The sequence below is a fragment of the Pelodiscus sinensis genome, chromosome 9, assembly GCF_049634645.1.
Source record: "Pelodiscus sinensis isolate JC-2024 chromosome 9, ASM4963464v1, whole genome shotgun sequence".
Taxonomy (NCBI): domain Eukaryota; kingdom Metazoa; phylum Chordata; order Testudines; family Trionychidae; genus Pelodiscus; species Pelodiscus sinensis.
In genome coordinates, this window is record NC_134719.1 from 53,497,910 (window position 1) to 53,642,088 (window position 144,179).

A 144,179-nucleotide genomic window follows, 5' to 3' on the forward strand; every position below is an offset into this window, starting at 1 on the left:
TAGATTTATGCACTGTTTAATATATTCAAAAAAGAATTCAGCGTTACTTCCCTTATACTAATACACCATGCTATTTCGTGTTATAGACTTATGAAACAGCCAATGATCCCTTGAGTGAAAAAGTCCTCTCTTTGGCCAGGTTTCTAGCTATTGTCAATTGGAATAGCCGTATTGATTTCAGTCGAGCCAAGCCGATTTACCGTATTTTCCGGCGTATAAGACGACTTTTTATACTAAAAAATATCCCCCAAAAATCGGGGGTCGTCTTATACGCCAGGTATAAACATACTGTAGCTTCGGCTACATACAGAACGTCCCTATGCTGATACTGTATGTACCGCGCTGAGCCAATCCCGGCAAGTGGTGTATTCTATTAATGCATACAAAGCCTGCTCGGATTGGCAAAGGTTGTAATAGCCCGCCTCTCTGACTCAGCCTATCCGAGCAGGCTTTGTATGCATTAATAGAATACACCGCTTGCCGGGATTGGCTCAGCGTGGTACATACAGTATCAGCACAGGGACGTTCTGTATGTAGCTGAAGCTACAGTATTTTGAAGGATTTTAAGTACCAATAAGTCAAAACCATTTTAATTAAAATTATTTAAATCAAATCTGATGTTATTAAATTGTGTTGCCTCGGAAGGGGGGCTAGTCTTATACGGCGAGTATAGGCCAAAACCTATGTTTTAACTAGAAAATTAGGGGGTCGTCTTATACTCCCAGACGGAAAATACGGTAAATCATCTGAGGATCTTACTTATTCTATCCATATGGCATCTTTCTTATTGTAGTTTAAGGATATGACAATCAAATATAGCCTTTTCCTGAAGGATGAATATCCCATCTCCAAGATCGCTTGTTAACTTTTTTTCACCTTGATTCAGTTTCACTCAGAAACTTTTCTCTGGACTGTGCTTTTATTTTGCAATTTGATTTTCCTTTCAATGGGACCACTTTTAAACTTGCATTGTTGGATTTTCTATTTTGTATTTCTGACTCCTTCTTAAACCTTCCTACACATATTGCTTATGTATTTTATTTTGTTTACGGGCAGGAACAAGATGAACAGGATAAAAACACCTTTTATTTTACAAAAAGAAGAAGAACAACAATAACAAAGGTCCAGACTCTGGGATAAATTGATGTCACTCTGTTGATACAGGCTTGCTGAGAATTGGACTCAGTATTTTCAGGTCATTCAACCTGTTCCCTCCACATGATGTAAAAGCATAAGGAAATATCCTCTCATTGGTCTCTTATAAAAATTGGTCTCTTAGAAATATCCTCTCATTGGTCTCTTAGAAAAAATTTCAACTAAACGCCCAATAGTACACATATTAGTGGATCATAAGAATACAGAGACCATAACACCTTTAGCATTTTCTCTCATCTGTAACTACTCCAAGATGTTCCAGTTACTGCTCTCTAGGAGTTACAAAGAAATATTTATGCTGTATAAAATGAAGGCTGGAGGAAATAATAGATTTACTAAGGAACAAAAATATTATACATTGAAAGAAACAGGAACCGTAATACATGTTAAAAGTAAGTTGATAACACTATATTGGTGAACATCTATGTAAATTATTTTTAAAAAAGGTTTAAAAGTCTACAGATGTCAATAAATCTCTAGTCTGCAACAACATAACCAAGTAGTTTAATATGTATGTATGAAATGATTTCAAAGTTTTCATTGTGGTGCTTAGAGCACTTTCTATTATTTTGGCTATATAACTCCCTATATCAATTATATCTATAACAAGAGACAAAATTGTGTTTACCAATTTATTCTTCCACATAAAGTGTAATGGCTGCATAAGCAAATTAAGCCATGAAAAAACAGAACAATGCGAAACTTCATAACAAAAAGTTACACAAATTGGTTATAGAAAAAGGGGGCCCCAATCCAGCAAGCACTTGTGCAAGTTCTTACTGTTAAGCATGTCTGTAGTCTTATTGAATGTAGTCAGATTAGGTGATTGAGTAACAAAATGGCAAATTAATTTTAATGTTTATAAATGCAAAGTAATGCACACTAAAAAAATAATCCCAACTATGCTTACAATATGATGGGGACTATTTTAGCTATAACCACCAAAAGAGAGAGATCTTGGAGTCATTTTGGATAATTCTCTGAAAATAGCCACTCAATGTTAGGAAGCTTCAGGAGGTAGCTGAGTTAGTCTATACAGAAAAAAACCAACAAATGGTCTGGTAGCACTTTATAGACTAACAAAACATGTAGACGGTATCATCTGAAGAACTGAGCTGTACCCATGAAAGCTCATGATACTATCTACATGTTTTGTTTGTCTTTAAAGTGCTACCAGATCAGAATGTTAGGAATCACTGAAAAGGGATAGAGACTAAGAGAATATTTTATTGCATCTATATAAATCCATGGTACACCCACATTTTGAATACTGCATACAGATGTGGCCACCTCATCTCATAAAAGATATATTGGCATTAGTAGAGGTTTAGAAAAGGGCAACAAAAATGATTAAGTGTTTGGAACGGGTGCCATATGAAGAGAGATTAAAAAGACTAGGACTTTTCATGTTAGAAAAGAGGAGACTAAGGAGGGATATGATAGAGGTCTATAAAATCATGACAGGTATGAAGAAAGTGAGTAAGGAAAAGTTATTTCCTTGTCCCATAACTTAAGAACTAGGGGTCACCAAATAAAATTAATAGGTAGCAGGTTTAAAACAAAGAAAAGAAAGTTTATTTTTTACACAGTCCACAGTCAACTTGTGGAACTCCTTGCCAAGAAAGACCAAGACTTTATCAGGGTTCAAAAATGAACTGGATAAATTCATGGTGGTTAGGTCCATCAATTGCTGTTAACCAGGATAGGCAAGGATGGTGTCTCTGGCCTGTTTGTTAGAGGCTGGAAATTGATGCCAAGAGAGGAGTCACTTAATGACTCCCTGTTCTTTTCACTCTCTCTGGGATGTCTGGCATTGGCCACTATTGGAAGACAGGATACTGAACTAGATGGACATTTGGTCTGACCCATTATGGTGGTTCTTATGTTCATACTTAAATTTAAACCTTTGTAGGATTGGCCCCAAGGTGGATCATAACCACTATCAAATGAGCTCTCCAGCTTTATGATTTTTTTTTTAAATGAGATTTCCAATAATGTCTAATGCTTTAGGCTTTCATTCCGTGTGGTCCAATGGCTCAATTGCTAGAGTGGGAGGAACAAAGAGATGGGGCTTTCATAACAAGGCCTCATTCTGAACTTTGCTTCTCTGCAGAGGCAGAGACCGGTTGTGTGATGTAAGTACAAGCTACAAGGAAAAGGTGCAAACTGGACCAGATTGCTGTCTGCTCAAAATACAATATTAGTTCTACAACATGTTCATAAGTGAATGGAAGTATTTTTTTTGAGAAGAGGGTGGTTCTTCAAAAGAAAATAAAGGACTAAGCTAACATCCAATACCCCATCTTCATAGAATAAAGTATCATGCATCCTTCTGCATCTTTAGAAGGTGAGTGACCCTTCACTCCAGTTGATCAAAAAATTTGAGGGAGAACTCATGCTGAGATAATTTGGGGTTCTGCCTGAAAAAGAAGAAATTTTCATGTTACAGTCCATAGCTCACCAAAGATTTCATATCTATTATATAACATGGTGCACCCTGGTCTCTCTCTCTCTCTCACACACACACACACACACACACACACAGTATAGTAAAAAAGGATGGCGATATAAAAATAGCAGTTCCAGGCTTAATAACATGTAAGAGATGATAAATAAGGTGGGATAAAATTACATTTTCCATGGCCAGAGAGGAGGACATTTCAGCAATTAACATGCCAATAATGAGGGCCTACCTACGTGTTTTAGCATCATGGATAAAGGTGAAAGTTAGAATTGTTTGTATTTCAGTGAAAGGTGAGATCAAAGTAGAAAAATTCTGGACCCACCTCTCCTTATTGTTCAATAGGGCATTATATTTTACAATAAATTTTGTGAGGATTAATGGTGATGGGATAATGGGGAATACATACAAAAGTATTTTCTTTATCCTGGGAGCAGATTCACCAGAAGAGGTAGTTGTCATGCCATTCGCGTAGTTTGTCTCAGCCTTCAACTAAATGAACCACCTTATCTGGGTGACAGGGTATTTCATTCTCCTTGCCACTTCCATATTCAACCTTTCTGATGATACTGCCAGCAAGGATTCTAACTATAATGATGGCATATTTGACAGAGACTGTTAGAAACCTGTGCACTTGGAACTATACCGAGACAACTAATTCAGGGCAAAACAGGACACTGAATAAAAATTTAAAGCTGTTCGCTTCAGCCTACAATTATTATGATACATCTAATTTATAAATCATCAGTGAAGTGTAATATGTTATATATTTCAGGATTATCATTTTTGTTTTACACTTTTGCTTGTAAATTTATTTTTTGTATAGATTCATAACTGTTAGTGTGTGGAAAAAATCATCATTCTAATTAGAAAAAATATACTGATGTCTTAGTTCATCCTCCAACAAATCAATATTTAATTAATAAATGTGTGAAAATCCAAATACTTATTAAATTCTATGTGAGTAAAGTGGCAATAGCATTCTTCACTAATACTGTTATTCATGCTAGCCAAGGAGGGGGACCAAGGGGCAGTTGCTCCAGGACCTTGCAATTCCAAAGGCCCTTGGACTCCTGGCCACTGCCACCACCACCGCTAATGCAGGAGCAGTGCTGGCCAGGAGCCTCATTCCTCTTAAATAGCCAGTGAAGTGCCACGTGCCAGGTGACTCATAGGATTGCCTGGGACAGTGTGCTGTGGGCAGCTCTGAGGGCTGGCTGCCCCAGTCTTGTACTTTCTGCCATAGGCCCCACCTGTTCCGGGAGTATGGAGCCATCCACCCAACCCCTATCCTACCCAGGGACAGGGGCAGCCCTAGACTAGCTGCCAGCAACTGGCACCCTAGGCAAACCATGTAATCGGCGCCCTCACCTCCAAACTCCTCAATGATATTGCGCCACCATTTGGCACCCCATTTAGCTTAGCACCTTAAGCAACCACCTAGTTCACTTATATGGATGGGTCGCCCCTGCCCAGGGACCTGGCAAGTCTGACGCCCCCCACCCCCACCCCCACCCCACCCCGCCGGAAATATAGTATGTAGGTAAAAGTGTATAACCTGCCCCGATAATATTGGCAATCAGCCAACTCGCCCTCCAACAGTTCTTCAGTTTAAAATATATCCAGCACCATTAGTTTTGTATTGCACTTACAGTAAAATGTTGTAAGGATCTTAGTCTATGTGAGTCTCTGAAACAAGCATGTGATAGTGCCACCTCGGACACTCAGCTCCTTTGGTTCCTTACCATGTGCCAGTTCCCTTGCAGAGTATCAGTGGAGCTTATCTTCAGTTACTGCACAAGTCCACCTTCTCCAGCTCACAATGTCTGTAGCAATACTGAAACTGTTCTTTTCTAAGGTGGATCTGAAGAGTATTTTACTGTTCTTTTGTGCAAATGAAGGATGTGTGGTATGTAAGGAAATAGAGGGAGACACCAACAATAATTGCCCTAATTAGGTCTAATGATGGAAAAATGAAAAATAAAGGACCTAAAGCACAGAGGCATGTATCCTACATTAAGAACAAACTACAAGATAAGGAGATGGAGGATGGTTGTACAAGCTACAACCAACAGGACAATCAACGACTATAAAAAATTGGCAGGAGCAAGGAAGCTTTCTGGGGACATTTTGCAACAACAGAGGAACATAGGTAGGTGTCTGTCAGTAGCCGGGCTCCCTCTTCATGTTCAGTCTTCCTGGCCTGGTCTAGCAAACTAGTAACCATATGGCACCAGTTCGAGAGAAAGAGAAAGAGAGAGGAGTGTGTATGCATGCATGTTTGTGTGTAGCAGAACCTTTAAGGATGTATATGTGTGTGTTTGTGTCCATGTATATGGAGGTATGTATGTGATTTCTTGATATCTTTTACCATGTTAAATAAACATGGCGTGTTGCTTTGACCCCTGAAAAAGATCTTATGAGTTTTTTATAAGCATAACAGAGGAAGCATGAAGCAGGAGCCAGGAGGAAATCAACAACCAGGCTGTGATTCTCTGAGTTACAGTCTGGTTCTTGGCTGCTCCTCAGACAGTCCAACTAATACTGTTCCAATCTCAGAATTTGTGGCAAAGCCACTGGGAACACTGGTAATTTAGGTGTGTCTGATCATTTCTGTTGAAAGACATAAAACGTATTACAAGAACACTCTAATAAAGAAACTCAAAGTGCTTTAAAACATGAATAAAATCACACAACGCTCATTTTATACATGTTAACTGAGGCACACTGTGATTTATGTTACCCAAGACTGTACAACAAATCACTTTGGCTGAGGTGCATGTAATCCTATAATCTTGCTTTTTAGGCTCCATTTCAAATGACACATTTTAGATACTTAATTCCATCTCTACACAGCACAGTATTGGACTTCAACAGGAATAAAGCCCAGTTCCATAAGGGGACTTAGGCATTATGTCACTGCACATTTCTGCTAAGTTTTATGTGTCTCCAAAATCACACAAACAACATTAGGCTCACAATGGTGAGAGATAGGCCCTTTTGAATTCTATCCAGAAAAAGCTGACTGTGTTAACCAATGAGAGATACTAATGAAGGGTTGGGTGCCTAAATCCAGGCTACAGGGAGGTGTGCAGCTCTGCCTGTGATCCATGATCTGGAGAAAGATAGGCTTTTGGTCACCTGATCACATACTGACCTTTAGAGCCATTCTAATTCTTTCACTGGCTCGATGAATATTTGAATTAATATTTGAGTATAGAGACAGCTTCAATAAGAGAGACTGAGGGAGCTTCACAGGAGACTGCCCATAGCTTAGTAGTCACCAGAGAGCTGGCAAATGCTGTTTCTGACTCACTGAGGGGGTTCAGGGGGATCTCCCACACCTTCTATGAGTACCCAATGCACTATTCTGAGGCAGCTGTGCTGATGCTCAGGCAATAGATGGATGTCTATAGTAAGGCTGCAGTGCGCATGCCCAGACACCAAGGCAGCAATTGGGAGGGAGTTTTGTGGACCACAAACATGGGATTTGAATGCCTACACACCTCTGGTGGATCACCCCCTCAGCTTTTTGCTGAGCAGGGAAATACTGAACAATTGAGGTGTAAGTCCTGTGGTTTAACCACTGGACAGCTCTCCCTTCCCATAAAGAGTGTAAAGGTGAGATGTGGGTAAAACTACAGTAATAAGTTAAAATAACTGATTCAAAATCAATTTTATATCAATATCAAACCAACATAAATTGGAAACCTTACATCTGTCATTTCTGCCTGGCTTGTGAATGACTATAATGGAAAAAGGATATTTCCTGGCTACCAGTGGGGATGATTTTATCCCTTTTTCCCTCAGGGTATTCCATTCTTGTAATACAATACTATAAAATCTTACACTGATACAGTATGTTATTATGCTTGGCATAACACTGGATCCTATTCTCTCCAAAGCAGCACAATGGTTATGTTTAATTTTGCCTTGGTAATAATGAAAACATTATTCTTTTTACAATAATTCCAGCAATGTTGATTAAAGATATTAATACACTTCAAAAGGGTAAATCTAATTTCCCATTTGGAAAGCTGAGAGAAATTCCATTGTAATAAAGCTATTAGCAGACAGCGCTTGGCAGTGTGCAATAAGGCATTTGTACTGACCCTTGAGCACGTGGAGTCATTGGTCAGGCTGAACTTGGAAATACACACTGGTGGTGGCTAAATCATTTTTGGGAAAAGTAGTCTCTGATCCTAGGCTGTGTCTCTGAAGGTTCTACAGTGACGTTAACCCAGTTGGGGTATGTCTACATTGAAATTAAACACTTGTGGCTGGCTTGTGTCAGCTGACTTTGGCTTGTGGGGCTCTGGCTGCAGGGCTGTAAAACTGTAATAGAGATGTTCAGGACTGGGTTGGCATCTGAGTTCTGGGCCAATAAAAGGGGAGGGTCATGGAGCTAAAGCTCCTTCCCAAGTCAAAACTTCTACACTATAATTTTACAGCCCACAGACCAAGCCAACTGACATAGGCCCACTGTAGGTGTTTAACTGTGAGGTAGATGTACCCTTGGTGATGATGATAGATAAGGGCTACAAATACAGAGGAGGTGTTGGATTTGCTATCCCCTAACTAGTTAAAAATCTTGAAGAACTGAGAGGTCAAAACAGGAACACAAAAATTAGATAGAGGCTAGGAATGTGCATGAGAGACTCCATTGGGAGCTCCTTATCTTGTCTTGGGGTTTATGTTAAAAAAGGTCAGGTAAATATATCAGTTTGTAATTAAATCCAGCGTCACTATTCAAAGTGAACACCGTCTTCTTCCAGCTTGACTGGTTGCATTCCCTTGAAAACCGAACCAATGGGTTACCACTGATCAGGGCTGGATTAACACAGAAGCTGTAGGGGCTGCAGCACAGGGCCCTGGGCTAAAGTTGATCCTGGAATCTCTGTCAGTTGATCACGATCTCAGGGATGCTAAAAGTCCAGCAGTGTAGAAAGGCTCCTGGTAGGCTGGCAGCAGAACCTTGGACTCTGATTCCATAGCTTTTTAGTCCAGTTCTTATAGGAATTTTTTCCTATGCCAGTCTATGAAAATTGCTGCATCATGCTGATGTCTTCAGGGTGGCTGCCAGGTGCTCATCAGTGATCTCATCGGGTGGACCTCCAGTACTTGGTTTTCTTCACTTGACACCTTTTGGTTGCACTGGCACCTTCTTCAGCCCTTTGTTGCTGTATTCTCAGGTTGGCACCTCTCAGAACCATTCATTCATCGTCCAAGAACTCTCTCATACATTCATACAGTATTTTGTATAATAATAGAAGTTGTAGTTACAAAAGTTTCTGGGTGGTATTGCTTAAAACATTCTCTGAGTGCTGAGTAAAGTTACAATGTTTTAAAGAGAACAAGCGTCAATTATGTAACAATGCCCTTAGTCAATTACAGGGCTTGGCTCCCATAGCAGAGTTAGTGGCTTGACAATGCATTGTTACAATGTATCTCTGCAATGTCAATTTCAAGCAGCCCCTTGCACAAGCTTGAGCATGCCCTGGGACACAGACGGGGGGGGGGGGGGGGGGGGGGCTGTTTCTGGCTACATAGGATTATATTCTTAACAGTTCTAAGTTACATTATATTCTAAAGGGGCAATAATAATAATAAATTTAAACATTTAACAATCTTAACAAATAATAATAATAAGAAGAATTAATAATAAATCTAAACACTATAAGTTGTGGGGAACAAATTATGGGGAGTCACTTCCATTTGGGGGAATCATTTTCAATACATTAATATGTTATCCCTACATGCTGTTAAAGCATGAGAAACTTCGAGAAAAGATCAAATTCCCATATGTCCCAGAAACCTGAACCATTTGCAAATTCTTTTCTCAAATTCAGAGTGAATGTCCAATGAGCACTTCTTTTTTAACTGGACTTTCAAAAGACAGTTATGAGGCATCTGAGGCAGACATGTTGAGGTTATAGAGCAGTTTTTAGTTGTGTCAACAGAGACCTAGAGTCCCCGATACTTACAGCCCACTCTATTAGCCTAATTTAGCACGGACACTTTAACTGACAAAGGCTTTTTTCCCCCTTTCCCTCTCCATCTCCCATCTTTTTCTGCTATTTGTACCTTTGGACCCTTCCTCCCTTCATCTGAAGAATTATAGAATCGCAGAACTGGATGGGAACTCCAGTTCAATCATCGAGTCCAGTCCCTTGCCCACTTCTTTTATTTAATGTCCACCCATCTGTCTGTCTGTTTGTTCAAGAAGTAGGTTGTGCCCACAAAAGCTCATGACACTATCTACATTTTTTGTTAGTCCTTTATTAGTTAGGACCATTCACTATTTTTTTTAAAGTTTTTTCGGTTGCAGATTAACATGGTGACCCCCTAAGTCTTTTCATTCATCTGGCTAAGTCAGGGAGGAAATGCCCATCAAATGCTCTTCTCTCCAGTACCATGACAGAGTAGTAAATAATTTCCTTAATGGGCTCACAGCCAGGGTTATGATGTAGCTGCAAATGTTTCATCACAATCAATATAAAAAAAACGATTGATTGGCTACTAAATGGTTACTGAATGGTTACCACTTCAGTTACATTAGTGAATTAAAAATTAGTTGCTTTATTTGTATAAACTCACAGGAGTTCAAGGGCAGAATCTAAGGTGCTGTCATATAGGGGGGAAAAATCCAAGCACAGACTCTGGAACCCATTCTCTTTGTCTGACAGGAGAAAGTGAGTCTTCACAATCAAAACTGCTTTCCTTACTCCTGGACTGAGTATTTGCTTTGCTCCTCAATGCCAAGAGGAAAGCCATTTATCCCACAAGACTGACTAGATGAAATCAGTACAATAAACCAGTGAGACTCAGAATCAGCTGATAGGTGTCAATAACCACGCATAGCTGATAAAATGATAATACTTGGTCAGTCATTTTGCTGTGAGAATCTGCTATATATTTGAGAGAGTTTGTCTGTGTGTCCATCCATCTGTCTGTCTGTTTGTTTGTTCAAGAACTCCTCCAAAACATTAAGAGTTAGGACCACCAAATTTAGTATGCAGCTTCATCTCATCATAATTTACGGGTCTGGTTGTGCCAGGAAAATGAGATGAGCCTGGAATGGGATTGCTTCTTGTAAAACCACAGAGAACAGAGATAGAATCATCAGGCAGATGAAAGGGGCACCCCCCCATACAGGATTGCCTGAGCCCCGAGCCTTCCACTCTAGGCACCCATTGTGGGGGAGGGGAGGGAGAAGAGGGAAGGGGTGGAGAGGGCTGACACTCCTGCTGCCCTGCTTTGTACAGGAATATTGCTGTCTGTTCACCTTCAGCAGGGAGTGAGAGGAAATTACAGACTGCTGCATCCCTCACTCTGCCTAGGGCCTGACAAATCTGGACCCGCCCCCCAACCAGGGGACATTCACCCCACCACTAGCTCTGCCCACTGGAGCTACAGCAGTCATGGAGAGGTGCTTCTCACCTGGCCCAAGCTGCTGTGGTGAGAAAGGGCTGGTGTTGTCCTCTCTCCTTGGGGCAGCCTGTACACAGAACCCCTCATCCCAACCCCAGAAAAATGATTTGAATGAAGAATATACATTTTCATGTTGTTTTCCAAAACACAAAAATTAATTGAGTTAAGGACCTGAGCAATATTAAGTAAATCTAGTAATATATGTAGGAAATGAAAAAAAATTAATTCACATTGCTGTAGCTCTTTCAGGAAGTGTTGATTGCTAATTTGATTTCTGGACCACTTAGGACTGGGTATCACTGAACTAATCTGCTGGCTGGATGGAGGGGGAATGATAAGGAATTTTAAAATACTACAGATCACCTGTTTTATGGCCATAATCCAATGCTATATAATACATAAGGGTAATAATAAATAAATTATTATTAATAATACATAGTCATTAATAACAAAATACAGGACAAGTATGATTTACATTTGAGCTGTTTTTCCCCCAAAAAATTGTGTCCAAATTTATATAGAGAAGTGGATTGCATATGACAACATGATGTCTTGAAATGTGGTTTCCCAGTGCACATCATTTCCCTTCTTTGCTTGATGTCCTTTTCTGTTCTACCCATTATAAAATGATCCAGGCTAATGTGAGATGATCTGGACATATGCTAGCTTTATTTGGGTAATGTAATGTCTGAGCCCATTGCAGCCCATTGCACAGTTTGAATAGCAACTCTGGTGAACTGGGAAAGGGCTCAGATTAACTTGGTGCAGGTAAAGTAGTATGTGCTGTCATACAAAAGTGGTGGTCCTAGAGACAGGGCACAGGGTCAACTGCTCATATTAACTTCTGGAAGAGGCACAAGGAACTTGCACAAAAAGGGGATTTTGCGCAGAAAGGAAACATCCACACTACTTGTTTTTGTGCAAAAACCCCTCGCACAAAACTAGCTCAAATAGATTATGCAAATGAAGCATGACAAAATGCTAATTAGCACTTCATTTGCATATTCTCTGCCTTTGCTGGCAGTGTAGACAAAGGAGATGACTACCTACTCCTGTTAATGATTCTGTATTTTATCGATTTTAATGCAAACAGAGTTAAATTGTTGCTAAGAATCTCACCTTTCTCCTTCAGTTATGTACTAAAGGCAGCTGAATTCCTAGTCCCAACTCCCTATTTATCTATTTACATGTGATTTGTATAATTATTGTGTCTGGAATACTGGATAGGAGTTTAAGGATTCTTACCAAACTGTTGGATTTGAACTTCTGAGAGCCTCTGAGCTTAGGGTAAGCATTGTATGCTCTGCTTGAGTGAAAGTACCAGCAGCCCACAGATAAAAGATAAGGGAATTTACAGTAGCTCAAGCAATATAAAACTAGTGTATTTAGAAAGATGGCCTCTGTTCATGTGCTTTTAGAATGATCTTACTATCAAATTCTCTGAGTATAAATTTAAAACTAAGATATTGAAGAGTAGATTTCCAGATCTACTTTGTAGTCAGTGTAGAAACTAGATTTACAGCATGAACCAATGTCTACGTATACTTTCTACTCATTTGTTGTGCATTCACTAGCCTAACCGCTCCACAAAAGGGAAAAAATGAGAAATTTTGAGGGTCACTGGCCACAGCAAATCTTCACACAGCTCAATGCAACATTACTTAGTTGTATTTCTTATGACTATAGCGAGAAGATCTTTCTTTCTTAAAGACAATAAAAAGCTCATCTGAGGGAGCAAACGTGCAAAGCTCTGCTCTGGGAGCCAATCTGGCTGATATTAGAGCTGCCTTGCCTCCATACTATGTGTAGATGAAAAAAATTCTGACTATGTGGAGTAGGTTTACATTTTTAAATTTTATTTTGGGTACTTCCTTACACTGAAGGAAGCTTTTACTGGAGAGCTATCTTTGACAGTCAAATGTCACTTTGACTCTCTCACTCTCTTTTCTCTATTCAGAAACTAAACATATTAGATGGATAATTGGTGCTTTCAACAGATTTATTTAAACTGCAATTTTGCTTTCTAATGCTGGTCTAAATGGCAGCACGATCGGTTCTCTAGTGAAACTATGCATTGTGCTTTGACTGTCATTCTAAGCTACTCTCAACCTATTACAGAGAGGCAAATTTGTGCTGACACAATTCCCACAGTGTTATGCTTACTCCAGTCCACTGCAGATCTTGTGTTCTTCATACTCCGATTCATTCCAAGATTGGTGAATGGAGTTGTGAATTATTGTGGATCTACTGCAATGGGTATAGATCGAACAGTTTTAATCAGTGGAGGTTCTGGCTGACAAAATTCAAAAGAAAGTGGTGGAAACAAGGAGGGACCACAAAGGTTAAATCTGAGAAATGTTTGCCTGAAAATGTTGGAAACCACTATGCTACCAAACAAGGAGAACTACTCATTTAGTACTTTTCCCTCTAATATGTTTAACTCACCACCATAGCGGGGGTCCATCGTCTGTCCCCGGAATCAGTCCATTCTGCCCACACAGGCCTCCGCTCACGTGGCGTTTCCCCTCTGGAATCCTCCGATCACATCGTTCTCTTCGCCACACTGCCCTCCAGCAGTGCTCAAGTCACTCGCTCTGAGCCCCCCTTACAGGGGTTTGGTGTCTCTCCAGCAGGCCTTGCCGCAGGCCTAGCAGGCTGGCCCGCTAGCCGTCCGAGCGCCCTGGCCCAGCCTGGCTCTCTAGCCCTGCCCTAGCTCCAGAGAGCGTCCTGCTACCTCGGCAGCCAGGCTCACACTGCCCTGGCTGAAGCAGCCCTTCCCCTTTATAGCTCCCAGCTGGGCCTTAATTGGCCAACGCCGCCCAGCTGGGCTGAACTGCCCGGGCCTGCTCCAGGCTGGGGTTTGGCCCTTAAAGGGCCAGTACAGGGCAGCTGCCCTGCTACAGGTATAGTGAAAGTTAAGTGGATTATTTTGCTATCTGTAATTGTATAGTTTATTTTGCTTTGACTCAGCTCTCAAAATTGATAAAGATCCTTAAAAATGTGTCCTTTCTCTGTAGTGTGAACACATTCTGATTTCCTTTTTCTGTCTATTCCTGTTTCCATTCTGTCTTAGGATGTGTCTAGACTACATCCCTTTTTCAGTAAAGGGATGTAAATTAGGCATGTCAATATTGCAAATGAAGCTGAGATTTGAATTTCCCATGCTTCATTTGCATAATGGCAGCCGCCGCTTTTTTTCAAAATGGGGCTTTTTTGAAAACCCTCCGGCAGGTTAGATGGGGATCTTTTGAAAATAAAACCCTTTTTCGAAAGATCCTGTACTCCTCAAAAATAAGCTTTACAGGATTTTTCTAAAAAGGGTTTATTTTCAAAAGATCCCTGTCTAAGTGCTGTTTTTTTTCCGAAAAAGCCTCATTTCGAAAAAAAGCGGCGGCTGCCATTATGCAAATGAAGCACAGGAAATTCAAAACCTGGCTTCATTTGCAATATCGACGTGCCTGATTTACGTCCCTTCAAACCGAAAAAGGGATGTAGTCTAGAGACACCCTTAGAGATGTGGCATTTCTTGGTCACTGCAGATGAGAATATAAGGAACTTATTTCTGGTAATATTCTACATTTTTTATAAAACTGTTGTAATTATATTTCTTAATATGAACATTTGTGGAAATGTTTGGGAAGGGGTTCTTTGGTTGAAGTCTGAATGGTAATTTCACTTTTTACTGTATGTGGTGGAACTAGTTAGTGGCAAGAATAATGAAAGGGATGGGAAATATAAACTACCACTGAGCTTGAAATAAGAGATTTGTTTTCATTTGCTCTTGGGATTTTTTTGACTAAAGCTTGCAGTCCATTTTAGGCAAGATCTCTCTATGGGATCAAGGCTGCCTATAGCATCTTGGAACAACTTCACAACACCAAAGAGACAGATGGAACAACATTTGTTTTATTATATTATTATAAATACTACAGTATCAAGGAGGAAAAAAAAGTTCTGTCTGTGTGATATTCCAGTGCATTACAATACAAAATTAATTGAACACAAAGTTACAGTACATATCTATAGTGACTCCACTTAAATTAAATTAAAATAAAATTCTGGAAATATTAATAGCAATATCCATTTTAAATATTTGGAATAAACCTGGAACTGAGAATAACTTTAACATTGAAATGAATTATGACTGCTGTATTATACCAATAAAAATTAATAAATTACACTGATTTTTATATGGAGACATTTGAAGTTGAGTGCTTAGCACCTCTATCAATCATTCTTGCATATATAGATATATGTGTGTGTCTATGTACATGTACACATAGATGTACATAAATATACGTGTATTAAACACACAAAACTATCTTAATAGAAAATGTAAGTTGCAAAGTCAAACATTCAGAAGTTAAGAAATGCCTTAACTGCATTTCCATATTTTCACATAGAATCAAAGAATCACAGAACACTAGAATTGGAAGGGACCTCAAGAGGTCTTCGAGTCCAGTCCCCTGCCTTCATGGCAGGACCAAGCACTGTCTAGATCAGTGTTTCCCAAATGGTGTTCTGGGAAACCCCAGGGTTCCAAGAAGTGAAAATAAGGGTTCCGCGAGAAAATTCCATTAAAATAACATGTTGTTATTTAAAAAATAATAATTAATATTAAGCATTTATGAATTTTATTGAAAACAATTTTCATTTGTGTTGATCTCATGACCTTGTTTAGCATTTGTTTATTATTATCCTTGCTTATTTGTGGCCTACTTTTTCAGCTCCATGTATAAGACTGCTATTGGGGTTCCACAAAATTCTTTTGAGTTTAAAAGGGTTCCGTGGCCAAATAAAATTGGTAAACACTAGTCTAGATCATCCCTGACTGGTGTCTGTCTAACCAGCTCTTAAATATTTCCAGTGATGGAGATTCTACAACCCTACCAGTGGTTAACCACTCTGACAGGTAGGAATATCCAACCTAACCTCACCCAGCTGCAATTTAAGCCCATTGCTTCTTGTTCTATCCTCAGAGGCCAAGGAGAACAATTTTTCTCCCTCCTCGTCATACCCTTTTAGATAATTGAAAACTTTTATCATGTCCCCTTTCTTCTAAACTAAACAAGCCCAATTCTTTCAGTCTTCCCCCATAGGTCATGTTTTCTAGACCTTTAATCATGTTTGTTGTTCTTCTCTGGACCTTCTCCAATTTCTCTACATCTTTCTTAAAATGTGGTGCCCAGAACTGGACACAATACTCCAATTGAGGCTTAATCAGTGCAGAGTAGAGCAAAAGAATGACTTCTCGTGTCTTGCTCACAACACTCCTGTTCATGCAGCACAGAATCATGTTTGCATTTTTGGCAACAGTGTCACACATGTTTGGGTCTATTTAAAATTTCATTTTAAATCCAAACTTTCTAATAGTTGTTGGCTGTGTCTACACTGCACCCCTTTTCCAGAAAAGGGATGCATATTAGACACTTTGGAATAGCAAAATCCACGGAGGATTTAAATATCCCCCGCGGTATTTGCATTAACATGGCTGCCGCTTTTTTCCAGCTTTTTTCCGACCAGGTGACAGCTCATGCCAGAGCCCTGTGTTTTAACTGAACACTGACAACTGTGTATCTGGTGACCAGTCTGGCTCACCTGAATGATTAGTATGGTTCAAATAGATGTTATGTTTATAAGAATTGGCCCGTTAATTTCTGCAAAGAGATGAAGCTTGAAGTTCCATAGTCCTGACTCTGCATTCAAATTGACATAGACAGAAACCTAGTGGGATTCAAGCACTTTCATGCGAATCAGGTGCAAGATCCAAGCATACCAAATCTTCAGTTCAATAGTTATGGAGAGTAGGGAATCATAATTTTAAAATTATTTTAAAATATTTTTAGTACAAATTTGCACTTTTTATATACAGAAGAGCTGCTCAGTGTTCCTTTCTCCCTTTGAGTATCGTATTACTTACTGCAATATTTACCAAAATCATGTGTTTGTGTTCACACTTTCTTTAAATGATGAGTTTATATTTACTTCTAGTGTTTGAGTCTTTAATGCTCATGTTTTCAAGATTTGCTTTGCAAAACCATGAGACCAGAAACTTACCAACTTGTTTTATTTCAAAAAGAGAGCTGAGATTTCCACATCCAGGAGTTGGGGACTGAATAAAAATAAAAAATATTGTACAACTGGCAATATTATTGTAATGTAATCTATATTGTACCATATATATATATATATATATATATATATAAATTATGATACAATTCTAAAACATTTTCATTATAATTAGGAAAGAGAGATTATCTTAGCTATTTCCTATAGCACTTTCTTATTATTAGGAGTTATTTTCCTGTTAGAAAAATAAATGCTAATAGAATTTTTAAAATATAGTCTTACAATTACCTTCAAAGATTTCCTTTCTAGGAGAAACAGAAGGTATAGACAGTCAGATCACTTTCTTAACAGAAGCTTTCCTCTTTAAGTGCTGAAAATAGGTCTCTCTACTGAGGGACTGTTAACAGCGGGAAGAAGAGATAGAAGAACCTAAGCTCTTAAGTGCACTTTCTGTACTTTGTTTGTTTGAAGCTGTCAGGCTGGTCACAACTACAGTTACTTCTTATTACTGAAGAAGAAAAATGTTGGTTTGAAGGTTGTTTTGTTTTTTGTTTTTTGTTTTTTTAAAATATCAGGGCTGAAAACTTCCACACCTCTAGATATTGGACAAATTGTAGTGTTTCTTATATAAGCTATTTGTTATAGGGCAATTAATTCCATTTCTTATGTGGGCTTTCTTCTACAAAGCCGTATCATTGCTTTAAAGGCTTTTAGGCTTCTTGTTTTTTTGTTGTTTAATAACAAAGGGTTCTTTTTCTGATAGTTGAGTTATGAGTCAGTTGCTCTTCCTATTTTAAACCCCTGTTTTGGGGAAATTACAGTTTTGCAATAAACTATCCTCCCTGCTCCACTGCCCAAGCCCCTTTTTATTCCAGTCTATACAATATTTTTGTGCTATAAAACTCAGCCTCCATTTCTAAGTTTGTATTAAGTGCAATATATTTGGTGTGTGCATTAAGGAGGAATGAAAAACAGAGATAATGGGGATTCTGTTAGCATGATACATAACACTATATACTTTAATCACAATCTTCTAACTGCTACTTTTGGAATTGCTGGTAAAGTAAGAGTAAGCCAGAAGAGGGAAAAGAGCAGCTGAATACAATTTATAATGGATTTTGATAGGCTTATTTGGGATGGAGCAACAGGAGCTCTTACTTCACCTGTTTCAATTCTGCTAGTGTAACACCAACAGGCGGAATCGAATGTGGGACCTCTGTAGCTTAGTTCATGAGTCCCTATTGCAAGAGCTAAAAGGATCTGTAATTAGACGCTGCCTTTGCCTCTCGCCTCCATACAGAGATAAGGATAGAATGCTGACTCTGGCAGAGACCTTGGGATAAGGAGCATCTGGGTGGAACTAAATAACTGTTAGCCATTGGTGTTTGTAATGGGAAGGAGACATTGTTATTGTTATTATATTTATAGACAGTATATAAACTGCTTCATAATTGTTTGTATTCGAAGATCTGCCTCGGGGGGGGGGGGGGGGGGGAAGGTTCCCCCCGCCCGAACCAGTTTTTCCCTTGCTGCAGCTCGTAATAAAACTGCCTCTGGCTACTTGTTGCTTAAACACAACGCAGAGTGAAGGCTTGTTTTCTTCCCCACTGTCATAAAAGTTTTGTCTGAGTTGAGGCGTGCTTTTTGCACACAATCAACACTTACGTGCTGTATATTAGGGAGTGCTTAATTTATCTCCTGCCAGAAAGGCTATTGGCAGTTTTATGGGTAAAGATTGTATGTGACATCTGCCAGTCACTTTAACAGCTTATAGTATTTTCATGCCAATTTATGACAAGAAATAAAGATATTTTAGGGCAAAGGATATCCAGGCTGGAAGAATATGGTTACCTCAAATACAAGTAGCTAGGTTTTCAGTACAGCTCTTCAGAAAAAGACAATGTCCTCAAGCAGCCTGGAGAAAAGGCTAAAAGTTCAACTGGTGGTAACATTAAGTTATGCTGTTCTCAGTTTCCTGTGCAGATCTAGTTACAGCTTAACCAATAAATCACTGGGAAGTGGCACTTTTTGAATATAGAGCACATGCAAATATTTCTATAAGATTGGAACAGCTGGAGTTAAAACAGGGCTATCAAATCTTATGCCTAGGCAAGGTAGGAATAAATCCATAGATAAGGATGTATCAGGTATTCAACAGCTGATCCAACTTTAACTAGAACTCCAAATCATAATGCTATCTGATAGCTAACAAATACTCTTTAATCACATTGGTGTGCATGACTAGGTAGGTTTAGACCTGTGTAGAATATACAGTGTTTCCATTAAAACATATAGAAAACTCTTTAAGCTATGTCAGCTACAGGAAAAACAAACACAAATTGAAAAAGAGCTGTCAAGTTATTTGTTGTAGAAGATTGTGCTCTACGAGCACCACCCTAAAAAGAATGATAATCACAATATAGATCATCAATCACATTATAATTTCTGCAGAATAGAACACTGAGGCCTAGTCTACACTAGGACTTTACATCAAATTGAGCCAGCTATGGTAGATTTTCTAAGCAATGGATCTATACGACCAAGCATGTCGCCTTGACCTTAAAGGCCACAGAAGTCGATTTCTGTATTCCTGCTTTTCACGAGGAGTAATGGTATTCCCGACCTTAAATGGTTGAATTTAGGACCATGTAGCATAGTGTAGACTCAGCATTGGCCAAAAGTCAATGCTATTGGCCTCTAGGAGCCCTCCCACACTTTTCTGCTGTAACTGCTTTGGTCAGCACTTGTGCCTCTACTACTTTCCTGGTGAGCTCAAAAAGCCATGGGGAAATCACAATGGCATTTTCCATGTTGCATGTCTTGTGAGTCCAGTCCAAGTGAGCAGCACGCCATGGCACACATGGAGATGACTTCCAACAATCCCACAAACATGTGACCATTTCAAGTACTTCTCATCCCATGGGTGCCAGTCCCCAGAGGCACAGAAGGGGTCCATCATGGACAGTCCAGGTGATCTTGGACCTCACTGAGGAATGAGGAGATTAGTTCATCCTCAAAGAGCTCTGAGCCACCAAGAGGAATGCTGAAATATATGGCAAGATTGCAAGCTGCCTGGTGGCTAATGGATATTCCAGGTATGCCCATCAGTGCCATGTCAAGATCAAAGAACTCAGGAAGTCCTATCATAAGACAAATGAGGCAAGCAGATGCTCTAGCACAGCACCTCATATGTGCTGCTGCTATGACCAGCTGGGTATTCTGGGGGCAGGAGGGTGGCCAGCTCCCCCAGCATGGTTGTGGAGGCCAGTCATGACAGCCTGGTGGCAGAGGGGAGAATCAGGAGGAGGAGGAGGAGAGTAGCCAGCTGCTGATCCCCAAGAGCCAGGAGCATGTCATGACACTGGAGCCATGTCCCATCCAGCACCAACCCTGGGGAGGACATTCCAGTCAGTTCACAAACTTTTTCTAATTACAACCAGGTTCCGACAATGGGCTGTAAGGTGCGGCTGCTCTCTCTACCTATACACTGCAGGGGACCAAGGAACAGCCTGTTCATGCACCTGCAAATAGAGTGGGAATCATGCCCACTCAGCTCCATAAAGCTCTCACATAAGAATTCTTTAATGCTTCTCACAAGGTTCTTGGGGATGCCAGCCTCATGCCATCCTCTGTGGTAGGACACCTTCATATGCTAAGCACCAGTAAGTGGTCTGGCATCATTGAACCACAAAGCAGGACAGCATAAGGCCCAGGTTATGGTCACATTCAGTCAGCATATGCTCCCAATCACTTGGTGTGATGCAGAGAAGACCGATATATCACCTAGCCACCTGCAGGAATGAAGAGAGGAACCTATCAGCACTCTCACTGGCAGGCCATGTCTGCCAGACACAGCAGGAAGCTGCCCTCTCCTGCCCCCCCTCCCACTTGCAGACATTTGGCCTTGCAATGAATGCATCTCCTTTGTCTTTACAGAGGCCTTTGGTATATGCTTAGAGATTAGGATTAGGCTTCACACCATGTTATGTCTGCCCTTGTAACTTTTCTTTGCAGCTGAGACAGCAGCCAGATTGGTGCATCCTCCCTCTCCTACAGCATCTGCCTGCCTGGCACAGATCCATAGGCAAAAGTGGACAAGGGAAGAGATGTTCTGGAAAACAGACAGACTGCATGCACTCCTCATGGAGGAGCTGTGGCCAAGTGCCTTAACCAGATAAGTGAGCACCAGGAGAGATGAGCCACCAGGGAGCAGCAGGCCAGAGAGGTGGAAACCATGGACGCCTGGAGATGTGAGCCACAGTTGATTCTTCCTCACAGTGTCGACGCAGACCTTCCACTTCTCAAAATTGAATGGTAAGAAATCAATGTTATTAGATTCGATCTTACCACATAGTGTAGACATGCCCTCAGAAACAGAAGCAATGTGTCAACCATCAGCTGGTATGATGAATGGGAAGGTCTAAGAACATGGAGTCAAAGGGAGTTCTATTATTCACCCACAAGCCAATGGAGATCCAAAGAACAGTTAATGCTATCTGAGGTGGTGTTAAATTTCCTTGATGCTGGGGGATCTCCACAGGAAGCCTCGGAAAGGACAGTATCTAACTACCACACTGTACTATTAGGAAGCTGTAGGGGAAACCATGATGCCTCATGCCAATGAGGTGGCACAGGATCTCAGCATGGATGACCCTGAGTCTTCTGTTGATTGCAGTGATTTTGCAGAACTTGGCAATGGCCTTATGGTTCCAGCACTGGTCTCCGACACAAAAGATCTACATTTATTCCTGCTCTAGGCTGCCTGTTGAGCTTAGGCCAATCATTTATTTTTTTTGTGCTTTAGATCCACATGTGTAAAGTGGCGATAATGCTACCTTGGTTCACAGGGGTACTGTGAGATTAAATTAATGCATGCTTATGACAGGCTGAATTAATACAATGGAGAAACAATTCTGAAAAAGCCATAAGAAATAAACTCCATTTTCACTCTAAAAAATAAAATGATCTCAAGATGTATTCCTTAGCAGTTATGCTCATTTGCATTGATCTTGTGTTAGACTGTGCCATGGAAGAAATGGGAATTTGTAGCAACAATAATTTATTTAAAAAGTAAAACAAAGCATGTTTTGAACAATCCCTGATGGTAAAAACAAAACAAGTTTAACATAGTGCTTTATTGGTCTTTGATTGTTTCTGTAAATTCAGTGTGACAGTAAAAATAAAATATTGATATGCAAAACCTCACATTAAAATATTTTCGTTAGGTCCTTGATCTTGAAATAGAATTCATATTTGATCAAGGAGTAAATGAAAGCTGTCAAGTAGTTTTGGTTGAACGGAGTTCTTGTTTTATTATTTTTTATTATTTGGAACACCCTATTAACAGCAAGAAGCATAAAATAGCTTAAAATAATATTGATTTGTGTCTTTTTTCCACTTGGAAAGCATTCTTCCCCAACTGCATTTCTAATGAAATTGAAATCAATAACTTTCTGTTTACTTCTTTGTGTGGGCACCAGCTTTCAGCCTTGTGACTGACTATGAACCCAATAAGATATGTTGTAGCTATAATGAAAAATATTGAAAATGCCCAAGCTATACCAAGCATACAATAGTGTAATCGTCTCCCTTCATGCACATCTCCTCCCTGACTCCCGAGAAAACATAACTTGGTGTAAATTGGTGTGTCTGTGACATATTTTTCCATCAGAACTGTAACATTCCTTGAGTGTTAAGAGATAACAGAAAAGTGTGAACCTTCAGCAAAATCAGATAAAAATAAAGGGAACTCATAATAAAACCAAAATTCAATAGGAATATAGATCTAATTATTTATTTTAGAATTTGATCGTAGATCTACCACCAAGGAAGAAAGTAACATGCTTTCTATATATTTGGGTACACCCATATCTCCCTGCTTATTCTGTGTGATTTTCAGGTTATATATTCCATAATTCTTGTTTATCAAAACAAGTTAAAATCAGTTGTGATATTTTGCCATCAAGTACCACTATTTTATTTGAACTGAGAATGTTAGGTATATTGAAATTGACATTTTGAACCAGCCTTGAGGAAAAATGACAACTATATGAGAAGAAATGTTTGAAATTAACAAAAAAAAATGTAACCATCCCAAAAAGAACATACGTGATAAAGAGTTAATTCCACTTTAGAAAAAATAAACTTTTATTTGTAGATTATTATTTTATATTAATACTGGCTTTTTAATGGAGACTGGCTTTTTAATGGAGACTACCTTTTCCAAAACCAGAATGTCCCCTGAATAGATTATTCTGCGTATGTAACAGGATACTTCACATATTTTGACTCAAATTTCTTGATTAATTGTTTTCTGGGAGTTTTACCCAAGGTCAGACCTATACCCACAGTGGCCTTTTACTATCTGAGGGTATGTCTACACTACAATGTTAGTTCGAACTAACAGATGTTAGTTCGAACTAACATTCATAGGCGCTACATTAGCGCGCCGCTAGTTCGAATTTAAATCGAACTAGCGGAGCGCTTAGTTCGAACTAGGAAAACCTCATTTTACGAGGATTAAGCCTAGTTCGAATTAAGGGGTGTGTAGCCCCTTAATTCGAACTAGTGGGAGGCTAGCCCTCCCCAGGTTTCCCTGGTGGCCACTCTGGCCAACACCAGGGAAACTCGTCTGCCCCCCTCCCGGCCCCGGACCCCTTAAAGGGGCACGGGCTGGCTACGGTGCCCGTGCCAGGTGCAAGCCTGCCAGCACCCAGCCAGCAGACCCTGCACCTGACACGGCACAGAGCCACCCACCCGATGTCCCCCAGCCCACCCCCTCTTCCCGGGACCAGGCTGGCGGCTCCCGGGAGCTTGCCTGGGACCGCAAGAGGCGGGCACCTTCCCGGGCTAGTGCAGACATCGTGGACCTCGTCCACGATCTCCGCACTAGGCACAGGAAAGTGGCCGGCTAGGGCAGGAGAGCTGCCAGTCTGGCCACCCAGGAGCAGGTGTGCATGAAAATCAAGGGGGTCCACTGAGAACCCCGACCATGAGCCCTGAGCTTACAATGGCCGTACTGGGTCAGACCAAAGGTCCATCTAGCCCAGTAGCCTGTCTGCCGACAGTGGCCAACACTAGGGACCCTGGAGGAGATGGACCGAAGACAGTGACCAAGCCATTTGTCTCGTGCCATCCCTCTCCAGCCTTCCACAAACTTTGGGCAGGGACACCACTCCTACCCCCTGGCTAAGACTACTCCATGGACCCAACCTCCATGACTTGATCTCACTTCCCTTTTAAACTCTGTTCTAGTTGTAGCCTTCACAGCCTCCTGCAGCAAGGAGTTCCACAGGTTAACTATTTGCTTTGTCAAGAACAACTTTCTCTTCCTAGTTTGAAGCCTGCTACCCATTCCTTTCCTTTGGTGTCCTCTAGTCCTTCTTTAGGGGAACTCATGAAGAACTTTTCTGAATGCACCCTCTCCACCCAACCCCTGCTTTTAGAGACCTCTATCCTGTTCCCGCTCCATCTCCTCTTTTCTAAGCTGAACAGTCCCAGTCTCTGTAGCCTCTCTTCATCTGGGACCTGTTCCCAACCCCTGATCATGTTAGTTGCCCTCCCCTCTCCCAGCCTTTCTCTTCCCCTCTCCCACCTCCTTTTCCCAGTCTCCCCCAGTTTTGTTCAATAAAGACAGAGTCAATGTTGGAAGAAAAGTTATCTTTATTTTGTACATCAGGAAGGGGGGCTAGGGAAGGGTAAGTGGAAGGAGGTGAGGGAGGAATGGGGTACGAGCCCCTGATGGGGAGGACTGGGCTAGCTCTGTGGGCTTCTGGGGGTGGAAGCTCTCCTGCAGCCCCCCAATTGCCCCCTCTCCCCAGATGGCAGCCTGCGGCAAGTGCAGCCGGTCTGATGGCCGAGTGGTGTGATGTGCCCAGTGTGGGCACTCCGGGCACTCCAAGCCAGGACTGGTTTTCAAGCGGGGCACCCCTGAGAACTGTCTGTCCGGGGTGGGGGTCGGGTCCCTTTATGCGCAGCCCTCGGCTAGCCTGAGACAGCATTTCCACGCTCTAAGTCCTCCTCTGATGCCCTGCCGGCACTGCTTCCGGCCATCCTTAAGCCCGGTTCAGGGTCCACTCAATGTGGACATGCTAGTTTGAATTAGCAAAACGCTAATTCGAACTAGTTTTTAGTTCTAGATGCGTTAGTTCGAATTAGCTTAGTTCGAATTAACTAATTCGAACTAAGTTAGTTCGAACTAACTCTGTAGTGTAGACGTAGCCATACTGCTTCCCAGCCTCCCTGTTTGCCCTGAATTCTATATCAGTAATAGTTCTGGAGTAGACATGTTGAATCTACATGGTAAGAGTGGAGCGTAAAATTGTTCTGAACATGCCTTATCTCTCTTCCCAGTTCTTTCCTTTCCAGACCGAGTACTCAATATGAGCTCTGACAAATGTCTGGCACAGAAGGAAGAGAATGCCACATTACTCCTCTGAGCTCTTCTAGTCTCGTCTAATTTTGGTCTCTAGAAAACATAGTGGACTGGATCACTGATTAAGTTTGAGCCATTTGTTATCATTTCCCCATCAATATCAGAAACTAATAAACATTCATTACTATTATTTAATAGCATTTTCCACTGAGTTTATTTCAGTATTGCAAGTTCATATATTTTTCCCCAAGGGATCATTGGTGTTTCCACCCAGGTTATTGTATATAGCAAATTAGCTAGAAAAGAATGACCTCTCTAGAGATTAACAAAATCTTCACAACACATTAGTTAACTATAATCCCAAATTCCTATAAGGCATTTCAGTTTTATGGAGCTAAGCAATGTAATTAAATGCTTTATTTACACTTATTCACAAAATGGCACACAATTTCCAAGTATTTTGCCTTTGTACAGACTAAAGCTAATGTGACAAACCACTGGTTATTAAATCTCTAGTGGCATTTCAATAACTTCCTTCCCTTGACAATGAGAAAACTCTCATGTGGATTGAAAGCTCTTCTTTTTTGCTACTTGCCCATTCTAAGTCTGACTTTCTATAGTCTTCTTCTCAAACTCATGTTCATATTCCAAGCTTTGGTACAGATTGGTGTTTTCAAGGCCTACTGATAGCTGGTAGGCATAGAGTCTTTCGTTTCCTCATCAGTCATCTTTCATCTGAAACCATCACAAGAGCCATCCCTCAGATACAGTTCTCCAGTCTTTGCTGGATATGCCCATATAAAGATAGCCTAGCCTCTCTTAACTTGCCTTTGATTGGAGGAATCCACTTCGGGCCCTTACAACCTTCTTTAATTTCCTATCATGGAGTGCACAGAATTTGAACATCTCAATATCTTCATTTCCATGGTGGAGATCATACAGATTTCCTTTCTCATAGCTGGCCAAATCTTTGTTCCATATGTTAGGATGGGTCAAATTATAGTTGTAGACACTTGAACCTTTTAACTTTCATGCAGTCCTTGTTACAGAGAATCAGGGTCAGATTCAGTTATTTGTACCACATGGCTTTAATATAAAGCTAAGCCTCCCTCAGGAGGACACCGGCATCTGCACCTGTTTGATAGCAATATCTTTTGTAATGAGTCCTCCCACCTTAGTTATCATAGCCTCAGCCTAACCAACAGTTGCTCTCAGTCCAGCCTCATGCAGATGAAAATATGTGGTAGAACTGATACTTGACTCAGCTGAAAACAATGACCAGTCTCTCATCTTATCATCCCTACAGCTTGACAGGTATTTTGTTCATAAGAATAGGCTTGAAAACAAAAATCTAGTATGTGTTTGTTTTGTTTAATATTGAATGTTACTATGTCATTAGCTAATAAAGTCTCAGTAGCCAGCTCTGTTTTTCTTCTGCTCCATTTAACAAAACATTTGCCATTACTCACTTGTTTAACGATGGATAGATGAACCAATGGAGATCCTGTTTGAAGTAAAGTCTTCCAATTGTCTTTAATGGGATTAGAACGAAGACACTTACTTTGCACTGGTTTGTATATTCTATAATCACTTATGCACATGTAAAGTGAATACAAAGTTTTTAAATATCTTATATTTCTTTTTTACATGTGTATATAATCATATACATAATAGCCCAATGTCTGTGACTCTGTAGCGTTACATGTTGCCTCTGGGGGGTGCTGTTGCCTCCTGCTGTGGTGCTCGGCTGACTTCTGCACTGCTCAGCCAGGCCGCCGCAGGGGAGCAAGCAGCACAAGTGGCCTTATGGGCCCCACGCTCCCCATGTAGCACCCCGAAATGGCTGCTTGCGCTGCTTGCTTTCCTGCAGTGGCCTGGCTGAGTGGCGCAGAAGTCAGCCAAATGCCATGGCGGGAGGGGAAGGGGGAGAGGTGGTGATGTACACACCCAGGGGGCGGGGCCTGGCCGTGTATGTCACCGCCCTGTCCCCCTTTGCTCTCAGCTGACTTTTGTGCTGCTCAGCCAGGCCACTGCAGCGGAGCCCAAACGGCTGCTTGCTCCGCTTGTTTCCCCATGGCGGCCCGGTTGAGTGGTGCAGAAGTCAGCTGAGCACCGTGGCGGGAGGCGAAGGGGAGCGGGGCAGTGACATGCGACGTGACAGCGGCTCCAGGCCCTGCCCCCTGGCTGTGAACAGATCCTGGCTGGGGAGAGGGCAGGAGAACAAGGGGGAGTTGGAGGTGGAGAACAACTGGGAGGCTGCAGGATCAGTGCTGGGGTGAAGGGGAACGGTGCAGGGGGCAGCTGGAGCTCATAGGCAGCCGCTCAGCCAGGCTGCCACACAGGAGCAAGTGGCACAAACAGCCATTTGGGGTCCACGCTCCCCTTGCAGGAGGAGGAGAAGAGAAAGAGAGATGGAGAGAGAGGCAGGAGACTGAAGAGAGCCGGGGGGGAGGCAATAGGAGGAGAGGAGAGAGAGAGAGATGGAGCGAGAGACTGGAGGCTCAGGATTGAAGACCGATATAGAAAGGGAATAGGACGTGGAGGAGAGGCCTGAAAATCCCGTTTTATGACAGGCTAATTGGCTAGTTACACAATATGTAAGCAGTGAATAATCAGGTAATCAGAACTTAGGGGTCACATGGAAAGAGTCATGCAAATATGACAATTTGTATATTTTTTCTGGTTTTGTAATACATTCTGCATTATAGAAACAGAACAGCCATTCTGGGTCAGACCAAAGGTACCTATAGCCCAGTATCCTGTCTGCAGACAGTGGTCAATACTAGATGCTCCAGAGAGGGGAACACAGCCAGCAGATCTAGGGATGTGATTATTCCCTCTTCTTCGGCACTAGTGAGGCCTCTTCTGGAGTATTGTGTCCAATTCTGTGTCCTCTGTTAGAGAAAGGATGTGGACATATTGGAGAGAATTCAGCAGGGGGAAGGAAGGGGAGATTGGGGACTGGAGCACATAACCTACGAGGAAAGGCTGAGGGATTTGGGCTTATTTCATCCACAGAAGAGAAGAGTGAGGGGGGATTTGATAGCAACCTCCAACTTCCTGAAGGGAGGTTCCAAAGAGGCTGGAGAAAGGCTGTTCACAGTCGGGATAGATGGCAGAACAAGGAGCAATGGTCTCAAGTAGCAGTGGGAAAGGTCTAGGTTGGATATTAGGAAAAACTATTTCCCTAGGAGGGTGGTGAAACACTGGAATGGGTTACCCAGGGAGATGGTGGAATCTCCATCCCTAGAGGCTTTTAAGTCCCAGCTTGACAAAGCCCTGGCTGAGATGATTTAGTTGGGATTGGTCCTGCTTTGGGCAAGGAATTGGACTCGATGACCTCCTGAGGTCTCTTTCAACCCTATGATTCTATGATCTGTCTTGCATACAGTAGCATTCATTGCCTTCAATAGGTTTTCATAACTTTTTACTCTTGATTTCTAAAACTGCAATTGATGTAGCGATTTTCCTTTGGAATTTATGCAATACCACATTAAAATTCACAGCAAAATATGCACTCATAAATATTGCACACCAGGTCTGTCTCAGGGATAAGAAGTTATGTAACCAGTTTTGATATAAAGATGTCTAAATTGTATTTCTCTGAGTATAACTTTTGTCCTAATATTTATTTTGTTCATTTTAAGCCATTTAAATGAACCATTTAATTTGTTTCCATTTCAAAGGGTTATTTATAGTGTATTCTCCATCAAGGTTACAGTTGGAAACATATAATTGTCAGGTGGTAGTTGTACATGTGAATCTTGCATGAAGGTAAGTGAACAAATTCAGAAGTACATATGTGTTGTCTCACAAGTACCGGTAGTAGATTTTATGAACATAGCAAAATTACCTATCCATGTAATGATGTTCAATTTTCATAGGTGTGACATAGAATCAGAAAAAGTTAAGCACCTAGCAGGCTAAGTGACACAAATTCAACCTTTAAAGGCATATTAGAAAAGAATATCAATGGTAAATAAGACCACTCCATATAAATAGCTAACAAAGACATGTTGTAAAGGATAGAGCTTTGAAAAGAAGACTTATATTTTTAGTGAACTAGCAAATACTGACTGTGTTTACCTATATCTTATTAGCTGTTAACAGATGATTCCTGTCTGGTTACTACTTTTTATTGATTCAGATATCAAAAGGGAATATTAACATTTGGATGAAACTTGAGTGTAATAATATCATTGTCTATATTTCTCTTTGAAATTTGTAGAAAACTATGAACTGCTTATTGGAAAATTACTTTATGCTTACAAATGCAGCTAATTACCTACGTATACATAGGAAATAGGAAAATTTACCTCAAAGTCATTATTCTTCATTTGCTGCCATGACGCTATCAGTATCCTGCCAGAGATTTATAAGATAACTCTAGCACCCTGATCCTGTTATCTCAGATCTGCTTGAGCTTGGTTAGGAAAAGTCTGAGGTCTCTACAAAAAAGGCTGATGTCTCCAACTCCCATCTGGATTACCCTGCTAATTCTCATGTAAGAATTTGAACTAACTCTGCATATGGATTGCCTGTTTGGACTATAACCTATGGGGTGGATTCTCAGTGAACTTTTTACAACTCAGCAGCTCACCATTTCTACTGTGAAACTGACCTAAGAACACTATTTATATCTGTATGTATCCTTTAACCAATAGCTTCCTTCTTTTCTTTTTTTAGTAGACTTCAGTTTACTTCTATTAAGACTATCTAAAATATTAACTGACCTGGTAGGTAATGTGTCTGATTTTTTGGGGATTGCTAGAACTTTTTATAGGGTGAACAAGATTTTCATTAATCCTCATCAGATTTGATTTAGCAGTCTGGGTGGGAGCCTCATCAGATTTGATTTAGCAGTCTGGGTGGGAGCTTTAAGAGAGCTCTGTTTTTGGCTTCTGAGTAACCAGTAAGATACAAAGCTGTTTGTTGCTTGTTTGGTGAATCTAATTATTAGAGAACCATCAGTTTTAAGAGATACATCTGCCCCATTCTTTGTAATTTGCCTTGATTGAACATTCCCAGTGGGACACCTGCAAACCCAATAGTCACAATAAGTAACATAATACAATACCTAACTGTTTAGCTCAATGTCTAAGTTTCTTGACAATCATTCTCATAAACTGATTAATTATTCTGTAGCACTCATCTGTATTTGAAGTGATCTTAAGTTTGTGTGGTTCAAGCTGTGATTTATCCCATGTCATCAAGAGAGAGTGAAAATCTCTTAGGAATATTTTTTAAATATTTACATAACAGATAAATGTTTCTGAAAATGTGAACCATTTTCAGTAATGTAACTAAACACCACTTAGTTATATTACATTTTCAAAATAGTGCATGTTAAAACTTTCAGCAGACCTCTCCCTGTCTCATTGCTCAATGAAATGGACCAAAAAAAATCATTGCTTTCATATTACATGCCTTCAGACAAGTTTCTAATTTCAAATTTGCTTTCAAATTTGCCTGCCAAAGTATTGATGGCTTTTCTGGATTGGCGAAAGGCTCCTAGTGACAGCACTAAAAAATCAGGCAAAAAACTTCTCGTCTCATGCCCACATGGAGGGTCACAATTCCAATATTTTGTTCTTCCTTCATGGGCACAACAAGGAGGTTTCACTGTGCTGAGCAGAGAAAGCATGTTGTTCTTTGTTTTTAAGGCAGTTGCTTATTGCAGAGGTTTTCTGGGAGTACATCAATACATTTAAATATTTGCCTTGTTTTACAACATGCTATATAAAAAGCAATGGTGAAGTCAGGACAAATTAAAATTTCATACCGAAAGTGACTTGTTTATACTGCTCTATATAGTATACACTGAAAATATAAGTATAATATTTATATTCCACTTTATTTATTTTATAATTATATGGTCAAAACGAGGAAGTAAAGATTTTTTTCAATAATGGTGAGCTGTGAAACTTTGTATAGTTATGTCCACGTTTGTAAGCAAGTACTTTTTAAGTGACATCAAACTTAGGGATACACAAAACAAATTAGACTTCTGAAAAGGATGCAGTATTCTGAAAAGATTTAGAGCCACTGATCAAATTGGCAATCACAGGTGCTGATTTCTAGTTAAAGAACATTTGTACTGGATTTACAGATGCATGGAGGGGTCTCTGTGCATACAATGCTGAGGGTGACAGTGAGAAATGAGCAGCACCATCTTCCCTGTGAGAACACACATGAATGGACATCCAGGTATGTGTGGAGGACATGAAATCACCTCTTGATAAACAATACAGGCATGATACCCACCAGGGCTGAGAGACACCACAGGCCCTGAGGCAAGGGAGAGACTAGTTCCCGCCTCGGGAAGGGACAGGCGGGGTATTGGGCATAAGGGGGGCGTGCTGGGGCGGTCCAGACAGTGGTGCATGCTTCCCCACAGCCCGCAGAGCTCTGGCAGCATTTCAAATAGGCCTGGAACTCCAGCTGTTGCCCCTGCTTCTGCAGCAGCAGCTGGAGACCCAGGCACCTTTGAATCACCAGGTTGTGAGGCTTTTTCCCCCTTTGCTCCCACTTCCACCTGTAAACAGGCCTGAGGATAACATAATAATGGTGATGCATCAGTCTGAAGATTTTTATAATGTCATGTAGTAAAAGTGTATTTGTTAGAAAAGAACCCTATGAAACAGATTGTTATATAAACTGAGTGGTGACATGACTTTAACTAGAGCAGAGAAATTGATACAATGCACTGAAAAATCACTCTCAAATTCATTTTACTCTAATTTAAATTTGCATTAACAAATTTGCATATATCCCATTCCCACTCTCGCTGTTTCCAGTTTTAAATTAAGCTAATTAAACTGGAAATCTCTAGGTAGGTCACAGCTCTCAAGTTTAATAAAAATTGAGTGAAATAGGTTTAACAGAAATTCATAAATTACCAATGTTCTTCGGAGTAGTACATACATAATTTATTTCTGAAAGATGCTCTACACATTTTACTGTATTTGGGCAACTAATTGTGTTAGAGATAATGTCCCTGTGTGAATATCTTTCAAGATACAAGACAGCTACACATTCAGCTTGTGGGGCTGTTCACAAAAGCAAAACCCAGTTATGGTATATTTGTCACATTATTGGATTGTGAGGGGAGCAGCCAGGTCACCGCTGCACCCATGGGGGTGTTTGCCCCAAAAGTGGTACAAAGGGGGCCATGTGAGGGGTCAAACAAAAGCTTACTTTTTTCTGATTCTGTATCTGCTCTTCATATATCTGTATAATGTCTGTGTGTGTAGTTAGGAATCTGTAATCTGTATGGAGACTGGAAGTCTCTCTGAATGTGGTTGAGCATTGGGCAGAGCCCAGCCTATAGACATGCTAATTAGAGAGGCCCTGTGGGACAATAGCACTCAAGGGGCCAAGGACACACCTCGGGAATGGTGACTAACACCTAAGGGCTACCAGCAGGGAACACAGTGATTGGCCGCTGGCCAGGTGACCTGCTGCAGCCAAGAAGAGAGCAGAGAGGATGTATAGAGATGCCACATGGCTGACTCCGTGTTGGTACTCAGCTCAGCACTTCATCCCAGAGGCAGCAGTGCAGGGATCGAAGAGCCGGAAAGAACCGTGGACCCATCCTGATCTGGAATGCGCAACAAGGACTTTAAGCCAGCAGCTGTAACATCTCTGCTAGAGCCTGCAACAAGAACTGGGAGATTCGATGCATGTAATGTATGATACTTTAGCAACCTCACTCTCATGCTTTTCTTTCTTGTGGTAATAAACCTTTAGATGGTAGATTCTAAAGGATTGGCTCAGCGTGATTTGTGAATAAGGTCCAGAAGGCAAATTGACCAGAGATCTGTGGCTGGTTTCTTGGAACCGGACAGAACTCATTCAGGGTAAGTGGGATTGGGTGCTAAGACCCCCCCACCTGTGTATGAGGCCCAGGACCATCTGGGGCATGGATATTGCTGAGGTATCGGAGGGGTTTTACTCGTGAGGCTTCAGGAAGGCTGCTGAAGAGCTCTGTGGGACTGGTTTGTGGCCTGTTTGGAGAGGTCACCAGTCTGGGGGCTGTAAGGAGCCCCGAAGTTGAGCAATTCGTCCTGAGCGGACGCCCTCATCTGTGCCCAGACACAGCCCGGTCTGTCACAATATTGATAGTTTTAGCGACAAGAGAACATGGCATAGGATAAACTACAAAACTATTAATTACTTTTAATATGCCCTAGCTGGCAATATTTGAAGGAGGTTTTCCCAGAAATTATTTTAGTGCAATTTTTAAGTACCTCAAAACAATATAAGAACATAAGAATGGCCACACTGGGTCAGACCAAAGATCCATCCTGTCTGCCAACAGTGGCCAATACCAGATACCCCAGAGGGAGGGATCACAACAGGTAATCGTCATGTGATCCCTCCCCTGTCACCCACTTCCAGAGAAACAGAGGCCAGGGATACCATTCCTACGCATCCTGGCTAATAGCCATTGATGGACCTAACCTCCATGAATCTATCTAGCTCATTTTTGAATCCTGTTAAGTTCTAGCCTTCACCACATCCTCTGGCAAGGAGTTCCACAGGTTGACTGTGAGCTGAGTGAAGAAACACTTCATTTTGTTTGTTTTAAACCTGCTGCCTATTAATTTCATTTAGTGACCCCCTAGTTTTTAATTTGCAGGAATAAGTAAATAACTCTTCCTAATTCACATTTTCCATACCAGTCATGATTTTATAGACCTCTACACTATGCCCCCTAGTCTACTCTTTTCTAAGATGAAAAGTCCAAGTCTTTTAAATCTCTCTTCATATGGGACCCATTCCAAACCTCTAATCATTTTTGTTGCCCTTTTCTGAACCTTTTCCAATGCCAATATATCTTTTTTGAGATGAGGCGACCACATCTGTACACAGTATTCAAGATGTGGGCCTACCGTGGTTTTATATAGTGGCAATAAGATATTCTCTGTCTTATTCTCTATCCCCTTGTTAATGACTCCAAACATTCTATTTGCTTTTTTGACTGCCGCTGTACACTGAGTGAATGTTTTCAGAGAACTATCCACAATGACTCCAAGATCTCTCTCCTGAGTAGTTGTACTTAAATTAATCCCCCTCAAGTTGTACGTATAGTTGGGATTATATTTTCCAATGTGCATTACTTTACATTTATCAACATTAAATTTCATTTGCCATTTGTTGCCCAATCACTTAGTTTGGTGAGATCTTTTTGAAGAGCTTCACAGTCTGCTTTGAACTTGATTATCTTGAGCAGTTTGGTATCATCTGCAAATAGCTTAAATATATGAGGTTTGTCATCAAGGGCTTGATATCATGAGGTTCTAAGCACCTACTGTTCTCATTGATTTCAGCTGGCATTCTGGCTGCTTAGCACTCATGAACATCAAGTTCATCATTGATCACTATTCAGTTTCTATAATGCAGTAAATCTAATACCAGGCAGAATAAAAAATGGTGAGTCATCAGTTGTTGCACTAAATGTTACACTGAAAGGGAGTGTAGTCTAAGCAGTTGTCCCTACTCTGTATCTTGTTAAAACTGTTCTGAAGCAACTCGATGGTTCCCCAAGTTCCCACACATGACCAGAGCCACATGTACTTTAGTCTAGAGGCCTTTACGAGGATTTTACTATGAAACACAATAGTCAAATGAGCAGTTTCTTTTTCCATTGTACATTTTTAAAACTTATTTGCTTTTTTCTAACTTTCCTGTGATTTTTTTTCCCTACAACAAAACATAAAAAATAACCCAAACTATTGTTTTATTGGAAACATAATTATCTATTTTCCAGTTCAATTAAACTAAAACAATCAACCAAGCAAAGAGCTTTTGAATGAAATATATGTTGACCAGCTCTAGTCAGGGGTAGAATTCTGTGGTTCGAAGACATAACACAAAGTATGTGCCACATCCTCTGATAATTTTACAGTTGCCAACAGCCACACTGCTGTCGAACCATATCTGTAAAATAAATGTAGATTCAGATTTAGTAAGACTCTTACCAAATGCAGATTTAATTATGTATTTTATTTCAGCTCCCATACTATTTTGAGAGAGTCATTTTTGGTGTAATTTCACTAATTTAAAAAGAACAGAGTTAGCTGAGAGAACATTTATTGCGCAGTTGGATTCAACTATTCCAGATATGATGATGTAATGAGTCACACACAAATATGTTTCTCAAACATGTTTTTCTCTTACATAATAGGGATTGGAAGGACTCCTTTTGCCTAATTTCAAACTCACTCAATTCTACGTTTTACCACAAATTTTCAGTTCTAAGCTAATCACTAAACAGTTTCGAGTGTTTGGAACAATTTTGAGAACATTTATGGCATTTCTTGGTTTCAGAAGGAAAGTTTAGAATTCAATGACTTTAACTTGTTTCACCTCAAACAAGCTAAAACTCAGCAGTTAGAGCTATGCTTTTCTCTGGGCTTTAGGTCTTGATCAATTGGAAAAAAATTCAGTGTGAGAATCAACAGAAAACAAAAATTGTACAAGATTTTGTGCTAAGCCCTCAGACTGAAGCTGGTCATTCAATTATTTATTTATGTGGCTAGAGTAATGCATATGGTTCCCAGGTAAGATCGAGGCCCCAATGTACGAGTCCCCATTAGGGAGCCTACCTTCAACTCAGACTGCAAGGTGCCATGGCAGATTTGCATTCTGGGCTATGCCCACAGTGGCCACTAGGACCAAAACTCTGCAGTGGGTGGTTAGAAAGGCTCATGTTGCCAGCATCCCATTAGTCACTCATCTAATCTCTTCTCCCTTGCATGAGATAGAGGGGAGGCAGTGTGCTCATGCCTTTGGTGCCCTGGTTGCTTGTGCGGATGCCGTGGCAGCATGAGCTTGGAGCCAAGTGTCTGGGAAAGCACTCTCATCATGCTCATGTGTATTGAGTGTATTCATGATGCTCATCCAGGACAAGGATGAGGATGAACCTCAGTGCGGCTCAGAGGCTCTGCTTGGCCAAGGCTTGGTATCCATACCAGCACACCTGCTAGTCAGTCCTCTGGACACAGTGCAACACCAATTCTGGCGCTGTGAGACACACTCAGACTGGTGGGACCGCACTGTGATGCAGACGTGGGATGATCAGCAGTGGCTGCCAAATTCCTGCATGAGGAATGGCTTGCCCCTATGCTGAGGTGCCAGAATACCTGAATGAGATCCACTCTAACCCTGGAGAAGTGCATGGCAATTGCCCTATGGAAGTTTGCCATGCCAGACAGCTACTGGTCAGTTGGGAATCAGTTGGGAAGAGGGAAATCTATCATCGGGGCTGTTGTCAGACAAGTACACAAAGGGATCAGGAACATTCTGCTACAGAGCATTGTCATTCTGGGATTGTGGCTGGCTTTGCTGCGATGGGCTTCCCTAACACATCCCCATCTTAACCCCCGAATACCTTGCTATGGAGTACATCAACTGGAAGGGATACTTCTCCATGGTGCTGCAGGCACTCGGGTATTATAAGGGCTGCTTCACCACCATCAGTGTGGGAGGTTTGGGAAAGATGTATGATGCCCTCATCTTTTGTAACTCCAGCCTCTTCCAAAAGATGCACACTGGAACTTCCCCCCAAACTGGACAATCAGAGTTGTAGAGGTGGAAATGCCAATAGCGATCCTTGCTGACCCAGCTTATCACTTGTTCCCGTGGTTCATGAAGCCCTACATGGGCAGCCTGGACCCAGGAAAGAGTTCAGTAACAGGCTGAGCATGGGGGTGGAATGTGCCTTTGGACATTTAAAGAGGAGGTTCAGATGTCTCCTGTCTCCTGTTGGTAGGACTTCAGTGAGCACAACATTCCCTTTGTGGTGGCAGCCTGTTCTGTGTGAGAGTGAGGGGAAACCTACCTGACAGGATGGAGGGATGAGGCAGATCACCTTGAGTCTCTTCTCCCTTTGTGTCCTGGGGATCATGGGGGTAAAAGCCAAGTGGTGGAGACTGGTGCAGGAGGGACTGGGGATGTCTTTGAGGCAGGCAGAGTTCTGAGAGGAAGCCCCTTCTAAATAGAATGCCACGTGCTCCAGCACAGCATTCAGTGATGTAAACATGGTCTCGTGCTGTCTCGTGAGTGGTTCCCTGTGATTCTCCTGTCTTGCCACTTTATGATCTGGTCCTGATGTTCTGCCCACATCTCTGCCACAAGGGAGTGCACACAGTCCATCTGCTCGCAGAATATCTCTTCTCTTATCTGCTTTTGCCAGCACATCTGCACCAGGCAGGCAGATGCTGGAAGAGGGGGAGTTCTCACTGAGCTGGCTGCTAGCCCAACTGCAAAGAAAAGTCGCAAGGGCAGACTTTGCAGCAGATACAGTGTGTTAAGCCACGTTCCATGCAAAAATTTGCAGTAAAACAGGCACTTTACAGCAAGTGCTCAGATTTCTCAGGGGAACATCGGGATGCACTTGGTCTGGCCACAGGTAGGCATGTTAAGAGCCAGCCAGGGCAGAAGCCTGCCGGTGGGAGTGTGGCTTGCTGCTGTGTCTGGCACACACCAGGTCTGGCACACATGTGGCTGCATCACTCAGAAAACAGACCATATGGGGATAAAATTGATTTAAAGTCCTAGGCCTTTGAAATTTGCATCATATGCAGGTTGAGAAAAATGGTGCTTTACTCATAAACTTTAAGGTTAGAAGGGACCATCATGATCATCTAGTCTGTCCACCTGCACACCCCAGGCAAGAGAACCTCACCATTCACTCTAGTATTAGACCCCGAATAGCTGAGATACAGTACTGACATTCTCAAACCATAATATAAGAATTTCAAGTTACGGGGAATCCAATTCTTCTTTGTATTACCATTGTGCCCGGGATTTCTAGCCATGGATCAGTAATCTATTAGGCTGTGTCTACACTGGCATCCCTTCCGGAAAAGGGTTGCTAATGTAGCACATCGGAATAGCAAAATCCGCGGGGGATTTAAATATCCCCCGGGGTATTTACATTCACATGCCTGCCGCTTTTTTCCGGCTTGGAGATAAGCCGGAGAAAAGCGCTAGTCTAGACGTGATTCTCCGGAAAATAAGCCCTTTTCCGGAGGATCTCTTATTCCTACTTCAAAGTAAAGGGCTTATTTTCCGGAGAATCATGTCTAGACTGGCGCTTTTCTCCGGCTTATCTCCAAGCCGGAAAAAAGCGGCAGCCATGTTAATGCAAATACCGCGGGGGATATTTAAATCCCCCGAGGATTTTGCTATTCCGATGTGCTACATTAGCATCCCTTTTCCGGAAGGGATGCCAGTGTAGACACAGCCAGAGTGTATATACTGTAGAATCTCAAAACATATTTGGTGCAGTGGTATATTGTTCTTTGCAAAAAGATGTCTAGACAAGCTGATGGACAACATTATATTTTTCGTGTATTCTGTGGATTAGTACTTATTTCACTAAAAACCATGCACTATAATTAAAAGAAAAGTGACATTGTTAATACAAGTTCCTGTCACTTGTTTTGCATATGGTATGTAAGAATGTTACTATTACTGCAAAGGAAAAATAAAGCTATCATAAATGAATTGCTTGCCCACTCATGAAACATGTCTAATTTAAAAGCCATGTTAATAAGATTTTCAAAATATGATGTGAAGAATGTTTAGTACAAGCAAGTTCTTTGTAAAATTGTTTCCAACAATTATTTTGATGCTAAAAAGGAACATAGAATAACATGGTATTTTGTCAACAGGAAGCCCCAATCATCATGTAGCTATAGAGTGGCATATTGATTTCTGACCTTAAACTGCATGTCAAAACTAATTTAAACATTTCCCTCAAATGTAATGCAAACAACCAACACTTGGAATTCTTTACAAGAATACTCTTTGGCTATGTCTAGACTGGCATGATTTTCTGCAAATGCTTTTAACGGAAAAGTTTTCTGTTAAAAGCATTTGTTGAAAAGAGGGTATGTCTACACTACCCCGCTAGTTCAAACTAGCGGGGTAATATAGGCATACCGTAATTGCAAATGAAGCCCGGGATTTGAATTTCCCAGGCTTCATTTGCATAAGCGGGGCGCTGCCATTTTTAAATCCCTGCTCGTTCGAACCCCATGCCGCGCGGCTACACGCGGCACGAATTAGGTAGTTCGAACTAGGCTTCCTAGTTCGAACAACCGTTACTCCTCATTCCACGAAAGCCTAGTTCGAACTACCTAGTTCATGCTGCGTGTAGCCACGCGGCATGGGGTTCGAATGAGCGGGGATTTAAAAATGGCGGCGCCCCGCTTACGCAAATGAAGCCCCGGAAATTCAAATCCCGGGCTTCATTTGCAATTGCGGTATGCCTACATTACCCCGCTAGTTCGAACGAGGGGTAGTCTAGACATACCCAGAGTGTCTAGATTGGCATGGACGCTTTTCCGGAAAAGCACTTTTGCACAAAAGCATCCGTGCCAATCTAGACGTGCTTTTGCGCAAAAAAGCCCCAATTGCCATTTTCGCGATCGGAGCTTTTTTGCACAAAACAAATCTGAGCTGTCTACGCTGGCCCTTTTGCCCGAACAGGAGCAGCATAGTATTTCTGCAAGAAGCACTGATTTCTTACATGAGATCGTCAGTGTTCTTGTGGAAATTCAAGTGGCCAGTGTAGACAGCTGGCAAGTTTAAAACTTGCCAATCTAGACACAGCCTGTATGTGTATAATACAGAGTAATCAATAGTCAAAGCTTGTGTTTGTGAACCAATACAAAGAAAGATGGCAAAACCTGAAAATTATGAGTTATTGATGGTCTTATTGAAAGAGTATTTTATACATCCATAGTCTTTACAAGCCCTTATTCAGAGGTCTGCAGTGGGGAGTTTGATGTATCAGCATTTCCCCTCACCATGGTCAAAGGTTTGGGTTTGAATTAAAATTATCTAATCTGTGAGAGTTTGAAGTTTTCATCTTTAGGCTATGTACAGGAGTCTCAGGTCCCTGCAATGAGACCGATCCTGGTAGGCAGATCCTGAGCTGATAGAAATCAAAATGCCTTTAAACAGCTATGCTAGAGGCTGAGGATATGGCCATTTTGCTCTTATTACAGCTACGTTGATCTTCAGAGTTAAACAACAGCAGGGTTATAGTGTTAAACATATAACGAAAATAAAGGAAACTGGTTAGGTCATTAAATAAGCAAAGCACAGAGGAAGGCAAAGCATTACAAACAGAATGTTCTTAGTGCATCTGTTTTCCTCATAACACTTATATGCAACCAAGGACATGCAATGAAGGGCACAAACACACGAGTATAATAGAAAATAAAATAAGTATAAAAATGATCATTCCTATGGATAGTACAAAATCATTACTTTTATTCCAGTGACAGAATTTTATGGAAAACAGTAAAGGCAAAATAAAATAATGCTGATAACATCACTTTGTTCTCTTGGCACTAGCTAATTAGAATGTGTTTTGATGTGCCAGTAGAGAAGGAGAGAAGAAGGGACATGCCATCTGACCACCACGTTAGGGAAGCTGATAAATGGAGGTGTAATTATGACACAATGGGGCAGTCTGGCTTCTTTAGAGTCTGCTTATTCCATTTAAGACACTTGAACGTGGCCAGGCCGACCAAAGAGAGACGGGCAGTGGGGGAAATGAGGCAGTTGTCCCAGGACCTGGTGATTCAAAAGGGCCCTGGGTTCCCAGTCGCCTCTGCCACTGTCACTACCACAGGAGCAGTGGTGGCCAGTAGTCCCCAGGCTCTTTACATAGGTTCCAGAGCACCACACTCCAGGCTGCTGTTGGAGTTGTCAGGGGGGTCGTGGCACAGTGTGGGCTGGCTAGCTCTGAGGGCTGGCTGTCCCAGCCCCACCTCTTCTGCCTTAGTCCCCTTCCCTTCCAGGAGCAGGAGCCAGCCTCCCCTCTTACCCAGGGTTCCGGCAAGTCTGTCAGCTCCCTGAAAATGTCATTTGCATCTATTTGTGTTTGATAGTTGCCTGTTTTGATTTGTTCTTGATTTTAAATGATAAGCTAGAGACTCCACCCCTCCCTGAAGGGGAAGGATATAAGGAATCAAGGATGCTCAGTGCATCCCAGAAGGCAATCAGCACTTCATCAGATTGGCCCCTTAAATACTGTTCCAAGTGCTGCAAGTGCAGCATCACTCTGATGCTGATCCAGAAAAGCACTTAAGTGTATGCTGAACTTATAAGAGCAGTCAGACAGCAAAGGTTCACAAAGTAATGCAACTCAGACAAATTGAATCCTTAATATTGTGTTTTGCTGGATTGGGGATGGAGTGCTCAGCACCTTGCAAGATTAAGCCCATATCAAACACAGATTTTCAGATGAAAAGTTTTAAGAAGTCATATTTCAATATTTAAATAAGTGCACATTTCAATATATATTTAAATGAAATGTACTAGATAATGTCTTTATTTAGTGTGCTGAAAGGCAATTGGAAAACTCAGTTCATTTGAACAAGAAGCTTCTTGTATTTCAGGTTATATCTGGGGACAAAAATAAAGACCCTGTTTATATGCAAAGGTGCCTCTAGGATGCATAAATTGTTGATTTCTCCAAAAAGACAAGTAATTCATTTTATTAGAGGCAGTAGTGGGTGGAGCAGAGGAGGCAGGCCAATAGTCTACATTTCTGAATAACAACAACTCTAGTTTTAAGATGACCAAACAATTACAAAACAACAAACTACTTTTTTTCAGGACTTTCAAAATAACTGATGCAAGCTAAATTTTCCATTAAAAGAAACCTTAGCCATTGTTTTCTAAGTTTCCAGCTGCAAAGTATGTAATTGCATGAAATAAAATAATCATTAACCATCGATCAAAAACTTAGATACTTGTATAAAATTATTATGCATACAAATGCTTGAAATGGAAAAAAACACAAAATTGCAACTTCTAAGTTATCTCCATATCTCTGGGGAAGGTGGGGAGGAGATAAATTGCTGATACAAGCAATTGTGAGTGTAACTGCAGAGGAAATAGAAAATGAAAAATCTGTTTTGTTTGATGTAACATTAACTAGAACAAATGAAGTTTGCAGAATAGATTATTAACAAAACTACATAGTCTAAGGCAGTCAATGTCTGTATAGATTAAGTTCAATGAAAGATCATTACTTATCAATGTACATTTAAATTAAATTTGAAAATACATTGCTGGGCATATACTGAAATGAGTATATGGTTCTTAATATTTCTAGGTTGTAATGACACCCCAGCTTTAAAATGATGTTATGTCCTAGACTATTTTATGTCCTAGACCATTATTGAATGTTATAACGCATTGCTAAATAGCTACTGTATATCATACCAGGGTTGACTGTAAAAAGATTTTTGAACATATAAAGTTTACCCTGAATAATGGTTCCAAATTGCATTTTACTATAATGAGAATCTGCAAGAAATATGGGTTAACTATATATAGCCTATGATTTTCAAAAGTGACTAGTGCTTTTGGGTGATTCAGTTTTATGTTCAATTTGAGACATCGTAAGGAGGCTGCTTTTTAGGAAGTGCTGAGAGCTTAAATTTGTGCGCCCAGAATCACTGGTCTCTCTCAAAAATGTAGGTCCACAGATTGTTAAACAAGTTGGGATGCTTTAATGTATACTGTGAAGATAATATTGTTAATATTAACTATCACTATAATCATCCTTAAGCTGTAATATGCTGGAAATAGCTTCTAACCAAAGTGTCTCATCACCAGATTTTTACAGTGATATGTACTTTAGCTAACATTTAGCATGAAGAATATATTGCAAAATACTTCACAGGTGTAATATATTGTACAGGTTGCATCTAACAACTACTTTATGATCCCTGTTTACCCCTTTATGCTGACATGCCATTTCAGTGTTATGTGAAGGCTGTTCTGTAATCAAAGGTTTCAGTGTTCCCACCATGTGGACATACAGAGATGATCTCAGTTATTCCCCCAACCATCTTCCCTCTTCTGGCCACCATGTTGTTCCTTCTTCTGCTCCCGCTAGAACTAGAGTTTCTTATTTGTCTTAGTTAGGCTATATATGTAAAGCTGTCGTTCATCACTAGAGCATTTTTGTTCTCTCAAGCTTTGCACTCTCAGACATCATGAAAGAGTTAACCAATGAATGATCAGCCAGCCGTGATAAGTGAAGTGCTTTTTTCCCCCAGAACAAAAGCATTATAGAGAAACCTTACAACAAAACAACATACAGCTTATTGGGAGACCTATTTTACCATATTTTCCATATGGAGACCCTAAGACCTGGTCTACACAAGACCAGGCAGGTCAGCTTAAGGTTTGCCATCCAGCTATGCAGAATTCATAGTTGGAATCAGCTTACCTTAAACCAAGCCACTGGGGTGTTTACACTGCGGAAGGTCAACAGGAGCACAGGCTCTTACTCACAAAATGAAGAATACAGGATGCCGGCGGGGGCTGCCTTGAGAGTTCAATTTGGAGGTTGACACTTGACCCACTAAATTGAATGCTAGAAGATTGATCTCCATACTGCAGACATGCCTTAATATTTGAGACTTATTCTTCAGGTTCTACCTTCTTTACTCCTACTTTCATTTCAATTTCTGGAATGAATGAACATTCCACCCTTCCTGTATCAATTTATAGATTATAAATCTCTGTCTGCCAGACCTTTTGAACCAGTTCACATCACAATGTAGTATTTCACTAGCAAGTGAATCTTCCACAGAGTTTTTACCTTCATTAGGAATGTGTATTAATTACCCCTCCCCCCCCCCCCAGCAACTGTAGACTTATAGGAAACATCTTTTATTTCACCCATCTAACCAATAATTCAATCACTATTCAGTTCATAAAGATATAGGAAATATGTATAAAGGTTGATATATAGTCTTTTAATATTCCTTGTGTCCAGAGTACCTGGCACATCTCAGTGTAATAATCTTTGACTATTCAATGTTTCTAAAGCATCAAATCTGTCACAAATACCGTCTCCTGAGAAGATGAAAAAGCTTTTGACAGGGCGAAAGAGGAAGAAGATACTTGTAACTGTAATCCTTTAGGAAAATGGCTTTTCAAGGCACTGTGACTTGAATAAAAAAATTCCCTACCCACATTCAATGCAATCTGTCATGTCTGATGGAATATACTGTGACACCTTTGATCCAGCTAGAGGTACATATTAAGTGTTTTAGTCCCCGTGCCTGTTTCTTCTTTCAACAGAATCCTTAGCTATCAAAATCAACATCCATTTACAGGTTTTTGGATACCAAAATGAAACAGTCCCCATAAAAGCTGTGTATTAGGGCACATTCTCTTGAATACTGCCTCACCAAAAGAGGATTAGTCTGGTAGTTGACTTGTGCCCAATTCAAAGATATGGAAGAAAAAAACGATGACATCAACTCTTTGCTATGCTCCTTCTGCAGATTCAACTGTGAAGCCTAATGGAGACTCAGCCATTGGAAGCAAAGCTCCTGTAGGAACCATATCTCTAAGGCCAGCAGGAGAATACATAAAGATAAAGCAAAAGGGTAGAGAAGATGGTGCCAGCCTTTGCTGATTGGTATGTAGATCCATAATATGGGAGACCTGATCCCCATTCTACTACATCATTCCACAAGCACATTTTCTTTGAGGGCATGCAGTTCATGTTATGTAAGCAGGATCATCCTGTGAAATTTTGTGTCTTATCAGTCCCCCACCTGTGAGATTTTCCCTCTAGGAAAGAAAAGTGAATGATAACATTAAGGTAAAAGGGAATAATTATGGACACAGGGATTAATTTAAAAAAATGAATCAAGAACCTCTTGTGATCTGAGAGTTGTTTTGACAGAGATATGATTCATATTTTCTGTGTTTTTCAGATTTTATCAGGGTCCCTGTGACTTTCAGTAGCTATTGGACCCTTATCAGTATGCTCAAAATCTGCCACCATTCATCTAATCAGCTTTACTCCAGGATAATACAATTCCATAGAATGGATTCTACACAATTAGAAGGCATGTCCATGTTCCAGATCTCATGAAGGGGAAACCAGCTGTTTTCAACTCTGCTTTCACATCTGGAGAACTGTATCTATTTCTGCTCCTCCCCCCCTCCCGCCCCCCACACACAGAAAGGATGTGGACACATTGGAGAGGGTACAGCAGAGGGCAACCAAAATGATTAGGGGGCCGGAGCACATGACCCACGAGGAGAGGTTGAAGAGTGAGGGGGGATTTGATAGCAGGCTTCAACTTCCTAAAGGGAGATTCCAACGAGGAATGAGAGTGGCTGTTCTCAGTAAAAGTGGTGAGGAGTCTTGTGGAGCAGGAGTCCTGTTCTCAGTAGTGACAGATGGCAGAACAAGGAGCAATGGTCTCATATTAAAGTGTGGGAGGTCTAGGTTGAATATTAGGAAAAAAATATTTCTTTAAGAGAGTGGTAAAGCACTGGAATGGGTTACCTAGGGAGCTGGTGAAATCTCCATCCCTAGAGGTTTTTAAGTCTCAGCTTCACCAACCCCTGGATGGGATGATTTATTTGGGATTGGTCCTGGTTTGGGCAGGGGGTTGGAGTCGCTGACCTCCTGAGGTCTCTTCCAGCCCTAGGATTCTATGATTCTAACTCCCTCCTATGATATACTGACAGAAAGGCAGCACAAAGGTACACCAAAGAACAAGTAACAAAAATTAAATAAAATAAAGAAATTGGAGCCCTCTCACCAGTCCTTCCATAGATGTTATTTCTGATGCTGAAAGGAACTACCTGTATATGGCTGTAGAGATGACAACTGGTTGTGGTTCTCTTATCAGCCAGAAGAGATGCATACATTAACCCTGACTTTGTACTTCATGAGCTGACAATTCATTGCATGACATCACAGAGCAGTGCTCATGCACAGCCTCACTGAACTCAATGTGAGTACAGTGCTTTGAAGAATCAAGGCATATATTTGCATCTATTTAGGAGACCCAGTGTTACAGAGTCTCCGGGTTTTGTCCCTTTATGTAAGTACAACCAAATGGCACAACTGTCAAGATCTGTTTAATTTAAGGTGCTTACATTCTTGACCGTGCCTCTTTGTTTCTAAGTGTACTTTCATTTTCATAATTGGTCGTGCAGACAAGGCTAAGTGCAAAGTCAGGAAATTAATTTAGATATGATGCCTTTATCTACATTTCTTTAATTCAGGCTGACATGCTCAATTAGGGGTCACTTTCAATGACGATAGACTAGAAATGTGTCACCGAGGAAGCCAATCAATGCCTGACAAACCTAAGCCAGGAAAGGTTTGAACTGTCAAACACCAGAAGCTGTGATGGAGTTTTTTCCATGTTTTCATTTGAAGAAAGGAGCTGACTCCTCTAGACTCCTGTCCACCAAAACATATGAACATATGCTTAGCTTTCTTTGGATTTCAGCCCTGTATTGCAAAGCTAATGTTTAACGTTAAATAGGTGAGTAAGTGCTTTGCTTATTGAGACCCATAATCAGAGCAAGAAGGCCAACAAATTCCCCTGCATACCTTACCCATTCTCTCTCCCTTCCCAAAATCATGAAAAAAACCAGCTAGCTTGAAATCTGTTGGATTTGCACTCTACTGAAGGGTAATTTCATTCCAGGGAGGAGAACTTTCCAGAATCTAAGGCATCTCCAAGAAAATTTTGCCAGAAACTGCTCCCTGTTGATACCCTTTAGTGCTTTAAAGGTGAAAACAAGCAAGTTATGTGTTATCCATCAATTAATGGGCAACAAGAGCTAAAGTACAAGGCCATATTTTAAGAGAATGTGTATTCTTAGCAATAAAATTTACCATATTTGTATCTGTGATATTCAGAAATGTTTTACTTCATTTGTCTGCAAACTTTCCGTTGAACTAGTTTGTATTAGGTAGAATGTTCTCAGACTAGCAAAAATGTCATGAATATTATCACCAGAGCTCGACAAATAATGTAATCTACTTGCCCATGGAGAGTAGATTAAACCCCGGAAGAGCCAGCACAGAGCGATCTGTGCATGCGTAGAGTGCAGAACCGCGCAGCTGGCGGGCGGGGCTCGCCACCGCTTGGCGAGCCCTGACTCTCACAAATAAATATTTACAATAACATGTTCACTAGGGGTACTGCAAGAGCCATTTTGAAACCTCTTTCTAAAAAGTTTCACACAGTTTATCTGGTGAACAATGTGTTCAGATCAGTGATACTGGAAAAGTGATCATGACCTGTTTGTGGATAGTCCATGAAATCAGGAAAGGAATTTTGGTGAGAGGATGGCTAAATTGATCCGTTAACAATTCACAAAGAATAACTCAACCAATTCTGCATGGCAGTCTGATGCATGACAAATGTCTGTTTCAGGCTTGAATTGTTTTGAGCTGCATCTCTTCTAATAAGTAAAGACAGCCACAAAAATAAATACAAGAATTTTAAAAATGGTGAGAAACTGGTATTTAAAAGAGGATAATTCAAGAAAAGTAAATCCTATTAAAGGCATGGTAGAGTGCAGGCACAAAGGTAAAAATGGGCAACCAGTCCTGATAAGAAAAGCAGGTTCCTAAATTCATCAGTTTCCTGAAAATCAATTTTATAAGAAAAAATATTTGTATGATTATTTGCTAACAATATGCAGTTGGACACCAAAGTGTGTCATTGAAAGCAGAGAATGCAGATGCCGTTATTTGGATGCTATACTCATAAGATTTTAATGGGAATGTGCTTCCTAGATAATTTACTTTAGGTGTTATAGATATTGCCAGCAGCATTGATATGGTTTATTGTATTTATTTCAGTTTCTAAAAACAGAAAACTACCTTTTTGTACTTGGGTTGGAAGAGAGCAGTGCAGAAGAGTGTGACATAGAGCTACCGACATCGCTGTAGGTCCCCAGTTCTCATGCGAATCTAGACTGAAAAAAATAAACAAACCCCACCTCGTTGGACCCCTCACAAATGTAAACAGAACTATAATAATGGGATGAACAGCCCATAGAGCAGGGTTAGGTTGTGGGTAGCCTGGGAATATGTAGTAAGCTCAGTACCCTGGTCAAAGGTCAGAGATCAGTCTAGGGCCAGGCCTGGTGAAAGTGACAGAGGCCTGTCACAGTGTGAATGTGATAAGTTATCACAGAGCATGAGGCAAGAATCAGGGACAGTCTGGGCCAAGGTCAGAAAATGGTCTTAAGCCAGACACAATAAACCAGGATCAGGACAGGGGTGCCAATGTAGACACAGCCAATGTATTCAGCAAGATTTATAGACATACCGTAGCATCAGATTCTAATCTCATTTACATGAGTTTAGTTTTTGTTTTAAGCTTAAGAGAAGGCAAAGAGATCGCCAGAAGATCGACCTTTGGAACATCAGTCTTCCAGTAAGTATAGACGCACCCTTGGTGACTATTCTGTGATTATGACTATTCCTAGGGTGACAATCCCTCCCATTTTTAATGGGATAGTCCCATATTTAAACCCTCTTGCAGCTATCCCAATTTTTTTTAAAAAAACAAGTGAACTGTCCTGTAGTTTCAGCTCTGGTGCTCCCCCTGTTGGTCAGTTGCAGTCAGTGCAGCCACAGCAGCCTCTTGTTTGTGGCTGGCAGGTGAATGCAGCATAGGGCACTCTCAGGAAGGGTGCAGAGGCAGCAAGACAGGCAGCCAATAGGAGGAGAGGCAGCCTGTGTGTGTGATAGAGGGGTTAGCATGTGGCAGTGAGTTAGGGGTGTGTGTCACCCCTCCCTGTGTGCACCCTAAATCAGGTTTTCCCAAGGGGTGGGGTCTGCCACCCCTTTTAGACTCCACAATCTCCCACACCTGCTATGGCACTTAAAATATTGATCCTCAATGGCACCTCCCACACTGAATTCCCAGCATCCCCAGGCTGAAGCCTTGATTCTCAGTGTGTCCCTCTCCCCTGGGTAGCAGGCCCTATCCTCAGCGTGCCCTTTTCCCCCCAGCGGAGGCCACAATAGTTCAGACTCGCTTCTCCAAAGGGCTTAAGCCACAAGCCCTGGCAACCTCTGCAGAGCTGAAAGCAGGGGCCGAAGGGCTGGAGTCCTATCCCTACCCCCTAAATACTGAAGCCAGGAGTGACAGGGCTGAATCCTGGATCCCTGGCTCTCACCATGCAGCAGAAACCTCCAACCCCATGGGAAAAGCTGAGGGGTGCTAGGGATGTTGCCCCTCCAAAACTTCAGTGGAAATTCAGGGCACGGTTTGGAAGCAGGAAGACAGAGCCGGGCAGGGCAGGGCAGCTGCTCCTGCAACTGGTGCCATGGCACAGGCAGTGGTGATGTTCCTTTGTCTCCTGCCACTGCTGTTGGTGCAGAGTTTGGAGCTGTCCCTCTGCTCCCAGCCCCCTTTGCTCATACAGCCAGTAAGAGCCACACAACCAGATCCATAGCTGGAAGAGCCCTCAGACCACAAAACCCACGTAGATACCCTTTCTCTGAGCTCTGAAGTATCCTCCTGTCTGTACACAGCCCTAGCTCCCCCTGCCACACACAGTCCCTAGCTATCCCCTCCCTGCCCCCTGAGCGACCCTTTGCCCACACATAGTCCCCAGTGGCTCCCCTTGATGGGGCAAACACAAACATTACTGAGTTTTCTTCGCTACCATTTGAAACTTGTGATACGCAGTGTGGATTCCTACATCATTTGATTGAGAAGCTTCACTTAGTGAAAAGCTTTTTGGGCTGTGCACCGACAATGCCAATACAAATATTGGTGGTGCTAAATACGTTGGGAAAAACAACGTATGGCAAAAACTGGAAATCAAACTAGTGGAAGAAATCGTTGGCTCTGGCTTTGGTGCTAACATCGTTCATAAATGCTGCAAACGGCAGCTGACTATCTTCAAATTGTTTCTGAGTCCTTTGCTGTGAAAGCTTATTTACCTGTTCATGTCAAAGAATTGAAAGACTTCTACTGACTTGTCGACCTTGAATGTTTCAAATTGCTAGAGCAAGGCAGCACATGATTCCTTTCTCTGGGACCAGTACTAGACAGAGTATTGTTGATTTTGGTGGACACAAGGCATATTTTCTGTCTCAAGATACAACTCCTACACTATTCAGGAAAGTCTTCAGTGACTTGCACAAAATGGATTTACTTTGGCCTGTAAGTAAACAGCCACCTTTCTGAAGACAATCAAGGCAATTATGAAAAACGACTCTGGGTGACAGAAGTTGTATTGCATATTCACACCCTTCAAATTCATTTAGCATGAGGCCAGAGAAAGGTTTATCATAACACACAAACATGCTGCTGCAGTTTTGATTAAGGGTGGGTAAATTAAGGAACAGGAATTTACAATGCAGTTGAGAAAATCCCAACATCTCTGAAGTACTTGGAATGCTGGAAATCTAGCTTTGAGTGCACCGAAAAATTTCAGTGGGCCCTGTTGAGAAACATATGGGTGTGGGATAATATATAAAGCAAGTCTTGGCTTTGTCACACACGAATTCTGCTATCCTTGGGGATGGGGTTGTGCTGTCCAGCCCTCCAGGGGCCACAGCTCTGGGACCAGTGATTGATAGGGCTGTTAGTTTTTACTATTAAGTACAGGGGTGGCAAATGCCAGCCGGAGGGCCAGATCCGGTCTGCCAGAGTTAGCTCAGTAAGCCTCCATACACAATATTTACCTCCCCACTGAAGGCATAGGGGATCACAGCTCCCATTGGCTGCAGATCACACCAATGGGAGCTGTGATTGCCCATACTTGAAAAGGTGTATGTAAATATAACAGCAGTGGCTCACCGACTAACTCTGGAGAACCACCACCTTTTTATTGCCCACCCCTGGTTCGTGAACAAATGGACTCACAAATGGAGGGACAGCCAGAGAGATACACATTTCTAAAATATATAGAGAGATAATAATGCAGTATGTCTTTTAATGCTATTTTGAACATTTGTACTGCATAGCTCTGATTAACTGCTGTTGAACTCACTTAAATCAGAGCAGTTTTACTAGGGGTACGTTTAAACTACATGGCTCCATCAACGGAGCCATGTAGATTAGTGTACTCAAAAAGGGGAAATGAAGCGGCGATTTAAATAATTGCCGCTTCATTTACATCAAAATGGCTGCCGTGCTGTGCCAATCAGCTGTTTATTGGCACAGCGCAGTAGTCTGGACGCTCCGCGGTAGTCTGGTCATTCCACAAGGCGTCACGGGGTGGTCGACAAGGGCCGCAGAGCATCCAGACTACTACACTGTGCTGCCAAACAGCTGATGGGCACTGTGCAGCAGCCATTTTGATGTAAATGAAGCAGCGATTATTTAAAACACTGCTTAATTTCCCGATGTCTAGAAACCTCATCTACATGGCTCTGTCGACAGAGCCACATAGTCTAGACATACTCTAGGTGTCCTGTATTTGGCACAGGGAAATATGGTCACCCTAACTGTTCTACTCCAATAATGTGCTTGTTGGAAAACTGTGGATAGCAGAAATATTTTCTTATCTCCAGACAACTTTAGAAAGAGCTATGCTATGTCAGTGCTAAAAGTGCTAATATAAAAAAAAACATTTGGAAATGGTTTGTGGTTGTGAATACGGGGGAGAGGGAGGGCTATAATTTGAAGAGTACAATAGAGCTACATCAAATGTATCTCAGTGTAAATGAAAGCCAAGTCTGACTTGGTATAAAATACGAGGGGAACAATGCAAACAAAATAGACTGCAAGAAAACTTTCTCATTGAAAAACTAAGTAATAGCCTCAGAATTCTGACAGAAAATGTGAGCTAATGTGGAAAGTCATGATATAGCTAATCATGAGCATGGCAAAATGTTAAGGTGCTTTGCAGATCTGTCTGTATCAAGAGGTCAAACCATCTACATTTAATATTTGGCATCCAATTTTCAAATTGTAGTCATTTCAATTTGGTCTTTAAAATCATTTTGGATGATGATGATGAGTTATGTTGTCACATCCTTCATTATCACTCATCATGCAGATTTCCATGCAAAGCAATTTATGCACGTAATGTAAATCCCTCATCCTGCAAAGAACTTCATGTCAGGAGACACTTTCTCCTGCACTGAGTCCGACTTAATAAACTGGTACAGTAATTCCTCATTTAACACTATCGATATGTGTCAGAAAATGATCATGTTAAGTGAAAACGTGTTATGGGGGTTCAATTTTCCCATTGAAAATAATAGAAAATGTGGGGGTTGCGTTTCAAGCGGTTGTGTCTGTTGGGACCGGGACATAAGGTTGGGAGAGAAAGGGGACTGGGTTACAGCAGGGAGGGGAGGTGTTTGGCTCTGGGAAAGGGAAGGGGAGGAGAGGGAAGGGGGATTGGGTTGGGAGTATGCCTTTGTGATGGGTCTGCCAGGACCCACACTGCATCTGGCAAAGGGGGGGATTGCCGTGGAACGGCGCGGAGACGGCGAACCTTCCACCGCTTTGCAGGGAGGCGGGGGAAGCCCCACACAGCTGCCAGCGACGAGCCAGCTGGGGAAACCCAGCCACCGGCCTGCAAGCGGGAGTGGAGGAGAGGGGGCAAGGGGTCTGGAGAGGGGGAGTCAGCGGGGAATGGTGTGGTGAGCGGCGAACCCTCCACCACTTTGCAGGCAGGCGCAGGAAGCCCAGCAGAGCCGCTGGCAATGGGCTGGCTGGGGAAATTGTGTGATTCCGGGGACAGTTGCGTAATTCAAAAAACGTTCCCTAAAAAAAAATCGTGCTATCGCAAAAATGTGTTAAGCGGGCATGTGTTAAATGAGGAATTACTGTATTTCATGTGCCACAGAAGTCTGCCTGCAAGAAGCCATTGCAAGACTGTGACCTTAGAGACCTACATTTCAATTTTCAATGTGCAAATTAAATCTGTGCACAGAAATGTGAGATTTTGATCTTTTAAAATCTGGAGCCCAGTTTTTAGGTGCTGACTCTGAATATAACTCTTAAAAGCCTGATGTCCTTACTCAGTTATGCTTGTGACTACTTTTAAAGGCCTTTGGGCAAACATTTCCACTATCCTCATCTCTATATTTAGGATACATTTTATAATTTGTTTTAGGGGGAGTTGAATATGTGGCTAGGTGTTATCTCTACTTGGCAACACTGACACTGATCAGTGTCTTGAATATCCAGTATGTGCTGATCCTGCTTTGCACACTCATGCCATGCTCCCTCTCATGTAGCTGCTCTTATTTACCTCTGTGCATAGCTTTTTCCCCCATCCTAGTGCTCGCTCTTCCACTTGGTGTTCTTTTTCTCTCCTTGAGCTTTTCTGTCTTCCCAGTTTTTCCAACTGTAAGGATGAATCTGCACTGAAGGGCTTAACTTGAAATAAGCTATGCAAATTGAGCTATAACAGTTGCATATCTTTTTTCGAAATAGGGAGCATCTACATAGCACTTATTTCACAATAGAGCACTCTTCCTCCAACTTCCCTTACTCCTCGTACAAAAAGGGTTACAGGAGTCGGAGTAAGAAGTCCTCCAGCTTGACAGTACTCAACACTATTTCGAAATAACTCCCTTGTGTGTAGACGTGGACTAAGTTATTTTGGAATAGCACCCTAAGTTCCAGTTGCTCACAGATTTTTCCTGGATGGTCCTCAGCTGCTCCTCCAGTCATTTTAGAAATTTTGCATCATTGCTTTCTTCTAGGTAGTGCATTCCTGATTATATTTCTCTGCATCAGTTATGCTTTTCTCTAGGTCAACATCACCATTGAGAAATATGGTCTCTGAATATGGGTCATTTACTGGCACCAGTTAATAGTGTTCCTTACAGCTGCCTTTAGCTAAAATACTCATATTTGAGTTTTCTCACTTTGTTTAAGTGTCAGAGCTACTGTTTCTTTAATTTTTCATTGTCTGTTCCCATGTTAATCTTACTCTAAAAAGGAAGTAAGAACATGATAAGTATATTTTTAAAATTATTTTCCAAGTTTCATTGTGGGAATACCATAGGCTGTCAGCAAAAGTGGTGATGGGTCCTCTCTTCCTGCCACTCTTATTAATTCAGTGGCTTTTCCCACACCACTGAGAAACTACATCCAATGTCTAGGTAGCCTATATGATGGGCTTGTGTTGGTTCTAAGATGGGGTATCATTTTCTCCCTGCCTGTCCCTCAGAAGAGCTGAGAAGTTTTCATCCTCTTCAATGACTCATTGAAATGACTTAAAATGTATTACAATGTATTAAAACAGTCCAATTAACAAGGTTTATAAAGCCTGGAGCAAGCAAATCCAATTAAAAAAAATAAAATTATATGTATAAATCTATTCTTACATTGCAACAGCTACAGTAGACAGGTGCAATTTGGGGAAAGTATAATAAAGAAACAAGGCCTTACATGTCTGCTGAGTTATAAGATTTTACTATATAATATTACCAAGACATGGTTCAAATTAAGAGAGCAGACACAAATCCGTTCCCAAAGACAAAAGGCTAGCCAATGTCTCAACCAGGTGTCAACAAAATCAGATAGACCATCAGCTGATTAAGTGGCCGTTATTTGGCAGGAAAGAGACTGTGAATGAAAAATCTGTATCTTGGAAAAAAAAAAACAGGTTGGTGTTGCCATCCACACAGACTTTGTCTCAGCAAAGGATGATTCTGAAAGAAGAGAAAGAACTGCGAGAGGCAGCAGATGTGCCAAATGATGTTTTCCTTTTTCTCTACCCACAGAGATACTTGAAGAAAAAAGCAAATAATATTGGATTTGGGGGGGAATCCTAACAAGGATTTTGAGATTATAAGACTGTAGAAACATGTGGCGAGAAAAATATTTGCTTTATTTTCATTTGGTGTGTTAAGGGCATTAGTTGTATTTTACTTTTATTTTCATGTAACCAAATTTACTTATAAACCTAGTTTATTGTAATAATTTAAAACCTAGCTTCTGTAGTTTGTAACTTTATTTTATTGCTTTACCTAAATTAGTGGGTTGGGATGGAAGAGTTTGGGAAAATATACTCAAGATCACAGGATTTATGCATATCATTTTCTATTATGTTTGTATTCCGTATGACCTCGAATTGTCCAAGAAGCAAGTTTGGCAGCACAAGACATACATTTCTGGGGGACAGTCTGGTGTTGAGAATTTGCTGGTATTGCTCTTTAGTGTAATTCAAGAGTGACTAATTATAGCACTCCTACAATATATATATGCCGGGAGGGGCATAAGGATCACATGCAAAAAGGGGTTTTTGTGCAAAAAGGAAATGTCCGTACTGCTCATTTTTGTGCAGAAAACCCTTGCTCAAAAAAAGCTCGAATAGATTATACAAAATGTTAATCAGCGCTTCATTTGCATCCTCTCTGCTGGCAAAAGCCGGCAGTGTAGACAAAGGCTAAGGCGCCAAAAGACTATTCATTGTTTTTAAAGTTCCACACTAACACAGGTACCCTTCTGAGATTTATTAAGATCTAATGCATTCTGATTTTGTTTATTTTCTGTCTGCTTGTTTTGAACATGCATTAGAGTTTAGTACAAAATTGTCTCACCTATTTGTGTGATTCCTATAAAGATATGTGCTATAATGCAACAGTAATCAAAATTTCATGCCATTGCTGTGATGTGTGAGGTTTTGATTTTTGGCCAGCAGAGTGAAACTGACTTTCTGTACTTACATATAATTAAAATTCCAATGATTAGACATTTCTTCAAGAAGTCTGTCTCGTGTGAGTTTTAACTTCTTTTCTACTGTCATTAAGTGACATTATTGAGGCTTTTAATGACATCCAAAAATCAAACTCTTCATTGACCCAAACTTCTATACAAACCCTATATTCTATGTCAGCGTCTTTATTTATACAACTTTTGCTTCTCTTGAACATCAGCACTATCGTTTGCTAATTATGATAGTAATGTTTACTTGTCTCATGCTATTTCAGTTCCTCAGATATTGGTTTAAAATAATAGTGCTATTCCAATATCCAGAAGGTTAGACTTCGCTGTGAAAAGCAGAACATTAAATTCTGTCATCTTATTTCAGTTTTATCTGCTAAAGGTTATGAGTTGCTTACACCTTGCCCTTAGAACTGAGGACCAGATTGTAAATGTTTTTAATTTAGTACAGAACCACTGGAGACCATATTATATCAGTGGAGTCTCTGGCTCCCATTATTTCACTGGAGACAAATCAATGTTCAAACCAATGCAAGTGAGTGGTGAAGGTCTTTATGTTCTAAATTTATCTAAAACCTTTTACTCTGTGAGGTCTCTAATCTTGAATTCACTGTTTTCCTTAATGCCAGTTTTTTTCTCTTTCAGTCTTGACTCGTTATATAGGTCTTCCAAACAAGAATAATAAAATCTGCTATCACTAAGTGGATAAATACATTTGTGTCATACTTAGAATAAACTATGCATATGTTATATCCAAAAATGTATGTTAAAAGATTTTAGGAAATTCCATTAAGGATGCCTTTCAACCTTAATTTGTCACTCTTGTGCATACCCATTATGCTGCAGTCTTTAATTACACAATTGCCACGGACCCCATCTCCCCTTCTTCTTCCACTGAGGTCTTTAGGATACATCCTAGCTCCCTTCCTCTTCTTCCTCCTCTTGCTCATTCTCTCACTCTGCTCCTTGTCCCTCTGAGCTCACTGTTTTACTTGCCTGGCTGACATCACAGCACCCCCATCTGCAGGAGGAGCAAGTGCAGGGAAAATCCTTGTCAGCACTTGCAACCCCAGACAGGAGCATGCTCAGTGCAAATCGAATCTTCAAAGCAACTAGTTAGCCATAAACTCTAAAAAACCTTTACTCAGCATATGCAAACTATACATTTGCAGAGCATTTTAACTTTGTTAAATGTGGATAATTTTTACAGGATTGCGAGAGGCACATCCTTGACCCAAGGGCAGCCCCCTGCCTAGTTTCAGATTCCTTCTCCTATATACTGAAACACTAAAGCTTCTCAGATAAATGGCTGTGAAAATATTTTTAACATAGGGATAGTTTTTTTTATACTCTTGTTCTCACAAATGGCTGAACTGTATTAGTTAGAGCTTTCTATATATATTAGCCTGAGGCACACACATTGCATGGAAAAAATACATCCTGAATGATTTACATTCAGTAAAGTTATATGCAAATTAAAACACGGGAAAATGTTAACCAACATTATAGCTCAACCTAGAATTGTCCATTTTATTTTGAAGGATTTAGGAGTGATTTCTTGCATCACAGAGATGAAAATAGAAGAATAGGAACTGTTGTACTGAACACTGATCCATGTAATCCAGTGTCATGTGGCCCACTGAGATGCTTCAGAAGGTGTAAGAAATCCTATAATACGCTATTGTGGAATAACCTACTGTCCCCATGCCTCAGTGGGTCACACTTGAGAAAACTAGATTCAGGACAAACTACTGAGAAATAGGACAGACTCACTCCAACCTGGTGGTTATTCTTCTATTAGCTATACCAAGTCAGTAACAAACTGGTTAACAAGAAGTCAGAAATACATTCTCCTTAGGCATTTCATCCTTTGTTTCACCCCCAGCTACTGGACTCTATAATGAATGGTTACTGTGAAAATGAGTTTAATCACATATAGGCTATGTCTACACAACAGCATTATTTTGGAATAAGCTATAAGAGATAATCCAGAATATCTTATTTCATAATAGGGCGTCTACACACAAAATGTGTTTCGAAATAGCGCTTAGCTATTTTGAAATAGAGCACTCACACTGATTGGATGCTAACTTGCATTTAAGGCCACCCAGAACCAGTTCAGGCAGGGCATCAGGTCAGTAGTTACCTTATGTAGCTGCTGCTTGAGGCTATCTGAGGCTAGTACTTAAAGGAACATCCCTGGACAGCCATTTCTCATGTTTTCCTGCTTGCTTGCCTCTCTCTCTGAGGGACAGCAAAGCATTTTCTCTTCTTTCTCTGCTTGCCCTGACTTGGGGCACCACAGCTCTCTCTGCTATGGAGCAGGAGCTGCCTCCGTGCAGTTTTCAGCTCTTGAAGCTTTTGCAAGTCAAGCAGCAATTTCTGCAGGCAGCCTCCCAGGCTCTGCAGGAGCCCAACCCCCAGGGCTTCTGGGAGACCGTCCTTGAGTATGTGGGGGAGCAGCTACAGGACTTGGATGCAGCTACAGGACTATGGTCTGGGTGCCGTGCGCTGCCACATCTGGTGTCTGGACACCAGAACAGACTGGTGGGACCACATTGCTCTGGAGTTCTGGGGAGACCAACAGTGGCTCCAGAACTTCAGAATGAAGTTCTTGAGCTCTGTAAGTGGCTCACCCCTGCTCTGAGGCAGCAGGATATGCACATGAGGCCCGCATAAGGCCTGCAGGGAGGGGGAGAGGGAGTGGGAGGAGGAGCGATAGAAGGAGATGGAGCAGAGGCTGGAGAGGGAGGAAGCAGCATGCTCTATACCAGGGTGTGCACATAATTGCATGGGGAGTGGCCCTGTGCAAACAGCTCCTGCCAGCTCTTCCACTGTAGCTGCAGGTCCTCCTCCACCCAGCGGTCGATGGTATTGTGCAGGGCTTGCAGTGCCCCCAAGTGCTGTTGCTGGTACTGCGAAAGTCTCGGGTGTGGGAGGATGTCCCGGGTGGTGTGGGCTGCCCTCCACTCGCAGTTGGTCTATCTGTGGAGAATAAAGAGAGATGGTCAGTCATCCCAGAAGACAGTGCCTGAAGCCCAGTCCCCCTCTGAAAGCTGAAAGTGACAGTTCTCGGCGCCATCACAATCAATGTGCTTGGAGTCAGTACATGTGCATTATGACCAGTGCCCCCTGATGTTCCCAGGAGAGGGGCTGCCCCAAGACTGTGGGCATGCCCGTGTGCCATGTGCAGGAGTGCTAAGTGTGTGTGTGTGTGTCCATCCCCTGCCTCCTTCTAGAGATGGCTCGTGGAGGGAGATTTGAAATGGTCAAGGATATCATTACATACAATTGCTGCAAAGTTCTTGGATTAGGTTTGTAGCAGTGATGTTACAAGCTTCTGGCTCATGAAGTCTGTAGTAAGTTCCAAAAGATTGGAAAGTCCTCAGTCTCTTTAGTGTAAATCTATAGTCTAGAGATCAGGATGCCAATACATTGTCAATATTTATAATTTCAGATATAAAAATAATACATGAGTATAATCATAGCTTTACCACTGATTCTTTATATGACATACTATGCACAAGGTTATTGCAGTAGCAATATTAATGATATAAATGGTCATTTTTCAATCATACAGCATCACATCTACCACCGGGAAAGTTTATCTTGAAGGCCCTTACTTAGAAGCTGGATTGTGTTATGAAGCATAACAAGATCAGCTCTGATGTCAGCACACAACAGGAAAACTTAGCAGGACCTAATAATAGCTCCCTACTCCCAGAGAAATTGTGATAAAATTACAGTTAATGTTCATATTGAACCAAAAATGACTTTACTTTTGAAAATCTTATGCAAAAGCACCCCATACAGTAACAGTAATGTAAAACAGGGTTAATTTAGGTAGTGAATCAAACACCTTATTGATCTCAATGAGACCGGACAAGACAAATTCATAGAAGCAAGAAGTTAAATGTAAAGGGAAAAATAGATATCACATTATGATACTTTCTGAATAGCTGACTTATCAAACACAATATCCAATATTAATCATGAGAACAATTCTTCACACTTGCTTGTTTTCAGAAATACAGCAGTAGCAGTAAGCCATGCATGACTTTTATGTTTGAATAGATTTCCAGCAATTTTTGAGACAATGAAAGAAATCAAATGGGTAACAGGGTCAACTGGAACAGAATATACAAAGAGGAGAAGTATGAAGAATTTAAGCTTAAATTGAGGTCAGCTAGCATAATGCAAATGGTTATTTAAAGAGAAGGGGAGGATATGGATCATTAGAAATAAGCATTGTTTCAAGTTTGTGCAGATTATCACAGAAACAAATCAGTTCACCAGTTAGTCATATAATATAGTTTTGCATTCCCCAAATGCTGTCATTTTAAAACACACATAGAAGCCTATCACAACAAGCTTGGATTATGGTGTATAAAATGATGTGCTCATTTCTTTTTGAAGAGATTGCTATATCGTTACAGACTGTTGATATCCTAAACAATTTTGGCTCAGTGTATATGTTAGAATAATAATTAAGAGCATAACACTTTACAAATAATTAACAATTAATACATACACAGTTGTGATGGGGTAGACAAGTCTCTGAGCCTAGAAAGGGCCAAAGGGAAGTCCTCCAGAAGGCTAGAATAGTGACAGAAGAAATCAGGGACTAATCAGGGCCTGGGAGGCCTACAAAAGGAGGTGCTAAGCTCAGCAGCAGTTCATTTGCAGTGGAGCCCTGAAGAAAAGACCAGGGGTAACTGTCTGGCTGAGGGAGCAGCAGCACAAAGGACAGCTGCCAGTGGAGAGCTGTTGAAAGACTGAGGACTGGAAGATAAAGCCCCGAGGTAAAGGCAAAGGAACTGTCTCCAGGAGGGGAATCCCTGGAGGCCTCATTCATTCTTGTCTGGAGTGGGGCAACAGACTGAGACACAGACTTAGAGGCATCCCTGTTAGAGATGTATCCCAGAAGTGATTTTTAAGTGGTTCACACCAGGCTCGGTGACTTGGCCAAAGGACTGAGCCACCAAAAAGACTTTTTGGCTAACAAACTAGGCAGTGCAGGAACCTGCACTTGGCCAGATGGGGACACTTGTGTGAAGAGAGGACTGACCCCATTACAATAGTTCATTGCCTATACACAATACCTGACTTTAAAGCAAGTGAATCTTGGAATCCTGACCCCTCACACAGAGAACCCCACAAGAGGAATTATAGGGGAGGCAAACTTCAAAAGATTTCACCCATATTGTTTCAATAGGGAACTGTGTTTGCCCTGCCACTTACCTCTAGCAAAAAACCAGGGGCTCTGATCCTAATATTTACAGGTCCCCCAAGATTGTTTTGGACCTTAAATATACCCTAGTTATCCACAGTATATCCTTTACCTCCATGGACTGTAATGTCCTGTAGATTTCCCTTCTCCCTGGAACCATGGCCCTGGTAGAAGTAGGCCGCCATCGACTTTCTTGACTATAGCTGCCCTAGGAAAACCTGTGGAATGCAGGAAGTTCACCTGTATAGAAGTGACTACATGCACTTTTCAGTAATTAGAGGGAGTACATTAATGAGAAAATTAAGAGTATGTTTTGCTCTTAAATTCCTCAGCAAACATCTAAATTTGCAGTCTAGTGATAATTTTCAAACACCGTATTGATTAAGTCAGAAACTTGAAAAGTTCAGTGGATAGAAAAAGATGAATGTCTGTGTACTTTCTAAGTATCTTTCTTCTTTCTATATACAGTTCATGGCTTCACAAGAAATAGAACAATTTGTGCAATGGAATATCTTCTTAAAACCACCCCACAAAGATTGCTCCATAAGTAACTGTAGAGAATATTGAAAATTCAAATTCAAGAGACATTTCTTGCAGGTCTCTGCAGTTCAGTGAACATTTCTTTTACTTTCTATGCCACAACTTTCTTTTCCTGCTCTTTTTATAAAATTTTACTTTATTAAATGAACTGTGTCTTTTAGTTCTGCTGAGACCAATGGACTCTTTAAAAAAATGATGGCATTCTAGAAATCATTTAGTCATGTATGATAAAGCCAATACAGGGATTGGGACTTACAGATGCTGCTGTTTCTTCTAATTCTTCCATTCTTTGGAATGGTCTTAAAGAACCAATAAATATTGCTCTGAAGGCATACCTGATGTAGCTCTCCTAATATCCTAAGCATTTGTCTGCCTCTTGGAGACAAAGTAAAAATTTCAGGGGACCCAAAAGGAATGATGACCCTTATCCTTGCTCACACAAAGGAAAATTGGCAAATCTGGGTCACAATGAGACCACAGAACCGTATTTCTCCCACTTTCCTAACCAGTCAAGATTTCTCCAATAACTATTGTTCAAATGTTCTGTATCAATCAACCATTATCCTGATTGCCCCCTCAGTAAAAATATTAAAGAAAAAAACATAAAATGAGATTAGCTATAATGATTAATTCTGGTTCTTTTCAGTCAGGAGGACCAAAGTTTACACTAAGAGATAAAATTAGATGATTCATCCCAACATGACATTACCTATAAATTTATAGATGACATAATAATTCCATGCCTTCTATATGTTGTCCCAGTCTGCCATGTTGAAGTTTGCTTAGCTCCTTCACTTCCATAACTAATGTTTACTTATCAAGTTTCCATAATGGGGCAGTCATGTCTATGATGCATTGAAGAATTAGGGTACCCCAGAATGCTCTTGGGCCTCAATCATCATCACTCTCAGGCTGACTTCTTTCTCTCTCTTATTAGTGATCACCAGATAGCCCATAAGAAAATACAATGAGGGAAACTCGTGCAGTTTGTTTGCATAGCAAGAATGGTTATGATAAGAGCTCTGGAACAAATGGAGATGTCATGTATGATCTGAACCATCTATTGTAGCAACGAGAGCAAAAATTGACTTTGCTGGTGGAAACTGCAATAGTTTTACTGGTTCTCAGTTCAAATTGATCAATGGAAGGGCAATCATCCTCATTCCTTTACTATTCCCTGAATTTGTTTCTTTTTTCTCTGAGGCATCTGAGTTTAAGATTTCAGGGTGTAAATGACAGAAATCACCTGTTAACTTCCTTGGCAATGTGAGCTGAAATTGTAACTGGAAAAAGGGACAAAACAGCAAGAGGGCAACTATTAACATCAGTGGGTATATTGCTGCCTTGACAGATCTCCACAGAATCAGATAAAGTAACTCAGATGCAAAGAAGTACATCTGGAGGCAGATAGGGGAGATTAGCAGAGATATCAGCTATACGGAATGTTGGGAATATACAAAACATTGTGGGAAATGTGAAGGAAAAGCAACTTGCAAAACATGCTTCATAAAACAACAGTATCTGAGACACTGAAGATATAAATGTAATCAAATCAGACGATACAGTGGACACTTTATTATTGGTGCCATGGAGCACATAAAGATCCAGAGCGCCCATAAGAAAATACAATGGGGGAAACTTCTGCAGTAGGCTTGTCCGAAGTTACTGAATCAGTTCAGGGTTAGGCTTAGCGCACCCAGAAGAAGGTAGAGATTGAACTGACTGGGAAAAAACTGGTATCAAGACAGGGCCTGCCAACTGCACTGCAGTGCACATAACTAATTTGTCTTCACAGCTCGTTTGTTCTTGTCAGATTTCCATAGCAGAGGAGACATGTTTGGAAAATAAGAAGGGCCTTGGACAGCTCCTGAAAGTTTAATCACTTTCTCTCTCAAGGCTGATGTCTCCCAACATCATAATCATTAAATACTTTATCTCACATGTAAAAGTTAGCAGATGCCTGTTCTATAGCCTTATTTTTGTATCAGTAAAGTGACAGTGTGTTTTTTTAGCATATCACCGTAAGTGGCCATGTTGACTTCTTGGCAGGCAAAGTTTTAAGACAGCACATACAAATAAATAAATGCACAATTAGAATATTTTGTAGTTTTGTATCTTCCCTAGTAGACTGATAGAATTAATTAACATATAGATTCATGAGCAGGAGCAGCCTATCTTCCCCTTCTCAGCCCCATATGGGTGACCTTGCTTTTGGCATATTAATAATCCTTACCATTGACGTTTGTTCTATGATGAGGCTAATAGGGGCCACCTCTTCCAGTGCACCTCTTCCATCATCCTTTTGCTCTACAATAATCTGGTTGAAAATTCCTGGCAGAGTATTCCCCTAGCAGAGAGGAACTTTGTCCAGACAGAACTATACTGCAATCAGGTTATGTGCATGCAATCCTTCCCTAGTCTAGCATGAGACACTGGAGCTACTAGGAAGAGGACAACTGATGGTAAAACGATACCACTAAGCCAGGCTTTCATTAGCGTAGGGTCCATTGAGACCCTACATCAGTACAGCAACAGAAGATCCTGGTGGCCGCTCTAAATTACATAAAAGCTAAGAATATCCCAGAGAAATAAGGAATCATATTTTGTTCTCTGATTGCCCCACATCTCAAGAATTTAGCCTTTCATTTTTAGAAATGTTACTAACTCCATATCTAATAGATATATATTGAAACTCAGCAAATCCCTAAGCATACTAGACTTCTGGAGTAATACAGTGTAACAGCTTCAGAAAGTCTATTCAGTTAAAGGAAAACTACAAGTGAAATGAAGCTTAGTCCATAATAGGCAATTTTATAGCTATACTAAAACAGCTCACAATTACTGTAATTTAACATTTAACTTGTATTCAAATTAAAGGAAAAATCAGCACAAGAAGCTACTTGCTCTGTATGGCTTTGTGCTGCTTCTATTAAAAATGTACAAACAACATTGTTATGCTAGACACAGAAAAGCACTTTCCCAAATGTCATATTAAATGCATTACTAGGAAAATGACAAGGCTCTCTAATGTGATTGCTCTTTCTTCATAATAAAGGCGAAAATTACCAGTGCCTCTGAGCTTTAAATGAGATGTGATTGGAGTTAGATGAATTGGTGCTGATGAATATTCATTTGTACTGGTATGCACCTGTGTTCACACACACACAAAGGCATGATTACATGTATATGTTTCATCTGCATTGTTAGCATGTATTCAGCAAGCCAGAGCCAGACCTCAGTCATATGTGCAGCTTCCACAGAAGTCAATGGCAAATATGTGGATGCTCTTCAATGCAAAACTCGGTATTTATGGATAAAATCCTGGCTCAGTAGAAGTCCATGGAAGTATTGCCACTGGCTTTAAAGAAACCAGAATGTCACTTCTATTTATTTTGTTTTAGCAAATTGAACAATGTGTTTTGTCATGTGGTAAATCCAACAGATACCATGGTATAGATTGGTTTAGACTAACAGAACAAATAGATACGTGAAGACTATGTTTCCCTTTCCGGTTTTCTATACTAAAGAATTTCATGGCTGCCTCCTATACTGGTATGCAAATGTCAATTATGTTGTAAGAGGAGCACCTATGTGCATGCATAGCACACTCTTTATATATATATATATATATATATATATATATATATATATATATATATATATATATAGCACCTGTGAATGTCCTCTTAAATTTCCTCTTGTGTTGGGCAGCATCTTAGCACTGGCAAAATGTCAGGAATTCTCCTAAAGAATAGACAAAAAAAAAATCAGCATATTGTAAAAGAATTTGAGAACATTCTATTGTAGTATCCAAGAATACAGGTGAGCAGGGCAACCATTTCATTCTTCTTGTTTTACTAGTGACTGTCATCTCTGGCAGTTTCATACTATTTATTTCATAGTTTATAATGAGCAGAAAATAATAAGTACCAAGCAGAGTCAGGTGAAAATGCTGGCTGAGAAGATGTATTCAGGCATTCTACATAATTAGGTCTGTTATATACTAACCTTGGAAGCAAAATCTGGAATGAAACAATGACACTGTTGTCAAGATACAATGAGCACCCTGTATATTTTAACAAGAAACATCATTGTGATTGTAAAGGTAATGAAATCGTTAACTAGTATTAAGAATGTAGCACAGTTTTGTTTATTTCTGTGGTATGTATTATATAATCTAATTGGAGGGAAAAGGTTGAATGTTAATATTTCTACATCAAAGTATGAATTCATGCAATATTTATCCTAGAGAACAGATTGAAGTGATATTAAATAAATATCTGTGACACATGGTACATACAAAAGTACTATGGCATTGGTGTTCTGAATGAAATGGAAAAGATAAGGAATTAAAATTTAAACAGACGGGGTATATCCTCATCTGGTGTAAATGGTTATATCTCTATTGATCTTAATGGAATAATGACAATTTAAAACCTATGATTTGCCCTATGATGAAGTTGAGGTGTTCAAAGGAATTGAAGGGAATTTAATCTCTTTTGAATATCTCATGTTATACCAGAGTTGACCATTTCAGGAATAAAGGAGAGAGGGCAGTGCTTTATAAGAAACAGTTTCTGTGGGCAGTTTTCAGCTAGTATAAACTGGCTTTATGCCATCGGTGTCAACACACCAACATGCCCATTTCCTTCTGCTGAAGAGCTGGCACGGTAACTCAAGATGTAGTTGATACTTGTAGAAGCTCTTTGATTCCCTCATGGGGGTGGGGGTTGGTGCAAATTGTCCCACTGAACATTAGGTGAGCAGTGCTTGACACTACAAATTTGTGTGTACAAATTGCTAAATGTCAATTCTAATCCTTATTGGACAAGTTTATATGACTTATTCAGATGGAACTAGGAGGAGTCTGAGTACACGTAACACTGTCTTGATTCAAGGGATGAAGTTGGAGCTAGTGGATACTGTAGTCCCCCACCTTAAGAATGGGCCAGATCAGCTGCTGTAAATCGTCACAGGACCTTTTAATCAGCTAAGAATCTGCCTTAAATAATCAGTCTTGGTAATCAAAAGTTTATTAAACTTTTACAGCTTTTAACAAGATAGGAGTTTGAAAGGGGTCCAAAGGAGCTATGTGCCTGATTCCCACTGAGTACTGAGTTGTCCCTTTGAAAATCCAAGATATCAGACCTGATGAAAATTTTCAAGGCTTACAATTACAGCTACCATTTGCCTCAAAATCTTTAGTTACAAGCTCCCAGTATTTGTTCAAGGATTTTAATTCCCACATTTTGAATGTACAACTCTCTATAGCTATCTTAGTTCCCTTTTGAATTTTATACCCACTTTGTTTAACGTGGGTTTTGCAAACATTGATTCTGGTATAATACCATGTGTACTGCTGACAACACAAATCTCTAGCAGTTTCCAACAGAGGATAGTAGTGAAACTCTTGATGAGAGCAGAAGCAGGATTGGGCTCTAAATTATGAGCATTTTGAATACAAAAAGCATTTGGATAAAGAGTTAAACTGTCATCTTCTATTCTTATCTATTTCTTTTCTTTCTTTTTATAACAAGTGAAGTCTGGATATGGTAACCTTGAAATTCAACCCATTTTACTCTCATACCTTGTACGCCTGGAGGAAAGCGTGTAGGTATTTGACCTTACGTTGCTCGGGCATTCCATTGCTTCACAGAGAGTATGTATTAACTATTTTCCTTTAGATGTAGGATGCTGCATTTTTTTTTCTTTTAGGGACTAGGTCTTAAGGCTAAAGTATTTCTTCAGAGAAGTAGCATGATGCAGTTTTGGGAGCTCATTTATTCACTGTCAACTCATCTTTCCAAGACTCTGTACAAATTTATTCATGGATTATATTTTACTCTGGAACTGTTTGAAAAGAATGCAGAACAGGCCAGCCTTTCAGTCTAAAAAATATGCATCTGAAATAGACTCATTCATTTGTTGTCTGTGGCTATGACGTTAACATTTTCTGGGTTAGGATTTGGAGCCAGCTGAAGAGAAAGATAAAGAACCAGGAATAAGAGCAATCTTCCACAGCTCTGAGCCAGTATAATTTTGGCCCAAATAAAGTCAATTTATTCAAAGACAACTTTTTTTAAAGTTACCCATGTACACAAGGCTCACTGTGAGGGAAGATTGCAGAAGCAGGCCTTTACCACTTAGGATTTTGCTTTTTAAATGCTTTATAAAGACTTCACTAAACTGCATTTTTAAAAGGAGAGTTTTCATTTTTACTACAGGTATCTACAAAAATATGAATGACAGAAAATGTCCTTAATGCAAATGGAGAATATAGGTGAACGCACTCATAGATCTATTGCATTTAGAAAATTTAGGATTAGGTCAAATTGGAATTCATTTTGAAATGATAACATTTTAAAATCTCAATGGTCATGTTGGAAACAACCCTTAGGTTGCCTTGAAAAAGAAATGGCAAACAAACATCTTAGAAATGAACTATTCAAAATGCAGCAACATGACTATAAAAACCCAAGAGCATAGAAAGCCACCCCATTGTCTTCCACATCAGTGCTTTCTATCTGTTCCTTAATGAACTAATCTGAAGGAAAAGGAATAGAGGTATGACTGGCCTGTGGCCTGGGTGAGTGCAAGAGAAAAAGATGCTTTCTAGCTCGTGCAAGTTGAGGAGATCTCTCTGGAGTCCATTTCAAGTTTGCTGAGAGGGAGGTTGAACACCTGTTATGCTTTTCCTTTTTCTTCAAGAATTCCCAAACTCTCAGAATCTACAACAGATCTGCAGGGAGGCAGAATAAATATGTGTGTGCTGCCCACAAACCTCGGAGTAGAGAGGAGGGAAATTGAGGTCTTGACCTAAGGTCAGACTCTGTATGGAAAAGGATACTCTCCAGATGCCATCTATATTGGAATCTCTCCTGCTTATTTCAGTTTGGTGGTAAATTACATGTTCAGTAAGTCTTGTCCTTGAAACCTTTAACTTCAATACTTACCAAACCTCATTGTTAACCTTTTGCCATCTTGAAAATTGACCACTCTTTGTTTTCCACCTCTTAGCTATTTTCTAATCCATGGTAGAATAGTACCTCTTACCTCATCACTACTTTGTTTCTGTAATACCTTCCAGTGAGAAAGGACTTTGTACAAATAGTTTTTTGAAAATCCAAATAAATGTATTTCCATCACTTCCCCTTTATCCATCGTTTTGTCGATACTCAAAGAATCTGTCGATTGAGATGTGTGATGAGCAGTGCTGAGTTTGCATAACATTTCTACTTAGCACAAGTCAATAGTGCTTAGTGGAGAGACACAACTGATGGTTGGTGATACAAGACAGAGCAGATATTAGGACAGGGTACAAAGAACTCATAAGTAATCAAATGGTATTAGCCATGAGCTTTCTCAATAGCAAGTTGCAAGCAAACTTATATTGGGGTCAGATGTCCTGGCAAGGTCAGACTGCATCCATGTCTTCAGAGAGAAAGAATATGTGCATTTCACAAAATCCTCTGAGTCATCACCTACATGGAGCTATTAGCTTTGTCTCTCGATAAGACTATGTACACTGAAGACTGGAAGCACATGATGGTAATTCATAAAATCAAAACAGTTACTTAGTATTGAAATAAACCAGTGGGCAAAATAGAATAATCCAACTCTGTTTATTTAGCTTAAAGCATTACGGAAACTGATCTTTAAAGAGTATAAATAGAGGATCCCAAATATTATCCACCAAATGTAATGAATGCTATAACAGGAAAACCACAAAGGCTGCAGCTACCATTATAAGAATGAAGCTCATACAGTATACCACACAAAAGCTACAACTAGGAATCTGTTGCTAATTCTTGCAACTACAGCCTGTGCTCCTTCACCAATCCCATAAGCTGTGAGAATAAGTAGGGATACTGACCCCCCAGATCCTATGCTCTAATCAGCAGACTGTGATAGTAAAAAACTATCATTGCTTGGAAGGTTAGAATCTGGGGGAATGGAATTAGCCCCTTCCTCCCTCTACAAAATTTACTTTTACTAAGGTTCTTATTTTCTCACCAGCATGGGGCTCTCTGTAATGGAAGTGGTGTGGAAGTGCAATATGGCAAGACATTCATTTTTGTGAAATGTAACAAAGCCACCATTTGGCTGAATTATTTATGAAACCCTCAGAGTCCAAGAATCACTTCTGTGTCCTGATTTTCAAAAACATCCAATCCAGTCCATTCTATAACTGCCTCTTCTCAATGAAGGAGGAAAGTGCTGATAAAATATTACTATTTTAAGAGCCTCAATTCAGTTCTCTTAAAATAAATCATTATGTGGTACTGGATTTTCTACAGCTGACATACTGTAAGCCCTTCCACAAAACATGAAATCATTGGCACTGACATATTGCTGCCCTGCATGTCTGTCAGATGCAGATTAACAAAGTTTATCAAGCAGCAGCAAGAAAAGGCAGATATCAGAGTACACATTGCATCCTTCTCACAGCAATACTGTTCTTAAAAGCTATTTCTTAAAAACACTGTCTTCCAGTCACAACCATAGACTAAATGAACGCTACTTAGCTTGCTGACAGGGAGCTGTGGAAAGTTTCTTATTCACTCCAGTGTATTTACTCTCCAATCAGAGTTACCATCACATGTACTCAGCCTCCATCCCCTCTCCTGCAATGGTATGACAGCGGTAGGAGATACCTAAACGTTTCTATGTCCTCTCCTTTCTCAGAGCCTCTCTGTGAGTTGTTACTATGTTTTCTGCTTCTCCAGTGGTGTGTGGTGATATCCCACTACTGGAAATGGGAAATGTTTCTCATCTCTAATAGATCCACTCACATTGCTCCAGATTGGCCCATAGAATTAGCTCTAAATTAGCATAAGGGCCATCACTAATTGTGCTATCACAACAATCCCATGGAGATTCCAACACACACAGTGATGGGCAGGCCTAGGAACACAGAAAACTAGGCTGTGAAGTGCAAGTGACCTGAGGGGTTTGTAATTACTGAAGTTCTGTTGAAATGGACGCACAAATTCTTTCCATCTACGCTTTCTGTAGTGACAGCAGATCTTGGTGGTTTAGTAGTGCTTTCATCTTTTCTGGATGTGTTTACCCTCCTACTGTGCAAAAAGTCAGGCAAAAATTAACAGATGTATGGGAGTGAGTCTGAGCTATTAGTTCTCCATAGACAGGTTGATACCCAAAAGTCTTTACAAGATTATAGCTGTAGGTTCTCTCTCTATTTCTACACTTGCTATATTTGAGACTTCCTTGCCTTATCATCCTTCACATAATACTTATACTGAATGGGAATGTAGTTTAAAATAAACTTATTTGTAGGTCTACTAAATTGACCTCTGCCACTTATATCCTAACATATAGAGTGGATCATCTTGCTAGAAGACATACTTTTTACAACCAAATGTTTGGATCTCTCCAACTGAATTCCCATGTGTGTCCATTATTTTAGATGGTGATGTGCAAGCATTAACTTTAAATCTGGGAGGCCTAGTTAAAGAGATGTCTGCAATTCTTTCTATGTGTTTCCACATTCATACTTAAATCAGTTTCTGGTAAGAGTGAATTCAATAGCCAAGAGTATCCTTCCTTAGACTTTCACCAGATACATGATCCTGTCAGCTTGTATAGTGTTGTATACTGGCAGCCAGGGAGCAGAACACAGCAATGATAAGACTGAAGAAACAGGACCATATCTCTCTGCATTACAATAAACCCCCCAAGGATTCTATGAAATATAATGGCAGAGGAAATTAAAATATATATTCTGACATTAAAGAAATAACGTTGAGCCTTGTTGCACCTTAAAGACTAACACATTTATTTAGGCATCAGCTTCTGTGGACTGGAGTCCACTTTGTCAGATGCATGCAATGAAAACTTTAGTTTCACTTATGCCCAAATGAATTTCTTAGTCTTTAAGGTGCCTCACTGTTTTTGCTGAAACAGACTAATACAGCTACCCCTCTGAAACTCATTAAAGAAATGTAAATGTTAGCCAATAATATGTCAGCTGTTGAGATACAGGAAAGCTTCTGCAGCAATGTTTATTTTAAGTCTATTCAAACTTATTTTATCATAGAATCATAGAACCATAGAGCTGGAAGAGGCCTTAGAAGGCCATCAAGTCCAGCCCAAGGCAGGACTAATCACAATTAAATCAACCCAGCCAGGGCTTTGTCAAACCAAGACTTAAACACCTCTAGGGATGAAGACTCCACTACTTCCCTAGGTAGCCCATTCCAGTACTTCACCACCCTCCTAGTGAAATAGTTTTTCCTAATATCCAACCTGGACCTCTCCCATCGCAACTTGAGACCATTGTTCCTTGTTCTGCCATCCATCACTACTTGGAACAGCCTTTCTCCAGCCTCTTTGGAACCTCAAATCCCCCCTTACTCTTCTCTTCTGCAGAAAAAATAGACCTAACTCCCTCAGCCTCTCTTCATAGGTCATATGTTCCAGCCCCCTAATCATTTTGGTTGCCCTTCACTGGACCCTCTCCAATGCATCCACATCCTTTCTGTAATTGGGGGCCCAGAACTGGACACAATATTCCAGATGTGACCTCACCAGAGCTGAGTAAAGAGGAAGAATCACATCTCTGGATCGACTGGCAGTGCTCCTTTTAATGCAACCTAATCTGCCATTAGCCTTTTTGGCTACAAGGGCACACTGTGGACTCATGTCCAGCTTCTCATCCATTGTAATCCCCAGGTCCTTTTCTACAGAACTGCTAATTAGCAGTTAGTTCCCAGCCTATAACAATGCTTGGGATTCTTCCGTCACAAGTGCAGGACTTTACAATTGTCCTTGTTGAACCTCATCAGATTTCTTGTGGCCCAATCCTCCAATTTGTCTAAGTCAATCTGGACTCTATCCCCGCCCTCCAGCATATCTTCCTCTCCCCCTAGCTTAGTGTCATCCGCAAACTTGCTGAGGGTGCAATCCATCCCCCCATCCAGGTCATTAATAAAGATTTTGGGCCTCTAATTCTCCCTGTTTTTTACCCAGGCTTCTCGCATTGGTGTACAAACACCTTAGATAACCAGTTGATTGCCCTACCATTTGCATTTGAATCAAGGGTCCACCTTTGGTGCTCGTTCCTTTTTGCATTTCTTCCTGGTATCCGACTTCCCCACTCCTCTTAGGGTTTTGATCACCGTCCCCCAACCAACCTAGTTTAAAGCCCTACTCATTAGGTTTGCAAGCCTGCCTGCAAAGATGCTTCTTCCTCTCTTTGTTAGGTGGATCCCATCTCTTCCAAATAATCCTTGTGCCCGGAACAGAGTCCCAGTGCAACCTGTGCAACCACGCATTTACTTTCTCAATTCGAAGATCCTTACCTAGTCCTTTCCCTTCAACAGGGAGGATGGATGAGATCATCACTTGCGCTCCGAATTCTTTGATCCTTCTTCCCAACTCTACGTAATCCACAGTAACCCACTCAAGGTCATTCTTGGCCGTATTGTTAGCTCCCCATGGAGAAGCAGCAAGGGGTAGCGATCCAAAGATTTGATCGGTTTTGTAAGCAACTCAGTCACATCCTGAATTCAAGCTCCCAGTAAGCAGCACACCTCTCAAGATTCCAGGTCTGGACGGCAGATGGATGGCTCAGTCCCCTTTTAGGAGGGAGTGTCCGACCACCACTACCCCCCTTCTTCTTTTGGGGGTGGTGGTCATGGAATCCTCATCCCTAGAACTATGCATCCCATGACTTCCAGTTGAAGTGGTTCCCTTCCAATTTCTTCCTTGTGAGGTCCCTTCCAAAGCATTTTCCATTGCAGAGCCTGTGGAGAGAGCCTGAAAGCGATCACTTACCCCTGTAGGAATAGGGGATTCCCATGCTGGCTTTTCTTTTTCCTTCTAGAAATTACATGCTGCCAGTTCTCTTCCTCATCCTGTACTGCCATCTCTGGCTTTTCTGCCTGCCTTGCTTGCAGGATTAAATGCTGCCTTCTATTGAGGAAGTTTTCCTCTTCTCTGATCGGGTGTAGGGTCGACACTTGGGCCTCCAGTCCTCTAATTTTTTCCTCCAAATATGGCGACCAGCTTGCACTTATTGCAGATGAAATCCCTTCTTTCTTCTTGGAGGAAGACAAACATGGCACATTCTGTGCAGGTAGCAATGGAAGAACTATCCCAAAACCAAACAATAGAACCCCAGAGACTTCAGTGTTTTAGGGTTACACTAAGAAGACTAAGCATGATTAAATATAGAGAGTACCCAAACCATTTTAATTCTTCCCTATGATGACATCAGACAGTAACAATACAAGTTTGATTTGTAAAGAATAATGTACATAGTTCTGAATTAAACTTTTAAAAATACATGCCTACAACCTTACATATCTCTACCTGGATATGGAAGGTTAAATTTAGGAATGTCTCTGCGTAAATGGTGCAGATTAGAGGAAATACTGTATCCTTTGTATATTGGAAAGTGATTGAATCCCTACTTTAAATGCAAAACTCAGTTGCCCTTAACTATGAAACAATGCTGGTTGCTTTCATGACTTGCAACACACACACAAAGTTGAACTTTAGTTACATAATACATGCTCCTTTCTAATCTGTGTAAGGAAAACAGGAATGGAAAGGTAAGAGGCATTTATATTTTTATGTGCTAGAGAAAGGATCGTGTTTAAGTACATTTCATCAGATGGACATGTGACAGCTGCTTCTTTGTTGATCAGAGATTGCAAGGTAATATTTCACAAGCCTACTCAATCACTGTTGGGGAGGTGGGAGGGTGATTCACACTATTTTGAAATTCTGTATGAATTCATTTCAGTTTTATTTTTATAGCTCTTTGGATAGTAATTCAAAGAGGGGAAAGAGAGGAGGTTTTATTTTTATGATTCTTCTATATTTCCAAACTGACATGAATAGTAAGTGGCATCACTATGATTAGAATGAAAAGTGTGGGAGACAGGGTCATCATTAAGGACTTATAATGGCAGACTATATATTTCCCTGTCAAAGATGAATGGATGGGAAGCTATAAATCTGTACTGAGTTAAAATATATGAAATGTCAGTGCTGAAGATTCGGGATGCCAGAAAACTTTTAAATAAACAATAGTAAGGCCAAAGAGGTATGAGAAGAAAATATCCCAGCTCCTATCTTTCCAGTCTGTTTTCTATTGAAGGTTAAACATACTTGGTCTCTTTTCTTCTCATATTTCATCTTCTCAACATTTCAGCTTTATTTCAGATCTCTTAAATAAGTGCTTTATTGAAATGTTAAATGCTGGGAGCAAGGAAACCTAGCACATGACTTAGAAGTGAGTCCAGGTATGATCAGTTGTATTAAAGGAGCCAGGGTTCTGAAAGGGAGGAACTAGTGGTGATTACAACGGATCTACAAAGTTGAAAGTTCTGTAGTATCTTAGTATTTTACTATATACTAAAAGAAAGTCTGCCACAAAACATAGATGCACAATAAAAACATTCTGTACTGGTGTTCTGATTCTGCAAAGCATTTCAGCACATTTGAAGTTCCATGGATTCAATGGAAATTAAAAAACAATGAGTATCCCTGTGGAACCTAGGGGATTGTCTACACTACAGAGAAGATTGAAGCTGCTGCAGTCAATCTTCTGGGGTTTGAATCAGTGGGTCTAGTGAAGACATATTAACTTGAATTGAGAAGGCGCTCCCGGGCTGTCAGCCCTGGTAGTCCTGCTCCTCACACTGTGTGGATGGAGGCAAAACACAATTAACAAAGCTCATGATACTATATATATATATTTGTTAGTCTCTAAGGTGCCACAGGCCTGCTCATTGTTTTTAAAGTTACAGACTAACATGGCTACCCCTCTGAGGGTATGTCTACACTGCACACTTATTTTGAAATAAACTATTCCGGAATAGTTTATTCCCCGGAACTGCAGGGAAGCCTCAAAATTAGTCCAAGGCAGGCTTCCCTAATGTAAACGTGCTATCTCAATTTAGAGACCCAAGAGGCAGGTGAGGTGCTATTTCAAAATAGCAACAGTGGAGCATCTACACATGCTTTATTTCAAAATAGCTATTTCAGAATAGGTATTATTCCTCGTAGAATGAAGTTTACAGATTTTGGAATAAGCTAACTGTTATCTTGAAATTATTTTGAATCATAGAATCGTAGAATACTAGGACTGGAAGGGACCTCGAGAGGTCAGAGAGTCCAGTCCCCTGCCCTCAGGGCAGGACCCAGTACTGTTTAGACCCGTGGTCGCCAACCTTTTTAAGCACGAGATCACTTTTTGAATTTAAGTGCAATCCAAGATCTACCTCAAACCCAAACACAGGTGCCCTGTCTCCTTCCTGCCCCTTCTCTGAGGCCCTGCCCCTGCTCACTCCGTCTTCCCTCTCTCCTCCACCCTCCTTCACTTTCAGCAGTATGAGGCAGAGGGCTGGGGTTCAGGCTCTGGTCTTGGAGGGATTTGGAGTGTGAGAGGGGCTCTGAGCTGAGCCGGGGCAGACAGTTGGGGTACCAGAGGGGGTTCTAGGTGCTAGCTCAGGGAAGGCATTTGGATGCCGGGTGCTCGGGCAGGAGCTTGGTGCAGGAGGGAGTTCATGGCTGGGGTAAGATTTTGGTATGTGGGTACCAGCTGGGTCCTGCTTACCTCAAGTGGCTCCTGGATGGTGGTGCAGTGGGGCTAAGGCAGTGTCACCTCTGTCCTGGCCCTGCACCACTCCCAAAAGAAGCCAGCAAACTTCATGCCAAGTCCTGCTATGCTCCCTCTCTGCTCTGTGGAGACAGGATACAGGGTGGGAAAGGAGGGGGAACCTGGACATCAGCACCCCCCTCTTTCTTCCCCTGCCCTGCACAGAAAAGCAGGAGGCTCCTGAGGGGACAGCTCCAAGGCAAAGGGAAGTCTCAGGTGTGTGCAGCTGAAGTGCTGGGCTCCATAACCCCTTGGCCAAACCAGTTAGGATCACTTGTCAGAGGCTTCAAGATATACCAATAGATCCCGGTTGGTGACCACTGGTCTAGACCATCCCCGATAGACATTTATCTAACCTACTCTTAAATATCTCCAGAGATGGAGATTCCACAACCTCCCTGGGCAATTTATTCCAGTATTTAACCACCCTGAGAGTTAGGAACATTTTCCTAATGTCCAACCTAAACCTCCCTTGCTGCAGTTTGAGCCCGTTGCTTCTTGTTCTATCCTCAGAGGTAAGGAAGAACAATTTTTCTCCCGCCTCCTCATGACCCTTTTAGATACCTGAGAACCGCTATCACGTCCCCTCTCAGTCTTCTCTTTTCCAAACTAAACAAGCCCAATTCTTTCATTCTTCCTTCGCAGGTCATGTTATCTAGACCTTTAATCATTCTTGTTGCTCTTCTCTGGACCTTCTCCAATTTCTCCACATCTTTCTTGAAATGTGGTGCCTAGAACTGGACAGAATACTCCAACTGAGGTACTCTAATCAGCACAGAATAAAGAGGAAGAATGACTTCTCATGTCTTGCTCACAACATACCACTTAATACATCCTAGAATCATGTTTGCTTTTTTTGTAACAGCGTCACACTGTTGACTCATATTTAGCATGTGGTCCACTATAACCCATAGATCCCTTTCTGCAGTACTCCTTCCTAGACAGTTGCTTCCAATTCTGTATGTGTGAAACTGATTGTTCCTTCATAAGTGGAGCACTTCACATTTGTTCTTATTAAACTTCAACCTGTTTACCTCAGACCATTGAAATAATGGAATGGCTCCATAGATGCTCTCATTATTACATAACACTCATTATCTCAAAATATTAGTGCACTGTAGACATCCTCCCAGACAATGGAACTTCAGTGCATTGCTCAATTGAGGCCTTATATCACATATTTAGACAAGGTATTTGAAAAGATTTAGTTAATTAAGTTTTGCAACATTCTTGTGAAATAGGCCTTATAGCACTGATTGCATACATGGGGAAACTGAGGCAAGGAGCTGTCCTATTTGTTCAAGATAATGCAGATAAAGTCTGGCTGTGTCCTACATGGGTGGACACAAAAAGGAGCGTGAAGGGAGAAGGGACTGACAGAATCCCAATAGAGTGCATTTCCTCCTAGGTGCCTAAACAGGGAGGCCAGGGTTGTTGACTGTAGACAGGGGGAGATAACTGCTTCTTCTTTCAGGGCAGAACCAAGTCACACTGCCTGTCAAGCCCTAGAGCACTACTGTTTCAGACAGGCAAGATTCCTCCCAAGGACTCTAAATATGTGTGCCCTGTGCTCCCGCTGCCAAAGATGTTGCTCTTTTTTTTTTCCTAATTCAGATTTGGAAGTAAAACAAAAAGGGGAGAAAACTCTGGTCATCTGATGAAGTGGGCTGTGGCCACGAAAGCTCATGATACCATCTACATGTTTTGTTAGGGTATGTCTACACTAGCCTCCTAGTTTGATCTAAGGAGGCTAATGAGGGCGACCGAAATTGCAAATGAAGCACGGGATTTAAATATACCATGTTTCATTAGCATGTTCCCAGCCGGTCGCCATTTTAGGAATTGACAAGCCCAAGTAACTGCCTGCATCTACATGAGGCAGTGAAACAGGATTCCGAATTAAAGCCCTAAATTGAATTATCTGGTAAACCTCATTGCAGGTAAATCCATTCATTTGCAATTTCGGTCGCCCTCATTAGCCTCCCTAGATCGAACTAGGGGGCTAGTGTAGACATACCCTCAGTCTATAAAGTGCTACCAGACCAGTTTTTGTTTTTTAAGTATATCCTGTACAGACTAACTCGGCTACCCCTTGGAGCTTCCAAAACGAGGAGGGTATTTTTTCCTTTTGTCTTCTTCTTGATGTCTCCCCACCTGCAACATGTTTTGACTATATCTGGCTGAGGAAGGCAAACTGAGGTAGGGATGTTAAATATTGATTAATTAATTAATCAAATATTTGAAGGGATTTCCATTGACTATTTGATTAGTCGATAAGCACTAGCGTGTGTTCCGCCTTTGAAATGTACAAGAGCCCCCACTGGGGGAAGCGTCACATGGAGGGAGTCAGCGGGGGACTACCTGCTGGCCCCGGGCTCCATGCAGTGTTTTAATGTTTGAAATGTACATTTTAAAGAGGAAGCGCCGCTGCTGCACTCCTTCCCCATCCCACAAGGGGCTCTTGTGCATTTCAAAGTTGGAATGCCACATGGAGTCCAGGGCCAGTGGGGGCTCTTGTACATTTCAAAGCAGAAGTGCCCATGTGGAGCCCAGGATCAGCTTTTGCTTATCAGATAGTTGACTAGTCGGTTAGTTGCTTATATCCCTAAATTGAGGCAGAAACTATATGAACAGACAACACCAATAACAACACTTCGGGAGAATCTTCCAAAACCAACTGAGCAAAGGCAAACGTGATGCTAGTAATTTGCGAGAGCTCTCTCAACAGCACTCTCAGGCTTCCTGTAAACAAAAACAAGAATAAGTTATTCCCACAAGTGTTTCCAATTACTCCAAATTTCCCAGATTGCAAGAAGGTCTCAGTCTGTCTACCTCAGAATATCAAATATCATCCAGTATATCCCAGATGTTTCCAGCATGTTAAAAAATTCGATTGGCTGTTTGAATAATCAGAAACAGAGACAAAGGGTCAGTTCCTACAATGGGATTGTTCAGGGTATTTAACTTTAAACAGATGCACAGGTAGTTACAGGATCAGGGACTGCAGGAAAGTGGGGAGAGCGTAATAGCATTTTGGGAACAAGTATATTAAACTATTTTGTGTTGTATATTAAACAGTAAAGTACCTTTTTCACTGCAAAAGCAGTACTAAAGCAGGACAGAATAAATACAGCTGCCACACAGCCAATACGTTATTTTTCAGCAAGCTGGCTGTCACTGTAGTAAGCTCAAAAATGCCAGCTGTGATTAAATACTATTATCAAATACAATTCAGGATGTACGAATGGTGACAAGTGTCTGTGACCTTTTCAAAATTCAGATTGTCAGGCTGAGCAAAAAATTGTACAAGCTTACTTTTAAGAAGATTACTGAGGGATTTGGCACTGGCAGCCTCATCAGATTGTTAATGTTTTTTCCCCCAATTGTTACTGTTTTCTCAAGCCACAAGAAATGAGATAAGCTATTTAGTTGGGAAAATACATATTTTTTATGACAGACTAAGTATTTTTCCATAAATAGCAATAGTACTTTACTGTCCCTAAATGCTATGTACTCTTCTCAACTAACAATTTAATTTTAATTAAATTTGATTTAATTTAATTTGTTTGTGTTCAGCCTTCCAAAATTGTTGTCACATGTCTTAGTTTTCATGCGAAAAACTTTGTCAATGGAAGGAAAAAGAGTAGCCCCTAGAAGAGAGTATTTAACTAAAACCTATATGACCAGGTTTCAGCCCCTGATTTTCCATTAACATGCTGCATGACTACAAGCAAGTTACACCTTCCTGTGCCTCTGTTTCCTCTTACACTTACCTTCCTATCTGTTTAGATTATAACTTTGTGAAGCAGGGACTGTCTATTCTTATGGGTAAATAGTACTTCTCTGTTTCCAGAAATCCATCCAAAGCTTTGCTTCTTTAAATATAATATTCTAACACTAGTACTGAGTTCTTGATAGTGAATACATAATACTGGATTATTCACGACACTAGTGAAATTGCAATTTTTGCTCCCCTTCATACCAGAGCGAATTTTTTGTGAATAATTCCATGTCAACAATCTATTTTGGTGCACCCCAAATAGTCACATAATATCCACATAATTCAAAATCAGAGAATATTTTTCATCTTAAGACAACTGAAACCAAGCATTTCAAAATGAACTGTTTCAACACTTCCTTTAGAATTGACATTTTCTAAACAAACTGTCAATTCAATTTGATATTTCAGAGGGAAAATGTTGTTTTGACTCAACTTGAACTAATCTCTTTCCAGCTTTTCTTTCACTGAGGGATAAAAAATCAGTTTAGGTTGTAAACAAACCTTTTATTGATTGATTGATTTTTGTTATAGAACTGAAAAAAATCAATGACTTTCTCAGTTCTGCTCCATACTGAATGCCACATAGCTATTAGACAGTGGGGAATGCTGTTATAATTAGTGCTCTGTTTGCTCTACCCTTCTTTATGCAATAACCTGATCCAATACTTCAGCGGGGTTTGGATCGGACCCTAATTATGAAGTCATATTTTCCTGAAATTAAAACCATAAAATAATTGAATTTGTTTGACAAGGTTCAAGTCTCAGAATACTCAGTGTCATTGCCATTTTTCTTAGATGTTCATTCACCCATCTTGATTTTAATAACAACTAAACTAGTTCTAGGGAACACTGAGATTAAGCCAGATGAACCAATGCTCATATACTTTGAATTTGCATATTTTGTTTGCTTTATTTACTCACAGTGCAATGAAAGCCCCATGCAATTTCCCCTTTAAAATGGCCTTCCAGGCTAACACTGTTAATTATAGAAAGCTGTAATTAGAGAAGGCAGCTTCATTTTTCCGTTTATTACTACTTAGTGTTTTATGAGACATAACTGTATTACCAGCTATTGGGTAGCCGTAATAAAAATTGTAAGATTCTGTCATACAATTTTTTGAAACTGGCAGCACTTGAATCTGAAAAATAAGTTGAGGGAAGGTGTTTTTATTTATTGCTAATTAATAATTGTTACCTAAATGGAGTTATGTATAAAAAAAACCTCAGAGAGGTAGCCACGTTCGTTTATAACTTTAAAAATGAGGGTCCTGTGGCACCTTACCCCAGTCTACACTAGGGAGTTATTTAAAAATAACTCCCCTTATTTTTAAATAAAAACTGCAGTGTCCAAGGCCATTATTTTGAAATCAGGGGCTGGTTATTTTGAAATAACTCCTGCTTTCCATGAGGAATAACACTTATTTTGAAGCAGTTATTTCGAAATAGCATCAGTGTGGATGCACCATTGCTGCTATTTTGAAATAACTACTCTCCACAGACATTGAAAAAATTCCAATTTAGCTGATTAAGTGAGTTTTGTCCATGGAAGCTCATAATTCTATAGCTTTTGTTTAGTCTCTAAGGGCACGTCTGCACCGGGAAATTATTTTGAAATAACTCCCGAAATAACTTTGAAATAGTGTGTCCCCACTACAGAGAAGTCTCAAAATTAGTCTGAAATAGGCTCCCTTAGAGTATGTCTACACTATGGGACAAAGTAAAATTAAGATACTCAATTTCAGCTATGTTAATTGTGTAGCTTATCAAATAATAGTATTTGGCATTGAGTAGTATTTGGCATTGTTCTGACTTCTACTGATGTATTTTGCCCTGTCCTGGTGATCAAAATTCAAAAAGGATGTTGAAATATTGGAGCGGGTTGGGAGAAGAGAATGATTAAACAAAAACAAGGATTTACAATCAAGGACTTCCATCTATTTAGTTTACTAAAGAATATGAGGGGAGATTTTGGCAAACCAGTGAAGTTCTTAATTATTGCTCAAAGCAGTCAAGTCAGGAGCCTATAAATGAGCCTTAACATGATTAAGTCAAGAGGGTAGAAGGTTGGGCAGCTTGACCCATGTCCTTCTGATGATGAGATCTTTTTTAAAACTGCTGAGCTATGCATTTAGTAAGTAGGAAGCTTGTCTATGTTCTCTTTGGAACGAAACGACATCTGGCTATTTGATAATCAGAAGGCAAGCTCTTGCCTAATCTTTCAAATTGCATGTTTGACAAGCTCTTTGAATAATGTATTAGTGTAATGATAATGAATAAATAGGAAAGAAAAGTTTGGGGTAGTTCAACTCATTTGGAGGGGCTCTTCCTTTGGACATTTTTGGTCTCCCCTGGCAGACACAAGATTGGCTATTGGAAAACTGATGCTGTGCCGCTCAAGAGTCACATCCAGCTTTGGTAATTATTAAGGGTTTAACTGATCTGTTGAGGATGTACATAAGTGTTTGAGACTAAGTAAAATTTAGATTGAAGTGAAAGCACTTCTGTGTTGTCCTCTTTGTGTCAAATGGCCATGTCTCCCTTGATGCAAATAAGAATTAATTCATAGAATCACAGAATCCTCGGACTGAAAGGGACATCAAGAGGTCATCGAGTCCAGTCCCCTGCCCTCATGGCAGGACCAAGCACTGTTTAGATCAATCCTGACAGGTGTATGACTAACCTGCTTTTAAATATCTCCAGTGATGGAGATTCCACAATCCTCCTAGACAATGTATCCGTCCTGACAGTTATGAAGTTTTTCCTAATGTCAAACCTAAACCTCCCTTGCTGCAGTTTAAGCCCTAGGTTTCTTGCTTCTTGTCCTATCCTCAGAGGCTAAGGAGAACAATTTTTCTCTCTCCTCCTTGTAACAGCCTTTTAGACACTTGAAAACTGCTATCATGTCCCCTCTCAGTCTTCTATTTTCTAAACTAAACAAGCCCAATTCTTTCAGTCTTCCCTCATAGGTTGTGTTCTATGTTATTCAGGAGGTCAGATTAGATTATCACAATTGTCCCATCTGAATATATAATCTATCAACCCAATGGCAATAATCTGTTCTGATTATGAGAATAATTCAGGCCCCAAACCGGCAATCTGGTCCATATTGGTGTATCTCTAGCCTACTGAAGTATTGAAAATTCCATTTGCATGCAGAAGCCTGACCTTTACAAATCAGGTTCTAGAATCAGCCCTTTGTTTATTTCTGAAAATACCTTCAAAAAGAAGGATAAATTACTATTCTTTTTCCAGTACCAAATTCTTAATTGGCATAAATCCAATTTTTTTTGTCCTATGGCAGAGACAACTATGCACTGTGAATTCAATTGATGTCTAGGGAAAAGAATGGAAAGTAGAAGTGATTAAATTAAAATTCCAAGTGTAGAACACAACTCTACTGGCAGGTTTAGAATTATGACTCATTCTGAGCTGTATAAAATTATAGTCTTGACAAGTTGTCCAAATACCTTAAGGTTGGGGCTGAAATGCCAAATGAAACTATAAAATAAGGTTCTATTTTTAACTTCAACCAATTGCTGATTTTTATATACTTGAAAATTGTTTTTCAGCAGACTGCTGTATTCAAAAGTATATTTTATCTCACTACCAAACTGGGTCAAAGAATGGCCTAGACATAAAAATACATCATCTTCTGTGAGTTATAGTTACATTGTCAGTTGTCTGGTCTGTTAGTTAGCATGATGGTGTTAAGCAACTATTGAAGGGATGCTTTGATTTAAGCCTAAATAATTTGATTTGATGTGAATATTCCATGCTTTGTGACAGGACAGTTAACCAACTGCAGATCCTCAAAAGGTATTTAGGTATCCAGCTTCCATTGGTTTCAATGGAAGTTAGAAACTTAAATTCCTTTTGGAGTTCTACCATTCTGTTGGTGCGGTGTGTTATTGCAAAGACGAGTTGAAAGATCTTTTCTGGAATATGCACTGGGGAATCTGATCTGCAGTGCACAAACTTGTTGATGCACACAAAGTCTCACCGATGTTGTTCAGGGATAAAGTGAAGAGTATTAAAGAGCTATTGAGGTAGTACTCTCTTTGCCACCTGACCACCCTAAGAAGACCTTTGGGATATGCGAGTGGGGGCAGTCTTTCATCTTATTGTCTCTAAGTACGTCTAAACTACATTCTATTTTCGAAAGAGGATATGCAGATTCTATGGGAATTTGCATATCTTCTTCCGATCTCACTTTTGAAAGTGGATCTTTCGTAAGTGAAAGTAGTCTGGACACACGTTCAAGGAAGAGTAGTTTTTTTCGAAAAAGGATTTTTTTGGGGGAGGAAAACATGTTCAAACTTCTTTCACTTTCGAAAGATCCGCTTTTGAATGTGAGATCAGAAGAAGATATGCAAATTCCCACGGAAATAGAGCATAGTCTAGACATAGCCTAACTTTGAGGACAAAGGCATTTTCACTAGCAATCTTCTATCCCTGCAGACATGTGGCCCAGCTCTGAATGAGATTGTCAGATAAAAGTACTCTCTCTATACGTGAAATTGCTAGTTATGGTAGATTTCAAAACCTTGTAAGGGATTTAGATACCCAATGAGAATTGGTCATACAAATCCCACAACCAACTTAGGAAATATCTCACCCTTACATATTTAGAATTAGAAATGTGAGTTGTATTCAAGCTAATGAGGAAAAATAATTACAGGATATGTCATCTCCTATAGGAAAATAGGCTATACCTTACTGAATCAGATCTATGTTCAATCTAGTATTACAAACAGATTCTGACAGGTGTCACAACAAATTACATCAAGTGAAAAAACACTTAGGACAATTAACTAATGCGAAAGTAGAAAGAATTGTAAGAGAAGAATTATACTGTAATATGTTTGTAGGTATGCAGATGAGAATGAAGCCAGGTGTGCCTGGGATAACAGGAAAAGGAACATTAGGTGTTAGGCAGAAAGCAATTGAGGTAACCAGAGAAATATGGACAGGAGATTGCTGTGTGCTTGATGTGGAAATGAAGATACTTGACTAGTCTCAAACTAATCATGTGAAGTTTTGCCACCTTTTAATCTTGTTAAGTTGGCTTTCTTTTGACTGTATAAATTTAAGAGGTTTGAGCCTTGTATGGTACTCACATTTTCTGGGTGTATTAGCAGAGCGACTTTGCTAATAAACAGAGCGGTGGGACAAATTTGTGAGTCCTGTGTCTGACTTTGACACTAATAATCAACTCATTAGGGAAACAGCTTCCTAAGTCTAATCAATTAGTTGTTTATGTAGTGTATGAAAGTTTCTATCCCTTTTACATTTTTATTTTGATCTCATGGAAACATGGATGCTCTTATTATATATGTAAATGTCTCAATCATATATTGATTGGCTTCTTGGCTTCAAGATACTGTGGCAGGGAGTTATCCAAGTTAAATGTGTAAAAATATGCATCCTTTTACCAATTTTAGTCTGCCTTTCATTTTCACTGAATGTCTCTTTTTGATGGATAACTCTATTATCAGGCTTTCATTACATAAAGAGATGGAAGGTAAATAAGAATGATAGCCATGTGCAAGAATTTAAGCTGTGGTTCAATGAGAATGAATGTGTATTTCATTCCATTACAAAATTATGGTCCTTCCCAGTTGTCTTTCTGGCATTTTGCTCTAGAGGAAAAGGGCAGACTTTTTGGGGTTCTTTTTGAAATGCAGCTGAGTTAAGAAACAAGATAATTTTGATATGTATATAATTTTATGTAAGTCTTATCTATTCCTCCACATAATTAAGAACAAAATATGTTTGAAGTATGTCAATGGCATTCGGTAACTAAAACACCAGGAAAATGGTGGGGAAAGGCTGGTGCTGGGTATGTTACATTGTGGAATAATCCTCTGCACTTTCTGCAGCTAGAAAGGCCAATTAATACTGTGAACCTGACATTTCAGCTCCCCCTTTTACCATTTTCGACCAAAAGGGGTAATATAATAAGACCACCGAAAAGAAGAATAGATTATTGCAGAGATATACTGTAAGTTTTATTGTCAGGATCTTTCACCTGCTAAGTTTAATAGGGAGGTCTCAGTAAATGCCAAATTGTATAGTATTCCATTGGTCCTTACAGTCAGTAATTCAGGCTCAACTACTATTGAATTCAGATAGCAGTTTAGATTGTGTAAGGGAGGCTGGATTGGTCCCCGTGGATATCAGAGTAAAACGTTTTAAACTTGTATGCAAGCTGGCTCCACTGGAAATAATATTGATGTTCCATAAAATGGGTATTTTTTTAAAAAAAGGATTACATTGGATGCACTACTTTTAGTAAGTACTAGTCATGATTTATTTGTACGGAGAGAAAATTAAATTCCCACCTCTAATCAAGATTTCTTGTTCTAACCATTCACGCAAATCCACTTCATGTATTTTACTTTTACTTTTCTACAGATCTTTTCCTGTGATTTTCATGGATTGCTACTCAGTGATTATGTTATGGCAGCATGCAGAGGCTACAAACAAAATACAGGGTCCAGTTGTGCTAGGTGCCATACATGATAGCCAAGAAGACATTGTCTCTGCTCCAATTATATTAGATTAGAGAAGTAAGTGTGTAATATGCCATGAAACAGCTGAGAGAGGATGAGAGCATTTACTGATGGTTCCATTTCTTTTTCTTTGCTCATGAAGAAGTCTCTTGTATGATGAGACCAGGGGAGGAGTAAGTGTAACCCACACACCTACTGTGGTTCACTGTCCCATACAGTGGTACCTAGCTCACAGAAACAGATATGAAAAAGAGACCTCTGCAGCATGGGCTGAGAAGCAGCTGGCTTTTTAGCTCAAAGGGTAGAGGCTCCTATACTAAGCTGCAGGGATCACAGGTTCAAATCTGCCCAGTGGTAGTTACATAAGCTTAAAGAAGAACAAGCAATGAGAATATAGGAGGCGGTGTGGAGAAGGAGAAAGGATGCAGAGGGACAGAAGGAGGTCCCAAAACAAAAGGGAGTTTGGAATTCAAACACAAGTAAGAACAAGGAAACAACTCACAATGTGAAAAGTAGCCAGGATTAAAACCGAGTGTTCGGGACAACAGAGAGTGTGAGCTGACAGCTGCTGCTTCTCCTCCCAACTGGGGAAGAAGGTGCTTCAGGCACTGATTCTTTAAGTCCACTTCTAAACAGCAAGTGCTGGGTCCTGGCATTCCTAACAAGCCCTGATGATTTAATAGAAGGGGAAAGAAGGTGTCAGAGTAGAACTAGCAAACCCAAACTCACCCAATTTTCCTCTGCTTGTGCTTTTGCTATATTTTAAGGCCATTCCACCATTGGATAAGCGAAAAGAGATCATATTTGGACTCGCAGTGGAGCTGTGTATAGTAGGTAAGGTGCCTGCTAGCTCAAAGGCTCTGTTCAGTATGGCTTGTGAATGTCTGTGAAAGAACAGGTCAGTTCTGGCAGTGCCTTGGTGACATATTTACAGCAATGAAAAAGGATCCATGTTGGAAGCTAGGCCAGCAGGTCACACTCACACTGCTGCAGCTGGCTATGAGCATTAATGTGGTGATCATTTTTATGGATCATCATCATCATCATTATACTAGTGACAGTATGAACAATGAGGGTTATAAATGATGAAATATTTTGAGTACACTTTGAGATGCTGATGGGAAACTATAAAAGGCGTATGTGCTGCTTTTGCTGCTACTGCTTTTTTCCTCAGTGCAATTGTATACACATTTTCTTATCTAAAAGCTGCCTGTACTTTTGATTCCATTACAATATGATTATGCTTTTGACTGACTTACTTATATCATTCAAATTCCACCATACTTGTCCAAAGTCTGCTTGCTTAATGCAAAACTGGTGAAAAGGTTACAATGTAACTGCCATTCCCATTTGTGAACTTTGGGTTCTGTATATGGAAATAAAACTACAAATTGTTCTCTTAACTGATCACAGTAGTTCTTTCAGGATGAAAAAGACCAAACTGCTTTCAGTTTTAACCCTTTAACGCTTTGCTTTTGCTGAAATTCCTTAGCAAATTTTAATAGCATCATAGAACCCTAGGACTGGAAGGAACCTCAAGAGGTCATCAAGTCCAGTCCTCTGCATTCATGGCAGAACCACACACCATTTAGACCATCCCTGGCAGATGTTTGTTTAACCTGCTATTAAAAATCTCCAAGGATGGACATTCCACAATCTCTCTATGAAATTTATTCCAGTACATAACCACCATGTTACCAATTGGTCCCGAACCCTAACCCGAGTTCAGGTGGGGTGCTATCCCGTGTCTATAATCCCCGTGGGGTCTCTCCGGTTTACAGATATATATATATCAGTGCGTTTGGACTCACTTGCTCACTCGGGGCCAGGGAGGGGGCTCGGGCCCTCCCTTACTCCGAGCCCCGGCCCAGGGCCCTAAGGCAGGGATACTTATCCCTTACCAATGGAGGAGGCTGAGGCCTCTAAACCCTCCATTCATGGGGACCGCAGCCCTGCCCTGGGCCACTTCTCCCCAGTCAGTCTCTTTCCCCAGCGTGGGGATAAGCTTACCGCCCGTTGCCTCCGTGACGGGGTGGAAGGACGTTCCGGCTCCCTAGCATCCTACCCCTTAGCCCCGTCCCCGGCCCTTTTGAAAGGGTGGTTGGCCCCGCCCTCCCGGGATCCCCGGCTGACATCACGAGTGACATCATCCGGGTGCGCCTGCCCGGGCTGCGGATCCTCAGCTGCGGCAGTGTTGACCGGGGTTGGCTTGGCCCCAGGTTTCCTTGCAGCCTTTCGGCCGCCGCCCAGCGCCTCCTCGGGCGGCTCTACCCCCCGCCGCCCGCCCGGCACCCATTGCAGTGCGGGGCAGCACGGTGGAGCCGCCTGTCCCGTCACACACCTTCCCCCTTAAATCCTTACTCGACCCCACCTCCTCTCCGCTTTCGCGCTCTGGTACCCACGACAAACAATCTGCATTTGCATTTGTGGTGCCAGATCAGTGTTTTACTATAAATTGGTAGGGTTGCAGACTTAAATACCATCTTAGTATACGTGGATTCATGTCTTTCATACTCTGGATACATTGAAGGGGTGCGTGGTCCGTCACCAAGGTGAATTCACCATCTAGAAGAAAATAGCATAACGAGTCAATGGCCCACTTAAGGGCCAGGGCCTCCTTTTCAATAGTCGTGTACCCCTTTTCCCAGGGAAATAGCTTATGACTCAAATATAGAACCGGGTGCTCTGCCCCTTCCTCCTCCTGGGCGAGCACTGCCCCCAACCCAAGGTCGGACGCGTCTGTCTGTAGAATAAAAGGTTTGTTAAAATCGGGTTGTATTAGCACTGGGGCATGGGTTAATTCATGTTTCAGCCTCTTAAAGGTGGCGTCGCACTGCTCCATTCACTTTACTCGTTGGAGTTGCCCTTTGCCCATTAGATCTGTAAGGGGGGCTGCTACTGACGCGAAGTTGGCCACAAACTGCCGATAATAGCCAGCAAGCCCCAAAAATTGGCGCATTTGTCTCTTCGTGGTCGGAGTGGGGTACTCCCGTACCGCTTGTACCTTACTGAGTAGGGGCTTAAGCCGCCCCCGTCCCACTGTGTACCCTAGATAGGAAATCTCTGTTTTCCCAAAGTGGCACTTTTTTGGGTTGGCCGTCAAGTTCGCCCATTGGAGTGCTCCCAATATGGTTGCGATGTGGTCAAGGTGTTGCTCCCAAGACTTACTGAAAATGACAATGTCATCTATATATGCCGCTGCATATTCCTGATGGTCCCTTAGGATATGGTCCATCAGCCTTTGAAAAGTGGCGGCGGCCCCATGTAGGCCGAAGGGCATGTTCACGAACTGATACAGTCCGAACGGAGTGGCAAAAGCTGTCTTAGCTTGAGCTTCAGGGGACAGGGGGATTTGCCAGTATCCTTTCGTAAGGTCTAGAGTTGAAAGATAACGGGCCCTCCCCAACCGGCCCAACAGTTCATCTATGCGGGGTACGCGTCGAACCGGGAGATAGCGTTTACCTTGCGGAAGTCGATGCAGAATCTGGTGGATCCGTCGGATTTCGGCACCGGCACTATCGGGCTTCACCATTCACTGCGGGACTCTTGGATCACCCCCCACTCCAACATTGCCTGGAGTTCCTTCTTCACTACACTCCACAGCTTGCGGGGTAACGGCCGTAGGTGGTCTTGCACCACCTTGCCCGGCTCCGTTATAATGTCATGGCAAACCCCCTAGGTTTGTCCTGGTCGGCTAGTTAACACCCCCCGGAACTGTTGTAATACCTGTCTCACCTGCTCCCGTTGGGTTATAGAGAGCATTTCCTCGGTCCGTGCTTGGTTTAACGCTACCTCGGGATCTCCCCAGGGCCCGAATTCAATATCAGCGGGCCGCGGGTCTATCAGGAGGGCTTCCCGGGGATTCCATTTCTTTAGCAGGTTTACATGGTAGTCTGGGTTGCTGTTTAATAGGATATTGTAGTCTACTGGGCCGACCTGTCTCACCACCTTGAAGGGTCCCTGCCACCGGGCCAACAACTTTGATTCCCCTGTTGGGAGTAGTAGTAGCACGGGGTCACCCGGCGCGAATGTCCTTACCTTGGCCTTATGATCATAATGGGCCCGTTGACCCTCTTGGGCTTTCTGGAGGTTTTTGTGTGCCCATTCGGCTAGGCCGCGGAGGTTTTTCCGCAGTTTCTCCACATACTGAGCCACTCCGAGAGCTGGGGTCACTTGTTCCTCCCAACCTTCTTTTATCAGATCGAGGATTCCCCAGGGCCGTCGCCCGTACAGCAGCTCAAAGGGGGAGATCCCGAGCGATGCTTGGGGTACCTCCCGGACCGCGAACATCAAGGCGGGCAATAGCTTATCCCAGTCCCGGGGGTCGTCCACAACGAACTTGCACAGCATCCCTTTTAATGTCTGATTGAAAGGCTCCACGAGCCCATCCGTCTGGGGGTGGTAGATGGACGTCTGGAGCTTCTGCACCTGAAGGAGCCTGCACAATTCAGTCATTACTTTGGATGATAAATTAGTTCCTTGGTCTGTTAGCAACTCCTTTGGTAGCCCTACCCGGGAGAACACCCTCACCAGCTCCTCTGCTATCACGGCGGCTGTAGCCTTCCTCAGAGGGATAACTTCGGGGTACCGTGTCAAGTAGTCAATGATGACCAAAATATATAGGTGCCCCCTGCTCGATTTCTCTAGCGGCCCCACCAAGTCCAACGCAATGCGCTCGAATGGGGTCCCCGCAATCGGGAGGGGGATGAGGGGCGGAGGTGGTACGTGCGATGCAGATGTTCGTTGGCACTGGGGGCAAGAGGCGCAGAAGTCTTTAACGTCTTGGTATACTCCAGGCCAGTAAAACCGCTGGAGGATTCGTTGTTGCGACTTTTCAGTTCCCAGATGGCCGGCCCAGGCATGGTCGTGGGCCAATTCCATTACTTTCCTCCGATACGGTCGGGGTATGATCAACTAGTACCTCTCCTCCCCTCCTGTGTCCCCGGGGGTGACACGGAACAGCCGGTCCTGCCACACCTCAAAACGGGGACCTTGGGTCTTCCGCCCCCCATTTCCCTCTGTAGCTCCTACCTGTGCCCATGCGTTTTGAAGGGTCGGGTCCTCCCGCTGCAGGGTTGCGAAGTCCCCCTGATCCAGTTCCAGGTGAGGTGCCGTCAGCCGGGCGTTCGGCTGGGGTATGGCTTCGGAAGACGGGCCTGCCACTTCCTCTCCATGTGCCACTAGGATACATCCTCCTTGTACCTCTTCCTTTGGGTTCCCCTGTGCTCGTCCCCAGTTGCCCAACAGGCGGCTCGGCCCCAGCCAGTCCCTTCCTAACAGCGTGGGGTAGGCCAGCTTGGGTGTGACTGCCACCTCGCAGGTTCCCTTTACCTGCCCATTATAGATCACTGCTTGGGTTGTGGGGTAGGAGTGAATGTCCCCATGAACACACCGCATGTACACCCGTTGTCCCTGGGGGTTTTGGGGCTTAAGGACGTCAGCCCTTATCATTGTTTGGCCACACCCTGAGTCTAGTACCGCCTCCACCCATCGGCCGTTGACCCGGATCCCATGTGTCACTTACGCCCGATCCCACTTGCCCCCATTTACCTTCCCAGTTGGTCCTTGGCCGAATGTGCAGTCCATGAGGGGGCAGTCTGTCTTGTAGTGGCCTTCCTGGCCACACTGGTAACAAGCCCCTTTTGCTCCTGCTTCGGGTCTCAGCTTCCGCTTGGGCTCCTGGTGCGGTCTCTCCGTCCCGGGTGTCGGACCCTCTGGTCGGCTCCATCGGGGTGCTAGTCTTCTTTCCGGTACTAGACTTAAGGAGGCTCTGTGACTGTGCCCGAGCTGGGTTTTTACTCTGGCTCGTGGCGGAGGGGGCCCCCCCGGATGTCCCTCGACGTATTCTTAGGCCTGGCCGCTTCTGACCCTTCGGTGGCGAGGAAGTGCTCCATTAAGGTTATGGCCTCTTCGAGCGTCTCAGGGAGGTGTCGCAGCACCCACCCCTGGCCTTCGGCCGGCAGGATCTTCACGTACTGCTCCAATATGATAGTCTCGGCCACTTGTACCCTGGACTTGTTCTCGGGCTCGAGCCACCTCATCCCCGCTTCCTTAACCCTCTGGGCCACCGCCCTGGAGCGTTCCCGAGGCTCATAGAGGGCCTCTTGGAACCTCTGGCGGTATGTCTTGGGGGAGACCCCTAGCTTGTCCAGGATTGCCTTTCACTTTGTAGTAACACAGGGCGTCCCATGCTGACATCCCCCAGTACGCCAGCTGCGCCGGGCCTGACAGGTAGGGGGCTAGGAGGGTCGCCCAGTTATCCTGCGGCCACTTCGCAGCAGTGGCTACCCTCTCAAAGGTCACAAGGAAGGCTTCGGGGTCGTCCTCTAGCCCCAATTTGGTTAACCGTATTGGCAACTGCATGCCCACCATACCTTCCTCACTCCCCATTACGGAGGGTCCGCTTCCTGCGGTGCCTGCCCCCAGCAGGGCTTCCCGCAGCTCTTGGACCATTCGTCCCTGCTGCTCCTGGAATTTGGCCAGGATTTGCTGCAACGCTTGGGTCTGCTGTTGCTGCAATAGTTTCTGGTTCTCCACCAGCCACTCGAGGACTTTGTTCACCTCCATGTTCCTGCTCAGGGAATTAGCAGTTTGTTATTGTGGTTGGGCTGCGCCTGTTCCCCCCCCCTTTACTTCTCCCCCCCTTTTTTTTTCTTTTTTCCACTGAGGCACGCTCAGCCCCTTACGTCAGGTGCAGAGCTGATGCCCACATTCTCCACCACGTTACCAATTGGTCCCGAAACCTAACCCGAGTTCGGGTGGGGTGCCGTCCCATGTCTATAATCCCCGTGGGGTCTCTCCGGTTTACAGATATATATATCAGTGCGTTTGGACTCACTTGCTCGCTCGGGGCCGGGAAGGGCGCTCGGGCCCTCCCTCACTCCAAGCCCCGGCCCCTAAGGCAGAGATACTTATACCTTACCAATGGAGGGGGCTGAGGCCCCTAGATCCTCCATTCACAGGGACTGTGGCTCTGCCCTGGGCCACTTCTCCCCAGTCAGAGTCTCTTTCCCAGCGTGGGGATAAGCTTACTGCCCATCGCCTCCGTGACGGGGTGGAAGGACGCTCCGGCTCCCTAGCGTCCTCCCCGTTAGCCTCCTGTCCCTGGCCCTTTTGAAAGGGCCACGGTTTAGCGTCCCCGGTTGGCCCCGCCTCTGCGCATGTCGCCTTGCCCTCCTGGGATCCCCGGCTGATGTCATGAGTGACGCCTGCCCGGGCCCCAGATCCTCAGTCGCGGCAGTGTCGGCCGGGGTTGGCTCAGCCCCGGGTTTCCTCGCAGCCTTTCAGCCGCCGCCCGGCACCCCCTCAGGCAGCTCTACCCCTCGCCCGGTGCCCGGTGCAGTGCGGGGCAGCCGCCTGCTCCATCACACACCCTGAGAGACATTTTTACTTGCTGCAAGAAGTCCATTGCTTTGTGCCCTATCCTCAGAGGTTAAGAAGAGAGAAATATTTCCCCTCCTTCTTGTAAAAAAATCTTTTAGGTACTTGAAAAATGTTGTATATATCCTCTCAGTGTTCTCTTTTTTTCAGATTAAACAAACACTTTTTTTTTTTCAATCTTGCCTCATAATTCACCTTTAATAGTTTTTGCTGCTCTTTGGACTTTTTTGAATTTGTCCATAGCTTTCTTGAAATAGGGTGCCCAGAACTGGACACAGTACTGCAGCTGAGGCCTAATCAGCATGGAGTAGAGAGGAAGAATTAACTCTCGTCTCTTGCTTACAGCACTCCTGCTAATACATCCCTGAATGATGTTGGTCCAGTATGACTTAAAGATGCCCTATATATAGTGTATATAATACATTAATACAATGTGAGTTGGCAGATACTGATACAGATACAAAAAAAGAGAATACTCCTGAGAGGGAGTGTAAGTTTAAAGATGGCAACCCTATGATTACTCCTTCCTAGCCTGTCATTTCCCATTTTGTATGTGTGCAACTCATTGTTCCTTACTTAAGTGAAGTACTTCATATTCGTTTTTATTGAATTTAATCCTGTTTACCACAGACTTATATCCAGTTTGTCCAGAGAATTTTGAGTTATAACCCTGTCCTCAAAAGTACTTGCAACCCCTGTTATGTTGTGTCATTCTTAAAGAACTGGCGTTCCACTGGTCTACGTGCAGGAAAAAAATTGTGGGCACAGCCTCAATGTAGTTGTATTTTATTATAACATATTTAGCCATTGGAACAGCCTCTGATTTTTCTGTAAGTTTTGAAGTCTTTAAATCAGGAGTGGATGACTTCCTAGCAAAAACTTTGGGTCAACCACAAGTTCTTGGGCTCAACACAGGAATTACTGGGTTAAGTTCTAGGCCTGCTGTGTTCATCTGTGGAGGAGTCTGTACGGCCTTCCCTGGCTTGACAAGGGTTTAGCTAGAAAGACCCTGTCAAGTCTGATGCTGACAAGCATGCAGGCGGGCCTCGGGCAGAAATCAGTATGTGGAAACATAACGGCTACATCTACACTGGCCCCTTTTCCGGAAGGGGCATGTTAATTTCAGCGATCGCAATAGGGAAATCCGCGGGGGATTTAAATATCCCCCGCGGCATTTAAATAAAAATGTCCGCCGCTTTTTTCCGGCTTTTAGAAAAGCCGGAAAAGAGCGTCTACACTGGCCCCGATCCTCCGGAAAAAGCGCCCTTTTCCGGAGGATCTTATTTGAAGTAGGAATAAGATCCTCCGGAAAAGGGCGCTTTTTCCGGAGGATCGGGGCCAGTGTAGACGCTCTTTTCCGGCTTTTCTAAAAGCCGGAAAAAAGCGGCGGACATTTTTATTTAAATGCCGCGGGGGATATTTAAATCCCCCGTGGATTTCCCTATTGCGATCGCTGAAATTAACATGCCCCTTCCGGAAAAGGGGCCAGTGTAAACATAGCCAACCTGTTTCTCTCAGTCATGGGGCAAAGGCTTGACCATAAACTGCTTAAAGTGCTGAAACTGGTAAGTTCATGCCCTTGGTGATTAGTGAGGGCCACTAAATAGTTTACAGTGCTGAAATCATTAACGTGTATACCATTAACAACAAGCATTATAAAAATTTCCAGAACTATTGGGACATGGCTTACAGAAATTGGGGTGACACAACCAGTACACTCTGAATTTTACAAAGAGGCTGACCACAGGAGTGGTAAACAACTTAGGATAATGGCATAAATCAAGATTACACATAAAGTGTTAAGTAAAATGAGTAGCGTGTGTGGGGTGTCGGAATAATGAAGTGCGTATGGGAGGAACATCATGTGGCAACAAGAGGTGAAGCAGCCAAGCATCATCATGGATAAAAGGTGCTTTTGCATGCATGTGCTTTGGGAGGAAGGAATAGAGTGGTCCTGCACCTTCTGTTCACGTAACTAGAGGTCTGAGGCCTGTTTATCCACATCACGCAGTCTAGGACGTCTCAGTGCACAGGAAAAGGAACGAGACCACGACCTTCTGTCTGAGGACTGTTGAGGACTGAGTGTGAACAGTAAGTAAAGTAAGCTTAATATTGTAATATAGCTAGTTTTGCATTAACCGCTTTGCAATATACGTTAATATGTTAGCACATGATGGTATTGTCTGAAACTTGTACCGTGATTTGTATAATCTATATCTGTCTTTCACTGCTTATGGGGATTATATTGGCCCTTTTACTTGCACGTTTCTTTGATTATTGTAACTATATACACATTTAATAAAACAAGGAAGTGGTTAAGTTCAGCTCTCTCTCACTGATTTACCCTGAACCTCTGGATCTAAAAATATATTGAAAGGACCATTAACAACATCATCTCACATGAACTTTTGCATAATGCTCACTTCCAATGTTAAAATCTATAAATTACTGTACTGCATAAAGATCACGACTGAAATCAGTGCTCCATTGCTACCATATAGTGAGCAGCAATCCCTGCCCTGAAGAAGTGACAGTTTAAATAGACATGGCAAACAAAGGCTGGGAAAGAAGTATTATCCTCGTTGTACAGATGAAGAAATGAGGCACAAATTGAAATTCAGGCTTATAGGGTAAGTTAGTAGTAGACTTGGGAATTAGGTTTCCTGAGTCCTAGGGAAGCGCTTTAACTATAAAACAACACTTTCTCCCTTTTATTAGATGGTACTTGACACTTCCATATTTAATGGAACAAATTCTAATTTGCCAATTATTTCTGGTGTTTTATACAGTGTCCTCCATAAGAAGAAGCGCAGCTTCATATATTCCGTTGTCTTACACAAAGCATGGCTCATCCTATCATTCAAGAAAAGGGATGCCCTGGGCACCATAAATATGTATATTGGATACACTATCCATAGTTATTGATATTGCTCACAGCAGTCACTACCGGGAACATAATCTTGTTAATGACCTTCCTGTAAAAAAGATAATCCCCCTTTGGTTTTACTGGAAATAAAAACTAATAGTTAGTTCAGATGTTCTTCCTGACCTATTTCTTTAATTTAGCTTGTACAAATTGGTGTGGCTTTTTTCTTTCATAGTGTTTCCCGCCCCAGTATTGTCACCAGCTTTGACAAGATTCGTTGTGTTCTTATTTCTAGGCTATTTACCTTTGATATAGCATTAGAATGTACATTTGGAAAAATATAATGCTAGTATAATGCTTTGCCTAAATAACATTGCCCAATCAAAACCTGCTAATGCTTCTCCCTCTGCCTCACTCCCTAAAATTATTTCATTCATTCAAAGGATATGTGAACAATTTGATTTGTATTGGCAAAAGCTTCAATAGATATACATTTGAAATACACTGATGAAGTCTCCATATAATCAAGGAATTACTTGCATTTCAATTTTCCTCAAGCTAAGTGCTGCAACCTCATAGCAGCACTTTTCTCCAAAAATATAACTCAAAGAACAAGAAAATACACTATTAATTATAATACAAGAGTGCACAAAGTGTGTATATTTATGTATATGACTCTCCACACTTTTGAGGCTAAACAGAATACCAGACTCTGCTAGCATAATCTCCTTACAAATAAATAAAAGAAAATCAACAACCTGCACCAAGAAAAATCCATAAATTGCATACCATGTTGTACAGTTATCGTGCAGAATATAGAAGATTAGGAGTTATGGGATGAGGGCCTGCTGTGACATCCTGTGCCCAATCATCATCACTTATAAGAGGTTACGATATCTCTTACACAAAGTATGCCTTCTGAGATACCATTTGAAAATTCTTCATCTTCTGAATTTTATCATCCTGTTGAAATGTGTGCAACATCACTGCATGCAAAATTGTATTTTATTATGTGACTATTACTGAAATATATTATAAATTTATGTAACAGCCTTAGGCTGGTTTTCAGAGACAAAGGCGCACTAGAAACCCCAGACGTGGAATGTTTTGAGAAACAAAGAGAAAAACAATAGAGACAGGAAAGAGATAGGACTTGGGGGAAGATATGGGTGAATGAAATGAGCCTTATGAAGTATTCCACAAGATGAAATGGTTAAGAAACCACATCAGAAGATATCCAGAGAAGAGGAAGTAGTTTATAAAAAGGACAGAGAAAACTGAGTGAATGAACTATATTGTATTAGAAGATTCTTTAAAATGTTTAGATGATCAAAAAAGGATACTTATTTCTACCTGAAGCACACCTGAAACAGTTATTTAGCTGTCTAGATAGCTTTTTAATGCAGGAGCCCCTACTTTTGTCACCCACGCTGGAAATTTTTCATCCTTATTTTCCTGAGAACCATTTAGGAGCTAGTAGACAGAGGGGCAAATTATCAGTGGTTCTCTTCTTATCCTGTGTGTGTGTGTGGTGCATGGGGGAAGACCTTGCACTTTTATATCCTAGTTGTGTAGTTGGAAGTCTGTCTTATTTGTTTGGGATAAGGGGGCTGTGCCTGTAAACAACTGTAAAGAAAAAACTTGTGGATATAAATTTAAGCACTGATCCTATAAACATTTAAGGAGAGAAAATGGAACTTCAGAATTTCTGTCTCATGGGAAATGTTCATATTTTAATAGTTGATTTTTGTCCTGAAATTTCTATTAGAAAGTGTGAAAATGTTACATTTTGCTGCTTTGACAATTGTCAGAACTAAAATTGCCATTAGCCGATGTTCCATAAATAAAAGCAGTTTAATGAAGGATTTTTTCCCTTCAACTAATCCAAAACAAAACATTTTAAGTCAGGTTGGGAGCTACATTTTTTATCAGAAAATCAATCCAATGGAAAAGTCCTAACCAGCTCTATATTTAAGCATGTGCTTAATTTTAAATTCACAAATAGTCCCATTGACTTCTATGACACTACTCACATTTTTAAATGCTTATGAAATGTGAAATGTTTGGAGGATCAGGGTCTTAAAGGACCATTTGAAACATTTCTCCCATTGAACTCTCACCGTGGGGCCACACCAAAAAATTGATGCAAGGTATATCGACTCCAGCTACACAATTCATGTAGCTGGGGTTGTGTATCTTCCATCAATTTTCTCCACCAGGGTAGACCTGGCCACAAAGATGACAGTTGCATTCAGTATATGGCCCCTTTACGTTACCAGAGATCTGTATAGGCAGGGGCAGATGACTGTTTTGCGGGGCCCCGGGCAGCATAACTCTGCGGGGCCCTCCCTTTGCCACGGTGCATGCGCGGGGCTTTATTAAGCGCCCTGCCCCTATATCCGCCCCTTCAGCACCACTGAAAATCAGGTTTATTGTTTTGCTGTATCTTTTTTCTTTGTATTCCTATTTATATTTGAGAAAATAAAAACAAAGGGGTCTCCACAATTTTGGACAGAAATATATGAGGCTATTAACTGTATATTATCCTGAGGTGGTTCCTTTCACTCCTTTTCTCTTCTAGTCTTTTGTGATCCATTGACTACAGAAAATAAATATCAGTCTTTTAGCTCTTTTTACAGTGGTACTATTCAGAGTTCCTGACTGCAAGAGTGCTGCCCTGCCTGTAACACAATGAAATATTTTAGTAGTGCCTTCAAGAGATGGGGACAGGGAAACTAGTTTCTAGCAATCAGTCACTAATCTAATGAAGCAAATGGGTCTAGCAATATGGTCAAAGCCAGTGACCATTGACAGTATTTCAAATCAGAAATCTCAAGACGTCAAACTAGCCAATGTATAATTCTATAATTGAATGCTTATGTGTGTTCAATATAGCTATTTTGTAAAGCTTTTGATCTCAGTAGGATATAGATTGATGATATTTGGTGCTAAATTCTGAACTCAGCACTTACAAGACATCGTTCTTACTAGTCAGTTGGAAAATATCTGTCCTGAGAGTAACTGAAAATTGCCCCAGATTGTCATTGAGTGATTTACAGAAATACCTATGATTATAGTCCCAGCCACTTTTATACTTTACTGGCCATCAAATTGGACTAAGAAAAAAATAAATTTGTCAGCTGCGGACAACCAAATCATTGGCATAGTTTGTTCAACAAAAAATGTCTATTTCTTTTGGAGATCTTCTGGAAAAAAAAGTAATACAATAAATGATATCAAAGGCAATATGATCACATTACAAGGACGTCTAAACTGTTACCAAATATTTATTTTGCTTCAATACCATAAATGTTACATAGCAGGGAAGGGTTGCAGTATACTTTGTATTAGACCCACCAATGTGATAGCCAATTGATTAGTCAAAAATAGGAGCCAATAAAAATACCTTGACATCCCAGAATTTGCCTTAATGCTTAGCAAATCATCAGACACAGTGGAGATCATCAGATGAATATGAGGCCCCAGGGAAGCAAGGTCCTTGAATTCATGTCTCACATTAACCGTGTAAGTAATCCCAATAAAACCTGAAATTATTCATGTTCTTAAAGTTGGCCACGTACTTGAGTACCTCACTGAATCAAGGTCTTAAAATTATGTAATTCTTTAAGCAAAGCATTTGTGGTCCCCATCCCTCCCCATGGAAGAATTCTCACTGACCTCAGTGGGAAGCAGAACACGGACAAAAGATGTTTTAACCTATACTTGGACCTTAACAAATTGTGGAGACAGTAATACCACTGAAATGCCTTTTCAGGCTCCCATGACCCACTACAGCTAATTCACACAGCACCATTTAAACAAGAACATGTCTAAACTACATTCCTCTTTCGAAAGAGGAATGTAAATGAAGCAAATTGAAGGAATGTAAATGAAGTGCAAATGAAGAGTGGATTTAAATATCCCACGCTTCATTTGCATATTTGTGTCCAACTGCTTTTTTGAAAAAGGGTTTTTTGAAAGTGACAGTGCAGTCTACATGGGGTTCTTTTGAAAAAAACCCTTTTTTGAAAGAATCCATAGTACTTATTTCTTCAGGAGTATGGGTTCTTTCAAAAAAGGTTTTTTTTTCCCCAAAAGAACCCCGTCTAGACTGTGCTTTCACTTTTTAAAAAGATGCAAATATGCCAATGAAGCGTGGGATAGTTAAATCCGTGCTTCATTTGCACTTTTGATTTGCTTCATTTACATTCCTCTTTCGAAAGAAGAATGTAGTCTAGACATAGCCAAAGAGAAAATTAGAAAAAGAAATAAATGAAAACAGACAATAAAGTAAGAATGACAGGTTCTGTGACAGGCAAAACCGTGGCAGAGAACATGAGTCAAAAATTCCCAATGAGTCAAAAATCCCCAACATTTGAATGAATGTCAGATATGCAACAGGACTTCTGGGGTTCACAATGCTGAGCAATTGCCACACCTGTGGACTGGAGCACCCTGTTGGTGGCAGTGGAGTTAGTGGCAGCTTGATGGTGCCGTGAGCATAGCCACATGCTGTGTGCAAAGGTGGTGTTTTGGTGGCAAAATCACTTGGGTTCCATTTTGAATTGTTCCTTCATGAACAGACTCCATTTTCATTTTATAATGTCCAAATAGCTAACGCTTAGAAAAAGAAAATAACCTTTTATTACCAAAACAAGATTATAGTTGCAAACATGATTAAAGTGCCTGGATGGTAAGAGTCACAAATTAATAAACTCATGGCGGATTCCCATGGGCTCAGGACTTAGTTACAGAAGGAAGGGAAAAAAACATTTCTAACAGCACAGATCTTAGATCCAAATTCTCAAACCAGAAAACAATAAAACCTGATGGATTTAACAAGACTTGGCCCTACTTAAAGATGGTGAAGAGCCTTTTCTTGAAGAGAGACAAGTCTTCTGTCTCCCTCAGTATCTAGAGAGCAAAACTGACTGAGAGACAAAGGAGGGAAAAGTTAAAAATCCTTTGTCTCAGTTTGAAATCCCTACCTGCATTACTCCTGGCTGACCGCTACCTAGCTAAGTTAACCCCCTAGTCTCCACCCTGTTGCCCATCCCTCATAGTCAAGACACCCACAAAAGCTCATGAACTAATACATTTCTTGTTCTCTGAGGGTCTGTCTGCACTGCATGCTTATTTTTAAATAAGCTATTCCATGTGTTGCCAGGATAGCAGGCCCTTTCTGACAGAGGCCCAGATGTCCTCAAGGAAGCAGGCTTCTCCCCCCGCCCCCTTGTTCCAGGGATGAGCAGGCATGGTAAGCTGCTGGCCACACTGGGATCCAGTGGGCGGGGGGGGGGGGGGGGGGAGGGGGGCTTAGGCTGGCTGGGCTTGCCTTGGTACCACACACATGCTGGCTCTGTCAGTGGTGGCATCCCAAGGGGAGAGAACTTGCATCCTTGGCTGCTGGGGGAGAAGAGATGAGGGTATAGGGGGGATGTGGGTGTGAGCTGCAGACACACCTGCACCTGGCAGTGCAGTCCCTGGGAGCAGGTGCTGCCTCGAGCGTGCAGGCATGTCCATGTGTGTGTGTGTCCTTGTCCCCACCTCCTTCTAGCAGGACCTGCATTACATCCTGGGGAGGGTGTCCCACCCGAGTGTCTGAAGTGTATCTGGCCTTCCCAGATTGGGTGAGCAGGAGCCCGGGGTGCTCAGATGCAGTCTCCTGGGGCATCCACATGCACAGATTGCAGCACAAATCCCCAGGCCGAGAAGGCCAAGTGAGGAGCTTTCCCCATCCCCTCACCACCTGCGACCCACACCCTGTTTGTGTGAGAAAACTAAGGACACTCACCTGATGTTCCCTCCCCAGCCTCAGAGGATGCCTTGGATACATCCAGGCCACGGGATACTGGCTCCAGGGTCACCAAGGTGACTGTACTAGCTGCGCTGGGGTCCTCCTCCTCCTCACCCGCTCTCACCCCCAGGCAGGCAACGATGGGTGTCTTGAGCCCTGAATCTACCACCAGGAGTGGGGAAGGGGCTGCACCAGTCCCCAGGATGCAGTGCAGGTCCTGATAATAGGGGCAGGAGTATGGTTCTGTCCCTGAGTGGGAGCTGCACTCCCTCGCCCTGGGTCCGGACATGGCCCTTGGAGGCCAGGCTATCAGAAATGCAGCTGTAGATGTTGGCATTGCATAGTCTGGATCCTGGAGGTTTTGCTCCTTGCCCCACACCTCAATGAGGGCCAGCATCTCTGCCAAGACTGTGCACACCTCTTGTGGTGCCTGGGAGGCTCCTGGGCACCATCAGAGAGCTCCCTGAAAGCAGGGAAAGGATCTTGGAGGGTTTGAGGGTCTGCCATGGTGGCCCATTAAGTCACTGTGGCAGCTGACGTGTGGCTGAAGGCTGGCATGGCCAGTTTCCTGCCATTAGCCCTTTCCCCTGTGGCTGCAGCCCTAAGGACTGAAGGGGAGGAGGAACTATAGAGTCCTGATGGAGAGGCCAGAAGAGCACCTGTGGGATTTCCTGGAGTCCCCTTATTTTGAAATAACTCCCTGTGCCGCGTCCACACACACCCTATTCCAAAATAGTTATTTTGGAATAGGTGTTATTCCTCATGGAATGAGATTTACAGAAGCTGGAATAAGCTGTCTGTTATTTCTTATTTATTTTGAAATAATGGAATTGCTGTGTAGACACTCACATTGTTATTTTGGAATAACACTAGTTATTCCGAAATAACAGTGCAATGTAGATGCACTCTGAGATTCCACAGGACTGCTTATTGTTTTTACAGTTACAGACTAACACAGCTGCTCTTCTGAGATTGTATTTCTTTTTAATTAATTTATTTAAGAAAGATTCCAATGAACCTAACTAACACCAGGAAACTAAGTTTCAGCTATTACAGTTTCCCTGGCAGAGAGTGGAAATAGTGTCAGAATTTTTCTTCTTTTTTATACAGTCAATATTTCAGCCAATACTATATACTTTAATAATTTTGTGCTTCAGAAGACTGCAGCACTGGAAGAGATATTTCTAAAATAAAAATCACATTAAGCACACTGATATGATCCAGCCACCGGGAGCCAAATGGTTTAGGTTAATTTCTTTTTGTGTTTCCTGCCTTTCTATTATGTATTAGCTACATCTCGATAATTTTATACTATTTTCTGAACTAATGGAGGGTTTGGTTATAGGAGAATTAGATCCAGAAAAAGTAAACATATCTCACAATTTCCTCCAAATTGAGCACAATGACTTCCACTCCTTTTTCTTTTCTGTTAGTTACTGGTATAAATTTGTTGAAGTAAGTACACTGCAGCCACCATTCTCCCTGTAGGCACTAAACAGCTTACCTGAGTGATGTACTCTGCTTCTGCCAGCATGAGGCCTGAGGTCTCAAATCTTTTCTTCTTGATTTTGGTTTTTTGCATAGACACATAATATGCTCATAGCTGCCCCAGCAGGTTGGTTCCCCTTCAGATGAGACCAGGAAATGGTCTGTGTGAAGTGACACAAATCATAAACAATTAGGCAAGGGAATTACTTTTTAAGCAATCATTCTCTGGGCTATTCAACTATCAGAAGGTAAATAAGTGTCCTTCTAGGCAAGGAAAGACATCTCTCTTAAAAACTGATTAATGGGATTGAATGGCTCAGGGAGGGTTATTTCGAAATAACTTTACTAACATCTACACATCCAAACGGCTATTTTGAAATTAATTTGAAATAGCGGAGTGCTTATTTCGAATTTAGCAAACCTCATTCCATGAGGAATAACTCCAAATTCTAAATAGCTATTTCAAAATAAGTGCTGTGTAGACACATATCGAAATAGGGGCCTCCAGCCTTCCCAGGGTGCCCTGGTGGCCACTCCAGCCTCAACCAAGAACACTCCTCTCCCTCCCCTCTCCCCAGAGCCCTTAAAGCCTTCCAGCCCAGAGCCAGCAGTCACTGCCCCTAACCCAGTGGCCCCAAGACATGAGCCAGCAAAGCACTGGCAGTCAGCCCTCCACCGCTCCCCAGGAGCAGGCTGCCAGCTCCCAGGATTCCCCCATCTTCCATGATCGCCAAACTGGATGGAGGAACGCGGCCATCGATGGCAAGATAACTGCCAGCCTGGCCACCAAAGGCCACATGCGAACCCAGGAGGAGGTTTGCATGAAAATCAAGTTGGTCCGGTAAGACCCCCAACCCTGAGCTTCCCCTCTCCCTTCTTTCCCTTGCTTCCCCCTTCCAGCACCCTCTGCCCACGTTTCCCCCTCCCCTCTTCCATCCTCTCTTTTCCCCCTCCTGCCTCCTTTCCCCAATCTCACCAGAGTTTCATTCCCTCCCCCCGCCCAGTTTTGTTAAATAAAGAGAGTTTGTGTTCATGAACATACATGTATTTTATTTGACATCAGAAAAGGGGACTAGGGAGGGGTAAGTGGAAGGATGTGAGGGAGGAATAAAGCACAAGCCCCCAGTGGGGCAGACCAGGGAGGCTCTTAGTGCTGCTTAAGGTGGAAGCTCTCCCGCAGGGCTTCCTGGATACTGACAGCCCTCCCGATGGACCTCCCAGATGGAAGCCTGCGGAAAGCGCAGCCAGGCTCACAGCAACACATCCACAAGAAGCACCAGAGTGCACAGGGGCAGCTCCAGCTCCATGCTGAAAAGTACTGCGGTGTCCCAAGTGAGAGCAACCAGAGCACACAGAGACAAAATGCTTTGCTGTTCCTCATCAAGGTAGGCAAGCAAGCAGAAAGCTGAGAACCGGCTGTCCAGGGGGTCTTTTTAAGTACAGGCCTCAGATAGCCTCTGGCAGCAGCCACACAAAGTAACTCCTGACCTGATGCCCTGCCAGATCTGGTTCCGGCCAGCCTTAAATTCAATTCAGCATCCACTCAGTGTATTAATTTCTTTTTGTGTTTTCTGCCTTTCTATTATGTATTATCTACATCTCGATACTATTTGAAGTGCATTTGTATGTAGATGCATTATTTCGAATTAAGCTATTTCGAATTAACTATTTTGAAATAAGATATTTCAAAATAATGCTGTACTATAGACATACCTGGATTTAATAATGGGTTGGAGAGGTTTTCACCTTTCCAGCATTAGTTCCTGCAGTAAAGCTGTGTCTAATATCAGTCCAGTGGCCTACATGAAATGGCTCAGTCCTATTCCTAGTAGATGAGAGTCCATAAGAGTGTGGACCCCACTAGGATTTTTACCCTCTTTTTCAGTGTCAGTGAGGAAGTCATAGGGATACTGAACATTGAGACTGAGTTATCCTCCTATCTCTACAGGTCATCCCTCTAAATGAGGATTGGGGCAAATGGGTGAGGCAGTATGGTTGAAATTTTATAGCACTACTCACTGTACACAACCCAAACTGTAGACAAATTAAGCTTTTATTACTAATTATTATTGTTCCTGAAAGCAAAAGGAATTGGGGAAGTAACTCCCACTTTTGCCTTTCAAAAATCTCCCCTCAGGACTATCAGCAGCACTGAATTCTGCTTACAATGAGATCGGCTAAATGTACATATCTGAGATTTGCTACAAACAAGATCTGAGAACATCTGCCAGGTACCCAGTGCGACTACAGATAACTTTCAGGGTCAGGGAAGGAGTAAAGGGCCTCTGAAACAGCACTGATGGTAAGAAGCCAAGCCACAAAGTGGTGGCTGAAGTGCTTTACTGCAGGAGCCATTGTGGAAGCAGGGAGCTAAGAAATAGGTAGAAAAGGACACTGTAGAGAGGAAGCCAGTTGAACAATAGAGAACTAAGATACTTAAAAACAGCTGTCATCACATATTCATTGATGGTCATTTCCCAGAATTATTCCTATTGGAGTCAGATTTACATTGCAGTGTTAGTACAAACCTGGCAAAATGTTCGGAGTCACGTGCCAACTAGTTCAGAATCAGGGATTTATCACAGCCATACTTAACAATGTTTTTAAAGGATTATTATTATGGCTGATGATTTTTTATGTTTCAGCACACCTTTAAGGAAAATCTATGAAAATAAGGGTAACAAAGATAAATTTGCAACTTAAATGAAACAAAATGTTGACTGCTACAATGGAAGCTAAACTCAATTGAAAGGGAGAAGCAATACTTATATATTGTTTGTATCTATATCTATGCATCTGGATTTAGCTTGGATACTATTCTGTTACATATTTAGAATGTAAAAATATCTGTATCACTAAAATCTGCACATACTAGTAAGCACATGTTTCCTTTTGCAAACATTTTACACATGCCTACACATGGCTGACAGAGAGTTGCATGTATTTCTGACAGTAACAAATACTATTAGCTAAACAAAAAGGAACTGAAAAATTCCTTAAGGGAATTTTAATTGTGTCCACCCAATGTACTTCCATGTCATTTCACAGAATACATTCTAAACTAAGGTTTTTAATAGTAGTACTTACATACGTAAGGTAAATTCTGGCCTCACTGAAGTCAATGGCAAAACTCCCATATTTTACCCACGCCCTTTTCTACAGATTTTTGTGTAACTAAACCAGGAAAGTAAACTGAAGTTTCTTAGCAGCACTTTTAAATTCCAGATCTAATTTGTTCTATTGTTTGTAGAAGGAATTGTTGTTTACAAAGATGCATGTTTATTACAGACAGTTTTCAGATACTTTTAAAAAATATGATCATTATCTACAATGTTCTTAAAGTCAGAAACACAAATTCAAAATTGATCTTTTATTAGATCATAGTATCTACTTCCTATTTTTAGCATCAGCCACTATACTGTAACTATGTAGGTTACTGACCAATATGTTGCATTGCCTTTGGCACTGCAGAAGAGCAAGTTTGTTTCTGTTCAGTTTTAAGCATCAGCAATATCACCAGCTATTCCTACAATGTTTACTTATGGTAATAATGTATGAAGCAGAAAAACAGTTTGCTTTTCAGATTCTAGACTGAGGTAATATGGAGAGTCAGGATTTATTTTTAACCTGTAAGTGAAGCAAATTTAATGTGCAATTCAATGGGGGGAAGTAAATATGGAAAGTGTTCTTAAGTCACTACTTCCTACACACATGACTTTAACTATACTGTCAGACTCAAACTCTATTGCTAATGAGATGGAAAAGAAAGACTATATATATATATATATATATATATATATATATATATATATATATATCTGTAATAGCGAAACATTGCTTCTTATGTATTTTCTTACTTTAAAATAGTATATTGTGTAAGTCCTTTGGACAGTTATTCAGCTCTTAAAAATTCAGTAGTTAAAATATTAGCAGTTTTAAATAAACATCTGGTAATTTTAATCCCAATTAAAAACAAACATATCCATTGAAAAACCCAGGCCCTAAATTAAGATAATGATATGCCTGTACATCTAATATTAACTCTACATGTCCTTACTATTGTAACCCCCTTTTTCCTCCTCGGGTTAATGGGGAGCAGGTCACACTCACAGGTGTGCCTGGGCGCCTGGTGTTTTAACCCAAAAGAGATCCTGAGCACCCCAGTGGGGAAAGCCCTATCCACCCCCTTGCTGCAGTCCCTTGCTGGCAATGAATGTAAAATGGTGGTGCCTCCATGGATCAAATTTTCAAACAAGATCTGCACTATGGACACATCTGGCCCGCCAAGCCACCAGATTTGGCCAACATCTGTCTTGCTGGCACCCTTACTGTAGAGCAGCTGCACCTGTTTTAAACAGCATGCTGCAAATTCCACTGTAAACTGGGCAGGGAAGAGAAAGCTTTTTGCAGTGTCCCCGCCCCCTAGGAAAATCCCCAAGCTCCCACTGGACACTTTTTGGCCAATAGAAAATGAGAAATTTTGCTGAAGGCAGAGTCACAGAATGAAACCTCCTCACCTCCTCTCTCTGTGCTGGAGCAGACCCATGTGGAGCAACCTGTCCAGCACACAGGCAGGGTTCCTGGAGACCTGCTGCCTGGGAGCCGCCTAGGTAAGTGCCTCCCAGCCAGATCCCCCCCAACTACCTGCCCCAGGTCACCACACAACCCCTCCACAGAGGTGCAGCCCTTGACCACTTAACAAAATCTTGGAGTGGCCCCCATTCAAACTATTGCCCACCCCTGAACTATGACATACTTTGTATAAAATACTCCAATTTTCATTTAAAAATTGCCAGTCATAGAAATACCATCTCTTCTCTAAACTAATAGGCCATATTCAACTTCAGATTATAACTGGATGATTGCTTGATTTTAAGGGGTTGCTGTGGTCTTAATCCAAAGTAGAATTTGACCTAGTAATCCTGATAAAGTATTCTTTCAATTTCCTTGTTCTTTCTCTTTCTGATAGACGCTTTCACAGATAGGATGGATATAATTGACCACAAAATTGAAGGTGAGCTCATATCAATTTATAGAATGGCATTAGAGAGAATAGTTTTGAAAACCCTCTCCTCTCATGTATTCAGCCTAACTACTTATTTGATTTTTTTAAAAAATCATTACAGAGCACTGAGCAAAGTTTTTCATTGAGCTGTTTACAATAACACTTAGTTGTAGGATTTTTCTGATATGGTTACATATAATTTAAATAGCATCAATGTATGTCAGTCCTTTAAATCGTTCTTTCCAATATGCTTTACCTTGCAGTTGTCAAAATGAGTTTAATCTCCTATTTTGTTTGTAAAATGCCTAGCTTTGTCAGGATTTTCTGACTAGATCAGTCAGGCATGTCAAACTCGAAGTCTACTGAGGGCTGCACAATTGAAAACTGATAGCTTTCAGGGCCACCAAAGAAAATATACTTCTATTGGAAAGTCATAATTATTTATTATTATATGTAACCCCCTTTTTCCTCCCCGGGTTACTGGGGAGCAGGTCACACTCACAGGTGTACCTGGGCGCCTGGTGTTTTAACCCAAAAGAGATCCTGAGTACCCCAGTGGTGATGGTGTTTAGCTGGGGAAAGCCCTATCCAACCCCTTGCTGCAGTCCCTTGCTGGCAATGAATGTAAAGTGGCGATGCCTCCACCTGGCTGGCCTTGTACACACACTGGTGCCTTGAGAGCCTCCAGGAATATACTCATTCCAGCATAAAGCTGGATCTAATTCCAGAACAACTACAAATCATAGACATCTAATAGAACACTTTAAAATAAACCATCTTTACTTAACTAAACAGGGATTAACAGATTAGCAAGGAATAGCATTAACAAAACACATAACAATAACTGAAGCTTATACAGCTAGACAACAGTGACCCTACCCCAGAGCGTGCACACCCCTAGACTCAGTCCCAGACACTTGCTTGCGTTGGCGCGCTGATGTTGCAGCTGTAGTAAGGATTTGGTCCAGGCTAAACAGCAGCTCTGTCCCAGGCAGCACTCTTCCAGCAGGGCCCAAACTTACTGCCTCATGCTGTGCCTATAGGAAGCAGCCTGCTAACTCCCAGTTCCAACAGGCATGTAGTAGCTGCATCCAACAGCCCCTGCACTGGGTCAATGTCCTTGGCAGCAGCCTGGCTCCCCCTTTGGTTTCAAACTGCAAGGCAGAGTCCCAGACTGCTAGGCCTCTTCTTCAAGCACATGGAGAGAGCCTCCACACTCTCACAAGAGTCCCTCCTACCTCTTTTGTTCCAAGGGCTCATGGGAATTGTAGTCTGGATTGTAGCACACAGGGTCTTTTTAGAATAAAACAGAGGCCCCTTTAGTAAGGGGACTACATATAAATTATGTTTTAGGTATATTTTATATTTTTTCAGGTCTTGTTTTAATATACTATAATAATTTGATGTGTAAAATTATTTGACAATATAAAATATTTTTTAATTTAAAATAAATTTAAGGTACTTTTTAATGTTTTATATGATACAGAACTTGTTATGTTGAAATAAAAACAAGTATAGACCATGGTCAATCAAATAGAACTGGCTTCTGTGAAAATTTCAGATACTTTGTAAGTTTGAGATTTTGCATGAACATATAATATTCATGCAACTGCAAAAAATTGACATATTTATTGATATAAAATTAATATCCATTTTGTGATTTTACTGGGAGTAAATAAATAAACAAAACATTAACAAAATATCCTCCTCCTCTCCCCCAGAGTCAGGCACTCCCATACCTCCATTCTAACCTAATCTCCCTCTTCTCCTCCAGACCCTCCCCCCACTCTAACCCAATGTCTCATCCCTCCCCCAGAGCCAGGCCCCCCCAATCTAATGCCTTCCCCCACCCCCAGAGCCATGCACTCCCAGCCCCCCCAACCTAATGCCTGGGTTCTGGAGCTGCTGCCGCCACCACACATTTCTTCCTCAGGTGCTGTGGCAGTGGAGGCACTTGATGCCTGTGCAGAATGGCTGGCTGACTGTAAGCATGTGCTGGAGTGCCCAGCTCAGAGCGGTCCGGCCAGCCATGAGCACATGCTGGGTGCCATGTGCAGAGCAGCCCGTCTGGCAGTGAGCAGTGACTGCGGTGCCGTGTGCAGAGTGGCCAGTCAGGTGGCTGTGATCTGCACTCGGCCACGTACTCCGAGAGGCCAGCAGGCCACACTTTATTCTTTTATAAAAATGTAGAGGTGGGACCCAAAAAGTTTATATTGGGCCGCATGTGGCCCTCCAGAGGTCTGTTTGATATGCCTGGACTAGATTAACCCTCAATGCTTTGATCCATATGCACATTTTATCCCCTCTCAGTTTACCTCTTCTCTTTCAGATAATTTATAAATACCTCAAATAACAGAAGCCCGAACACAGGAAGCAGCAGTAAAGGTCTACACAATGGCTAATGCAGGCAGACAACCCAGCTTGCCAAAAACCTTTGAGGTTTCTGGGCCTAAAACTCAAAACTTTTTTTTAAAGTTGCAATTGCCCCAGAAATGTCTTTGGCATGCACAGCAGGGTACTGAAACAAGGAGTAAATAGTAACTGAAGTTTAGACTGGTAGTCCAGGAAGGAGCCATAAAAGCAACTGGCTCAAGATCAGGTAGTGAGACACTGATGGGGAGAATTTTTTTTTCTGAACCCAAAGCTATGGCGGATCTGGGCAAGAAACCATGAGTTGAGGAATATCTTTGTGTTACAGTTTTAAGTTTATCATCTGTTTCTGTGACCAAAAGATAAACTTCCTACTGGAAAAGTGGGTCTGATTTACCCCTGTTCTTATGCTGAATTGCTTCACCAGCTACAGCATGTTAGGAATGTTCTGCTTGGTGCTGACCAGGCTATAATACTTCCAAATACACTGCTTTCTCACTCGCCTTTCTTGGCTCCTGAGGCTCTTTTCAGGGCTCAGTGTAACCTGGCAATTTATGAGGGAAAATAAAGGATTATGAGTTAAAGATGTTATAAATGATTGAGCTACCCACGTGGCAGCAAGAAGAGGCTGACTGAGTGCTGGAGGCTGAAAGAATCAGAAACCAAACTTCAGTCTGAATGGTAAATGTTCTAAAATAGAGATAATTCCAGTAAGATGCTTGTGATAGACTAATCAGATGGCCCAGTATAAATCAAGTTCAAGTGGTGCAAGACTAATCTGATATGATCTACATTTTAAAATTACCAAGTAAGACTCAGATTTTACCCCGCCCTTTCAGGAAGAGAGAGTTCAGTATAGAAAGGGAAGCTTAATTTAAATATACAACGGCACACAACAGACAGGCTTGGCTCAGATAACAGGGAAGAATGCATAATACCTAAACATCCTGGACTCAATACTTCTCTGTTTTGCACTGATGAAAACTGGGTGCAAGTGAGAGCAAGACACAACCTGATATTTAAGTTACTGGTGTTAATTGTATTTCTGTGGGGTATGATTATATTTCACATTGCACAATGTGTTGTAAATGCTTTTTATTTTTAACTTTGGCATTGGAAAAGGTTCAGAAAAAGGCATAAAGTATTAGGGATTTGGAACAAAAAATATGAAGAAAGATTAAAAAGACTTGGACTTTTTAGAAAAGGTTAGAAAAGAGGAGACTAAGGGGAGATATGATAGAGGTCTATAAAATCATGACTGGTATGGAAAAAGTGAATAAGGAAAAGTTATTTACATAGTCCCACAGTTTAAGAACTAGGGGTCACCAAATGAAATTAATAGGCAATAGGTTTAAAACAAACAGAAAGGAGTTTTTCTTCTCTCAGCACACAGTCAACCTGTGGAACTCCTTGCCAGAAGATGTGGTAAAGGCTAGAACTTTAACTGGGTTAAAAAAAGAGCAAGATAGATTTATGGAGGTTAGGTCCATCAATGCCTGTTTGGCATGATACGTAAGAATGGTGTCCTTAGCCTCTTTTTCTCTGGAGGCGGGTGACTTGGGAGGGGTTACATGAGCATTACCTGTTGTGTCCCCTCCCTCTGGGGAATCTGGTATTGGCCACTGTCAGTACACAGAATACTAGGGACTGGATGGACCATTGGTCTGACCCGGTATGGCTGTTCTTATGTTCTTATATTCTCACCTTGGCTCAGCCCTAGCTTCATGTTTTATGTCACATGCAAGAGGGTAGCTTTTCTGTGGACCAGGGATGGGCTATAATTTTTAATGGGGGCCACTCCAAGATTTTGATAAGTGATCAAGGACTGCACTTCTGTGGAGGAGGTGTGGGGTCTGGGATGGTGGGTGGGGTGTAGAAAGGAGTTGGCTGAAGGAGAGGTTATGATCTGGATCAGCAGTTTAAGGTGCTGGATCCAGGAGGGGTTATAGGTGCAGGAGAGGATTCTGGCCTGGAGGAAAGGGCTGTAGGGGGGGGTGCAGGATCTGGAAGGGAGTTGTGACCTGGGAGAAGGAGGGAAAGGGAGTGCAAAGGGTGGTGACATGGAGTAGGGGAATGGGGTGCAGGGTCAGGGAGCGGGTATGGGTGCAAGAAAGGATTCTGGCCTTGGGGAGGGGTGTAGGAGGGAGTGCAGAGTCTGTAAGGGAGTTGTGACCTTGAGAGGACATGGCAAGAGGGATTACAGAGGGTTATGTGGTGGCCTGAGGCAGGTAGTTGGGGGGAAGAGGGGAAGAGGAGGTGTCAGAGGCAGGTTCTGGCTGTGCAGGCTGCTCCACATGGTTCTGCTTCAGCACAGGGAGGGTGGAGCGAGAAGGTTTCATTCACTGACCCTGCCGTTAGAAAAAATTCTCATTTTCTATTGGCCAGAATGGGAGCTTAGGGATTTTTCTAGAGGATTTTGCATAGCAATTAGCGAACCAAATCTGGTGACTTGGTGGGCCGAATCCAGATGGCACGCCACCTCTTGCCCACCCCTGCAATACGTTCATGAAATTGTGAGATACTCACACTAGAGTAAAAATAGCAAAGTTCACAGAGTTTTGCTTTGTTACAGAAGTGTCATGAAATGAACCATGGAAGTTTCTCAAATCTGCCAATTTCTAAAATCTGATAGAAATCTTACAAAATATCTTTTGCACAGATATAAAATATTGATATTTGTTCTCTCTCTTTTTCTAAACATTTCTAAAGAAATATGTCTTCTTTCTAAAATGAGAGGGTTTTTTAAGGGATATTTTACAATGTATAACACAAAGGGAAATACTTAATATGACCAAATATTAATAATCACTATTATTACTGGAATCATGTCCCGTGGACAACGACACCTGAGCCACAGTAGTCAAGTGTGGAGACAGCAAGTTGCAGGTGTGACAATAAAGCAGCGTGGCTACTTTATGGAACTACTTTAAGATTTGAGGGGGGAAAGGGAAAAGGGGAGAAATCATGGTTGTGAAAGTTTCAGTACAGTGCCTGGGCAGGGCAAGCATTACAGTTCCCATTATGACTTTCTGTGAAATAGACAAGCCCCTGAGACCACAGTAAGGCAGACAGGCCAGGTTATAAATGTATTTATAGAAAGCACTGGTGCAGTGACAAAATGGGCTGTTGCTTCCAACACCCTCCCAGGGGTAATCACACAGAGGTTCCAAAGGCAACCCATCCTGACAGGCTTTTCCCGAGCACAGCAGGCAGCACTGAACTTTCAGCAGTCTCACAGTGTGCCCTGAAGCAGACACATCAAGCAGGCTCTTCTTTGCCGTCACAAACTACCATCCCCTTTATGGTCAAAATCTTGTATAAATACTTACATAAACAAACATGCACATACCTTGATCCATAAGTGCATCTGGGCTGAATTCGGCCACACACCTAAAATGGATTAGGAGCTCTTCCCCCCCCTCCCATTTCTGTAACATTTGTGCCCCCAGTACTGGGGACCTGAGTCAGACTGGGACAGCCTTAGAGCTGATCTAATTTCCATTTGTATTTAGAGCCCTAAGGTACTGTTCCACAAACCCAGGGTCATGGAATTGAAATACACTTTATTTACATTAAGCTGCAGGAAGGACAGAACAAAATCACGGTCATTGTTTTCGGCAAGAAGTTGCTCTAGTGCACATGAAATAAATTCTAAAATAATCAGAACAGAGACCTTTCTACAATTTTGCTTTTCAAATAACATATTTTAAGATTTTTTTAGACGTGAAAAGCTCAATATTAATAAGCACTGTCTCTCTCTAGGATTTGCTTTATGCCCACAGTAGTTTACATATCATTTTATCTTTTCTGGGTGTGAGATCTAACTGAGGATACAGCTGAGGGTTTTTTAGATTATGTTGGTAAATGGTCATAGGTGAAAAGCAACTGGACATTCTTAAAAGGACAAATATAAAAACATAAACAAATAAAATAAGTATAGGCTTATTTTGAACTCACTCTTTCTTTCTTTCTCTCTCTCTCCATTCCACATCTTCTTAAGTTAGTCACCAACCAAGGACTCAGGGGCTACACAGCACAAATTTACTGAGAGCTGAAGGGCTCTTTGGTGTTTGTTTTTCCTCTATGTAATTAAGATGAAGAATACATCCTGTTCTGTTTTTCATTCAACTTATTTCTATTTTGTTTCTGGTCAGCTTAGCTGCCTTTGAAGTAGTATGTTACTCCTAATGTAGTCCCTCTGGGTTGAATTGGACTTGTGTAGCATGCACAAGGAGGTCCCAATTCAGGATTGAACAAACACTTGAACTATCTTACACATTATCAAGATAGCTTTCCCAATTATCACCTCTAATACCATTAACTCACAAACATCCCACTCTCCCCACCTCTAATATCGTCAATTCACAGACACTTACCTTCCTTCCTCCCCCCCCTCCCCTGCATCCCCCTCCTGTTCTGAAATGTGATTTGTCCTTTTCATATGTGTTCATTTTTTTAAATTGTATCCTTTGGTATATATGGTTGTGACTATTTTCTTCCACTATTTGATCTGAGGAAGTGGGTCTGGCCCACGAAAGCTCATCATCTAATAAACCATCTTGTTAGTCTTTAAAGTGCTACATTGTCCTGCATTTTTCTTCAGCTACCCCAGACTAACACGGCTACATTTCTATCCCAATTCAGGAAAGTATTTATGCCAAGAGTGGGGAATCTTTTTTAGGTTGGGGACTGCTGACCCACAGAAAAATCAATCGGGGGTCTGTGGGAGAAAAATCAAATAACTCCAATTATGTCTAAAGGGGGGACTGTGCAGGAAATCAAAACTGTCTAAAAGAAAATTGCTGTAAGGGTTAAAAGTTTTCCAGACCTCTCTCCCTGTATCAGAGAGAAATCAAATTAACTCTAATCAAGACCCTTACAATGCCTATCTCAAGTTCATGGATACTCCTAATCTGTCACAATTTGTCATGTAAACCCTTATCTTTGTCACAGTTTGCCTTGTAAACTTCTCCACTCAAGTTCTCATGTGGCTTTGTTCTGTAAAACTTACTTCTAGCGCTCCTGGTGTGAACAGAAACATCTCAGAGTACTTCTGCTGAGACTCTGATATGTTAAAGAAAACAATCAACAACTGAACTGTCTAAGCATTCTGTATAAAGGATCCCTAAACCTGTATCTCAGGGCTGCTTTCACTCTTGGAAGTGACAGCCTGCATGCATGCATCATAAAGTTTTTCCTTCTAGGTTTCTCTCCTGCCTCACTGTTTTGACCTTCAGCCTCAGACCCTTCTGGGGGCTCTGTACCACAGGGGAGCGAGATTTCCCCCATAGGACGCATGTAAATGAGACACACACGAAAAAAATAAAACCAGGTAGAAACCCTCTGCACCAAAAGTGGGAGTGTACTAATAAAGTTTGCGGATGACACAAAGTTGGGAGCTATTGCCAATTCAGAAAAGGATCGGGATATCATACAGGGAGATCTGGATGATCTTGTAAATTGGAGTAATATCAATAGGAGGAAATTTAATAGTGAGTGTAAGGTTATGCATTTAGGGATTAATAACAAGAATTTAGTTATAAGCTGGGAACACATCAGTTTGAAGTGACGGTAGAGGAGAAGGACCTAGGAGTCCTGGTTTATCACAGGAAGACTGATACGCCAATGTGACATGGCTGTGAAAAAGGATAATATGGTCTTGGGATGCATTAGGCGAGATATTTCCAGTAGAGATAAGGAGGTGCTAGTGCTGTTATACAAGGCATTGGTGAGACCACATTTGGAATACTGTGTGCAGTTCTGGTCTCCCATGTTTAAGAAGGATGGCTTCAAACTGAAACAGGTACAAAGAAGGGCCACTAGGATGATTCGAGGAATGGAAAACCTGTCTTATGAAAGGAGACTCAAGTAGCTTGGCTTGTTTACGTTAGCCAAAAGAAGGCTGAGGGGGGACATGATTGGACTCTTTAAATATATTAGAGGGATAAATACCAGGGAGGGAGAGGAATTATTTAAGTTCAATAACAATGTGGACACAAGAACAAATGGATATAAACTAGCTATCAGGGAGTTTAGACTAAAAATTAGATGAAGGTTTCTAACCATTAGAGGAGTGAAGTTCTGGAACAGACTTCCAAGGGAAGTAGTGGGGCAAAAGATCTATCTGACTTCAAGATTAAGCTAGATGGGTTTATGAAGGGGATGGTTTGATGGGATAACATGATCTTGGCAAATAATTGACCTTTCACTATCAGTGGTAAATAGGCAAATGGTGGGATGATAAGAATTACTATAGAGAACTTTTTCCTGGGTGTCTGGCTGGTGAGTCTTGCCCACATGCTCAGGGTTCAGCTGATCGCCATATTTGGGGTTGAGAAGGAATTTTCCTCTAAGGTAGATTGGCAGAGGCCCTGGAAGTTTTTCGCCTTCCTCTGTAGCATGGGGCACAGATCACTTGCTGGAGGATTCTCTGTCTGGAGGATTCTCTGTATCTTGGGGTATTTAAACTATTGTTTGAGGACTTCAATATCTGAGATATAGGTGAGAAGATTATTCTGGGAGTGGGTGGGTGAGATTCTGTGGCCTGCATTGTGCAGGCGGTCAGACTAGATGATCATGGTGGTCCCTTCTGACCTTAAAGTCTATGGCTATGTCTACACTACAAAGTTAATTCGAACTAACAGCCGTTAGTTCGAATTAACTTTGATAGGTGCTACACATGCAAACCGCTAGTTCGAACTTAATTCGAACTAGTGGTGCGCTTAATTCGAACTAGGTAAACCTCATTCCATGAGGACTAACGCCTAGTTCGAATTAAGTAGTTCGAATTAAGGGCTGTGTAGCCACTTAATTCGAACTAGTGGGAGGCTAGCCCTCCCCAGCTTTCCCTGGTGGCCACTCTGGGCCAAACCAGGGAAACTCTTCTGCCGCCCTCCTGGCCCCAGAGCCCTTAAAGGAGCACAGACTGGCTACGGTGCTCGTGCCAGGTACAAGCCTGCCAGCACCCAGCCAGCAGACCCTGCACCTGGCACGGCATGAGCCAGCCACCCGCTGCCACCCAGCCCTCCACCTCTTCCCGGGACCAGGCTGGCGGCTCCCAGGAGCCTGCCCAGGTCTGCAAGAGGTGGGCGCCCACCTGGTCTAGTGAGGAGATCGTGGACCTCATCCACGACCTCTGCACTAGACACAGGAAAGTGGCCGTCTAGGGCAGGATAGCTGCCAGCCTGGCCACCCAGGAACAGGTTTGCATGAAAATCAGGTTGGTCCAGTGAGACCCCCGACCCTGAGCCCTGAGCTTAGAATGGCCGTACTGGGTCAGACCAAAGGTCCATCTAGCCCAGTAGCCTGTCTGCCGACAGCGGCCAACACTAAGGACCCTGGAGGGGATGGACCGAAGACAATGACCAAGCCATTTGTCTCGTGCCATCCATCTCCAGCCTTCCACAAACAGAAGCCAGGGACACCATTTCTACCCCCTGGCTAATAGCACTCCATGGACCCAACCTCCATGAATTTATCTAACTTCTCTTTAAACTCTGTTCTAGTTCTAGCCTTCACAGCCTCCTGCAGCAAGGAGTTCCACAGGTTGACTATTTGCTTTGTGAAGAACAACTTTCTGTTATTAGTTTGAAGCCTGCTACCCATTCATTTCATTTGGTGTCCTCTAGTCCTTCTATTATGGGAACTAATGAAGAACTTTTCTTTATGCACTCTATCCACACCACTCATGCTTTTATAGACCTCTATCATATCCCCCTCAATCTCCTCTTTTCTAAGCTGAAAAGTCCCAGTCTCTTTAGCCTCTCTTCATATGGGACCTGTTCCAAACCCTGATCATTTTAGTTGCCCTCCCCTCTCCCACCCTCTCTCTTCCCCTCTCCCACCTCCTTTTCCCAGTCTTCCCGAGTTTTGTTCAATAAAGAGAGTTTCTATTTTTGAACACACGTGTCCTTTATTTTGTACATCAGGAAGGGGGGCTAGGGAGGGGTAAGTGGGAGGAGGTGAAGGAGGAATGGGGTACGAGTCCCCGATGGGGAGGACTGGGGTGGCTCTGCTGGCTTCTCGGGGTGGAAGCTCTCCTGAAGCCCTTTTATTGACCCCCTCCAGATGGCAGCCTGCGTCAAGTGCAGCCGGGCTGATGGCCGAGTGCTGTAATGTGCCCAGTGTGGGCACTCAGGGCACTCCAAGCCAGGACTGCTTTGCAAGCGGGGAACCCCTGAGAACTGTCTGTCTGAGATGGGGGTCGGGTCCCTTTAAGCACAGCCCTCGGCTAGCCTGAGACAGCAGCTCCACACTCTAAGTCCTAATCTGATGCCCTGCCGGCACTGCTTCTGGCCATCCTTAACCTCGGTTCACGGTCCACTCAATGTGGACATGCTAGTTCAAATTAGCAAAACGCTAATTCGAACTAGTTTTTAAGTTTAGATGTGCTCATTTGAATTAGCTTAGTTTGAATTAACTAATTCGAACTAAGTTAGTTTGAATTAGTGCTGTAGTGTAGACATACCCTATGAGAATACATTTCAGGCTTACAGCTCATCTGAAGGCTAGCACCTTTAAGAATTGAGTATCCTTGTTATGGAACTGCAATATTTGAATTAGAATTGGATATCCACAGTGGGGAGATAAACCTATAGCTTATGTCTCCTCTGCAATTAAAAATCCAAGATCAATCTATGCCGGCTGACACGGGCATCTGGGCTTTGGGTTACGGGGTTGTTTACTTGTGGGATAGTTGTTTGGATTCTGACTGGAGTCCAGAGCTTAGGGTTCTATAATGTGGGAGGGTCCCACAGATCAGACAGCAGCCCATACCAGAAGAGTGTCTACATCAAATTAAACAGTCCCTTATCCCAGTCCCTATGAGTGCAAGTCAGGGGGGCGAAGCCAGTTGCAGGATTCCAATTGCAGCTATAGACTTACCTATAAGCAAGATGGACAAAACATTAGCTGAGGATTTAGAATTCTGACTAGTATTTTCCATTTACCGGGGAATAACTTGATGGGGCTGTATATAAAGAATGTACAAACAGTGCCTTATACTATGTAGTGTGCGTACATATTAGTTAATCCATGTCTATTAAAAAAACCAAAATCAGCAACAGATGACCGTTCTTGACATTGCTGCTGTTTACACATAGTTTCCACAGGCTCTTTCTCCATTTTCCAGATTATAGCAGCAGCTAAATAAATAGTAACAAAGTTGTGTATGTAATGCTCAAGAGTGCATGAATAGAGCTCTTATTGCCTACTGCAATTTATGACTAAAAGGAAAAGTTTGGAAACCCATTTTCAAACAGATAAGAACATGAAAGCTTTCTAAAAGCAATGTTATTTCCAAAATGCACTCCAGGTATGGCTGTTTAAATTGTAATGGCATTTGCAAAGAGATTATTTCAAATTATGTCTCTTCAGATCATCCAACCATTACGTAAATTCCCTCATCTTCAATTTTTTCTCTTTGTGTCATTTAACAAGGCTGTGCTGTTCATACATTAGGTACAGTATTCCCACAAAGAATTTAATACTGGTACAACACACCTTTAATATTATCACTTCTCAAATCATTAAGGACATTAATTAGTTACCCTGAAGTACCTATGCTTGTTTGAATTGAAAGTTGATATCAAACTCTGTAATACTACACTAGAGCAGCATGAAATATTTCTAATGGGACCAATTTACAAGAGTAAACATTTATTTTTGTTTTCAGACAATTTTCAACAAATGGATGGACCTTTAAAGATACAGGATGGACCTCACTGGTCCAGCACCCTCGGAGGTAGTTTGCCAGACCAGGGGACGTTTTCCCCTCTACTGACAGACTCCTAGTTCACCCAGAGCCTCAGCTCTCAGCTCCATGGCCAGCCCTGGGCCCACCAGAGATCTACTGCCCCAGGACTGCCAGACACCATAGCTCTGGGACCAGAACTGCCAGGACTCCATGGCCCCAGGGCTGCCACGGGCCACCATGCTGACCTCAGCTGGGGTTCTTTGGTCCAGGAGCTTTCTTGTTCAGTGACATCTGTGGTCCTACTGGACCATGGATGTTGCTGGACCAGAGTCCTGGACCAGAGAGGTTCAACCTGTACTTATTTAAATGTTGCTCAAAATCTGCTATTTGATTGACATTGAAAACTGCTATGACAACTTTTCTGATTATTTCTTTATGTTTTGAGTTGCTTTATTTGGTTCTGATTGGGCACATAAATCATATGACATTTCTGGTTTTCTTACTGGTTGGTATTCCAGGAAGTTGGGTGGCATTTTATCATCCATTTGAGACGTGTTTAGCCCCAAGGTGTATGGGTGTCTAAGGGACCTCCCTTCCAGGCTAAAGGAAAACTCATTAAGAAAAATACCATAATTAGAGACCAACAAGAGAAGCACTGGACTTGGAAGTAGTACAGAGGCACAGAAATGATGTGTGGAATGCTATGTAACTGTAACAGAACCTGCAAGATTGATACAGACCTCTGGAAATCCATGGGGTTTAGAAAAAGAATACACTGTGTTTTTGGAAGACAAACATCCCTCCCAACAAAATATTTTGGGGATAATTTTGAGGGTGACATCAACTATAATTTCTCCCCAACACCTTCTTCCAGTAGACTTTTGATTGGGGTCAGAGAAAACAAACCCTTAATTAGAGTGCCAGTAGGAATTTTTCAGGTGAAACTTTTGCAATTCACACATCTGTCTTCTACAGGAAGGTTATTAGACATGAGCAAAGTTCCATTTGTCTCTTTTCCCAGGCTTCTGACAAACTATTCTTTTTTCCCAGTGGGAGCACAGGAATTGTAATGTAGGCAGAAAATTGACCCTACATGAGGGAGTCTGTAATGATCTGAGAAGCACATCTCCAAATAATATTAAAACAACAAGACAAATTTGCAACATTTAATAAGGCACGTGTTCTGCCTCATCTGTAATTGTTGAAAAAGACACATTTCTTTATAGGCTATTAAAATGAAAAATTATAGTTTAATACTGAAATAATTTACCCCTGCTGTTGACATTACTGTATCCTTTCTGAAAACAAAACATAACAGCACTTTTTTTACATTGGAGCCCACTTAAGCTTTGTGGGTAAGTATCAATTTCGTTTATCTAGCACAGACTAATCTTATGATCCATGCATGAGAAATGAGGCCACTTTACTCAGATAGTCTTGCTTATGTGCACATTTTTCTTACAAATAACTTGGCAAAATAGTGAAACATGATTACTATATAAAAAGTGCTTCTACAATGCATCCATCCTTTCCTTGGTGTTCTATAGTGAACTGAATCTTGTCACGTGAATCTCTGAGAAATATACAGCAATTAACAATTACAAACACAATATGACTACTGTATGAACCATTTTTTTCTGCTTTAGCTAGCTACATTTGTTTAATAATGCCAGCTTTCCTCTTGCTGTTATCAACAAGCTTTTGTTTGTTTAAAACCATTCTGTATATTACTACACCAACTCTCTGCCTTTGTTCTGTTCTAAGAGTGTCAGCTATGAAAGAAAGTATAGGTTTAGCCTCTCCTGCAACATTACTCCAGTAACCAGCCACCCACTTACACCAAATCCATGAAAACTGTACCCATTCCCACAGCTTTTGTTTGAAGGGAACTGTGCAAAATAATAATATAGTTAGATGTCTCCAAATTGTAATCAGAAAATATGCAGATTGAAACAACAAATCACCTAATGGGTAGGGATTAGATGGAGATTTCTAAGCTTCTCAGGAGCCTTAAAGACTTTCAGCAACTGAATTTTTTTCCTGTCAAGTGATTCACTCATTATGAATTTTCCATTAAAAGCATTTGCAGAAAAGAGTTCTAGATTGGCACGGACGCTTTTCTGCAAAAGCACTTTTTGTGGAAAAGCGTCCGTGCCAATCTAGACGCGCTTTTGCGCAAAAAAGCCCCGATCGCCATTTTCGCGATTGGGGCTTTTTTGAGCAAAACAAAATCTGAGCTGTCTACACTGGCCCTTTTGTTCAAAAGCTTTTGCATATATACAGATGGTCCTAGAAAGAGAGGGGAGGAGACTGCAGATGGTCCCCTTGCTACACCCTCCAGACCTATATTGATTATGGCATCTTCAGTGAGCCGATGACCCCTGCCTCTCCATTTTGTCTGAGTTGTTTGGTGTCACTCTGTGATCTATCAAGATGTCAAGTTGAAACTGTGTCTTGGAAGAGGGATCTCTGGCAGAGGCTTCGTCAGAAGATGTCAGAAAATGGGAGAGGGGGGTTCATAAAAATCTCCCCCACCAGACTATCTAAAGCCCAGATTCCTGATTATGGTGAGATTTTGCAAGCTGATGAGCACTCTTCCTGTTAACCAGCATAGAATTTCAGCAAGTATGTAGTCACATGGAAGTTAGTGAGAGTGCCTGTTTGCTTCACAATTAGAACAAGTATTAATGATTTATTAAACTGGGGATAAGAACACTTACAGGATCAAACCCTACTTCACTTAGTCTGAGATAAAGCTTTTGAACAGGGGTGGGGACCCTCAGGGCTTGTCTGGATCTGGCCCCGGGGCTCATTGCTCCCCCAGTGCTGGTGCTCCAGCTCTGCTACCATCCCCCCATAGGGCTGGAGTGCACAAAATCTCCTAACCTGCCCCCCTCCAAGCTCTGGCGTGCAAGGGGAATGTGAGCAGTGGATATCAGAAAACCTTGATCCTGCTCATTTGAACCCCTGACCTTTTCATCAGCTTCAGACAGTTCTCAGACTGCTTCCTTGTGGACCAGATGGAAATTTAGTGCCAGGAAGAAGACAGGGCAGATAACCCAGAGCCTAGCAAGAGTAGTGATGGGATTCTGGGACCCACTGGTGCTGCCTACCAAGACAGGATACAATGTCAGCAAATGGCACTGCCATGAGTGGCACTGCCGGATCGGAGCTGATCTTGTCCAGAGCATAGTTTTCCTTCTTAAGCAAATTGTGCGAATCAATAACTTTGTTTTTGTAGAGCTCAGCAAATTTAAGCTTAAGCTAATTGAGAAATTATTAGCAGATGATTAAAATAGAGCTAATTGGGAAAGACACTCTGGATTCAGATATCTAAGATAACACTGCATTCACTTTTGTGAGCTGATCTCAAATTTACTTCTGTCCTTAACTAAGCCCCCTCTGCCTAGGTGTTATAGCTCATGCAATCCTGTGTGCTCCTCAGAAGAATGAGCATTATCGCATATCACCAACATACATCACAATGTATGAAATAATAGTGATAGGCACATGGATAATGATACTTAGCACTTCAGTCACAACAAATATAATCAGACTTTCTTCCATTCATTCCCTTATATATGGAATTCTCTCCCATAAGCACATGTTAACTCACCTCATTGCCTTCATTTAAATCCCTCCTTAAATCTCCCTTTGGCAACCATATCCACAGAACACTCTGCTGAGCTTAGGCAGCTGATGTGCTGTGACCAAGACTTACCATGCTGTTCACAATCATCATGTTACTTTGTGTATTTGTTGTAACTGTCTGGTATGTATGATCCTACATTAAGACTGTGAGCTCTTGGAGGCAGAAACTATCTTTTGATTATATGTTTATAAAGTGCCCAACACACTGGGACCTGATTCCTAATAGGGGCCTTTAAGCACTATAATACTAAGAAGAAAAGTTACAGGTCCAGTGACGTGACAAAAGATGGAGACCATCATTTACTGTAAATTATGTTAAGTAGAAGTTCATGATGGCTGACTGTAAATTATATTTTTATCTACAGTATAATAAACCTGTATCAGATTTTTATTACTTAGCAGAAGTACCTTTTACAAAGTACTAAAAATTCTGTGATGTAGAAAATAACTTCTAAAAGAATTTTGAAAACTGTCCAAATGTTTGTATAGGAGGAGATTCCAGCAAAATGTAATTATTTGGAAGTTGGAATATATTGTAAACTAAATTTAATTAGAACTAGCAGGGTTTTTCTTGTAGACAGACACAACCATTACAATTCAGCTCTTGTGATCTCACTCTGACACTAAAATTAAAGTAGTGGCATTAGACAGATGTTGACTACTCTATACTGACAATCCTGTTTGCAGTGACTAATTAGGACTATTTTGAGAGATGTGCACAAGATGATCTTTTTTTTTTGCTTTGGGTACATTACTTTGAAAGAAGTTGAAACAACAACAAAAATACAATAGCATCTTAAACATGCTTGGTCCAGATGGCTTCCACTAATCAGCTGTGAAAACACAAGAGACAGTCTTGAGCACATTTGGAAGCATGTTGTAAATAGCGGTTATAAAGCAGTGGCTACTCCTTAAAAGTGTTATATTTCATATTCACTTGCATGTATCCATGCATGTTTATATGTGTGTGTGTGTGTGTAGCACTTCCTTGATAGAAAGGTGATAGCTGAGCTTCTGTGACTCCTTTTATATGCATGCAGTAATTATGGTACCTACATTCATTTTCCATTGGGGTCATACTGAAGTCTGATAAGATATTCATTTGTTTCCTACAGCAAGCTATCAAGAAACTTAATGATCTTGTGTTGAATTGTAAAGCCAGCATCAGCCACTCTAAATTCTAATCATGGTTCACACTGCTAAAGGGTGAATCCCACACGCACATCAGCAGGCTCCCTCTTTTGAGTGAGTCTATTCTATTTTAGGGCTAAATCAAGATCTCAATAATAATCCAAAACTTCAATGTGTAGCTCAATTTAGATAACATATTGCCATCTTGCTATAAATGTTTCTTTCTGGGGAAAGTCTTTACTATTCTGAAGCACCCTCACATTCTAAGCTGTGAGGATAATCACCTTTGCATTTTCATTCTGTTTAAATACTGACCATCATACATTTATCTCCCACCTGTTTTGTTGTTCATTGGATCGTTTTGTATTTCAGAAGGTGAAAAAAAAATTACTGGGGGGAAGAAGCTGTTCTAGATTTGGTTTTAACCGGTTGAGAATTTGAAAATGGAAGGCAGCTTGGGTGAAAGTGATCATGACATCATAGTGTTGATGAGTCTAAGGAATGGTAGGAAGGAGAAGAGAAAAATAAAGACACCGGATTTAAAGAAGGCAGATTTTAGCAAACCTGGGGAGTTGATAGGTAAGGTCCCATGGGACGCATGTAAGAGGAAAAACAATAGAAGACAGTTGGAAGTTTTTCAAAGAGACATTACTAAGAGCGCAAAGTAAACTATTACACTACATAGAAAAGGTAGGCAGTATGGCAAGAGACTACCCTGACTTAACCAGGAGATCTTGGATGATCTAAACATTAAAAAGTTTATAATCATCCTCAAACCATCCTCAAATTACAGAGGGGCAAAAATAGAAAGATGAAGGCACAGAATGAATTTAAGCGAGAGACATAAAGGGTAACAAGAAAATGTTCCATAAATATATTAGAAGCAAGAGGATCACCAAGGACTATTACCCTATGAAAAGAGAAAAACAATTACAGAAAATATGGAAATATTTACCAAGAAGGTTAGTGGTGATTGGACACCAAGAATAAGGTTAAAATTGTTCTACTCTATGCTGATTTGGCCTCAGTTGGAGAATTGTGTCCAGTTCAGGACATCATATTTCAAGTAATATGTGGACAAATTGGAGAAGGTCCAGAGAAAAGCAACAAAAATGGATTAATAGTCTGGAAAACATGACCTATGAGGGAAGACTGAAAGAACTGGGATTGTTTAGTTTGGAAAAAAGACTGAGAGCCTTCATGATAAAGCTCTCATGTAATACATGATAACAGCCTTTAGGTACTTAAAAAAGGTTGTTACAAGGAGGAGGGAGAAAAAATATTCTTAATGTCTCATGGTAGGACACAAAGCAATGGGCTTAAATTTCAGCAAGGGAGTATTAGGTTGGACAATAGGAAAATGTTCTTTCAGGATGGCTAAGCACTGGACTAAATTGTAGGGAGGTTATGGAATCTCCATCATTGGAGATTTTTAAGAGCAGGTTAGACAAACACCTGCCAGGGATGATCTGGATGGTGCTTGATCCTTCCATGAGTGACGGGCACTAGATTTGATGACTTTATGAGATCCCTTCCAGTTCTAGTATTCTATGATTATATAATTTTAAGGCCTTTATGTGTTATATAATAATGCAAGTGGCACATTCTGAGAGCTAAGCCATTCATTCAGCTAGGGTTTGCCAAAACAACATTGTTCCTGCCAATCTAACACTGAGTGATCATTATCACTGATTACCTGCATGGATATTTGGGGCTCTGTTGCTCTTAATACATCACTAGAAATAGACTGTATAATCAACCTGTGTGTATCTGGATTTAATGTTTGACTGCTTTGTGCTCAGTATCACTACATTTTGTTTATATCATTACTGTCTTACTAAAATGTTGCATCTCAAATCATCTCATTAGTTTGGCCTTATCCTGAGGAGTTATAGCTGAGTAACCAAAAGGAAGATATACACAGATGGAGTTGGGACACCAATGAGATCTGAGCTTTCTTACATGATTTCAGCTATAACACATGAGATACAATTGCAAAATAAAACAGCAAACAAAAAGTCTGGATCCTGCAAACTACTGCTTCTGTAAGTATTCCCACTGAGGTTAGGGAAGTAAGTCAGTATTACTGGTTTCAATAAAGGATGACAAGATCAAGCTGTCTCCCCTCTCCCTCCCTCCCCCAAAAATGGTAAAGTAAAGCTTTTTGAGGAGAAAATAAAAATATCACAGAAGAAAAGTGTGGGGGGCTGTTTATCTTTCAGTCCTTCACTTGAATTGGAAAGAAGAGATTGATTTTTAAATAAATAAATGATTGTATATCTTTTCATGTACCTGAAATTACCTCACCTGGGATTCCAAGATAGATAGTTGTAGCACAATTTTAGATTTGCAATGGAAGGAGTAAATTCACCTGTGGCATAGGTAGGAGCAACTCATTTGACTTAAGCATAATATACAGGGAAGGGTTAGAACTTAACTTCATTTACAAATTCAATTCTTATGCAAATGGAATGAACAGTGACTACCACATCCTAATGACTTAATGAACTTACCAACTAATGGAGGTGCTAATTGTTCTTATCAGCCTCTTGTAACTACTTGAACAATCTACTCACTATCTCCTTTTCTCCCCCTTCCCTTATTTATTCTTGGATCTGGACTTCTAGTACTGCAGTCATCTGAAGAAGTGGGTTGTGCCCACGGAAGCATGATACCATCTACATGTTTTGTTAGTTTTTAAGGGTATGTCTACACTACCACCCTAGTTCGAACTAGGGTGATAATGTAGGCAACCGGAGTTGCAAATGAAGCCTGGGATTTGAATTTTCCGGGCTTCATTTGCATAAAGCCGGGCGCCGCCATTTTTAAATGTCTGCTAGTGCGGACTCCGTGCCGCGCGGCTACACGCGGCATGGACTAGGTAGTTCGGACTAGGTTTCCTATTTCTATAAACTTCTGTGGTTCTGAATAGGGAAAGCCCTATCTTCAGAGTAATGCATAGCTGCATCACTCAGAGAGAACATGTGAGGGATTGTGCCTCAGGAAAGAAGGTTGCTTCCCAGGGCTTTCTGGTATACAAAATACATGCATGTTTCTCTCCTGTGTCATGTCACAGACCAAATACAGAGAGAGATAAAACTGGCATACTCCTTTTGGAACTACAGTTCTGACAGGTCCCCAAGAAAGCTCCGGAAACTCCACACTTCCTTGTCCCTATCAAATATGTTGGAAAATTTTAATTATTAGACAGTTTTATAATGTGCATCTATGATGTCTGCCATCATGGCCAACATACAGGCGACATGAAGAGACAAGAGCAGGAATTGCAACGGCTTGAGCTAACGATCTAAGAGCCAGGCTGTGAATGAACATGTCATTCTCAGGGGATCAGGCACAGACAGGAACCTGTAACCCATGCTCACCAGTGGGCTATCCAAGGAGTATTTCATGAAGTCTGTCTCTTCAGGAGTTAATTCAGACAGAGCTCAAGGACATTTTGAATTTGTATCAATTTAATTACAGCTTTAGGGATTGCAGGATAACTATAAACATACAAATTCCCATAGTCATTGATTAGCTCTTAACAGGATGACAGAACTTCAATTACTGGAATGTGGACTGATAATTGCTTTAGCAGGCAAGCTGCAACCTTCTTAGGGTGGAAAACTCCACATTAAAGAAGAGTTATCCAGAGCACATGCCATTTGATCTTTTAAAACGGGAAAAATTAATTATTTTAAATATATTTCCAAAAGATTGTACTGGATTTAATGCTGAACACGCTAAAACAGCTTTTATAAGATGTAAAAAGAATATTTGATTTGGATCAGAGGGATGGTGTAGACTAAATCATTTCTGGTGATGTTATTAATGATCTCAGTGGTTTGCTGATGAATTTAAAAATCAGTTTGCAAACAAGAATATCAACATGTTGTGGGAAATAATACGGTCTTCAAACAAAACAAATGTAAATCTCATTCACTTCCCTGTGTTTACTTACAGTGAAAACACCTACATTTAGATTTAACTCAAACTCATTATTTTCTATATGTCCAAAGCCACCTGCACGTCATAAAGTTCTTTCATTTGAAAGAATTAATACAGTGTTTTGTAACCCTCATTTTGCTTTTTAATATGCCAGCTCTTCACCCTTATCGTGCAGATGCCTTGAAAAAAAGACCATGATGTTATATTGTGTAATCAACATTTTACTTAACATGAAAATTAAAACCACACCAATCTCCTCCCTGCCGAGAATCTGCCCAAAAATCTCCACTTTATATAAGGCTCTGAAAATGAAGCTACTTGTTCAAATTCTTGGTGCCTGAGCATCACATAACATACTAGCGCCTGACACAAAATCTATTCAATTCATAGCTTCTTCTGTTCAAATACCCTCATACTCTAGATCAAGTTTCAACAGATCTGATTTGTTTTCTTATTGCTACATTACATTGAAGTTGCGTGTATTGTACAAATGAGGAGTAGAACTTCTCTTAGTAGCTGGGGTATTTATTAATTTCATGAACGTAAATACAATCAAGTTTAAGGATGCCCTAGCTTTTCTTTCTGTTCATTTATAAAGTTAGTTTAATACTTGCTTACTGCAGCTTCTCAGAAGTCCATGGGAGCTCTGCCATTATGACATCATGGGCCCCTATTCAACTTATTGCATTAGGGGGATAAAGAAGGTGTTGTGCAAAATGGCTTATGAAAAATGGTCACATGATGGGGTCATTATTCCTCCATTCTGTTGCCTCGGCAACTACCAATATTGCTGTCTCCAAAGCAAACTTCAAGCAGTAGCAGCCATTATACTTACAAGCACTGTGATAAATGGACATCCTCTCCATTTCCCCAAGGATCACTTGAGAAAAACATCAAAAAGTGTAGTAACTTTAATTAGCCAGTTATTCAGCATGTTTTTATCATTAAGCAGCTCTGTAACTACCATCTTAATCACAAATATAATGATGGAATAAATTAAGTTACAGAGAGTGACCGGATTTAATAAATAATTTCAAAGTAAACAGAATTTAACTAGAATCTAGTGAGTCAGTGGATATTGCTGTCTCATCACTTCAGATTTATGTCAATCTGAGTTCCCCTCATTTGAAACCAATCCAGTACATCTCTGAATTAAAACATCATAATGAAGTCTCACACTGACAATATGAAAATCAAGATTAATCTAAGAAAACCTATTAGCAAATTTAATATGCAGGGAGAAAAGTACTCTCTCCTTTAAATTAAAAGGAGTATAGCTGCAATACTCAGTGAAAGATTGATTATTTTGTTTGCTGGTCTCTTTTTTTTCTAATATTAAACTGATGTTACTAATTTCCTACTTTAATTACTATGCACCTTCAGAGATGAGAAAATAAGTGTTTTCATCGCTGGATCTCTCCACTGAGAGACAGTAAACTAGTAAAAGCTCATAAAATCTTCTGAGTATTCTCCACTTATATCATTTGAAAACTATCCCAAAGTAACAAAACTTGGAGTGAATTCAGGCTACACATCCATCAGAGGCACTAACAGGGCCCCCATTACTGTAACATCTGGACTCCTCATATTCTTTAACAAACTCACCTTCACAATATAAGGAGACCCATCAAATGATGTGGATACCAAATGGCTACTTTAATAGAACTGTAGAGAAGGGATTTCAAAAAGTCATTTTGTCCATCCCCTGCACTGAGGTGGGGAGAAATATGCTTAAAATATTTCTGACAGATGTTTGTCCAACCTGTTCTTAAAAACCATCAGTGATGGAGATTTCACAGCCTCCTTTGAAATTTATTCCAATAGTTAGCTCTCCTTATAGTCAGAAAGCTTTTTCTAATATCTAACTCAGGGGTGAGCAAGAATCCGGCTTGAGCAACCTCACCTGCACCCTTATTATAGAGCAGTTGCACCCACTTTAAACAGCAGCCATGTTCTGGCCAATAGGAGATGAGAAATTTTTCTGATGGCAGGGGCAATGAATGAAGCCTTCTTACTCCCTCACTCCCCTTCTCCTTGTGCTGGAGCAGAGTCACATGGAGCAGTTTGCCCAGCACACAGGCAATGTTCCTGCAGAGCTGCTGCCTGGGAGCCATCCAACCCTAAGCCAGGCCTCCCAGCCAGGGCTTGCCTCTGTTCTTCTATTTCCCCCCAACTACATGCCCCAGACCGCCAACCAAATCCTCTGTATCCCCTCTCCCCATCTCCTCTCCAGGTCACAGCTGCCTCCCAGTCCCTGCTCTCCCTCCTACACCCTTCCCCTAGGCCAGAATCCTTTCCTGCACCCAAACATCCTCCAATACCTTGTACCCCATTTCTCTGTCACCCCCAAATCCTCTGTACTCCCTTTCCCTCCTTCTCCCAAGTCACAACTCCCTCCCAGATCCTACACTCCCTCCTACACCCCTCCCCTAGGCTAGAATCCTCTCCTGCACCTAAACACCCTCCCAGACCCTGCACTCCAATCTCCTACCCCAGATCATAACCCCTCCTTCACCCAAACTGCCTTCTACACCCACCATCCTAGACCCTGTGCCCCTTCCACAGAAGTGCAGCCGTAAAATCTTGGAGTGACCAAAATATTGGAGTGACCCCCCCCATTAAAAATTATTGCCCACCCCTTACGTAAGCCAGACCTTCATGGCTGCAGATTAAGCTCTTTACTTCTTGTACTACCTTTCATGGACCTGGAAAACAACTGACCATCATCTTTACAGTGTCCCTCAGTATGTTAGATGTTAGTTATTGGATCCTTCCTCGTTCTTCTTTTCTCAAGACTAGATATACTTTTCTTTTAATCTTTCCACATAGGTCAAGTTTCTAAATATTTTACTGTTTTTGTTTCGCTCTCCTGGACTCTCTCCAATTTGTCTACATGTTTCTCCAAAACTGGACACAGTACTCCAGCAGAGGCCTCACCAGAGCCAGCTAAAACAGAACAATTACTTCTGTAGTTTACATAATACAGTCCTGTTAATGCAGTCCAGAATTATATTAGCCTTTTTAACAACTGCATCACACTGTTGGGCCATAATCTGTTTGTGATACATTATATTTCCCAGATACTTTTCTGTAGTACTTCTGCCTACCTCACTAATACCCAATTTTGTATTTGTGCATTTGATTTTTCCTTCTTCCGTACTTCGCACTTATCTTTATTTCATCAATTTCATCGTGATGATATCAGACCAATTCTCCACATTATCCAGATCATTTTGAATTCTAATCCTGTACTCTGAAGTGTTTGTAGCCCCTTCTACCTTAGTGTCATTCACAAATCCTATAAACATACCTCCACACCATACTCCAAAAGATTAATATAAATATCAAGTAGTACTGGACTGAGGATGGACCTCTGTAGGATGCCTCTAGAGATATCATCCCAGTTGACAGCGATGAGTTGATCATTTTGAGTTAGGTTTTTAGCCAGTTATACACCTTCCTTATAGTAATTTAATCTATGCCACATGTTCCTAATTGGTTTATGACAATGTTGCGGGGAACAGTGTCAAAAGCTTTACTACACTGAAGAGAAATCACAGCTACTGCTTTCCTCATTCATTAGGCCAGTAATCCTATCAAAGAAGGAAATTAGATTGGTTTAGCATATTTGGTACTGACAAATCCATATTGGCTTTTATTTTTAACCCTATTATCTTTTAGGAGTTTACAATTTGATTCTTGTTCCAGTATCTTTCCAGTTGTCAATGGTAGGCTAACTGGTCTACAATCCCTGTGTCCTTCTTTTCCCCCCGTTTCAATAGAGGTGCATCTGCCCTTCCTCTCTCATCCAAGATTTCTTGATAATGTCAGTGAGATCCTGAAATACCTTAGGGTGAATGCAATGAGAAGAATGCAGATACAGACTAACGTGACTACCCCTCTGAGGCTTGTCACCTAGGATGAATGTAATGAGACCCTGCCAAGTTGAAATACAGCTAACCTACTTAAATATTTGTAACCTTTAACTTAAATATTTGTAATTCTTTAACTACTCTGCCTTATGTTCCTTCTGCCTTATTTTTAATATGAACTATGTTAAGCATGCAATATTTTCATTGAAACTGAAACACCTCAGCATTCTTTTCTGCAGTCCATTAATAGATTTCCTTCGATGCTGAGTATTGGACCCCCACTTTCCTTCCTCTTAATATGTCTAAATCCATAATATAGATCCTCTAAATCTCTACTCTGCTTTTTCCTAATCTTCTACGTGCCAAAAGTTCATAGCTGCATCAATTTTTTTGCCCATGGACACGCACAAAACCATCTATGTACTTATACCACTGAACAGCTCCATTTCTACTTCATGCCTAACAAGGGTACCATTTCAGGACCGGGATTGGGCTACAGCTGCTTGCTCTTATTCTCATTCCCCTCACCATCAGGCAGTGAGGGGAAAGTACAAAACTCCTTCCCCTCTCCTCATCAGCCAGAGTGAGAAGAAATACAAGAGCTGTACACTTTTCCCTTGCTCACTTATTATCATTACTAGAGCTCCAATCCCTCAAAGTATTTAAGCTTGAGGCCTACAATAAGTTATTCACTATGTTCTTAGAGTAAATGCTGACTCTAGCACAACCACTGTGGCACCTCAGAAAGAAATATGATAAATACTCCATTGGTTCCTGTAGAAAATTGCAACCATTTAGAACAATGATGTAAATAATTATGTAGCTAACCAACAGCATTTGATACACTGATAATCCTAACCCTAAAGAATATATATATATATACACTGACAATGTAAAGAAAAATCAACAAAAACTAGTTTCCTTTGCTGCTTTGTACAAAAACTGCACTATAAAACTAATCATAGTCACAAACTGAACATGCAGGGGAATCCCCCCCCCCCAAAAAAAACCAACCAACAAACAAACAAAAAATAAAAACCCAGAAGACTTAAAATGAACAAATTAGTCTATATTACAGTTGTGTTAGGGGACTTAATTATAAAGTGACTGTCTGCTAATGCAGAGTAGCTTAACTATATTTAAGTGTTATAGTGTGATATTTAAAGGTATCTAAGCATTGTTCCAACAATGTAATTGGAGGTATGATTTGCAGCCCGTTTATGAATACCTACATTAACTTTCACTTAGCTAGCATGTTAAAAATAATAGTGAAGGGATGATGGTGCAGGCATCAGCATGGTTTGTAGCTGGGCATGCTCTCACACTGCCCTCTCAAACTGTTGCACCCTCACTAATATTTGTAATGAGCTACTATACTGGAGCTGCAAATCACACCTACATATAGATGCACCCTAATAATGAAGTCACGTTTTCAAAAGTCACTTAGGATACATTTACAAGGCAACCAGAAACCTACAGCAGCAAGTCTCAGAGCCTTGGTCTTTAGATTCAGACTTGCAGGCGGTCATGTGATGGCACTAGCTCTGTAGACATTTGGGCTCAGGCTCAGAAGCTGCAGGAGGGCAGTGAGTGGGATTCAGACCCCAAGATCTAGCCCAGCCTAAATGTCTACACAGCTATTTTCAATGCAGTAATATGAGCACTGCAAGCCGAAGTCTGTGGACCCAGGTTCTGAGGTGCTACTATAGGGTTCTGCTTGCTGTGTAGCTATCAATGGGACTAGGACTTCTAAGTGCCTAAGTCACTTCTAAAAATGGAACTTCATTGTGTGAGTCATTTAAGCGATGCGCTAGCTATAGCACCTAAGGCAGGGCTACTCAACTTTGGAAGCTCCAGGGGGCATAGTGAAACTCACAGCACATGCCGAGGGCCACAACTTAAGCATGGTTGCATATACATGGAAATATATATGTAAATATATGCAAATAGTTTCTTTCACACTGAGGGGCATGAATACAAAGATTAAGGCAAGACTACAACACGCAGGCCCCATTTAAGTCAGTTCTGCTGACATTAATAAAATGCAATGTTTACCCAATTTCCACCCATATGACAGCACTTTTAATATGCAATGACAGTCCAGGAATTTAACTACTAAACCACATCTCAACAGAAGACCACTATATTGACTACTTTTTTGTTTTGGTTCCCACCTGCGGGTCGCGTGTACCCAAACTGCACCATGGGCTGCAAATAAACGGACCGTGGGCTGTACGTGGCCTGCGGGTGACATGTTGAGTAGCCCTGCTCTAAGGCTATGTCTGCACTACAAAGAAAAGTCGGAAAAAGATACGCAAATTGCAAACAGCAATTTGTGTATCTTTTTCTGCTTTTTTTCCAAAAGAGTCTTTTCCCACATTTGGCCCTTCTACACAGGACCAAATGTTGGGGAAAAAAGCCTCTTTTGGAACATCCCTTCTTCCTCGTAGAACAAGGTTTACAGGGATGCTGAAAAAAGTGTATGCTTTTCCAATTTTTTTTTAAGAAAACAAACAGTCATGTTCCTTGGACACGGCAGAGCTTTTCCAAGATGCCGGAAGTATCCTGGAAAAGTTCTATGGTCTAAACATATCCTAAGTCACTTGCAATGCTGAGTAAAGCAACCCATAAACACCGTATTAAATTCAGGATACAGCGTCTAAGAGTACATCTACTCTACAAAAATACTCCTCAGCAGCACATCGCAAAGCCCAGGTCACGTGACTCAGACTTGATAAATCTGAACATTAAAATAGCAGTGTAGACGTGGTCTCAGGCTGGTACCTGAACTTTGAAACACAGAGAGGAAAAAGTGCCTTGGATCCCAGGCTCCCACTCAAGCACTGCTATTTTTAGGCTTGTAGTAGGAGCTTGATCCAGTTGACCAGGGCTCTGAGATTGACTGCTGTGAGCATTTTTTCAATATAAAAGTACCTTGAGGTATCTAATTATGCTTCTTACATTGTCTTCCAAAGATACTAAGTCTCAGTAACTAGGTAAAACTAAGTCCCCTGAAATAGGTGTTGTATTTTCACTACTGGAACACAATTATGATCCGTTCTGCTTTACTTAGAGTAGTAATTCCAGTTAGATCTAAAGATTATTTTTTTCTTTTTTACTAAATAAGACAATGTAACAAATACAGATATTAATGTGAAGTTCCCTAGTGATAAACCATCTCTGTCAGCATTTCTTAGAATTAGTTTTTTCCAGTCATGCATAGTTTTCTGCTATAACCATGTTGTGTATATAAAGATATTTTTTCTAAGCCTCTTGCAGGCTTTTAGCATACTAGAAAAGAGACACTAGAAAGGAGACTCAGAAAGTTTAATTTTTAGTGTTGTGATTTTATAAGTTTGTAGCCATCTATCTAATTCAGATATAAAGTGTATAACTTTCATAGTTGTTTATTTCTGTGTGGTCAAGGGGACTTTAAAAAGGAATATATAGGTACATGGTATAAATCTAAATGTTTCCACCCTGTCAAAAACCTGATCAATGTAAAACATGTTTTAGTAAAGGTGGTTGATGTTGCAGTGTAACTATCTCCCACATCCCTTACTACTTATCATCTTCTTTATTCCTCATTGCATTAAAGTAGCAATTAGAAGTCGATTAGAAATGTCCAAGAACAATAATACATAAAGATCAATTAGGAATACATGCTGCTAGGAAGATTAAATATTTGCTAAAATAACCACAGCCTTTCAAATAATAGTTGAAAATTCATTACTCAAATACATTTTGAACTGCTATTTTCTGCCTCACTTCACTGTAATTGCAAAATATAATATGGCAGTGGCAGTAAATGTTTCAGACTGAAGAGCAGAAAATACACAAAGCACTTAGGTTAAAATGACAGCAGTTGAGATGTTGTAAACAGATGCCAACAGGTTTTTTGTTCGTGTTTTTGTATGAACTTAGTTTTAGCTTTTGACTTTCTGTAAAATCTTTGTTAGCTGAAAATGGCAAAACTCTGCAGTTAACCTATATTTACCTGGACCTAATCTTCCTGTTGTATAGTAAAACAACCACTATAAAGTAATAGTAAAGCAATCACACATCCTTTTTCCTAACACTTCTGAAGGGCTAAACTTGGCATAACTAGGTAGGAAAGCATGGAAGTTGCAGAACAAACACTACTCCCTTCTGAAGGCAAGGTGCTGCAAATCAACAGGACACAAGGACCACTATGTCCATGGTTCTAGCTGGGCACTTATGCAACAATGTGGGGTGTCCCCGAGCATGAAAGAACAGAGAGGCAGCTAAAGCTTCAGCATTCATCTACAGTAAGAACAAGAGAAAAGGATTCTCAGGCCATAGCATATCTCTTGCATGATCATGGCAGGTAATAAAGTGACTCCAAGCAACCCTAGCACAGAGCTACAAAATCCAGAGAGTAGGTGGGCTCACAGTACATGAAAACTCACTGGTACTTTTTTGTGGAATTGTGCTATAGGAAGGAGGTATCTTCTGTAGCTCAGTATAGCAGTGACTTCCCCCAATTCACAGGGAATTGATAGCATTCTCAAATCACATTTACAGCATTATATGAGAGGGGTCCCAATCAACGAAGATGCAGGCTCAGAAATCACTGGATATCTTGATGCCATGTCATTGCCATCCAGCACCACATTGCTATCTGCTTGGTTATCGGTTTATTCGATAATCCTCTGACCATATTCAAGTGCACTCTGTTGTCCATTGCCCATATCTGCCTGTGAACTAGAGATGTTAAAATGTGGTTAATTGACTAAATGATTAGTCTATGGAATTTCCATTGACTACTCGACTCGTCGATAGGCACTTCCATTTCTACCCAGCGGGTGCTCTTGTACATTTCAAAGGAGGAATGCAGAACTCCGCGTCCAGCCCAGGGCCAGCAGGAAGTCCTGTTGACTCTGGGCTGCACGTGGGTGCCTGCTTTGAAATGTACAAGAGTCCCCAGCGGGGGCTCTTGTACATTTCAAAGCCATGGAGCCCTGGGTCAGTGGAAGACTAAGAGCCTCCCGCTGACCCCGGGCTCCATGCTATGCTGCATGCATTAGAGCTTGGGGATTTTGCTAGGAGGCGGGGACAGCATGTGAAGCTTTCTCCTCCTACCCAGTTTGCAGAGCAATTAGCAGCCCGCTGTTTAAAGTGGGTGCAGCCACTCTATTGTAAACGTGCTGGCAAGGTGGCCACGAGCGAGATCCCATGGCTTGGTGGGCCGTATCTGGTCCTCAAGTTGCCTTTTGCCCACCGCTGCCATATACACTCTTATGCACAGATTCACCCAATCGGGACCTAACTGTAGCAGAGGAAGACATGAAAGAGGGGTTGGGATTATGTGTTAAAAAGAATGTTTTATAGTGTGCTGCAGATGGGAAGAAAGATCCCATGAATGTGAGATGACTGTGTCACTCATGCTGAAAAAACATGAGCAAATGCTTGGAAAAGCTCATCCTTGGAAATAATGTCACATACCTCTGACAAAAACAACACTATTGACTGCTTGGGATGCTGCAAAACATATTTTGTTTTGAGTTCTACGATATTCTAAACATGAGAGAAGTGGCTGCCCAGTCATTGAAAAACTGAGCATATGGAATGAGCTATAAAAGTAGAACACATGGAGCTACAGCTAAATGAGAGAAGCATTAACAATTATAGTATTATAATCGGGATTGCATTAAATCCTCAGTTACTGTGAAATGGTATGAAAAGGTTTACAAAGTTTATGCTCATTCTCCCCTTAGATGAAGAATGTTTCATTGATCACTAAGATGTGAGTGCACTATTTATAGTGCATAAAATCAACAACTTTCCTGAACCTCCCAATCTGAATGCTTCCAATATTCTAATGTGCCAGTAGATAGGACTCTTTCTATTACTATATGTAAAGCGGTGAAAGTTTTTGGATGACATTTTTTGTTGAAAAATGAGTTTTTGATGCCAACAATTTTATTGGCAAAATTATATTGTTCCTGGAAGTTGTAAATTAAATTTAATTTTAAAAAATAATTGAACATGGTGATAAAAATATCCCGTTTCCCCTCTATTTTTCTCCTATCGTTCCCTTTTTTTCTCCTCATGAGAAAAAAAAAAGAGCAATGGGTATGAGGAGCAAACACTTGAAATGAAAAATCATGAGATTTTTCACAGAAAAAAATAAAAAATATTGAATGAAATTAAAAAATGCTCATTTGTAAAAAATACCATTTAAAAACTTTATTATTTACAAAGACATAAATCTACAGATCTTTCCTCTTTATATCATTCTCTTAATACCCATCCAGGTGGGGTCTGAAACATATTGCCAACAGTATCATACATTTGGGCTATCAGTCTGTATGACTATATCTAGACTACACTGGTCTATCGGAAAAAGGAAAAAGATCTTCACAATTTGCGTACCTTTTTTCAGTAGTTTTTTCAGAAGAGGCTTTTCCAAAATTTGGCCCATTTACACTGGGCCAAATTTTGGAAAAGCCTCCTTTTTCAGAAGAGCCCTTCTTCCTCGTAGAAGGAGGAAGACAGGACTTCCAAGAGAGTGCACCTGCTCTTCCAGAAAAAAAAAGTGGAAGAGCAGACTTATTCCCTGGATGTGGAAGAGTTTTTCTGGGATACCTCAGAGGTGTAACGGTAGTTCAAATTAGAAAGCCTAATTCGAACTACCTACTCCGTGCCGCGTATAGCCGCGGGCACGGAGTCCGAACTACCAGGGATTTAAAAATGGTGGCGCCCGGCAAGATGCAAATGAAGCCCAGGATATTTAAATCCCGGGCTTCATTTGCAACTTCGGTTGACTACATTAACCACCCTAGTTCGAACTAGGGTGGTAGTGTAGACATACCCTTGTAGTGGTGCAACCCTTGATCGATTTTCATTTTTGTCATAATAGATAACTTGGATATTAATCATTTAGAATCATAGAATAGAATAATAGAATCCTAGAGCTGGAAGAGACCTCAGGAGGTCATCAAGTCCAGCCCCCTGCCCTAGGCAGGACCAATCCCAACTAAATCATCCTAGACATTGTCAAGTCGAGACTTAAACACCTCTAGAGATGGAGATTCCACTACCTCCCTAGGTAACCCATTCCAGTGCTTCCCCACCCTCCTAGTGAAATAGTTTTTCCTAATATCCAACCTAGACCTCTCCCACTGTAATTTGAGACAATTGCTCTCTGTCCTGCCATCCATCACTACTGTGAACAGCCTTTCTCCATCATCTTTGGAACTTCCCTTCAGGAAGTTGAAGGCTGCTATCAAATCCCCCCTCACACTTCTCTTCTGCAGACTAAACAATCCCAAATCCCTCAGTCTCTCCTCATAGGTCATTTGCTCCAGCCCCCTAATCATTTTGGTCACTGTTCACTGGACCCTCTCCAATGCGTTTACATCCTTTCTATAGTGGCGGATGCAGAACTGGACACAATATTCCTGATGTGGCCTCACCAGAGCCGAACAAACAGGAATAATCACTTCTCTGGATCTGCTAACAATGCTCCTCCTAATATGCCATTAGGCTTCTTGGCTGCAAGGGCACAACGTTGACTCATATCCAGCTTCTCATCCACTGTAATCCCCAGGTCCTTTTCTGCTGAACTGCTACTTAGCCATTTGGTCCCCAGACTGTAACAAAGCTTGGGATTCTTCCGCCCCAAGTGCAGGACTCTAAACTTGTCCTGGTTGAATCTCATCAGATTTCTTTTGGCCCAATCCTCTAATCTGTCCAGGTCACTCTGGACCCTATCCCTGCCCTCCAGGGTATCTACTTCTCCCCCTAGCTTAGTGTCATCTGCGAACTTGCTGAGGGTGCAATCCATCCCCTCATCCAGGTAATTAATAAAGACATTGAACAAAACCAGCCCTAGAACCGATCCTTGGGGCACTCTGCTAGAAATCAACCACCAACCTGACATTGAGCCGTTGATCACTATCCATTGTGCCCGACAGTCTAGCCAGCTTTATATTTATCTCACAGTCCATTTATCCAATCCATATTCCCTTAACTTGCTGGCAAGAATATTGTGGGAGACCCTATCAAAAGCTTTGCTAAAGTCAAGGTATATCACATCCACTGACTTTCCCATATCCACAGATCTAGTTACCTCATCATAGAAGCTAATCAGATTGGTCAGGCATGGCTTGCCCTTGGTGAATCCATGCTGACTATTCCTGATCACTTTCCCCTCTTCCAAGTGCTTCAAAATGGATTCCTTGAGGATCCCCTCTATGATTTTTCTGGGGACTGAGATAAGGCTGACTAGTCTGTAGTTCCCTGGATTGTCCTTTTTCCCTTTTTCAAAGACGGGCACTACATTTGCCGTTTTCCAGTTATCTGGGATCTCTGCCAATCTCCACGTATTCTCAAAGGTTCCACAATGACATTTTCCAATTCCTTCAGTACCCTCAGATGCATTAAATCCAGGCAGGCTATTCAGCCTGCTGTGCCTGCAGGATATAACATTACCTAGCTTACAAGTGTGCCCCAAGACCAAAAACCGGCCTGTGGCATTCGATTGTATGCTATGATCAAAGGATATGTTGGTAAGCAACTCATAATTATAAGTATTTTTATGTAGTCTATTATTTTCATTCACACTATTTATGATAAATATATAATACTTAGGAAAATTGGGAAATATTAATCTGCTGTGCAATCATAAAACTGTAATTATTTTGATCCAACACTTTCCTGCTTTTATTATTTCCTTCTACTGAACACATTCTGTTGAAGAATCTATAAAACCCAAAATATTTCACCTTCCTAGATCTGTACCTGATAGTGCATTCATGCTAATCATCCCAACATTTCCCATCACTTCCCATGTTCTGAAAGCATTGCCTTCGACCCATGCAATTCATGGCTATAATATAAGCATAAAGTAACAGGTTCAATCTCCTATTATTTAAGAATTTTTAATCCTTCCTGGCTTAGACAGATGATTCCTTTCTTGCCAGGAATTAATGGAAGCCAGAATGACTGAGCTTTAAAAGCTTCAAATTCTACTTGTTAGAGACCATATTTCTAACTAGAGTTTTCACAATTTTGAATTTTATTTTGGTTTTCCCATCCTTTTGACTAGATTCTATGCTCCTTGACATAGAAAATCTAAAGCAGTACTTGACTGAACAGTGGACCATCTCGCTACCTGATCAGTGTAGGTTGCAGATGGAGCTGTCCACTCATTTCTCCCATCTGCTTCTGGTTTGTGATCCTCACATGTCAAATAGAAGGGAGTGTACATTCATTAGTGGCAAACTGTCCTCTGTCCAAAAGTCAGAAGAGAGTATCAAGGGGAAACTGTCACAGGAATTGGAGTGTTATCAGCAGAAAGTGGTAGCAGGTTGCAAAATGCTCTCATTAGGGTTACAGCTCATGATGTCTGACAAATTTAAAAGGCTAGCCCCTGGAAGAGGATGCTGGGAAAAAGTTCTCCCAAGAGAGCAATCCTACACTGGTGACAATCAGCAGATTTCAGGAAGCCACAAAGGAAGGTGACATATATGTATTATTGTGGACCACCATTGGATTTGAAGGAAACTCATTGGGTTTGATACACTGTTGCACCATGTAATAAATGAGAATGGTAACATTTTACACCCAGCACATGAATATAAATCGGTGCAGGAGAGGAAGAAGGGCCTCCGGAGGCTGAATTTGGCCCACCAAGTGGGTTGTTCAGGTCTGCAGAGGCCCTGCCACACCATCACCTCCAGGTCAATTAGGGTCTGGGGGTTGAGGGTAGTACACAAAGGTTCCTTCACCCTACCCCTGCCCTGCAAGGAGCACGTGGTGCTTAGAAGCACCACAAGCTCCTGGTAGGGCAGAAGGAGATATCATGCACTCCTCTGTCCCAAGTACATGAAGTCTCTTCTCACCACCAGGGGCATAGGCACCTAGGGTGAAGCTCTGGGTGGAGGCAAAGACTTCACACACTCCCCCACAGCCAGACCAATCATGGTCTGTGGGTGGGGAAGCAGGGAAGTATCCTGGCCTCACCCCTTCCATCTGAGGCACTGCTCAAAACATTTCTGAAGTGGCCCCCGGTAAAAAATTATTGTCCACCCTGGTATACAATTTTATTTTTTCATAATCTACATTATCCCTCCACTTTTTCTACCATAACTGGTAAACTATGGATACAATGTTGCTAGTGTAATTCAATTACTGAGGAGATTGCTAGAAAATTTGACAAATAGAGATGAGGATTTTTATGACGTAAACTTGTACCTACTAAAAATAATTGCTACAATTCAGCAATTTCATATGGATTATCAAAGGATTGTGACATCAGATGGCAATTAGAGTATAATCAAACAATCTTT